The sequence below is a fragment of the Tamandua tetradactyla genome, chromosome 11 (assembly GCF_023851605.1).
Source record: "Tamandua tetradactyla isolate mTamTet1 chromosome 11, mTamTet1.pri, whole genome shotgun sequence".
Classification (NCBI taxonomy): domain Eukaryota; kingdom Metazoa; phylum Chordata; class Mammalia; order Pilosa; family Myrmecophagidae; genus Tamandua; species Tamandua tetradactyla.
Window position 1 is genome coordinate 24,507,135 of NC_135337.1, and position 144,179 is coordinate 24,651,313.

A 144,179-nucleotide genomic window follows, 5' to 3' on the forward strand; every position below is an offset into this window, starting at 1 on the left:
TTTTTAAAAAATTAAATTTATTAACAACTTTTTGTATTTCTTCTATCCCTCCTGGCCATACCCTGAGAGTCTATCTCATAGGGAAAATACAAAGTTTTTTGACCTATAGGTACAAATGTATTTATTGCAGCATATTAGTAGTGCAAACTCATAATAAAAACTGGAAGCAAAGTGAATAATTATCAGTTTAAAAAATGGCTGAATAAATCACTATAGTTCACAATATGGAATATTGTACAGTCATTTTAAAAAGTGTATTAGACTCTGGAGACTACTCTTAGGCAAGCTTCAGGTAGACATGGCTACTTATCATGGTTTGCCAAACCCCAACCAGAATCATTCCAGCCCACTCTAAAGAACAATCAGGGCTTTATCTGAAGATTTTAACCAAGGTTCCATGCACTATGATTACTTTCCAGAAACCTATAACCTCCAGATGGGTTCCTAGGCCAAATAAGACCTGAAACCCAGAGGGGCCAGCCTCTCCAGAGTATCACCTAGTTCCATCCCTTTATCCCATGTTATTGACAGCCCTTTCCAACATAAAAAAGTTAGAATGGGCATAGCCTAGATACCCATAAAGATCAAAGGTGATGGTGGACTTATATAGACACGGTAGGGTTTAACAAATGAGTATGGCTGCTGAATAATTGTATTTATACTTCTTTTAGTCTTCAGTGTCTTGGAGCAGCTGGAAGTAAAAGCCTAAAATTGTGGAACTGTAATCCATACCAAACTCTGAAATCTGTTCTACAATTAACTGTTGCAGTGTGTTTTGAAATTTATTTCTTTTTTGTATATATGTTATTTTTCACAATAAAAAATGCAAAAAAAACGTATATTAGAGTTGTTCTTGACTGAAATATTTCCACAAGATATTGTTGGGTGAGGAAAATGAGTGGCAAAAAACATGTACTAAATGATTTTAAAGGAAGAAAGAAACTGCACTTAAAAATAAAATGTTTGCTATGATCACCATTTAGGCATTTAATGAGTTTGAGCGCTATTTCTCTGCCAGGTGCTCCAAATTTATTATATTTATTACATTAGTTGACAAATGGGTTAAAGATTATCTCCATTTGAGGCAGAGATTTTTATCTCCGGATGTGGAAACTAAAGTTCAGAATGGTTAAATAGCTTGCAAAATGTCATTCATAGGCAAAACTCAGGTCTTTAAATAATGCTGTTGCAGCTGCCCTTCAAAAATAGGATGAACCCTCTCACCCCAAATTTGTTTTGCTAAAATTCAGATGTCACAATTTGCCACATACACCAAAAGGGCAATGAAAAGGTAATGAGGCTTTTTGGGGATAGGAGGGCAAGCCTCCCAGGCAGGTCTGAAAAGGACTTGACAAAGTAAGGAAATGAGACAGGTTGGGCTTTTTACTGTGGTTAGGAAGTAGAGCCCTCACTTCCTCACGTTTAGGGTGAGGGTTCTTGCATGCGGGAAGGGGTTTGCCTGGTTTATGGTTTGAACTCACTTCTGGAGCCAGAGGAGGGGCAGAATAGGAGGCGGGGAGGGGGGCAGTGAGGCTTAAGGGTTTTCAGCAACATTAAAAAAAATGGAGTCAGACTCCGTACCACGAATGCTTTAAAATTTATACTTGTCAATATTTTAGAAATGTTCAGCTTTAAATTTATGTTTGTATATGTGTATATCTTTTAGTTAGGACAATTTAAATGTCTACTTTTTCATGATACTTAAGTGCTGATATCCCAAACAATACACAAAGTTGTATAGACCATGCATGATCAAATACTCCAAATTACTAAGACTTAGGAAATATCTATTTCCAAAAATAAGCAAAAATTAAATAATCAGCATATTCATGTTTTTAATGGGCTATAAAATTAATCTGAAATCACTTCTTTATAATCAATATTACCAAAATGTAAGCTCCAAAAAATTCGGTTTCCTTTAGACCACAGCATCTAAAACTGCCTTACAAAAGAAGATACTTAATAAATGAATGGAAGAATAAATATGACAAATATTGCGTAACATATGAAAATAAGAGCTAGATCTAAATTTTAAAGAGCACATATAAAAATACCAGAATATGAAAAAATTTACTGGTAGGAAAATGACTCCGTAGGGATTTCAAATAATCTAAATAATAATTTAAATCTGTCATGGTAATATTTTTTTTACTATGGAAAACAATAATTTAACTTTTAAAGAAAAACAATTTTCAGTTATCACTAACATTACAAGTTACCTGTTTCATTTTTACATCAAATTTATATCAAAGGTAAGATTACTTGAGTAAATTTTGATGACAAAAGTGAGCACATGGTATAGTTATTAACACATGGTATTCATATTAGAAACTGCTTCAGTGGCTTGATATACTGGTAGAAAAAACACACTACAGTGTTACTTCATATTAAATTTTTTATTAAAATTGAGTCTTTACAGCATAGTTAAAATGTCATGTCCCACAGACATATATTTAAGAAAAAATTTCTATATGCAATTATTGGCACACAAATTTAACATAATCAAAACTAAGCCAAATATATATATCCAAATTCGTGTCAATGACCTGGAATACCTGAGTTATCAAGTTGTTGGTTTTCCAGATAGTTTGAAACATTTTTCATCCACTTTATAGAGGACACAGCCCATCCAGAAAGAATACTTTGGTTGACAGACACCCTCTCCCAAAGATCACCAGAAGTCCTCAGTTGGATGAAGACTTATCTTCAGAGGCTTCTTCTAAGTGGAGGTCAGTCTGTGATGAAAGGAAGGATTCCCACGTAGCAAGGCACTGAAAAATGAAACACACCATGGAGAAATAAATAAGGACTAATAAATACTGACATCTGTTCCTATAGCAGTCTGCCCTACTCTCTCCTCCTATCATTATGCAAAAATCCTTGCCACTTTCTATATATTTTAACTTTTAATGAGGGGTGTTATTGCTAAATGAGAGAAAAACATATTGTTAAAAGATCAGCACGAATTAGTTTGCTGAAATAATCTACTATTACCCCACTGTCAGGAGAGAAGACAGATGTCTAAGCGATGGAGAAAAAGATGGATATATTTTGATTGGAGGAGGCTGGCATTAAGCATTTAGATGGATGAGTGGTGATGCAAGCACAGCCTCATCCAGACTTGAACTCACTGAACTACTCCTCATTAAGTCAGATCTGCATGAATTTGGACAAATTGAATAACTTTTTTCGTTTTTGTTTTTGGTTACATCACAATTCTCTCAGCTTACTTTTTTTTCATGCAATTTTATTGAGATTTGTTTACACACTGTGCTGGTTTGAAAGGATGTATGTCCCCTAGAAAAGCCATGTTTTAATCTAAATCCCATTCCATAAAGGCAGAATAATCCCTATTCAATACTATATGTTTGAAACTGTAATCAGATCATCTCCCTGGAGATATGATTTAATCAAGAGTGGTTGTTAAACTGGATTAGGTGATAACATGTCTCCACCCATTTGGGTGGGTCTTGATAAATTTCTGGAGTCCTGTAAAAGAGGAAACATTTTGGAGAATAAAAGAGATTCTGAGAGAGCAGAATGTCATAGCCACAAGAAGCAGAGAGTCCACCAGCCAACGGCCTTTGGAGATGAAGAAGGAAAACGCCTCCTGGGGAGCTTCATGAAACAGGAAGTCAGGAGGGAAAGCTAGCAGATGACTCCGTGTTCGCCATGCGCCTGCTCACCTGAGAGAGAAACCCTGAACTTCATTGGCCTTCTTGCACCAAGGTATCTTTCCCTGGATGCCTTTGATTGGACATATCTATAGACTTGTTTTAATTGGGACATTTTTCTTGGCCTTAGAACTGTAAATTAGAACCTTATTAAATTGCCCTTTAAAAGCCATTCCGTTTCTGGTATATTGCATTCCGGCAGCTAGCAAACTAGAACACACACCAACCAATATATCCGAAGTATACAATCTATGGCTTATAGTACCATCACAGAGTTGTGCACTGATCACTACAATCCATTTTAGAATATTTTCATTACTCCAAAGAAAAAATAAAAAACAAAAAAACCCTCCAAAACAACCATTACTCCTTATTTCCCTCTATTAGTGAATCCTAGCATTGGTGTGGTACATTTGCTAGTGGTGATGAAAGAATATTACAATATTACTGTTAACTATAGTCCATAGTTTGCAATAGGTGCATTTTCCCCATCTACCACTCTATTAACTCCTTGTAATAGTGATGCATGCTTGTTCTAGCTCAGAAAGAACTTTTCTGTCTTTGTAATGTTAATCAGTCATTATTCACCACAAGGTTCTAGCTTTCCTCTTAGTGACATATACGAGTCTATACTTCCCCTTTCAACCACATACATAATTCTATGCCAGTAATCACACTCAGTAGAATATGTTACCATCACCTCTATTCATTTCCAAATACTTAAGTTCAATTTAGCTAAAAATTTCTTTAAAAATTTTGGACATATTAAGCATCTGATCCCCATTCGCTAGCCTCATTCTAGCTCTTGGTAACCTATATTACAGATTTTATGTTTGTGAATTTATATATCATTTTGTTTATTCATTCATTGGTTGATGAACATGGGTTCTTTCCATCTTTTGTAACTGTGAATAATGCTGCTATGAACATAAGTGTGAAAATGTCTATCCACGGCCCTTCTTAAATTTTTTCTGGGTATATACCTAAGCAGGAATGTCGGATCATATGGCAGCTCTATACTTAGCCTTCTGAGGAACTGCCAAACCATTTTCCGCAGTAGTTTCTTACTTGTTTAATAGCGACCATTGTAGTAGAAGTGAAATGATATCCCAGTGTGGTTTTAATTTGCATTTCCCTAACAGCCAGTGAACATGAGCATATTTTCACGTTTTATTAGCCACTTGTATTTCCTTATTGGAAAAGTGTCTATTCATGTTTCTGTCCACTTATTAATTGGGTTGTTTGTCTTTTTATTATTGAGTTGAAGGACTTCTTTATATATTCTGGATAGCAAACTCTTATTAGAAGTGTGGTTTCTAAATATTTTCTCCCATTAAGTTAGCTGCAAATTCATCCTTTTGCCAAAGTCCTTTGAAGTGCAGAAGTATTCAGTTTTGAGGGGTCCCATTTATCTATTATTTCTTTCATGGCTTGTGCTTTGGGTATAAGATCTAAGAAACTATAACCTATCACTACATCTTGAAGAGGTTTTCCAGCTTTCTCTTCTAGTAGTTTTATGGTATTGTCTCTTATATTTAGGTTTTTGATCAACTTTGAGTTAATTTTTGTATAGGGTGTGAGATAAGGGTGCCCTTTCATTCTTTTGGTTATAGATACCCTGTTTTCCCAGCACGATTTATTGAAGAAACGGTTCTGTCACAGTTAAATGGACTTAGGAGCCTTGTCAAATATCAATTGATCATAGATCTGAGGGTTTATTTGTGAACTCTAATTTCAATTCCATGGATCAATATATCTTTCTGCCAGTACTATGCTGTTTTGACCACTGTAGCTTTATAGTATGTTTTAAAGTTAAGAAGCATAGAACCTTCAATCTCATTCTTCATTTCAAGATGTTTCTGGCTATTCAAGATCCTTTATCCTTCAAAATAATTTGATAATTAGCTTTTCCATTTCTGCAAAGTAGGCTGTTGCAATTTTGATTGGTATTGCATTGACTACATAGATCAATTTCGGTAGAATTGAAACCTTAATGACAGTTAGGCTTCCATTCCATGCATAAAAGAACTTCCAATTACTTAGGTCTTCTTTGACTTTTTCTTAGTAATGCCCTGTGGTTTTTGAATATAGGCCCTTTACATCTTTGGATATGTTTATTCCTAGATATTTGATTCTTTAAGTTGCTATTGTAAATGGAATATTCGTCTTGATTTCCTCCTTGGATATCTCATTACTAATATATAGAAACACTGCCAATTTTTGCATGTTGATCTTGTATCCCACCAGTTTATTGAAGTCATTTATTAGCTATAGCAGCTTTGTTGCAGTTTTTTAGGGACTTTCTAAATATAGGATCATGTCATCTGCAAATAGTGAAAGTTCTATTTCTTCCTTTCAAATTTGGTTGCATTTTATTTCATTTTCTTGCCTAACTGCTCTCGATACAACGTCTCACACAATGTTGAATAACAGTGCTGACAGTGAGCAATCTTATCTTGCTCCTGATCTTAGAGAGAAAGCTTTCAGTCTATTACTACTGAGTACAACGTTAGCTATGGATTTTTCATATATGCCTTTTATCATGATATGAATTGCAAGTATTTTGTTGAGGATTTTTGCATCTATATTCTTTAGAGAGAACGGTCTCTAATTTCATTTTCTTGTAGCATCTTTATTAGGCTTTGGTATTAGGGTGATATTAGCTCTAGAGAATGAATTAGGTAGTGTTCTCTCCTTTACAAGCTTTTTGAAGAGTTCGAGCAGGTGTGATATTAATTATTCTTGGGATAATTGGTAAAATTCACCTGTGAAACCATCTGTCCTGGGCTTTTCTTTGTTGGGAGGTTCTTGATGACTGATTCAATCTCTTTACTTGTGATTGGTTTGTTGAGGTCTTCCATGTCTTCTCAAATCAGTGTAGGTTGACAGTGTCTTTCTAGAAAACTACTGATTCATCTAAGTTGTCTAATTCATTAGCATACAGTTTTTTATTGCATCCCCTTAAGATCTTTTTTATTTCTCCAGGTCTGTTATAATGACCCTGCTCTCATTTCTCATTTTATTTATTTGCATCTTTTCTCTTTGTCAGTCTAGCTAAGGATTTACCCATTTTATTGATCTCAAAAAACAACTTTTGGTTTTATTGATTCTATTGTTTTTTTATTTTGACTTTTTGTTAATTTCATTTATATCTGTTCCATTCTTTGCCATTTTTTTTTTCATTCTGCTTGCTTTGGGATAAATTCATTATTTTTTCTCTAGTTTCTCCAGCTTTTCAATTAGGTCTTTGATTTTAACTCTTTCTTCCTTTTTAATGTGTGCATATAGGGCTATAAACTTCCTTCTCACCACTGTCTTCACTGCATCCAAGAAGTTTTGATATGTGATATTCTCATTTTCATTTATCCCAAGATATCTGATGATTTTTCTTGGAATTTCTCCTTTGACCCATTGGTTGCTTAAAAGGCATGTTTCTTGACATTTGTGAATTTTCCAGTTTTCTGGCTGTTATTGGTGTCCAGGTTCATTCCATTATGATCAGAGGAAGTATATATAATTTCAATGGTTTTAAATTTATTAAGATCTGATTTGTTACCCACCATGTGGTCTATCCTGGAGAATGTTCTAAGAACAGCTTGGAAGAATGGAAGAATGTCTATCCTGGTGTTCCTGAGTGCACTATTCTATATATGTCTATTAGGTCTAGTTCATTTATCATATTATTTAGGTTCTCTGTTTCCTTAGTGATCCTCTGTTTAGACTATCTCTTGAAGAAAGTGGTATTGAAGTCTCTTGCTATTATTGTAGAGACATCTATTACTCCCTTTAGTTTTGCCAATATTTGCCTCATGTACTTTTGTACACCCTGATTAGGTGCAGAGAAATTTATTATTACTATTTCTTCTTGGTGAATTGCCCCTTTTGTTAATATATAATGTCCCTGTCTCTTATGACATTTTTTTCTTTAAAATTCATGCTGGTCTGAAAGGATTATTACCCTAGAAAAGCTTTGTTTTATCTGATCCATCTCGTGGAGGCAGCCATTTCTTTTAATCCGTATTCAGGACTGTACGTTGGAAATTTGATTAGATTACCTCTACGTAGATGTGACACCCAATTGTGAGTATTAACCTTTGATTAGAGGTAGATCGACTCTGCCCATTCCAGGTGGGTCTTGATTGGTTTACTGGAATCCTTTAAAAGCAGAAACATTTTGGAAAAAGAGAGAGAGCCACAGGAACCACAACAGCCCAGGGAGCCAGAGATTTTGGAGATGAAGAAGGAAAATGCCTCCAGGGGGAGCTCCATGAAACAAGAAGTCTGGAGAGAAAGCTAGCAGACTTCACCATGTTTGCCACCAGCCTTTCCAGTTAAGAGAGAAACCCCAAACATTATTGGCCTTCTTGAATCAAGGTATCTTTCCCTGGATGCCTTACATTGGACACTTCTATATATTTTCTTTAATTTGGACAATTTCATGGTCTTAGAATTGTAAATGTGAATTTAATAAATTCCCCTTTTTAAAAACCATTCCATTTCTGGTCTATCACATTCCAGCAGCTAGTAAACTAGAACAAAGTCAATGTTGTCTGATATTAGTATAGCAATCCCAGCCTTTTTTCTTTTTTTGTTACCATTTGTCTGGAATATCTTTTTCCTCCTTTCACTTTCTACCTATTTGCATCTTTGGATCCAAAACAAGGCTCTTTTAAGAAGGATATTGATGAATAATATTTCTTCATCCATCCTTCCAACCAGTGTCTTTTGTTTGGGAAGTTTAATCATTAATATGTTATTAATATACTGTAATATGTTATTACAGTATAAAAAATACTTACTTCATTCATCTTATCCTTTGGCTTTTATTTGGCAGATCTCTTTTTCTCTTTCATTTTTCCTTTTAGTTACCCTTACTGATAATCTTCATTTCTATACTCTCCTCTGAGCTGCTCTCTCCTGTCTTTTCTCTTCAACCAGCAGAAGTCCTGTTAGTATTTCTTGTAAGGGCTCTTGTTAATGAACTCGCTCAGCTTCTGTTTACCTGTGAATATTTTAAACTCTCCCTCATTTTTGAAGCACATTTTTGCCAAATAAAGAATTCTTGGCTGACAATTTTTCTCTTTCAGTATCTTAAATATATTGTACCACTGCCTTCTCGCCTCCATGGTTTCTAATGAAAAATAAGTACATAATTTTATTTCCCTTGTATGTGGTGAATTTCTTTTCCTTTGCTGCTTTCAGAATTTTCTCTTTCTCTTTGGCATTCAACAGTCTGATTAGTATGTGTCTTATAGTGTGTCTATTAGGATTATTGTTTTAAGTATGTTGGGCTTCTTGGATTTGCATATCCATGCCTCTTATAAGGGCTGTGATATTTTTGGCCAGTTTTACTCAAATATTCTTCCTGGTCCTTCTCCCTTCGCTTCTTGTTCTGGAACACCTGGTATGCATATGTTTCTGTGCATCATGTTGTCAGTCATTTTCCCGAGACCCTGCTCAAATTCTCCCATTCTTTTCTTCGTCTGTTTGAATTTGGAAGCTCTTTTAGCCTCACTGATCCTTTCTACTGCCTCGTCAAATCTGCTGTGTGTGTACTAGCGCATTTTAAATTTCATCTATGGTCTCTTTTATTTCTAAAAGATCTGTTATCTTTCTTTGCATGCTTTCAAATTCTTTATTCTCTCTCAGCATCTTCTTAATATCCACTATCTCTTTAGCCATCTCATTTAATTTGTTTAGGAGATTTGTTTGAACATCTTTGATTAATTGTTCCAAATTCTTGGTCTCCTCCAATTTTTTTTTTCATTTGTTCTTCTGACTGGTCCTTATCTTCCTCCATTTTAGTATACTTAGTGATTTTTTGCTGATATCTGGGCATCTGATTATCTTGTTGGGTTTATGTGAAGGTCAGTTTATTTTGAAGTACAAAATAAAATTATGTGCTTATACAAAACCTTCTAAAATTTTGGTTTTGATTGGTTTATATTAAGACTCTTCTTTTACAATTGCCTCATCTTATTTCCTAGCCAAAATGGTGCCTGGCACCCACACAGGGGCTGTTGACCAGATCCAGTGGGCCCTGGGAGAGGGTCTGGAAAGACTCCAAAAAGCCTTTTTGCTTCTTTTCTTTCCCCTACACTTTCCGGCCTGCCCGGTGGATGGCACTCTTCAGCTAACTACTCTCCTCACCGCTAAGAAAGCAGGCTGTTAGGTTTTTGCTAACCTCCTTTGAAGCAGTCAAAACAGTGGGGCCTGGTAGCATCTGACTGGGAGGGGCTGAACCTGCTGGAATCCTATATTCTCACTTTGCTGGCCAACACCTGGTTGGGCTTTGTTGCCCTCTGTACTTGCGAGGAGGACGGTCATTCTCCAGGCAAGGATCGTGTGCCTTCCTCCAGGGTGGGGGACGGGCACCAGGGGCTGTGGATGGCATCACTCACAGTCTCTGACTAGGTTTCCTCAGTGTCTCTGTCCCATACTGCCCTGGGTGTTGTACTGACTTCCCCTTGTCCCTGGATCCCAAAACGGCTGATTTGGACAATGTCTGCTTGGCTACTCACTGCTTTTGGGAGAGAAACAGGTTCTGCCATCCTCCATTTTGGAACCTCCTCCCGGGGTCCCTTCCATATTCAGCCTTCCTCAGTGGATTGTGTTCTGCTTTGAATCTCTGTGGATTTGGGTGCCCGTGTCTGGATTTGGGTCCCTGTGTGCTCGGGATTCTAACTCACTGCTGTGAGAGGCTGCATCCCAGGCAGTGGGAGGTGGGAGGGATCTGGGCCGCTGCCTTCCAATACTCCGAAGCTGCCTGGGACCAGCCAGTGGGAGGAAAGAGGACCAGCCAGTCTGGGATGGGAGTTTCCTACCTGGTATTTTTCTCCTTTTTGATTTAGCATATGTGGAGACCTTCTCCAATCTCTACTTTCCTCCAGAGTTCTAAACAAAGTGAGATTTGTCCTTTTATTTGCTGAATCCCGGCAGAGGATTCTTCAGATGTTTTAAGTCCTTGTTGATGAAACTATGTGTTGAACTTTTTTTTTTCTGATTAACTTTTAGAGTTTCCCCAGCTATAAATTTGGCAAATGATAGTATTTATCAACAGGATACTTGTGAAAATTACATTTATACTACCTGTATAAATCTCATGCAGAATGTTTGGCACAAAGTAGCTGCTCACAAATGAGCAATTATTATATTATGATGGTCTGTTGGAATGCAAAGACAACCCCTGCCTTGGGCATCAATGTGCCACCATAAATGAAAAAAAATCAGAAAGAATTGAATCTGGTGGGGACCAACAAACAAAAAACATGGCCTATTTTGTGATTTTTACCTGAAGCTGATCCTCCTAATAAACTAGTATGAGTTATTTATGTGATGATTATTTATAACATACTTTTAATAATCTGCAAAAATTTAGGATTCTTTTAAAATATATTTACTCCAATACATATTCAGCTAAACCAAAACTAACTAGGAAAGAAAACATGCTTTTACCAAATTCCTAAGTATCATCTGATTTATAATGGTTTACCTGACTGTAAAAGAGAAATTTATAGCACTAAATACTGATATTAAAAAAGAAGAAAGGTCTTAAATCATTGACCTCAGGTCAAAATACACACTAAAAAAGAGCAAATTAAACCCAAAGTAAGCAGGAAAAAAAAAAAAAGAAAGAAAGGAGTAAAAATCAATGAAACAAAACTAAAAAAAAAAATCAGTGAAACAAAAAGAGAAAAACAATGGAGGAAAAAATCAATAAAAACAAAATTTGGATTTGTTATTGATATATTATTGATCATTATACATATATTAAATATGTGCAAATTTTGTATGACAGCAATAGCTTAATAAAGTTGTTTCTAAAAATTAATTCTTTGGAAAGAATAGAGGCTCAAAGTTCACTCCTTCCATCGCAGTTATGTTATCAAAATGAGATCATTTAACCTCTTTAAACTGGGATTCCCAAAGGAAAATGCAACTAATAACAGTACTCATATATACAGAATTATCAAGGAGTTTAGTATGTGCCGATAATTTAGTAAGCATGCATGCAATAAATATTAGCCATTATTAAACTATTTCATTTGTTTTCAAAACCTAAAAAGAAAAGAAATTAAAACAGCTTTTAAAATATTCAAAATCTCTTTCATTAAATTTGAGTATAAAAAGGGAGAAATATAAAATTATCAAAATATAAAAAACTTTTAAAACACTATCCACAGTACTGGATTGAAAGGGCTGATAGCTGGGGAGCAGATCCATACTTACCATTTGGGAAAGAGTCCTCTGTTTCCCTTGGAAATTTTGTTTCTATTAGAGCTCTTGGGTCTCTTTTCTGCAAATCCTCATACATCTACAATCTATTAACCCTGCAGGGCAGCGCAAAGCAATTATGTCTTTCCAGAAATATCATTCTCTTTCATAACTCTGCTGAACCATCATTTAAAGAAATTTCTGAATGTCCTCAAAAAAAATTCAAAAAGAAATTCCTGGCAGTCAGCTCAATTTAGAATTCCAGTCAAATAAGTGGTCAGACTTTCACCAAAGATGCTTTGAGTTCTCAAGTGAACACGCTTCTATCATTGTCATATTCAACTTCAACTATCCTAGTTTAAAAAAAATAGAATTTTTTTCTCATGGGCAGGCACCAGGAATCGAATCTGGGTCTCTGGTATGGCAGGGGAGAACTCTGCCACTGAGCCACCATTGCCCCACCTTAAATAGGAATTTAGTAGCTATCTATGTTGATTAGTATTGTGAATGAGGATTTGTATTTATTAATTGAGTTCTAATACGGACAGTAAAACATAGTAAAAGAGACACATTCATTTTGTAAAATATTTCCTTACCATCATCTATGCTAGAGGCAGAAAAAAAATTATGTATTTTGAGATATAGAACATTACGTCCCATGAAATAGAGAACATTAAAATTGAATAACACTAGAAATAATAACAACTTTCATTTATTGAATGAATACCTGGAAAGACATTACACTGGTTGCTTTGTATATTATCATGTTTAAACTTCACAATGACCTTTATGAATCTCATTTTACAGATGAGAAAGCTGGGGCTCAGAATTTAGGTACATTTTTGATATTGCAAGTCTAATAAGTGGTATAGCCAGAATTCACTCATCAAGAAATGGAGAATAATCTCTCGAAAGGGCAGCAGAGTACCTTTAATATGTTTTCCTGGGTTATGAGGATAAGAAACTGGGGTGGTTTGAAGCTGTAAGTACCCCAGAACGTGAGCCCACTGAAAGTAGGACTTGCTGATGAGATGTGACCCAGGAGGGATCGTAATCCTGTTACAGGAGTCCTTTATAAACAGAATGAATTCAATAAAAGGGAGAGAAAGCCAGAGAATCAAGAAGCTGAAATCAAAGGAAACCTGGAAGAAGGGGGAAAGAGCAGCAAATGCCGCCATGCGCCTTGCCGTGTGGCAAGGAGCTGAGGACTGCTGGCAGCTGGTATTCGGAGAAAAAGCATCACCTTGATGATGGCTTGATTTGGACATTTTCTTGGCCTTAAAACCACAAGCAAATAAATTCCCATTATTTAAGCCAACCTGTTTTTTGGTTGTTTTTTGCTTCAAGCAGTCAAAAAAACTAAAACAGATGCCTTTTTTTCACACAGAAGAAGGAAGACAATTCTGGGAAGCGAGATGTGCAATAAAATACATTACTGCAGAACTATCAAGCTGATCACATTTTAGGAAAGAGAATATATGCAAGTTGAATGTCTGGAAATTAATTCCATACACATCTCTTGGACATACTTTATGTATTTCCAGAAGCTCATATAGCCTTTCAAGATGGATGAGTTAACACGTGCCTGGCCTATGGGAATTGCTCAACAAAAGGAGGATGACTATAGAGAAAGGATGTACGGAAATACTGATTCAATATGCTGGTCATCATAAAGACTTCATTTTTCAATCTGAATTCTAATAAACCGACATCCTGGTTTCTATTGCTCTCTAAACTTTGTTAATATTAAGCCTGATTCCCACACAGGTTGCTCACCAGTCAAGTTTCTGGGCCTGCAAAGTTGAGGACTTAACCTTGATCTTGACCTGATGCTAGCAGACCTCTTTGGAATTCTGAAGCTGGCTTTTTACTAAATAATATTTTAACTGTCTGCCCTTCTCCCTAAATGTCAGATAGTTACCTGAATTACTTGATAAAGTGCATGTATCTCAAGCTCGTGTAGATAAATCTAATTAAAAACAACAAAAGACTAACAACTTTCCTTAAATTTCTTTACTCTTTCTTGCTTCCTTGTAAATAAGAAGTAGTAAAAAATCAAGAAACGGATCATTTATATCACATACTAGAACAATTTAGTCCAGGGAGTACTGTGCCAAGGACTGTGAAAGTTGGAAGGATATAAAAAACCATCAAAACAACATGCAAAAAATCCCAAAACCTGGTGCAAACCTTGCTTATAATTATATATTATATGAAAAAGGTGTTTCCATTTGGCTTTACATTGCTTTATGTCAACGAGTTAATTTCTCCACTTTAAATCATCACAATTAGTGAAGCAAGTTAATATATGTAAAAATTAGCATAATGATAAAAAATACCCCAGCATCACGGTTAGCCTGATCTTTAATCATACCAATCAGCTCATTCCAGTTTTAGATGCTCACACTATCATGGGAGAATCAACAACAACAGGAATTCCACTTTTCATTTGAATAATGGTCATAATTGTCCACAGATATTATCTGAGGAAATCATTTCATTATAATTTAAGAAAACTGTGATTCTTAAGAGTCCAGTACTGAGTTATTTCCAATGCACCATATGAAACCATAATGAAGCCATAAAATGGCTTCTTCTCACTGTCATAAAAGACAGTCAATAAATATATTATAAGCTATAAGCTGGGATGTTGGTGGGCCAGGAAGTGAACTTATTGCAAGTCATCTTTAAGAATCCAGCGCACGTTTTCCCCGAGGTGGCTTCATTTTGTAGCCAAGGCCCCAAGCCGCAGCTTCTCTCTGAAGGCCAGAACTTTGAGAAAGACAGTCAACATGGGAGGTAGCCAGGGCAGGAGCACACAGGCCCAACAGGGAGACCGAAGCCCTTCTACATTCCTACTTAAATGCTTAAAACTTCAAATACACAAAGAACATTTAGAAAATGAAGTTTTAATTCCAAAACTAACTTTCAAGTTTGAAAGTAAATCTTTTACCATTTCAGCAAAGGTGGTATGATATTTGCCAACAGGAAAGAAAAACATCTTTTCATTTCTTTATACATTTTTTTTTTTCACATGGGCAGGCACCGGGAATCGAACCCGGGTCCTCGGGCATGGCAGGCAAGCACTCTTACCTGCTGAGCCACCATGGCCCGCCCTTTTCATTTCTTTAAACAGAGTAATTACACAAACATACAGAACCTAGTATTCTGAAGTATAAACAGGGACAAAAATGGTGTTTCTACAGATACAGTATAGCTTGCAACAGAAGTTTCCGAGTTGAAGAAGCAATTGTTCCCAAGCTCATGGGACAGGAGAAGGACGTTCTGTTCCAGTATGGCTTTAGGCAAATCTCTTCATTTCTCTGGGGCTGTTTACAACCGTTCTTAGACTACATGTGCTCTTTAAATTTTTCCCCAGAAATAAAATTGAAGAGCTCCAGGGGCTAACTGTGGCCAAAAAATTGTTGGCAAATGACATCATATACAATTTATAAATATGACTTATTCTGCGTGGCTTGACACAGTGTGGAAATCCAACAAGTACAAAAATTTAGGTCTCGCTCTCTGATATTTAGTATTTATAAGATAATTATCATTACAAATAATTTCCAAAGATAAGGTTCATAAATAAATAAGAAACATTCTTTACTTCACTGCTACTATTACTAGTAGTAGCCTATGTTTATTTAATGCATATTAGAGGATAGGCACTGAGTTACGTGCTTTATATATTTTATTCTTATTATCATTTATTTGCACGTTTGAAATTTACTTTCTATACTGGCAATTTCATGCCCAACTAAATTAAGTAGAGCATATTCCTTAGATATGCTAGTTGAGACCTCTAGCAAAAAAGGGCATGAAAGCTTATTAAAAAAACAATTTATTTAATGAGTACTGGAAATATTAAACTTTGCTTTGAGGACTTTTCTTTCATCTTCATTTATCCCATTATATGCAAACATGTACACACACATACACATATTTTAGTACTTAAACAATTCAAGAAGGTATTATTATTTTTAGCACTTCATAGAATTTAGTGTCATGCTTATGCTTGTTGAAAGCCAACACTTAACAGCTATCATGTAATAACGCCAACATAAACTTTGAGAATCTTTCCAGGTAATGTTACCAACCTATTCATGGAGATAAGTAATAAAAACTTAGTTTCATCTGGATTATCATAAATCAAAATGTATAAAATACTATCCATGTATCTATGTGGTAAATAAAGTAAAATAACTAGAAGTTTGCCTAGAAGAATAACATGGCATCTATTATTATAAAATGTGATAAAAGTCAAATCTTACCATTAATTTCTTTTCAAACCAAAAAGTCGCATATTAAACCAAAAATTGCTATGTTTCTACTTTTTCCTCCTAATCTAAAAGTACCTTTTGAGAATACCATGATAATTACATTTCTCTTAAGCCTAAAGGGAGAAATATGGTTGAGTATACTCTATTTTAATTGTATCTCAAATGATCTTGGGCCCAGACAGTATTACCTACATTTGAGGAAATACTGTAAAACTATTTAGCATTTTAAAAAATTGTACATGCCTGAAATGAGGGCAATAGGGTATGTGTGACATTTTACTAATTACCTTTCTTATCACCTAGACATCGAAGATTAAACACACCAAGGAAAACTTCCAGGGCCTGCATATTTAAAAATTCTGTAATGTAATCAATACCGAAAGAAAGTAGAAGTGATGTTACCACGGAAAGTAACTTCTCAGTTATTTATTAAATTTCATTTTTGGAAACATCTAGCTCTGTTTCTGAAAATCATCTGCCAATTTATAATTTTAGAAATGTGAATAACTAAAATACCAGGATTTGCATTTTATTTTCCTAAAAATTATTTTTCCATTATCGCTCAAGAATGTAATTTATGAATTTGTATTGGAAATACTGCAAATACTTAAAACAATTGCAGCATAGAGTTAATGCAAAAGGACTCATTAGCTCCAAACGCCATCTTGTGGTCCACATTTTTATTATTTTGTATTTATAAACTCCAATTCAAGATCTATTAAAGATATAAGGAGCATTGGAGATGATTTATTCCATTTCTCTCAGTTTTACACATGGGAAATTGGGACTGAGAAAGGTTTAATAACGTATTGTAAAACTTTATGGGAGCAATTAATACAAGAGCCAAAAATTGAATTCATATCCTTTCAACCCATACTTTTTTTTCTATATCATATTGTCATTATTTTTGACTTATCATAAGCCATTTACATGATGTTTATTCTCGTTAGTACAAGGCATTTCAAACGTCAAGCATATCTGGTTTTAATGATATGTTACAAGTACAGTAAACTATGGAGAGCACATTTACCTTTGGATTATAGGAGAATGACCAAAGCACAATTATAATTTTTGATGTACACTTTTAAAAAGCAATTCATATGTTTTCTAATATTCTCTTAATGACTTGTGAAGTGTATGTGTATGTGTGTGTGTGTGTGTTGGGCGGGTGCAAAGGAAGGGGTATCAATACGCTTATTTGACAGATTAGCGAACGGGTATAATATCTAACAACTAGTTAGTGGCAGAGTGGGGAAAACGAACAGGCTTCCGGATATCCAACTTAAATTTTTTCATTAGTAAATTAACCTCCTCTCTTCTACAGGCTATATCTTGCAGTGGTCTGTGTATGTGCGTTTAATAACCTCTTCCTTAACTTTTCAGGAACCGTAATGTTGGTCAATACTATATAGTTTGTCATTTACAAAGCAATGTAAGTAGAAAGTCCTTGGTACAGAAATTAAATATTTTTAAAAATTATTTTATTATAATACGTAATTTCTTTCTATTCAAATTCCTGATTCACTTAACTACAGAGAAATATATCCAATCTAAAGGACGGTGTGATGGTAAATTTCCTGGGTAAACCAGCCATCAACTTGGCTGGGTTATGGTGTCCAATTGTTTGGTCACGCAAACAGTAGCCTGATTTTTACCATGAGGGTATTTCATTGATGGATTTACATCTATAGTCAGTGAATTGTACCTATAGTTAACTGCATCTACAATCAACAAATGTGACTGCCCTGAGCAATGAGGGGTGTCTCCTCATATAATCAGTTGGAGATCTTAAAAGCCAGAAGTGAAGATTTCAGAAGTCAGAAAAAAAAGACTTCCTGCCTCTACTTCAGCCAAGCAGGAGTTTCTCTGTGGAATTCAACTCACCTTCATTGGAATTTCCAAACTGTAGCCTGCTCTACAAAATTTGAATTTATCCATTTCCATGGTTGCTGAGCCAATTCCTACAATAAATCTCAAAAACATACATATCTGTCTGTGTGTGTATATGTAGATATACATATATATAGATACATTAAAAAAAGTTCGTTATCAATCTAAATGCTGAAGATCATCTTAGGCAAAATAATTTTTGTTGGAATGTAAAGATTTCTTTAGAAAGAAATTAGTTAGAGGTAGATTTACCTCTTAGAATATGAGAGCAGGAGCTTGTTATCAACATAGATCTTATGGATCGAAATGTCTTCCTTAAAAAAGATATGCCCCAAAACGAATCCCTGTGAATATGAATTTATTTATAAACAGAAGGTTTGAAGATGTTATCTTAACTAAAATGACGGAAAAAGGGATTAGGGGAGACCCTAATTCATATGACTGGTGTTCTTGTAAGAGATGGAATTTGGACACAGAGAGGAAATGGCCATGTGACAGAGGCAGTGATTAAATTATACCACAAGCCAAGGCACATCATGGAGTGCTGGCCACCGCCAGACTTAAAAAGAAGCATGGCCCTGCTGAAATTTTGATTCAGACTGCTAGCCTCTAGCACTGCGAAACATTAATTTCAACTAGTCTGTGGTACTTTACTACAGCAGCCTGGCAAACTAAAACAATAGAGGTGAATTTGGGGAGTATATCACTGAAAAGCTGTATTAAATTATGAGTAAATTCAAAAGGTATTGAAATTTACTTTGTCGAGAGCTCATGGCTACCTAAACTCATTCAGGTGGTATTACAATAAAGGTTCTAATGAGCATTAGAAGATTACATTTCTATCATTTCAGTATGTTCTAGAGAACATTTCAGACATTTATTCTATAAATGGCTTCTGTGATCAAATAAATTTGAGACTCAAGAGGTTAAACAGGTGAACAGGTTTCTTTCCTAAAAGGTTTCTCAGAAATTTTAATATCCTAACATGAAATGTCAACCTTCTCCAATAGAATGAAATAGCATTACCCAGATAGATGTCACTTTCAATACTCAATAATATTAAAAACAAAATCAATGGGAAGTAAATGATTGCAAAATCAACTTTGTCCCCAAATATACAAGATTAGACACCCAAAGAATCACCCAAAGAATCCAGGGTCTTCCTCTGACATCTGTAGTAATCAATTTAAAAAATTATTTATAAAATGTCTTATATGTAATAAACTTCCGATCAGATTTCACTAAGTTCAGCTTATAATCCTAGCTTCTTTATTTATCCAAGACTACTGATGCAATCTGCCAAGAAGGCAGCTCTGTAGTCTCTGTGGTGGTGATTTCCAAAGATGCACCCCCTCCCCAATCAACCAGTAACAGATGACCACAGTAACCTCCCAGGAAAAGTCCAAGCAGGTTCCCACTGATCAGTGTGGATCCATTATTTATGGTGAACCTTTTCAGCAGCCAGTGAGAATATAAAGTATAGAAATAATATAAGGTCACTCCATCTGTTTCCCTTTCTCTGTTCATTATTATTATGTGTCTTTGTATTTGATTTGAAGTAGTAAGTGGTTGTGCATAAAAAAATTATTTCTATGGTATAGATGGCAAAAAAGGACACAGTTGATCAATGAATAATCAATAGTGCTGATCTCTTGATTCGAAATATCAGAGGGAAAGTTCCTACATATTCCGGATTGCCATTTAACAGTATTAAAGAGCTGAAAACTCAGTTGTTTCCCTATTTGATGAAGACAACTGCATTAGTTTGCCAGGGCTGCTATGATAAATACCACAAACCAGTTGGCTTAACCAGTAGGAATGTACTGTCTCACAGTTTTGGAGGCTAGAAATCCTACACCACCATCTGGACAGGTCATGCTTTCTCCTGAAGTTTGGAGCAGTCTTCTGCTGGCTTGCCAAGAATCCCTGGGGTTCCATGGCTGCATTTCTGCCTCTGTCATATGGCGTTCTACCTCTTTCCAGTTTCTCCTAACTTATGGCTTTTACTTCTATGTCCAGTTTCCCTTACTTATAAAAACTTCAGCCATGTGGATTAGGGCCAATACTGATTCAACTTCACCTCATCTATACAGGGCTTTTAAGACCCTATTCACAAACAAGTCCACACCTTATAACATCTTCAAAGGTCCTATTTACAATTGGGTTTACACCTACAGGATCAACGGTTAGGACTGGAGGACACGATTCAATTCCCCAAAATCACCATCTCTAAGGGAATGCAGTGATGCATTCAGGCTTCTGGTGAACGCCTCTCAGTAGATAGAGTAAGGGATGTAATGGATCAGAAAATTTAACTGATTTTAATTGGCTGGGCTGAGTAAATTTCTAAGCATGTTAAGCCTTCCATGCTGGCATGTTTGCTCTGCAGGAAATCTAGCCTATAAACGATAGGGATCTATTCAATTACAGATCATCTATTATGTCTTTGTCCTAACATGTTTAAAGAAAGATAAAACATTGACTCTCAGTTTTTAGGCGCAAAATTATAATAAATAACTCTCTCGGTAAATCCTCTACCACTTCCATCCTTTACAGGCTCTCACAAAGACTTAAGCAATATCAGGTAAGTGTAAATGGTGTACATCAGAAATTATAGAGGTTAATTTTTTTGGAAGTAGTTATCCTTGTTGCAGTATCCCCAAAAATCTTTCCTGGAGCTAAATTTGGTATTCACTTAGAAAAGAAACATGGGCTGCATTTCTCCTGGGTGAGAAGTCTGCCAATGTTCTCCTACATGAGTCAGTTTAAAATTAAAGGCTCCAACTAGAGGCTACATAAAAACTGCTTAGGAGCTGGTAAGGAAAGGGCTCTTGCACTGCTCATTGTAAAAAAAAAAAAAAAAAAAAAAAGAATGTACACAAACCTTTCCTTTTTGTGGCAATGGATACTTGTTACTTTATTATCTCTTAAAATGTACTGGATTTTAGTTACCTCTTATTTGCATTTGCCTAATCCTTTCAGTTTACACTATCATTCTATCATTCTCTTTGACAGATAAAACAGGAATGACACACAGAAGGGAGGTAGTTCTGTTTTCTTGGTTTCTATTACATGATTTTGATTGGGGATTCATTTTATTATGGCTTATTTATTCCTAACTTTCTTGCTTCCAAAAGAGGTTCCTCATATCCATTTGCATTTGACTCTTGTACTATTTAGAAGTACATTCATTTCCATCTCTCCCACCCCACCCCACCACACCCCCCAAAAAACCCTTACCTCTTGCTCTTGCCTCACTGACTTTTCTGTTTCTTCTGCATTCATTCTTGGCCATTTCCCTCTCTCTTCTTTTGTCTCATATAGTCCATGGACCACCAGTACATGCATATCTGAGTTTTCAGCTTTTTCACTCTTTTTGTAACATTTAGAATTGATCATTCCTCTCAAGTTATAGTCTCTTTTAGGATCTGTGTCCTTCAAATTATATTAAATTCTAAGTAACACAATTGAGAAGGCTCAAAGTTTCTTTTTATTGCTTTTACCTCTTAGTACCTTCTCCCTATTTCTCTTGCACTGCTCATTGTAAAAAAAATAAAAAAATAAAAAAAAAAAAAGAATGTATACAAACCTTTCCTTTTTGTGGCAATGGATACTTGTTACTTTATTTCTCCCTATGTTTCTTTCATGCTACAGTTTCATGTTAACAGTTCTTCTTTGTTAGTAATAATTAAATATAAGGAGGTTATACCTCCCATTTCTTTTAAATTCACATAGATGAGCACAATGCCAATTATTTACCTGATTTTCAGCCTTTAAAAATAATGAAATTTCTGACATATCTAAATGTCACTCACTCAAAATTCCCTTAAGTGGCAGTTGTATAACCATTATCAATACAGAGTGACCTCTTACAGTCAGACTGTTTGGGAGCTGTCTTAGCTTGGACCAGAGTGTGTTCCAGCAAATGTTCAAAAAATTCATCAAATATTCCAAAGTATGCAGCACATTACTGAATGTAAAACAAACAACCCTCTCATTAGGATATATTTTACCTTTTTCCCTAAGATAACAAATAAATTCCAAAAAAACTATAACTACATTTGAAGAACTTTCTGAACACAAAAAGCTATGATATCTTTTTAAAAAAAAAAAGTTATTAAATGGACTATGAATAGTTGGACCTGAATTTTAAGAAAGCATTATCTGTGCTGTTCATTTATTTGGTTAAGCAATGTACCTCTATAATGATTTTTTTCTTCCTCATTCATCTTCCAGAAAATGTCCTTCATCATAATTATTTTTGCTTCCTAGATTACCATGTAAATATACGTATTTTTTTTCAATCCAGTGCTGATAAAAATCTGTTCTATAAGTCTGCTCATTTTAATTCAAGTAAATAAAATTAATTTAAACACTCCATTTAAAAAATTAACAGGTTGGTAAAGCTGTATTAATCAAGTGAAAAGAAGACTATACATATTATTCTCTCCTAATGAAGTATAATGTCCTAACAGCAAGATTCAAGTTTGATTTTGGATCCCCCCATAGTGCTTACCACAGGTTTTGATGATAACAGAAACTTAAATGAATTATATTACATGAGGCAACTGAAAGTCTTGAGTGAGACTGATAGCTTTTGAAATGCAGTGATCTCTAACATGGATGTTTCTTAAAATTCTTATAAAGAAATTTTTTAACAGGCAAATTCATAATTATCTTTAGTGTTATGCTGTCTAAGAGAAAAAAGTAAAATAAATTAAATGCTCAACTAATAGTAATTATCCAAGCTAATAAAAGTATATTAACATAATGTATTATTGAAGATTATGTGAAAGTGGGTAAAATAAAGCATAGAACTCAAAATCATATATATTCACTGTAATCATCATGACACAAGATAAATATATAACCACATATAATTTCATGTTGACACATACAGTAAAGGGTGTGCAGAAATTAAATAATTACTATTTTGATCTTTAAACAGCAAGTTATTTTTCTATAATTGTATTTAAATGTACCACATTCTAAGAGATATTTCTATGGGTATTCTTTATTTCTTCTTTACACCTTAGTGTATTTGGTTTTTGTTGTTGTTTTGCTTTTAGTGAGTATGTATTAACTTTTTTTTTTCGCATGGGCAGGCACTGGGGATCGAACCTGGGTCTCTGGCATGGCAGGTGAAAATTCTGCTACCGAGCCATTGTCGCACCACCCCGTATTTATTTTATAACCCCAAAATAAGGCTATGAAATAAGAACTTGCAAACTTCTACTAATAATTCTAAAACAAACTATGCAAAGTATTCCTTTAAGTATTATATCCACTTAATTTATATTGTTTTATATTCAATAGCTACAGATTGCTTTATTTGGCGAAAAGACTACGAGTATTAACATTAAGCTTTTAAAAGAGAACACTTCATTCATAATACTTGCTGCATTAGTTTCCTAGGGCAGCCCTAACAAAGTCCCTCAAATTGTGTAACTTAAAAACAATAAAATAGACTGTCTCATAGTATATATGGCTAGAAGTCTCAAATCCAGTTGTTAGTAGTGCCATGGTCTCTGAAGACTCTAGAGAAGAATCCTTTCTCGTGTTTTCTAGTTTCTGGTGGTAGCTGTCAATGTTTGGCTCTTCTTGGCTTGTAACTACTGAAATCTCATTTCTGCTCCATCATCACATGGCATTCTTCCTTTATATTTGTCTGTCTCTGCGTCCAAATTTCCCTCTTTTTTTTAAGGACATCAGTCACATTGGTTTAGAGTCTACCCTAATTCAGTTTGGCTTCATCTTAACAAATTACATCTTCAAAGACCTGACTTCCAAATAAGGTCACATTCACAGGGCCGGGGGACATATCTTTTGAACATATCTTTTGGGGGGACACAATTCAACCCACAACACCTGCCAAGAATCTTTTTCTCTCCAGCCTCTTCACTATCACTCTCATCATAATCATCATCATCATCAACAATAAAAATAGAAATTCTTTTGTAGCTACTAAGGAATAATTAGAAATCATCTACATACTTAATCCAATGTGTCAAATTTAATTGTCTTAGCATCCCTTAACATTAGCAGGAAATAATCCTTTGATTAGTTGGTTACCAATATACTTTGAACTTATTCACCCATGTTCCACTGAATTTTTGGTTTTATCATTTTTAAAAGAATATTTGACAAATTTATTTTTAATTATTGTTCATATAGAGGAAAATGGGAATGACATCATTTTACCTAGTCAAAATTTATTTGGAGGCACAGACACTGCTTTGTACGTAGAGTTAACTGTCTCCAAGTAAATTTCATACGTTCAAGTACATTTCAATATAACTATAATTAAAGTCTGAAACAGACCCATACCTCACATTTATAATCTGATTTTCCTTTGCCACTTTGATATTTAAATTTTAAGTTATAAATAAGTGTGACTATTTCCCTTATTACAAGTAAATTCGAAGGCAAATGTTTACTCCCCATTTCATCTATCACACTAAGAACAGACCCCTTTGGGGATTTATCTATGCAAATGTTGATGAAAGAGTATTTCCATAAGAATGTGACTAAAATGAAAAAAGGGAAAGGAATGATGAGAAGCATTTCACTTCCCTGGATATTTGGGATATTCTGAAGTTAACAGATAACAGATTGTTGCTGTCTCAGGCCTTGCAGCCTGTGTGCTAATTAAGAAGCCTTGATTACTAAGGACTCCAACTTTCTGATTATGTTTTTTCTGGACTGATATGCCAAATCAGTTAAAAGTTATTCACACAGGGAAAAACCAACAAATAACTGGAACTGTAGGGGGCTTCTGAAGTTATAATAAAGAAAAGCAATGATTCCTCCAAATTTATACATCCAAGATGCTGTGCACATGATACATTTTTAGTAACATTTAGAAATATAATTCACTCGGGGGAAAGAGTTCAAAACATAACACTTTATGCAAATTGCTGTGAAGAACAAAATTTGCAGTGTGCAGGGTTCTGCTAATTTAACTGTTTCTAAGAAAACAGTATTTTGTGTAAACTGAATTCGAATCTATGAAAAGGACAAAATCCAAACATTTTAGTTAAGTGTTGCATGGAATTGCTATGAACATTTTCCCTAAAAAAATAAAAAGGCCAAATTTAGAAAAGTTTTGCAGAGCTTATAATTGAGAGCAAAATATATTAGGTATATTTTTCATGTGATTTTTATGCCCTACACTTACATTTTATAATCATATTCATTTATAAGTAGAATGCATAATCTAATTTTTAGGCATTTTCCTATAAATTATCTCAGTTGACTGTCATAACAAACCTGTAATAAGGTGTGAACAGATTCTAGTGTAAAGGAAAGGCAGAGTTACCTGTGCAGATTTAAACAAATAAGTTGTTAGCTTGATTCTAGAATCAATGTCTTCTCACTGACCACTTTTGTGACGGCCTAAGCAATTACTGTGATAGAGCCTTATGGTGATAAATGTGACTTATTCAATATAAATGGTTTAAATAATTTCAAAATCTGTGGTTTGTGGGAAATTCTGTTTAGATACTTACGTTTACCTAAGGTTGTTAGTGCAGAATTAAAAAATTTAAGGATAGAAATTGTATTTGCCACTCCCACTCTCTAAAAAATATCACTTGAATCCATCCACCTGTGACTCTGTCCACTATCATGAAGCCCCTAGGCCAGGCTATATCTCTGGTTTTATTGTTGTAACAGCCTCCTAACTAGTCTTGCCATCTCCAGGTTTGTTCCATTCTAACCCATGCATAGCCAGAGTGATCCTCCTAAAAGCCAATATTGTCACTTCCCTGATGAAAATTCTTCAATGGCTTCCACTTCTCTTAGAACAAAAGATAAAAGGATTGACTTATATAGCCTCCCTCAGCCTTGGCTTTCAATTCAACACTACCTCCCTTCCTCCATCTTCCCAAATGAACTTCCGTTATTTGAACAGATCATGGTCTCTCTTGCCTCTAGGCTTTGCATATGTGTTTTGCCTGCAGTGGAACTCTTCCTCAAATCTTTATCTAGCTATCTCCCATTCATTATTCAGGTCTCAGTTTAAACATATCCTCTGAGAACCTTCTTCCTTCTGTCCAGATTAGGCTAGATACCCCTGCAAAGTCTCCCTATGATGATCTTATTTATTGTAACTTAGTATGAATGCTTAAACAGTTTTAATTAGCTGCTTTTTCCCAGACTGGAACCATGTGAGAAGGTGACTGCATTTGTCTTGCATACAGAGGTCTCTATGACAATTGCCACAGTCTCTAGCAGTAATAATATGGACTCAATTAACACTTGTTAAAGGAAAGCATCAATTATCAATTAGCTTATCTTTCAAGATACACAATATTCTAGTTTAAATTATATTTAAACTGATAAGCGCTAATGATGGTTTGGAGCTATTTACTTCAGAAAGACATGTTCTTGAATTTAATCCATTTCTGTGAGTGTGAACTCATTGTAAGCAGGAATTTTGACAAGGTTACTTCCAATCAGGATGGGTCTTACTCTTATTACTGGAGTCCTTTATAAGGGGAATGAAATTCCGACATAGAGGAAAAGGTCTCAGGAACGAAGAGTCTGAACATCAACAGAACTCAGAAAAGAAGGCCAAACAGGGAGATGCCATCGTGTGCCCAGCACTGACAAACTAAGGACCAAGCATCATCAGCAGCCAATCAGCTCTCGTCTACGGGAAGAAAGCATCTCTTTGAAGATGTCTTGATTTGGCCTTTCTTTTAACCTCAAAAACATTAGCAAATAAATACCCATTTCACGGCATTTGCTTGAGGAGCCTAGGAATCTAAAGCAGTGCTGGAAGCTATAAAGCATAAAATCATTTTCTTGATTCATTAATTCAGCAAGAGAGATGGTTTAAGATTTAAGTGTAAAATATACCTGCTAGAAAAATACAGATAGAATATGTTAGGGGGAAAAATGATAAAATATTATAAAATTCATTTTTCAAAAGAACTATTTTGAGGAATAGTTAGCTGTAAAAAATAAAGAATAGCCGTTTGGAAAGCAAAATGATGACCTGGTTCTTTCCTAACCAAAACAAAACATGTTGTTACTCTTTTGCTAACAGAACATCATGCTTCATTGCTAGTGAATTTTTGAATAGTTACAGAAGGCAGGGAGAAGAGGGTACAGGACATGAACTGGTTTTCTTCTCATTCAAATCTCTGCAATCCTTACCTCTAAAATGAAAGGGAGAGGAATGAGATGTAAGATAGGCAAATCATTAAGAAATATTACCAAGTGCTTCTGAAGAATTAAACTACAAGAGAATTGCAAATCCTTCGAAAATAAGAAACTAGGAGGGGGAACCAAACAAAACAGAATCGTACCATAATGCTTTCTACCATAAAGCTCAGGTCAAATTAGGCACTTGGGGCATGCTGTGCAACAAGGAAAATCCATCTTCCTTCCAAAAACAACACATTTGTTTCAGTTGGTAGGTTTAGATTATACCTGAGTGAAGGCTCTGAGCAGCCAATGAAGCTTTTGAATGTGACAAACAGGTCTTTCATAGACTCTTTCAACATAGAAGAGATAGAAAGTAAGAGAGAAAACACTTTTAAAAATGAAACACTATCAAATAGCAGTAAATTACCTGTTCATAATAGTGGATATTCTCCTCGGCCATATCTGTAAACGCTGACTTGATATCATTTTGCATATTTTGTTTCCATCTTTCCCAATCTGCCTTCAGGGCATTATTAGCACACTCCACTTTATCTTCAAGTTTTCCAATCTCTTCTGTAAGCTGAATTAGGACACAAAGAGGGAGAAACTGATCTACAGATTCTTGCCATTAGGTAAATGCATTGAATCTAAGCTGACCAATTACAGCAAAACAGTTAAACTTCTTGTGAAACGTCACCAGTGTCAAGCACGTGTACTAGTTAAAATAAAAAGAACACTGGATTCAATCAGGGAAGAATGCTGAATTAAGTTCCAAGGTCTGCTACCAATTAGATTCTAAACTTGGCTAAATCTCTCACGCCCTGGGCTTCAGTTTCACTATTTATAAAACAAACAAAGGGGATTGAATTACAAATCATCTCAAATTCTACTGCATTAACATTCTTATTACCAGCATCATTGATAACATTTATGTTAAAAGATATGGTTTCACTCCTTTTGGCTTTCCATTCTTGCTCCTCATTTTTCAAGTCTTCCAGCAGTAACTCATTTAACTGACATGACGCCATTCACACAGATCCCGCAGTCCCACTGGAGGCCCAGGGGATTGCTGTGCCAAATTTTACTCAGATAGCTGGTAATGGAGGCAGATTTACATCTTAAGGCACCTGAGGCCTCATTCAGGCTCCCTCAGATAAATTTCGTGTGATACTGATACCTCCTCCTCATCTAACCCTCCAACATTTGAACATGTAATCCACTTAGTCATTTGTTTTATTCACATATTCAATAAATATTTATTAAGTGCCTACTCTGTACCAGGCATTCTTCTAGCATCTGAAGGTTCAGTAGTGAAGAAAACAAACAAAAATCCCTGCCTTTATCAGAACTTATACTCTATTTGGAAGAGAGACACCAAAACCGAGATTAATAAGTAAACTAAAAATTATGTAAATTGGTGTGATCGTTTGAAGGCGCATGTACCCCAGAAAAAAATCATGTTCTTTTAATCCATTCCTGTGGCTGTAGACCTACTGTGGGTGGGTCTAGGTTATTTCAATGGAGCCATGGGTCTTAATCCTCTTGCTGAATTCTTTTATAATTAGATAAAAGACAGAGAGAAGACACAGAAAAAAAAAAAACCCAGAGGAACTGAGAGAGGACACAGAAAACAGAAAGGATGCGACTGAAGCCAGAAACTGGAAGAAACAAAATCCAAGAGAGAAGGGAGAGACCAGCAGATGTCATCATATGCCTGGCCACGTGACAGTGGAGCTGAGGTTCGCTTGTAACTGGTCTTTGGGGAGAAAGTTCGCCTGCAGATGCCTTAATTGGAACATTTTCACAGCCTCAAAACTACACTTGTAAGGTAATAAATCCCCATTGTTAAAAGCCAACCCAACACTGCCTTTAGTCAGCGTTAGCAAACTGAAACAGTAGGTGGTAAGTGCTACAGAGAAGAATGAAGTAGAAAGCAGACAGGGGATGTTTAGACGCTACAACTTTTGATAAGGTGACCAGGGAAACCCTAAAGGAAAAAGTGTCATTTGAATAAATTTTGGAAAAAGACATGAAAGCAAGCCTTGGGATTTTCAATAGGAAAAGCATTTCTGACAGAGGAAACAGCAAAGGCAATGGCTCTTATCTAAATATGAGCAAGAAGACCAAGATGGCCATGGCAGAGTAAAAAAGGGGTAAGTCCTAGTAGCTGAGGTGAGAGAAACAGTGAGTGAACAGATGTTAGTGAGCCTTGAAGTCCAGGGTTAGTATCATGGATTTTACCAAATGTGATCTAAAACCAGGAGGATTTGAGCAGAAATGACATTCTCTCTCTCATGTTTAAGAGGAGCAATTCTACAGTACCGCTGTTTCTTCATTGAAAGTATTTGTGAAACCATATCATCTAAGATTAATTTCTATTACAGAGACATTGAAGTGTGAAAATATGTTTCAAAAATCAATAAAATATTGTATTTTGCTTCTAATGTGCTTCTAATTTGAATTATTACTCCCACCCCCTTTTTTTTGCTATGGAATTTTACTTTGCTGTTCTTATTTCATTACAGCCATATCTGTTTTTAGTTCCCTGGGGAATAGATATATGGTATTATATAAAGCTTCAATTACCTATGGGAGACATATTTCAGTGGTGAGGTTGACTTTCATGATTTTTTCCACTATCTTCTCAAATGTTTGATTTTGCAAAGTAGAAATACCTCAGAGTGAGGCTATTTATTACTATGTGGATATATGCACTCTTTCAGGTAATTATTTTCCTAAGCCTCAGAGAACATGTCTAATGGGACATTACAGAAGAACTATTAATGGTAGGTAGTCTGCAGAACCTGGAAGAGAAAGGAGAAGACACTACCAGGTGCACTGCCACATGACAGAACAGCCAACGAACCCCAAAGTTTGCTGGCCAGTCAGAAGACAGTGACCCTCAGAGGAAACAAGGCTTCTAGCCTCTGAAAGTGAGCCAATAAATTTCTGCTGCTTAACCAAACCACTGCACTAAAAACTAAAACACATCAATTTTAGGAAAAACTAACAGCTGAAAAACTAAAACACATCAATTTTAGGAAAGTTCTTTGGTACAAGGAACTATGCATTCTGATTGTGCTGCCTTGCCTGTATCAGCTCATATATACTCAACACAAGTTAACTGAAGCGGGGAAATAAAATGAGTTAGAAACCTGCCAGGCCAAAGGCGTTCCTTTAGTGTTCTGGTTCCCCAATACCACATAGCAGGTTTCAACAACTTTAAAGTTAGGAAATACAATTCATATTCTCTGCTGCAAAACAGCATAGAAAGACTGGGCTTAAAAGCACTTAAAGCTTTAGTGATTTCCCCCATTAATGTTCACAGCCATTTGGCCCTTGGAGGAAAACTGAAGAAGCAAGCTACCCCTTTTTTGCAAAAAAAAGAGTGGCAATACCAGATTAAGTAACCAGAAAAGATTTTAATAGCAGGCTAAGTAAGGATAATTTCTACAGTCAATGGTATTCGGCTAGAAATTGGCCACAAAATTAAATGAAAACCATTAACACTAAGAGCGCAAAGAAAATAATATCCCTCTCCAATAGTGGGTACATATTCTAAGAACCATAACAGAAGTAATGATGGTGACCATTTACTGAGTTCCTATCATGGAAGAGTCACACTGCTATATTAAGCAGTGTACGTTACAGCTGTTATTTCATTTAACCTGAATATTAATCCTCCAAAGTTGGTATCTTATTTTTACAAGGTGGAAAAGATGTAGGAGAAAGAGATGAAGGAGGCCACCTAGTTGTCTGTGGCACAGCAGAGAGTCAAACCATGGTTAAAGCACATGTTCTTTCTCTTCTGCCTGCACAGCATCGGGCTCTGAGCTTGCTCACTGGTGCGTTCAACATGAAAGGGGTGTTGGCTCCTATCCTCAAGGAGTTTGCAATCTATTAGGATATAGATATGCAAAAATACAACAAAAAGCAATGCTTAATACAAAGCAGAATGTGATATGTGTCACAACGGAAGAAAAAAAGTGGTACAGAAAGGCGCAAAATGGATGCCTAATTCTGATTGTGGGGTAGGAGGGGATTTGGATTGGACCTTTAATGATTGGACCTTTAACTCACTAGGCAGTGTAGAGGCCAGGCAATACCTGCCCGAAGGTATGGCATAAACAAAACAGAGGGTTATCACTACAAAGCGTGACAAAAGAATGGTCGCTAGGGGCTGCTTGGAGCCTGGAATGAGGAAGAAGAAATATGGGAGATGCAGGTGGAAAGTGTGAATGCAGATTAATCAAGGGAGAGTGTAAATGATAATGAGTATAGAATGGAATCTGCAGGAAACCGGGAGCCATTGAAGGTTTCTGACCAGGGCAGAACCGTCCCATTATTTGTATATGACAGGGTCTAAAAAGAGGGATCAAAGAGAAGATTTCAGTAGTCATAAATGAAGAAAGAATTTTTCAAATGAAGGGAACGTTGTGAGAACAACGATTACTGCAGAAGCACCATCTAGTTGGAATATTATCTGTATTGTAGAACATAATGGGGCCTGAGGCCACAAAACATCTTTTTTTAAATTTTTCTTTCGAGCATTAGATAACATGACCAACCCTCATTCAAAATACTAAATGAAAACATTGAAATAAACTTTTAAATGCATTCATGATCTGGAGAGAAAATAAAGTATGACAGTTCCACCTTGAAGACTTTTAAAAACCCTGATGACTCTAGTTTAGGTTTTCAAACTCTAATGTCTTACAGGACACCTGGAACACAAAGAGTTAAACACACACAGGTGAAGGAGAACTAGAAATGAACTTGCTCCCCTTCCACTCCAAGGTACATCAAGTAAAATTACCTATTTCTAACAGTATATATAAAAAAAGGTATCTCCCCTGCCATGGGAGAAAATGGAAATGGAATCACAAGCCTATCCTCATACACCTTTATAATCCAAATTCACACTGAAAATGCACACTGGGAAGTTTGAAAATATCAAACACAGCATGTTTTAAACTGTTGCTGGATTGGCGATACTGTAGCCTGTATTCCAGCCAGAGTTGTCAAGTTGCTCTGGAGAAAACACAAATCTGCTCTAGAGAAACAAAGTATTATTCCAAGTTAAATCTAAGAATTACTGCAGATAAACTTCTGAGGGCTATGAAATCACATCAAGGAAACAAGACACTATGAGTAAGAGCTAGAAATGTATGGCCTATAACAGTTGTTCAATAAATATTAAATGAAGATACTGAAATTTAAAACTCAGTGGGCATATTTAACAATACATAAAATAGAACTGAAGACAGGATTAGTTAACTAGAAAATATATATGAGAAATTATATAAATGTAGCTCAGAAAGAAACAAAAACAGAACCTACGAAAAAAGAAGTGAAGAAACATGAAGCACAGCAAGAGCATCTAATAAGCAACAAGTCAGAATCCTAAAATGCAAAAGAAATGGCATGCAGAATTTGATGACATGATGACCAGAATTTTAATAAAACACATCAGTTCTCAAATTCCAGAAGCTCACTAAATTTCAAACCAGATTACAAAAAAGAGAAGCATTAACATAAATACAACACAGCAAAGACACACAACATACAAGACATAGAAAAGAACTTAAATGCAAACAAAGGAAAATAAGTGGTGACCCACAACTTAAATTTGTTGTCTGCTATACAATGTAGCTAGATTCAGTAACAAAACTAGAATCTGTAAGGAGAAAAAAGCACACATATAACTTACAAAAACCCATTGTTGTGGGAAAGTCTAAAATTGCTTTATATTTTATCAATTTTATCAAAAAGTATGAAATACAGTAAGTAGATAAAGATAACTATCTCTGAAATGCTGTTATTTTACAAAGATGCAAGGTTTAAAATATGACCTAAGAATGCAAAACAAGAATTTATTAAAAATACTATTGAATGAGTCACACACAACAAAAAAAGGAATTAGCAAACAGCTAAACTAATGAAAGAATTTGAAAGTTCTAAAAAAACTGATATATCTCAATAAGCATAGATCAAGTGAAAGAAAGAAAAGACAAAAATAGACAACATTAAAAATGAAAAAAAGTATAAATGCTTTGAAGAACAATACTTTCTATTTCTCTCTCTTGCATTTTTTTCTTCTTAACCTTTATAATTATCATACACATCACATATTTTATTTTATTTTAATCTTTTTTATTGTATACCTCTCCAATTAGAATACAAGTTCCATGAAGACATGTGTCTTTGGTTGTTTCATTCAATGCTGAATCTGCAATGCTTTCAATATTGCTTACCACACATTTTCACTAAGTAAATATTTGTACTTAGGTATCAAGAACTTAATGGCAATACATTTGAATAATTAAGATAAAATCAACAAATTCTGAGGAAATTATAACTTGGCAAAACTAATTTAACAAGAAATAGAAGCCCTGAATTATCCTATGCCTGTTATAGAAATCAAATCATCGATTACAAAATTTAGCCCCCAAAATGTAGACCCAGATGATTCTACCAAATACTCAAGGTACAAATGATGACAATCTCACGCAAATTAGTCTAAGGTATAGAAAAAGATGAAATGCTTCCTTACTAACACACAGGGCTAGTATAAACTTGATTTAAAAACTGACGTTTCTAGACAAGCATTGGTAATCACAATTTTAACTCAGAAATATAGAGAAGCCCTAAAAAAAATTATTAAATCAAATTCAGCAATAGCCACATTGGTTTACCTCAAGGATCTAAGGCTGGTTAAAATTAGAAAATCTCTTAGTGTAAATTACAACATAAAGAGAAAGAAAGAAAAAAATCATGCAATTATGTGAGTAGATAAATTAATTTAGAAATTCAACATAAACTTATTCATCAAACTGTCATCAAATAAGAGTAGATAAGAACTGCCTTAAACTGATTAAAACTATATACCCATAAACTATAGCAAGCATCATTACTAATGGAAAAATTCTTGAAAGCATTTACTTTATAATCAGCAATAATACATGGATGTCCCAAAACCATTTAACATAATAATGCATTTTTAGCCAACTCAATAAGAAATGGAAAAAGAAATGAAAGTATAATTATTGAATAAATGAGACATTATGAACTCATGGTAGGATTTTCTACAGAGAAAACCCCAAAGAGACTACAAAACAGGAAAATTCAAAATAATCTGGAAGAAGTTTCGGGAAGATGGCCAAACAGGGTAGACTGAGGTCAGTCCTGCTCCAAGGAAAAGTTGGAGAAGGGACAGGAGGGTGACTGAGATGGCGATTCAAGAGTGCAACTGACCTGGGAGAGTCTTCTGTACCACACAGGGCGGCTCTAGTTCAAAAGTTGAGGAGCAGAGCAGAAAACTAAAGCCTAATGGGAAGTGCGGAGCCCACAGGAGTACACGGACGGGGAATTGGGGACTAGGAAGTACCAAGTCCTGTGCCTTGAATGCGCTACCCTCACCAGTGCAGCCCCATGACCTGAGACTCACCCCACACCCCACGCACCTGAACCCCATCACCTGCTCCCAGTCCCCGCACTCCAAGTGCCCCCGCACTCCAAGTGCCCCCGCCCCAATGCCTAGCGCACATACTCACCCCCCACCCCCACCCCAAGTGCAGCCCAACACACCTCTCCTGCACACCTCCCGAGCACTGCCTCCCCCTTCCCTGCTCCCTGGAGGCTGTCACCAGTGCATAAAGGCCATGGGGGCACTTGGAGTGCAGGGAGTGGGAGAGCACCTACACTCCTCCACTAGGCTACACTGGCTCCCCCCTACCCCCCCGTCCATATTGTCGCACAGCCTCACCCTATAGCCCCTGAGTTCCGTGCATTAGTTCATGGCACTCCTAGATAGGCACATGTGCATGGCCCCCAATCACGTCCTTCAGCTCTGGGAAAGTGCTGACCTACACAGCTGGGTCACATCCGCCCCCAGCCCATGAAGGTGTAACTCTGACCTGCTGTCATCGTTCTGTGCATGTGCACAAAGGGCCCCATGCCCTATACCAGTGCACACCAGGGCTACACCCCCCCAAACTTGTGCACCCACACAGCTACATCCTCCCTGGCTGCTGGGCACCTACATTCACAAGCACCAACATAACCTGTGCCTATATCTGCGCCGCAACATATCACCGTACTGTTGAGCTCCGCCCCAGACCCTGCATCTGCTACACATCCACCCTGCCAACACAGGGCCTTAGACTACTGAAAAAATTCAACTTCCAAAGCAAATCTATCAAGATATTTACATGCGATGAAAACAACAGATCACTAAGCATATCACAAAGCAGAGAGATATAGCCCAACCTAACGACCAAATTAAAACACCAGAGGAGACACAGACATTGGAACAACTAATCAAAGATGTTCATATAATGCCACTTAATAAAATAAGTGGGGGCAGGCCACGGTGGCTCAGCAGACAGAGTTCTTCCCTGCCATGCCAGAGACCCAGGTTTGATTCCCAGTGACTGCCTGTGCACACACATACTCACACGAAACTGAGGGAGTGATGAAAATGTTTACAGACAATCTGTCAACAAGAGACCGGCCCTAACAAAAAATACGAAAGGGAGTTCTGCCACTTAAAAAAAGAGACAGGAGAGGGAGGTCTGGAGGAGGGCACAGAATTGAAGAGTACCAGGAAGGGTAACTTAAAGGATAAAAAGAGAAAGGGAAAAGAATATATAGAACTGATAAATAAAATAAAAAAGAGAAGATGGTGGATTCAAGAAACAACTTTTCAGTAATAATTTTGAATGTTAACAGACTAAACCAACCAATTAAAAGATACAGATTGGCAGAATGGATTAAGAAATATAATCTAGCTATATGCTGGTTACAAGAGATTCATTTTTAGACACAAGGATATAAATAAATTGAAAGTAAAAGGATGGAAAAGGATTTTCCATGCAAGTCATAACCAAAAGAAAGCAGGAGTAGCTATACTAATATCGGACAAAATAGACTTTAAATGTAAAGACATCATTAGAGGGGCAGGTGATGGCAATGCAGTGGCAGAGTTCTCGCCTGCCACGCTGGAGACCAGGGTTCAATTCCCGGTGCAAAAAAAAAAAAAAAATACATCATTAGAGACAAAAGAGGACACTACAATTAAAGGGACAATTCACCAAGAAGAGGTAACAATCATAAATGCATATGCTCTCAATCAAGGAGCTCCGAAGTACATGAGACAGACACTGGCAAAACTGAAGGAAGCAAAAGATATATCAACAATAAAAGTAGGAGACTTCAATACACTATTCTCCTCTATAGACAGAACAACCAGAGAGAAGATCAACAAGGAAACAGAAGTTAAACAATTTGATAAATGAACTAGATCTAACAGACATATGTAGGTCATCGCACCCCAAAACACCAGGATATACATTCTTCTCTAGTGCTCACGGTACATTCTCCAGGACAGAACACATGCAGAGATAAAAAATAGGTCTTTATAAATTTTAATATACTGAAATTATTCAAAGCACTTTCTCTGATCATACTGGGATGAAGCTGGATCTCAAAAACTACCAAAGAATGAGAACATTCACAAATATATGGAAACTAAATAACACACTCTTAAACAACCAGTGGCCCAAAGAAGAAATTGCTAGAGAAATCAGTAGCTATGTGGAGACAAATAAAAATGAGAATACAACTTTCAGAACTTATGGGATGCAGCAAAGGCTGTGCTGAGAGAGAAATTTATTGCTCTAAATCGCCTATATTAAAAAAACAAGAAAGAGCAAAAATCAAGGATTTAACTACTCACCTGGAGAAATCTGAGCAAGAATAGCAAATTAACTCCAAAGCAAATAGAAGAAGAGAAATAACAAAGATTAAAGCAGAGTTAAATAAATGAGAGAACAAAAGAACAACAGAAAGAACCAATAAAAGCAAAAGTTGGTTCTTTGAGAAAATCAATAAATTGATGGGCCACTAGCAAGACTGACAAAGAAGAAAAGAGAGAGGTTGCAAACAAACAAAATCAGAAATGAGAAGGGGTGCGTTGCCACAGATCCTGGAGAAATAAAAGAAATAAAAGAAATCATACTATGAACAACTATATGCCAACAAACTAGACAATTTAGATGAAATGGACAACTTCCTGGAAACACAAAGAAGCTACACTGACTCAAGAAGAAACAGAAGACTCTTCCTATAGAGAAAAGCCCAGGGCCAGATGGCTTTCCAGGGGAATTTTATCAAATGTTTCAAAAAGAATTAATACCAACCTCTCTCGAAGTTTTCCAAAAAACTGAGGAAAAAGGAACTCTACCTAACTCATTTTATGACCTAATATTTTAATACTAAAACCGGGTAAAGATGCTATAAGAAAGGAAAACTACAGGCCAATCACCCTAATGAACATAGATGTCAAAATTCTCAACAAAATATTTGCAAATCAAATCCATAACACATTAAAAGAATTACACACCACAACCAAGTGGGGTTTATACCAGGTGGCACTGTACAGAAATTAACAGCCATATTGGTCTAGAAACGTTAAACTTAATTTTTTTTCCATTTGTACAGGGGTAAATGCACTGTATTAAATACGTAAGGTCTTATCTACAAAGGTTGGGTTACAGAAACTAATAAAGTATTCTTTAAATAATGAAAAAAAAATAATTTAGAAGAGTGCCGGACCTAAGATAAATATGAAAAAAATGAATTCCATTTCTATCCTTCAGCCAAAAAAAGTTAGAAAGTAAAAACTTTTAAATACACAATTTATATTAGAAACAAAAAATGTAAGGTACTCAGGAATAAATTTAGCAAAACATGTAGGAAAGATCTTTTTGGAAAAGAAAATCAAACCTTATTCAGAAACATCAAAGAAAACCTAAAGAAATGGTGGTGTATCTGAAAATTTATTCTATTTTAAATTTTCTAGCTAACTCTTTCTTTTGATTTCAGCTTAAATATCAATTCCTCAGCTATTCTTTTCCTAAATATCATTTATGTAGAAAGTAGGTTCTGTTTTGTTCTCTCAGCTCTATTTCCGCCCTTGTCTGTTTCCTTTTTAACATTCTTTAGAGTAAGCAATTATTTTATTTATTTGCCTACGCATTTCCTGTTGGACCTTCCATGAAGGGCCACATTTCTACCATTACAATTTCAGTGCTTGCACTATGTGGCAATTTGATAAATATATGTAGACTGAATGAATGATTTTAGAAAAATGTTAGTAATGAATGTAGACTTTTTTCCTTACAGCCTTCCCAAGGATTATTTCCTTACATTTTTATATACCACAATTTAAAATGTGTCTGTACCCAACCCTAAAAGCATTTCTCAAAATTTTAAGCATAACAATACAATTTGAGGTACATAGTTATTTTTACTTAAAAATATCATTGTTGGCTTCCTTTTTAAACAGCTTCTCTATTATTTCCTTTTATGGGAAAAAATCCAACTATTCAATCAATTTATTCACATGCTAAAAATTTTTTTCTTCGCACTCAAGAAAGATGAGAAATTATCATTTTGAAAAGTTCTTGAAAATAATATACCTAAATAAAAAGATTGGATTGCCACTCCATCAGAAGACAATAGAAAATTCAAAATTTCAATTCTAATCTGACAGCTACATCTTCTTAACAAGTATTAATTAAATTGCAGGGGAGAGATAAGAAGCTTTTTAACAATAAAATTATATTATTTTCTGATTTGTGAGAGAGGTAAGATAGATGTGTCTGAAGAAATTAGATGCTTGATTATACAATGCTGCTCAAATACATGATTACTGAGTAGTACCTTTCTACACACTTTACAATACATACTTTCCTTTAAAAGTAAAAACATCTCTCCCTGAACCTACTGCTGATTTTGTTACCCCAAAATACTTGTTTAGTAAAACACAATGTATTTTCTAAAACTGGCAAATGGACTCCTAAGATGTCCATACTTGCAGCTGACATAACACCTTTCAAGTCAGCACTTCTGATACTATTAGCTTTCCTAAAATAAAGAGTAGTCATGATTTCTTGTGACACTGTATGCAACAGAAAGCCAATTATTTAAACTGTAGCCTTTTTGGAAATGCAGTGACTTCCTCTGAATCTTTTGTTCAATAGAAGCACAGTAAATATATGTTGGCTTGAAAAGGATTCATTTCTTTCTAGGCGCTTTCACAAGATCCATTAAAAGAAGAATGATGTGGATTTTTTAAAAATAAAAAAAATAACATTAAGATCTTTTAATCCTTCCGATATAACAATTTCCTATATTTCTTGTGCTGCTTTGAAAGGATGTATGTCCCCTAGAAAAGCCATGTTTTAATCTAAATCCCATTTCATAAAGGTAAATAATCCCTATTTAGTACCGTATGTTTGAAACTATAATCAGATCATCTCCCTGGAGATGTGATTTAATCAAGAGTGGTTGTTAAACTGGATTAGGTGACAACATGTCTCCACCCATTTGGGTGGGTCTTGAGAAGTTTCTGGAGTCCTATAAAAGGAGAGACATTTTGGACAATGAAGGAGATTCAGAGAGAGCAGAGCAGAACGACATAGCCACGAGAAGCAGAGTCCACCAGCCTGCGACCTTTGGAGATGAAGAAGGAAAATGTCTCCCGGGAAGTTTCATGAAACAGGAAGCCAGGAGAAGAGAGAGAAACTCTGAACTGCATCTGCCTTCTTGAATCAAGGTATCTTTCCCTGGATGCCTTAGATTGGCCATTTCTATTTTGCTTTAAGTGGGACATTTTCTCAGCCTTAGAACTGTAAGCTAGCAACTTATTAAATTCCCCTTTTAAATGCCATTCTATTTCTGGTATATTGCATTCTGGCAGCTAGCAAACTAGAACATTTCTCAAAAACATAATCTAGAGAAGTAAAATGCTAAATTACCATTAGGTTTTCTGAGGTTAAAAGAAATATACTGCAAAGCCAAAATCTAAACGTATCAATTTCACAGAATTCAGCAGTGCGTAAATTTTTCTGTCATGAAAGTTATATTCTATTTACTCACTAAACAAACATTATTTCACATATTATCTCATATAATTCTCTCTGTATGGCTATAAGTTAAATATTAGTGGTTATAGAGGCTCAAGTGCCTTTTTCGTAAACTCTGTCCAGTACCAGTTTTCTAACTTGTGATCCAAATGCGACCATAATACAAAAAAACCAAAATGGTGCATGAACTTCAGGGCACACGTAAGACAGCTCACAGGGCTGCACGAAAGAACCTCCACTGACATTTAACTTTTATTCTTTTTAATATTGACTTATATGCATAGTTTATAATCCAGATAAAATATATGAATATAATAGTACAAGTAGCCCCTCTCTTTCTCCGCCGGCCCGCCGCGCGGCGCCCACGCCCCACAGCAGCCGACCCGCCCGCCCTCCTTCTCCCCCCTCCTTCCCCTTCTGCTCCGGCGGCTCTCCAATCACCACAGTGCCCTCTTCCCCCGCCTTCACCGGCTCCTCCGCCACCAGCCTCGACAGCCTTGCCGCCCTCACCTTTCCTCCTCCAGAACAGCTACTGGGGGAGTGGGGATAATACAGAGCAGCTCCCGGAGCCACGAGGGAGATCAAAGGGACAGCGTACCCCATCCTGGAACGGCTGACTATCTGGGAGAACCAGCTCCGGTGAGATCACCAAGGGGCACGGGCTTTCCTGGGTGGGACGGCAAGCGACCAGAGTCCCTCCCTTCCACCTTCCCAGGCCAGCTGGTAGAATTGGACAGGCGGTCCCCTTAGGCTGCGGCGGCTGGTGACCCCACCACGCGAGGCCCCCCAGACCAACTGAGATAGTTGGGTCGGAAATCCCCAGACTGCGGAGAACAGTGACCGGGGGATCCCTTCCAAACACGTGACTCCCCTGTCCGGCTGGGAACAGTGCACTCTCCCGGGCTGCAACAGCTGGCGCCCTCCTGCCACGCTTGGCGCCCCGGGCCGACCAGCTAATTCGGCTGGACGCTCTCCCGTGCTGCGGTGGCCGGCGACCCTCCCCGCATTAGGAACCCCAGGCCGGCTGGCATTCTTCCAAGACACTTCGGCTGCCGAACCTCCCCTACGGCGAGAATTTTCCAGAGTTAAAGGACACACAGCAACTTTCACTGGTGGAACCCGTAGACAAACGTGTGCCACGAGCGCCACCTACTGGGCAGGATAGGAAAAACAGAACCCAGAGATTGCACAGAAAAATCTTTCAACCTGTGGGGTCGAACACCCAGGGAAATCTGACTAAATGCCCAGACGCCAGCAGAAGATAATGGATCACGCTCAGAAAATTGAACATATGGCCCAGTCAAACGAAGAAACCAATAGTTCAAATGAGATACAGGAGTTGAAACAACTAATGCTGAATATATGAACAGAAATGGAAAACCTCTTCAAAAACGAAATCGATAAATTGAGGGAGGACATGAAGAAGACATGGGCTGAACATAAAGAAGAAATAGAAAAACTGAAAAAACAAATCACAGAACTTATGGAAGTGAAAGATAAAGTAGAAAAGATGGAAAAAACAATGGATACCTACAATGACAGATTTAAAGAGACAGAAGATAGAATTAGTGATTTGGAGGATGAAACATCTGAATTCCAAAAAGAAACAGAAACTATCCGGAAAAGAATGGAAAAATTTGAACAAGGTATCAGGGAACTCAAGGACAATGTGAACCGTACAAATATACGCGTAGTGGGTGTCCCAGAAGGAGAAGAGAAGGGAAAAGGAGGAGAAAAACTAATGGAAGAAATTATCACTGAAAATTTCCCAACTCTTATGAAAGACCTAAAATTACAGATCCAAGAAGTGCAGCGCACCCCAAAGAGATTAGACACAAATAGGCGTTCCCCAAGACACTTACTAGTTAGAATGTCAGAGGTCAAAGAGAAAGAGAGGATCTTGAAAGCAGCGAGAGAAAAACAATCTGTCACATACAAGGGAAACCCAATAAGACTATGTGTAGATTTCTCAGCAGAAACCATGGAAGCTAGAAGACAGTGGGATGATATATTTAAGTTACTAAAAGAGAAAAACTGCCAGCCAAGACTCCTATATCCAGCAAAATTGTCCTTCAAAAATGAGGGAGAAATTAAAACATTCTCAGACAAAAAGTCACTGAGAGAATTTGTGACCAAGAGACCAGCTCTGCAAGAAATACTAAAGGAAGCACTAGAGTCAGATACAAAAAGACAGAAGAGAGAGGCATGGAGAAAAGTGTAGAAAGAAGGAAAGTCAGATATGATATATATAATACAAAAGGCAAAATGGTAGAGGAAAATATTATCCAAACAGTAATAACTCTAAATGTTAATGGACTGAATTCCCCAATCAAAAGACATAGACTGGCAGAATGGATTAAAAAACGGATCCTTCTATATGCTGTCTACAGGAAACACATCTTAGACCCAAAGATAAATATAGGTTGAAAGTGAAAGGTTGGGAAAAGATATTTCATGCAAATAACAACCAGAAAAGAGCAGGAGTGGCTGTACTAATATCCAACAAATTAGACTTCAAATGTAAAACAGTTAAAAGAGACAAAGAAGGACACTATATACTATTAAAAGGAACAATTAAGCAAGAAGACATAACAATCATAAATATTTACGCACCGAACCAGAATGCCCCAAAATACGTGAGGAATACACTGCAAACACTGAAAAGGGAAATAGACACATATACCATAATAGTTGGAGACTTCAATTCACCACTCTCATCAATGGACAGAACATCTAGACAGAGGATCAATAAAGAAATAGAGAACCTGAATATTACTATAAATGAGCTTGACTTAACAGACATTTATAGGACATTACATCCCACAACAGCAGGATACACCTTTTTGTCAAGTGCTCATGGATCATTCTCAAAGATAGACCATATGCTGGGTCACAAAGCAAGTCTTAACAAATTTAAAAAGATTGAAATCATACACAACACTTTCTCGGATCATAAAGGAATGAAGTTGGAAATCAATAATAGGCGGAGTGCCAGAAAATTCATAAATACATGGAGGCTCAACAACACACTCTTAAACAACAAGTGGGTCAAAGAAGAAATTGCAAGAGAAATTAGTAAATACCTAGAGGCAAATGAAAATGAAGACAAAACATATCAAAACTTATGGGACGCAGCAAAGGCAGTGCTAAGAGGGAAATTTATTGCCCTAAATGCCTTTATCAGAAAAGAAGAAAAGGCAAAAATGCAGGAATTAACTGTCCACTTGGAAGAACTGGAGAAAGAACAGCAAACTAATCCCAAAGCAAGCAAAAGGAAAGAAATAACAAAGATTAGAGCAGAAATAAATGAACTTGAAAACATGAAAACAATAGAGAAAATCAATAAGACCAGAAGTTGGTTCTATGAGAAAATCAACAAGATTGATGGGCCCTTAGCAAGATTGACAAAAAGAAGAAAGAGAGGATGCAAATAAATAAGATTAGAAATGGAAGAGGAGACATAACTACTGACCTCACAGAAATAAAGGAGGTAATAACAGGATACTATGAACAACTTTACGCTAATAAATACAACAATTTAGATGAAATGGACAGGTTCCTGGAAAGACATGAACAACCAACTTTGACTCAAGAAGAAATAGACGACCTCAACAAACCAATCACAAGTAAATAGATTGAATTAATTATTCAAAAGCTCCCTAAAAAGAAAAGTCCAGGACCAGACGGCTTCACATGTGAATTCTATCAAACATTCCAGAAAGAATTAGTACCAACTCTCCTCAAACTCTTCAAAAAAATCGAAGCGGAGGGAAAACTACCTAATTCATTCTATGAAGCCAACATCACCCTCATACCAAAACCAGGCAAAGATATTACAAAAAAAGAAAACTACAGACCAATCTCTCTAATGAATACAGATGCAAAAATCCTCAATAAAATTCTAGCAAATCATATCCAACAACACATTAAAAGAATTATACATCATGACCAAGTAGGATTCATCCCAGGTATGCAAGGATGGTTCAACATAAGAAAATCAATTAATGTAATACACCATATCAACAAATCAAAGCAGAAAAATCACATGATCATCTCAATTGATGCAGAGAAGGCATTTGACAAGATTCAACATCCTTTCCTGCTGAAAACACTTCAAAAGATAGGAATACAAGGGAACTTCCTTAAAATGATAGAGGGAATATATGAAAAACCCACAGCTAATATCATCCTCAATGGGGAAAAATTGAAAACTTTCCCCCTAAGATCAGGAACAAGACAAGGATGTCCACTATCACCACTATTATTCAACATTGTGTTGGAAGTTCTAGCCAGAGCAATTAGGCAAGAAAAAGAAATACAAGGCATCAAAATTGGAAAGGAAGAAGTGAAACTATCACTGTTTGCAGACGATATGATACTATACGTAGAAAACCCAGAAAAATCCACAACAAAATTACTAGAGCTAATAAATGAGTACAGCAAAGTAGCAGGCTACAAGATCAACATTCAAAAATCTGTAGCTTTTCTATACACTAGTAATGAACAAGCTGAGGCGGAAATCAAGAAACGAATCCCATTTACAATCGCAACTAAAAGAATAAAATACCAAGGAATAAATTTAACCAAAGAGACAAAAAACCTATATAAAGAAAACTACAAAAAACTGCTAAAAGAAATCACAGAAGACCTAAATAGATGGAAGGGCATACCGTGTTCATGGATTGGAAGACTATAATTAAGATGTCAATCCTACCTAAACTCATCTACAGATTCAATGCAATACCAATCAAAATCCCAACAACTTATTTTTCAGAATTAGAAAAACCAATAAGCAAATTTATCTGGAAGGGCAGGTTGCCCCGAATTGCTAAAAACATCTTGAGGAAAAAAAACGAAGCTGGAGGTCTAGCAATGCCGGACTTTAAGGCATATTATGAAGCCACAGTGGTCAAAACAGCATGGTATTGGCATAAAGATAGATATATCGACCAATGGAATCGAACAGAGTGCTCAGATATAGACCCTCTCATCTATGGACATTTGATCTTTGATAAGGCAGTCAAGCCAACTCACCTGGGACAGAACAGTCTCTTCAATAAATGGTGCCTAGAGAACTGGATATCCATAAGTAAAAGAATGAAAGAAGACCCGTATCTCACACCTTATACAAATTTAACTCAAAATGGATCAAAGATCTAAACATTAGGTCTAAGACCATAAAACAGTTAGAGGAAAATGTAGGGAGATATCTTACGAATCTTACAACTGGAGGCGGTTTTATGGACCTTAAACCTAAAGCAAGAGCACTGAAGAAAGAAATAAATAAATGGGAGCTCCTCAAAATTAAACACTTTTGTGCATCAAAGAACTTCATCAAGAAAGTAGAAAGACAGCCTACACAATGGGAGACAATATTTGGAAACGACATATCAGATAAAGGTCTAGTATCCAGAATTTATAAAGAGATTGTTCAACTCAACAACAAAAAGACAACCAACCCAATTACAAAATGGGAAAAAGACTTGAACAGACACCTACCAGAAGAAGAAATACGTATGGCCAAGAGGCACATGAAGAGATGCTCAATGTCCCTGGCCATTAGAGAAATGCAAATCAAAACCACAATGAGATATCATCTCACACCCACCAGAATGGCCATTATCAACAAAACAGAAAATGACAAGTGCTGGAGAGGATGCGGAGAAAGAGGCACACTTATCCACTGTTGGTGGGGATGTCAAAGGGTGCAACCACTGTGGAAGGCAGTTTGGCGGTTCCTCAAAAAGCTGAATATAGAATTGCCATACGACCCAGCAATACCATTGCTGGGAATATACTCAAAGGACTTAAGGGCAAAGACAGAAACGGACATTTGCACACCAATGTTTATAGCAGCGTTTTTTACAATTGCAAAGAGATGGAAACAGCCAAAATCTCCATCAACAGAAGAGTGGCTAAACAAACTGTGGTATATACATACGATGGAATATTATGCAGCTTTAAGACAAGATAAACTTATGAACCATGTAATAACATGGATGGACCTAGAGAATATTATGCTGAGTGAATCCAGCCAAAAACTAAAGGACAAATACTGTATGGTCCCACTGATGTGAACGGACATTCGAGAATAAACTTGAAATATGTCATTGGTAACAGAGTTCAGCAGGAGTTAGAAACAGGGTAAGATAATGGGTAATTGAAGCTGAAGGGATACAGACTGTGCAACAGGACTAGATACAAAAACTCAAAAATGGACAGCACAATAATACCTAATTGTAAAGTAATCATGTTAAAACACTGAATGAAGCTGCATCTGAGCTATAGGGTTTTTTTTGTTTTTGTTTGCTTGTTGGTTTGTTTGTTGTTGTTGTTTTTTACTATTATTACTACTTTTATTTCTTTTCTTTATATTAACATTTTATATCTTTTTCTGTTGTGTTGCTAGTTCCTCTAAACCGATGCAAATGTACTAAGAAACAATGATCATGCATCTATGTGATGATGTTAAGAATTACTGAGTGCATATGTAGAATGGTATGATTTCTAAATGTTGTGTTAATTTCTTTTTTTTTCTTTCCGTTAATAAAAAAAAAAAAAATAAAAAATAAAAAAAAATAAAAAAATAGTACAAGTAAATATTATGTAAATTAAAAATATACATATTTTGGGGAATTGGCTCACAAATATTTAGGTGATGGATTACGTGATCAAAAAAGTGTAGTTACTACCACACTGTTTTTACTGCAGTGCTGTATGTTTTAAACAGGTGAATTTCCTTGATGTTTCTTTCAGACATTCACCTCTTTTCTATTTGAAACCTTACACAGCTAAATCCTCCAGCAAAAATGAGTTCTCTCCTGGGCAGGCCACAGTGGCTCAGCAGGCAAGAATGCTCGCTTGCCATACCAGAGGACCGGGGTTCGATTTCCAGTGCCTGCCCATGTAAAAAAAAGGTAAAAAAAATGACTTCTCTTCTTTGACTCAATCAAACAAACAACCATTCATAAGGCAGCTCTTAAAACTGGAACATACTCTAATGCAGCAGCAGCAGCACCAACAATAGCTAGTTCTTTTAATCCTTGCTAGGTGTCCGGCATGATTGTAAGCACTTCGTGTTAATTCATTTAATCCTATGAACCAGGCAATATTTTTAACCTCTTCTCTGCAAATTAAGAAACTGAGGCATGTAGAAGTTAGCCAACTTACCCAAGACCATACAGTTAAGAAAGAACTGTCAAAATTTTATCCCCTCTGATTCAGCAATTTTACTTCTAGGTATTCTACAGATATATATTGATGCATTTACAATATAATATATGGACAAGGCTATTATCTGAAGCTTTGTTTATAGTAGCCAAGATTAGAAATAACAAATGTTCATCAGCAGGGGCCAGATCAAATAAATTCTGGTATATCCGTACAGTGACATTTCATGCAGTTGTAAAAGGACAATAAATGGAATGATTTCCAAGACATGTCATTGTGCCAAAGAAGCAAAGAACTGAAACATTTATAGCATATTATTATTTTGACAAAAGAAGAAAAATCAGAACGTGTACTCATATTTGTTATACATACATAAAAAAACCTGAAAGGCTATAAACAGATAATAAAGTATTCCCTTTTAATGTGGGTAGTAGGGCCCAGGAAGACATGATACAGTAGTGGAAAGAAGACTTTTCACTGAATGTGTTTTCACAAAGTTATGAATTTTCAACCATGTGAATATATTACTTATCCAAATAATATCATTTTTTAAATCAAAGTGCTAATTAGTTATATATTAGAGAACAAGATTGTATATCTTATGGGACAAATGAAAAGGCAAGTTTCCGAATGTTATATAAACGGACATTGGTAGCTGTGGGTAATATTTTTAGGGTCACATCATGTAGGAATTCAAACAGTGAAGGTCTCAGCAGCAACAGAGCCTGGCCTCCTGGGAAAGGCTGAATCACTAGAGCTTGTTATATATTGAACATGCCCCTGCTGATCCCAAACTTTACCCCTCTCCCTGGTCACACTACTATTGAGAGCTGGTGACTTAAATTAAGGGAAGAAATTATGCTGCCTTCATTCATTTCACACCCTCTTTTTTACTGAGAGACAAGCAGGGTATGTCAATTTACTCTAAATTAGACACATTAAAACTTCTAGTTCACTATGACAGAATAATTCAAGTCACAAATAATGTTCTGAAACAGAGATAGCAAATAGAATTCATCATATGCAAACTCCAATGGATTGGTATTAGTTGTCCAAAGGATGCTGATATATGTGTTTTTGAGGATCTGTCTGGGTTCACATACATAGTTATTCAATGGAATAGTGGTGTCTACAATGGGTAAAAGAGCAGAAAGCTGTTGCCTTTATTTGAGTCCTAGAACACAGCTAATAGTACGGCTGCTGGAGTCCTGCTTCAACAATTCCTGCATGTGCAATATTGAGGCAGCAACTTTATTTCTCTGTTCCTCAGTTTTCACATCTGTAAACTGAGCATAACAGTACCTACACTTCATTATTGCGTGAGATTTAAATGAGCGAATACATGTAGATCACCTAGAACACTGCCTGGAACATAGTAAGTGCTTAATAAATGTTAGCTATTATTATTATTATCAGGTAGTTTTAGCACAATTTATTGATCTGGTTAAAATAAAATTCTATGTAATAATTCCTTGAAAGAAGAAAAAAAAAATCTACATTCTCTGACCATCCTAACTCTACCTGTTTCAAAGTGTTTTGAAGTTGCAATTTCCACTTTCTCGTGAAATCTAAATATTATTTTTGGAGGGAAAAAATGAAGAAAGCAGTAAATTCAAAATTCCCATTTGTTTTGATTTTGGTGGAGAGAAGTGTTATTTGCCTTTACATGGTCTCACTCCTCTGTACTTCAAATTCACCAGTCAGAAAATGAAACAAAAAAAAGATTATAAAGGATCAGAGATTATATTGTTTAGTGCAAGGCTTATAGTTCTGGCTCTGCTATTTAACTGGTTATAAAACAGTGGTAAACCACCTAATCTTTCTTCTCAAAATTTTTACTACTACAACCTTAATTTAAAGCATGAACACCTCCCTCTGAATTCAACACTCTAAGCTGATCTCCAGATTTCCCCAACAGGAAAGAGAGTGAGTGCTGGAAAAATGTGTATGAGCTCTTTCTTTTCCCTTTCCCCTCTAGAACAATTTAGTTCTAAATCTATTCGTTGGTGTCCATGCTGGTGGAGGAAGGGGGATCAGAGCAGGGGGTCAGAGTATTAGCAAGGAGAAGAGAGAGCCTGCAAAAGGCGGTCTAGTGAAAGGAGTAACGGTCCAAGCAGAGTGGGGATGCAGTAGGGTGCCCTGGTCCAGGGAATCGGAGCGCTGAAGTGACTTCCCTCCCACGTGTGTGCCCAGTGCAGGGGGTGAAGCCCAGGTGGGTGAGAAGGGTCTCCACTTAGGAGAGCAGATGGCATGGCCAAAACGGGGGCCTGATAGCTAGGTGAATATATAAAGGAGAGTGGGAATCAGTCATCTGTTATTCTACAAATATGGAAAGGAAGAAAACTAGAATGAACTCTTACAATGCTGGATTAGAAATGAAGGCACTGGTGTGGACTCATTTTAAGTATATATAGATAGAGGAATAATTATAGGGGTGTGTGTGTGAGATACACATAGATATATACTCTAGTTCTGTCACTTGGAATAGTGAAATGTCAATCGCTGTGAGCACATCTGCTCTAGTTTGCTAGCTGCCGGAATGCAATATACCAGAAACATAACGGCTCTTAAAAAGGGGAATTTAATAAGTTGCTAGTTTACAGTTCCAAGGCCGAGAAAATGTTCCAATTAAAACAAGTCTATAGATATGTTCAATCAAAGGCATCCATCCAGGGAAAGATAATTGGTTCAAGAAGGCCAGTGAAGTTCAGGGTCTCTCTCTCAAGTGAGAAGGCACATGGCAAACACAGGGCTTCTCTCACAGCTGGGAGGGCACATGGCAAACACGGCGTCATCTACTAAATTTCTCTCCTGGCTTCCTGTTTCATGAAGCTCCCGGGAGGTATTTTCCTTCTTCATCTCCAAAGGTCGCTGGCTCGTGGACTCTCTGCTTCATGGTGCTGCAGCATTCTCTGCTCTCTCCGAATCTCCTTCTTTCTCTAAAATGTTTTCTTTTTTATAGGACTTCAGAAACTAATCAAGACCCACCCAAATGGGTGGAGACATGTTGTCACCCAATCCAGCTTAATAACCACTCACATTTCCAGGGAGATGATCTGATTACAGTTTCAAACATACAGCATTCAATAGGGATTATTCTACCTTTATGAAATGGGATTTTGATTAAAACATGGCTTTTCTAGGGGGCATACGTCCTTTCAAACCAGCACAACACCTAATGTCAAGATCTTGAATTCCAGATATCTTTTCCCAGTAAAAAGAGCAAGAACTCCTTGAAGAAATGGTTAATTCCAGGGCTAGGGCAAGGTAAGTAAAAGAGCCTGTACAAGAAAGCAAAGAAGTTTAAAAAAGTGTTGAGGACTTTTCAAAAAGACATAGAAGCTGCTTGAAGTAGTTCAATTGGCCAAAATGGGAGAAATGTGGGTAACAAAATAAATAATAATAGCAATAGATTAAAACACACTGAGTAAAATAGAAAAGTACAAGTCTGCATATACACAAGCCTACAAACACATGTACACACTCACACATGAGAATAAATAAAAAGTTTGATTAGGAAAGGGAAAATCACTAGATTCAAAATAACTCCCAACAGGCAAAGTGGGACAGAAATCCTACAATGAGCTGGGACTAAGCATCAAGGGATTGAGAAAACCTTCTCAACTAAAGGGGGAAGAGAGAAATGAGACAAAATAAGGTGTCAATGGCTGAGCGATTCCAAACAGAGTCAAGAGGTTATCTTGGAGGTTATTCTTACACATTATATAGATATCACCTTTTTAGTTAAGGTATATTGGAGAAGCTGGAGGGAACTGCCTGAAAATGTAGAGCCGTGTTCCAGTAGCCATGTTTCTTGATGATGATTGTATAATGATATAGCTTCCACAATGTGACTGTGTGATTGTGAAAACCTTGTGTCTGATGCTACTTTTATCTACCTTGTCAAGAGATGAGAGGAACATATGGAATAAAAATAAATAATAGGGGGAACAAATGTTAAAATAGATTTAGTTTGAAATGCTAATGATCAATGAAAGGGATCAGTAAAGGGTATGGCCTGTAAAAATTTTTTTTTCTGTTTGTTATATTTTTCTGTTGTCTTTTTATTTCTTTTTCTGAATTGATGCTAATGTTCTGAGAAATGATCATGTTGATGAATATGCAACTATATTGTGAACTGCTGAGTGTATGTGTTGGGAATGTTTGTTTCTTGTAATTTTTTTTAATTAATAAAAAATTAAAAGAAAAAGAATGTATGTGCTTGATGCAAATGTTCCAAGAAATGATCATGATGATGAATATACAACTATATGATGATATTGTGAATTACTGATTATATATGTAGAATGGAATGATCAAAAATTACAAATGTTTGCTTTGGTTTGGTGTTTTTTGGTATTTAAAAAAAGAAAAAAATTAATAAAAAAAAGAATGTAAAAAAAAATGTAGAGCTGTGTTCTAGTAGCCATGTTTCTTGAAGATGACTGTATAATGATACAGCTTTCACAATGTGACTGTGTGATTGTGAAAATCTTGTGCCTGATGCACCTTTTATCTACGGTATGGACAAATGAGTAAAACATATGGATTAAAAATAAATAAATAGTAGGGGGAACAAATGTTAAAATAAATTTAGTAGATTGAAATGCTAGTGATGAATGAAAGGGAGTGGTAAGGGTATAGAAAAAAATAGGGGATACAAAGGCTAGAATATAATAGAAATACTAGCAGTCAACGAGAGGGAAAGGTAAGGGGTATGGTATGTATGTGTGTTTTCTTTTTTCTTTTTATTTCTTTTTCTGAATTGATGCAAATGTTCTAAGAAATGATCAAGGTGATGAACATATAACTATGATATGATATTGTGAGTTACTGATTATATACCAAGAATGGAATGATTATACGGTAAGAATGTTCATGTTTGTATGTTATGTTTAAAGAAAAAACTTCCCAACAAAATGCTTAATAATTACAGAGGGAAAGGGTGCTTTTACAGTGGAGAAGTCCAAGTGAACAAAGACAGAATCATCATTAATAGGAAAAATAAAAATCAGGTGCCCCTGACAGTATGCAGTGAAAAGATCATGGCATCATTGTAGTGCTATTCCTGCCAAAGATTCATAAATTCAGTGTAATCATAAGGAGATATCAGATGAGTCCAATGGAAGGTATTCTGCAAAATAACTGGCCTGTAATCTTCAAAAGTATAAAAGTCATATAAATCAAGGAAAGATCAAGAAACTGTTCCATACAAAAAGAGACAACTAAAAGTTGTTGAACATTAACGATACAACTGGCAAAACAAGCAACAACTTGATAAGCGACGAGCATTAGATAATAGCAATGTATCAATGTTAATTTACTGATATTGATGGTTGCATTGTTCTGTAAGAGAATGTCCATATTTGTAAAAATACACATTTTTCTAGGGATGAGTACAAGATTTGCAACTTACTTTCTAATGGTTCAAGAGAAAAAATGTTCTTTGAGATGTGCCTGCAACTTTTCTGCTTATCATTTCAGGATAATAAGAATAGCAAATTTAAAAGCACACATCATATCATTATTCTTTCTTGCTTAAAACTGCTCAGTAACTTCCCACTGCAACCAGAATAAACCCAAGGCAAACATGTGCCCTCCTTGCTCTCAGTTCTCATTCCTGCTGTGTAGTGATGTGATGTTAATGATCTTAAGTCCTGAAAATATTGTAAACATGTTGCCCACAAAGAGCATGTAAAAATACTGAGAAAACATGTTTTTGTTACAAGTGATAAACAGGTATTAATGTGAGGATACAATATGGATTGTCTTGCTACCAGCCAGGAGGGGCCCTCCCTCAATAAAAATACTGACAACTAGATCTCTAAGGCCTAAATACGCACGTGCATATGCTGCTTTGGAGAGTATCAGGAGGAGGCAGGCTGACCCGGGTGTTCTGACTCCCAGATCCGATGCCTGCACTGTGCTGCGAGGTTCACGGTCCCCCTCGCCACTGCACTCAGACCAGCACCTCCAGCCATCAGCTTTGGACCCTCCACTGACACCACAACAGACCCAGCTGTTGAGACCTCTCATTAAAGGTACCTTGTATTGGCCCCTGGGCCAGTGGACTTTAGAAACACTGACATCTTCCACCTTGACCTGCTTATTGTGTATCAGTTGCATTGGCAGCTTGCAATTAAACAAGCAAATAAATTGCATTGCACTTTCAAACAAACCACTGTCCTGTGAAAAATCTGAATGTAAGTGCTGAATTTACTCTTTTCTTTCTATTTACTTTCTGTTTGTTAGGACAATGCACACAACAATTTCCCAGCCCTTACCCACTTCTCTATATCCTAGCTGCACTGGAACATACTGGGCTCATCCCCACTGCAAAGCTTCTCATGGTTTCTTCAGCTTCCTAGAACATGGAGCTCAGATTTTTGAACAATTAGCTCTTATCATTGTTTAGCATTCCTCGCAACACCACCTCCTCAGAAAGACCTTCTCTGACCTCTTCAGCTAAAGTTAAATTCCCCTTTTGGTATTCTCTATCATATTATCTTTTCTTATTTTCTTCATAGCACTAACCATTATCTAAAATTATCACAGTCATTGATTTTTCATTTTCATTTATTTTCACTCTCTCCTACTAGACTGTAACTCCTTGGCCATAGGGATTTTGTCAGTCTTATTCATTACAGTTTCCCCACCACCTAGTGTTTGGGCATTGAAGGAGCTAATAACTATTTTACTGATTACATCACTAGGCCTCAATTTTCTCATCTTAAAAAATGGGAATAAACACCTACATCATTGGATTACTCATTGGACAATTATATGGAAATGATTAGCACAGTGTCAGGTGTATAATATGTCCTAAATAGACATTAATTATACTTTCAGAAGAAAAACACTAGTTTGGGCCGAAAACTTTATTGAAAATTGAATGCTGATTTGAATGGGGTGTTTTGCCCCTAAATTTACTTCCTTATTGAACTAAACTAAAGTGGAGAGGAAAAGCTTACTCACCAAAACCTAGTCACATAAAAATCAAAACGTACTTAGTTTAATGATATCCAACTGTGCTAAAAGAAAAACTACTGATTCTACTCTTTATGGAAATTCAATTTTTTACTTTTAAAAGTACTATTTAACCTAATCATACTTTAAAATAACATATCTTATGGTACCATTATGTATTATGTAACATATTATTCTTTTAGACCTCCCGAAAGTTTTACTGATACAAGTTCTTAAGTTGACTTCAAATTTATAAACATTAATTCATCTTTAATAATAATTCTTCCAAGTAGGTATTATTTCTGCATGTTCATGGATACAGAATAATTAATGTCTGATTACTGTCAGAAGCTAAAGTGACTCAAAGCCCTCTCCAGGCTTCTGATTTTCAGTGTGTCACTGCTCTATGCATAATCAAATATTTATTGATTGCCCAGGCAGGGCCAGGACTAAAAAAGATGTATAAGGCAGACCTATACTTTTTTTTCTTATGAATAAAACTACGAATTAAAAGGAAACAATCTATTTTCAGTTTCTATATGGGAGAGTTGTTTAAACTATCATATCTATTGTTGGCAAAACCTCAAAAATCCAACACAACACCATAAGTAGCGTTACTTGATATTTGGAGTAGAAATGACTAGAAGTTTAAACCACTCCTTTCACTTATCCCCTCTGTTACTTTTCCTGTTACAGTGACGATAACGAAAAAAAATGTTTCTAGAGAAAGACACAGAGGTTACAATCTTCCTTTAAAAAATCATTTACACAATGTTACATTGCCTCTCTTCTCCATAGTCTTTCATTGTCTCTCCCCTCTTGCTATCCCTGCCTTCCACAAACATACAAAAGACTTATTCATCAAGACCATAAACATGTATGTCCTTTTTTCATTTTAGTAGATCTTAACATGCAGTAACTTCACTAAGAAAATTTCATTGGTAAAATTTATGCAAGTGGTACAGTATCTCTATCTCATCCTCAAATATTTCCAGCCGAATTTTCCAGGTGATGGTTATGTGAATCAGCTGGTATTCACGCATGGCAATGTTTGTTGATTCCAAAAGAAATAACAGAAACACATTTTTGTTTGGCCACAGAAATGTTGTTTAAAAAATGTTAGTTTGAAATGCTTTGGAATATTCTACCTCTAGTTCTTATTTGTTTGTTTCTTACTTGTTCCATACTAGATTTAAGATGTCTTAAAAATTGTACCCTATAACTAGTTTAAAGACAGTAGATAATGATAGCAGAGCAAAAGAAAAAATAAGGAGTAGGGAAAAAAACAAGGAAAAGCCAGAGGTAGGATGATCCAGAAAAGACACATTTGCCAGACAGAACTGAATAAGGATTATAGCTCTCAGTAGGCCAGTAACTAACGCAAAAAGTGGGGTAAATAGTAAGATAGGATCAAACACCAAAACCCACGATGTTTATATGCTGAAAGAAGCCAATTGTTCAGGTGCAATGAAACGCTATTGCTGGTACTAAGTCCTAAATGAAACTTTTTTCATTAGTCCTTAATAAAGGAAAAACATTTTATAATGTAATCAATTCTGCTGATGTTGATCATACAGGGGTTTTATGGTTCTCCACAAAAAAATATCTCTCATTATAGATCAATAGTAAAATACCAAGGGCAGTTTAGTTAAAATAATTCTATGGGAGTCTAGCAAGTAACACTTTAATAGTCCTTAAAGATCAGATACATTTTAAATTAGCTATTCAACTGCTCAGGTGACCCAGTGGGGCAAATGGGGATGGTCACTATTCAGCTCACTATTGTTCCCTCATTTTTTAAGAAAAACAATGTGAAGGTCTAACCAGCAGGTCTGCAACTACCATTCTGCAAATTTTCATTTAGAAGACCTAAATATGTACTTCAAAGAAAGTTCTTCTAATTTTATTTACAAAAATATTTACAACCTAATACGAGCTACGTACTGGGGTAAGGGTTTTAATATGCTGATTTAACAGCAATCTATAGAAGATATCACCCTTATTTTTAATAACTGAGGAAACTAAACCAAGGAAAATATTAGTAACTTGTCCAAGACTACAAAGGCTAAGTGGTCTCTGCTATAAATTGCCAAAGTTGACATCACATGCAACTCTGCAATTGGGATTAAGACCTTCTAGTAACTATTTTTCAGAGACTGTTCTGCTTGAAAGTGCCAGAGGCTTAGAAAAAAATACAGGGGAAAAGGCCAACATGGTAAAATTGCGAACCTAGATCCCAGGCCCAAGAGACTCTTGTTCATAGGGTACAAATTTTTTTTGCTATTTAATTAAATATGCATTATTATCCTCTACATTTATATAAATGGGAGCACACATTTATTTGCTACCACTCAAGTCAACCAAGCCCTGAATGAGAGGCTGCCCAGAGTTGCTATAGAGGGCCACAAGAATTCTAGGGACTACTTGGTACTTTTCATCTGGCAGGAGAAAGCTGCTGAGGCCCTTTCATTCAGCCAACCTATATTCCCACCCAAAGGAGTATACGTGACTCCACATTGTTTCTGTGCTGCGTGTGTACGACTTACACACTAACCATACCCCACTCCCATTCCGACTGCCTATAAGAGCCTGTTTTTTTCAGGTATCTGCACCAGGGAGAACATTGTGATTTGTCTAAGTTAATTCTTACGGTCACTTCCCACTCCAAGTAACAGGTTTGATGACAAATTTTTCACACTTCTGGCAAATGAGATGCAAGGAAAAGTCTCCTGGAGACCTTCTAGGATAAACTGTTAAAGGAAATTATAAAAGAGAAAAGCCCCATTCTTCTTTCACTGGATATCATCACGTCTTTTACTGCTGTGTGAGTGGGTATGTGCATGTGTTTGTATGTGTATAAAAGAGACACAAAAAGAAACAAAAAGAAAAATGTTCATATTAGAAAATGAGGCATATAGAAAGGAATACATTGTAAAAAAGTCAGGGGAGAGAGGTGAACCAGCAAATTTCTGATATAAAGGAAGAGGCTAACATCCCTCTACAACAAAAAAGGCTGTCAAAATTATCCTGTTTTTTTAAAGCTTCCTAGAATTAGACGGTAATCTTGCTTTACACTATTGAGCATATTTGAAGATTAATAACCATCATTTAAAGATGAGAAAAAAATCACTGGCTCAAAAATAGCAAGTTATACAGAGCAGAGGCCAACTTGAAAAATCTGGTATCCGTTTGACTCTACTGAATGTGACTACATGAAAATTCAGACTGTAATAAACTTATGAAAAATGTTTTTTTTTCTTTGTGGGCTCACATAAATATACTCCTAAACAGTTATGTCATTATTTCTTGATCCAACTCTTAGATTCTATGCACATGTTGCTGAATATCAAATGTATTTATATTCATTTATATCTGAAAACTGCTTTGAGTAGAAACTATAAATCATCCATTCAAAATAAAAATAAAAATAAAATGGATATGCAGTATTATTTTGCAGCACAGATGAAGCTTACTGATCTCACAATTAAGCAGTGAAGTGAATAAGCACTTTCAAACAGAGACCTGACTCTGAAAACTTATAACAAAACTGCAAAATAGTTCCTCCACATATCTGGTTTCCTCAATCTCAGTTGTTATACCTTTATCTCCACAATCAGAAATTCTTTTATCCTGATAGAACAATATCCATTTTATTGATTACCTTCTTCATTATAGCACACAATAATATAATTCCCAATTTCCCTTTAAATATTTTATTAACCAGATTTACCTCATTACTAATTTGTAACAAACTTTTTATAAATGCCTCATGAAAGGAAAAGTGATTACAAAGTTAAAATGACCCTAAATAGATCTGTTTAGTTTATTCCATTGATCCAATTATGTATCACCAGCCAAAGCTATATAAATTTCCTTTCCATTCTCTCACCAGCCACTCTTCTCATTCCTCCATCCTTATTACCTCTTAATAAATCCAGAATCAGCCCCGGGATCTCTTTCTTCTCTTTTTTTCTCATCCTTTAGTGACCTCAACAAGTCTCACAGGTTTAAATATCATTTGCTAACAACTTCCAAATATACATCTCCAGCTGATGCCTCCCCTGAACTCTAGATTTTTATCTAACTGCCTAATCAGCATCACATCTGATAGGCACAATGACTTCACATGTTCAAATCTGATCTCCTCATCTTCTCCATTAAACCTTTTCTTCCCCAAATCTCCCCTGTCTCAATTAATGCTAACTCCTACCTTTCAGTTGCTCAGTCCAAAAACTGCAGAATCATCCTTGACTCTCCGTGTTCTCTCACAACCCACAGCCAATCCAATAGCAAACAGCTCTACCTTCCTTCAAAATACACTGAGAAAGTGACACTCCACACAATTTCCAAGCTATCCTGTCCACTGGGATTGTATATGCTAGTCTCCGGCTTTAGCCTTCCCCCATTTCATGCACATACCATATATACATTACCTTCTGTCTTTCACATTCACAGTAAATAATAACTTAAATCTGATCATGTTATTCTTTTGTCCTCTAGTAGCTTCCTAACTCATCAAGACCAAAAGTTAGAATGTCCCATGTGATGTGACTGCCTGGTTACCTCTCTGATCTCATTCCCAGAACTCTTCCTCTTGCTCACTCCAAATGGCTCCCTCCTTTTCTTGGAATATGGAGACATACTTCCATTTTGCACTTATTATTCCCTATGCCTGGAATTCTCTCTTCCCAAGAATTTATATTCAAGAACTCGCCTCTTTCAGGTTTTACTTACACATCATGTTCTTGAAGAGGCTTTCCCTGACCTCTAATTTAAAACTGTATCCCTCCCGTAACACTCTTTCTCTTCAACACTTATCACCATATGGTAATATATTCTAAATTTTAATTATTTATTTACTTATTCTTGTTTGTATCTATACACTAGATGATAGGTCCCACAAGAAGAGGAACTGTTGACTGTTTTCTTTACCAGCGTTTCCCCAGTGTCTACAATAGCATCTGTCATATGGTAAGTACTCAATAAAATTTGCTGAAAGATTTTTTCTTGAATACCTCAATATAATGTCATCTTTTCATGATATAAAGTTGCACTTGTCCAAATTTCTTCTTCCATTTATATTCTATACATCATTTTATAGAGCCACTATCTCACCAATTAGAAATGCAACCATTAGTAACTTGGAACATTGGCTGTCTCTCATCCTTTAAGTGCAATGGATCCTATCACTCTGCTTTCTTTGTTAAGTTGACAGCCCTCCGCAATGCCACTGCCAACTCATCAGTTCAGGCTCTCACTGGCTCTACACTGCTAAAAGTCCATACTCCTCAACCTGACAAACATGGTCCTCTTCTTATCTGAATGCAGCCCACCTTCATAGCCACATCCCTTTAGAGCAGCCCTGGACCCTGCTCCCCATAAGACAAGGTTTTCTCAGTTTAACATGCTTTTTGAGATTCTACTACTTTTCATATTATCCCCCATGCCTGAAATATCCTCCCCACTCTTTGATGCAACAATCCTCTAGCCATGTTTTAGAACATAAGTCAAATATTACTTTCCCATCAAAGTAACAACAGTTAACAACTGGGTGCTTACTACAATCCAAACAATTTACTTACATTATATCACTGAACCCTTAAAGAGGTCTATTAGAAATATAACAATTTTCCCAAATTATACATGATAAAGCTAAAAGACGTTAGGAAAACTTGCCCTGGGTCACAGAGCTAATAAGCAGATGACCTAGGATTTGATCCTAGGTCTATTTAATTCAAAAGCCTACATGACAAATCTGGTAATGAAGAACTGAACTGACCTTCAAATGAGTATTCTGAATGTCTTTACTGAGTTTAGGTCATTGTGAAATCATTAATTTTATTGTCATGAGATAAGAACTATAAGTCACAAACACTAAGAAGCAGCCACTCTACAACTACCCATATAATAAATAAAAGAACTTGTTTTTTTAAATTCTTTCAGTTTGCAGAGAAACACATAACTTTTGTGGGCATATTCATATTATGAGGAAAAGTAACTGCAGTGCCATTATTGTCAATTTATAGCATAAACAAAATTAGACACAAGGTAAGAAGAACAGTGCCTTGTATTTGTAAGCCACAAAGCCCACGTAAAGGTCATCAGATATCCTCAATGTAACAGCAGGAATGTTAATGTTACTGCTATATTTCTAACCAATTATTATAACTTCCCTAGTCCTAGGCCTTCTTGGTAGAGGTCTGTTGCACTACCCTTTCAGTACAGTCACTTTGCTGGGTTTGCATACAGCATCTCACAAAAAGGTGACTTTGATGGAACTTCTGAAAGCAACCCAATCAGGTCTCCATAGAAATGGCCCCAGGGTTGTCTCCAAAGTGGCCCTGCCTGGTTGCCATAGTAAACAACCAGGGTACATTGCTATATTCGGTTTCCTGCCAGGGTCGCTATGGTGATTTCAAAGGACTGCTCCTTACAAAGACCTCACAAAGGACTGTTTCCATAGTGATCCTATCATGCATTTTCCAAGCAACGTCCCATCAGTTGTTCTGTAACAAATCATGGCAGGTGCATTTTTAGAGTAATCCTGGAAGGTTTCTCCCAAAGAGACCATCACAACATATAGGGATCTGGAAGTGAGAAGCTCTATAAACAAAGTAACTGTTTAGAAAATACAAATGGTGCCAATCATAAATCATTAAATATGTCCCTATACATTTGGTCTGTTTTCCTGGGGGAACAAAAAAATAATTGTAATGCATCTGCTAAATGTGTCTGTTTCAAATCTTAACTGATAATTAATTTCAAATTTCTCCCACCTTACAATTTAGTAACAAGGTTATTAAATATTTATAGTCGACATGATACACAGAAAACAAAATCATAAATACAGATTGACCATTAGATATAAGGACATATCAAGTGATGTCTGAATAAGACCAAAAGACAAAATATTTGCAAGTCAAATGAAAAACAAATGTTTAGTTGGGATGGAAAAGTCTAACCATATTTGGTCGCAAGCTATTTTTTCCCACTGTTTTTGTCATTGGAACAATATCAGCTAATCTTTCTTTCATTTTAAAATATGAATATAGGCCATTCTGAACAGATGCTTGGTTTGTAAGCCATCTTACTATTCTCCGAACTTTAAAATTCTGTACGATTTCTAAAACTTAGCCAAGAGAAAATTTTTTCCTAACCACCGATTTCAATATATTTAAAAATTATTTAACAAATGAAAAATTCTAAAAAGTTCAGAAGATATGCAACTATAATTTCTCTATAATTGCCCACCCTTTTTTTATTCCATTCAGTTGATCTTATTTAAAAATAAAGAGCAAATATCAGTTCCCTATTGGAAGGAAAATGTCTGTCTTGAGTTCACTCTTCTTTCTCATCATTTTGAGGTACATATAGGTGATTTTTGCTCAAGCAATCATTATACTGATTCTACATTTCCTATTATTCTCTTTCACAGATTCCTTTCTCCTACTCTGTCCACAGCAGCCCACCACTCCCCACCTACATTCTATTCAGGAGGATGGAATTTCTGTTTGAAAAAAAAAAATACAGACAAGAACATGAAAAATAAAAACCATACCAATCATGTAATCTATAATCACATTTTAGTGAAGCCTCAGTGCTTTGCACAAAGTCTAATTTTGCAGAGACCACAAAGGCTTCACTATTTTTCATGAATCAGAGTTATAACTGCAATTTTAATTCATTAGTTTATTCATTCACTAAATATTTCCCAGTTGACTACAACGTACCAGGCACAGTTCTAGAAACTGGGGACACTTCAGTAAACAAACAAAACATTTTTGCCCTCAAAGTTCAGTGGCTGAGAAATTTCAAACAGAGTTGAGAAGTTATTCCAGAGGTTACAGATATTCCTTTTTACTTTATGGTGCTTTGGAGTGGCTGGAAGGAAGTACCTGCAACTGTTGAGCTGTTTCAGTAGCCTTGATTCTTGAAGACAGCTGTATACTGATACAGCTTTTACAATGTGACTGAGTGATTGTGAAAACCTTGTATCTGATGCTCCTTTTATCCAGGGTATGGAGAGATGAGTAAAACATATGGATAAAAATAAATGAATAATAAGGGGGTTTAAGGGGTAAGATAAATTGGGTAGGCTGAAATACTGGCAGTCAATGAGAGGGAGGGGTAAGGGGTATAGTATGTTTGATTTTTTTTTCTTTTTATTTCTTTTTCTGGAGTGATGCAAATGTTCTAAAAAATAATCATCGTGATAAATAAGTAATTATATGATGGTACTGATTTTACGCCATGTATGGAATGTATGTGTGTGAAGATTTGTCAATTAAAATATTAAAAAAAAAACACAGAGTGGGTTTCAAGGACTCTCCCACTCATCTGATGTAAGCATACTAAAAACTGTACTCCAAATAAATATAAACCCTTAAATCAAGAAAAATTAGGGCAGCCATAGTGGCTCAGCAGGCAGTGTTCTCGCCTGCCATGCCAGAGACGCGGGTTCAATTTCCGGTAACTGCCCATGCGAAAAGTGTCCAACAGAAGTTAAGTATGGTAATAACATTTCTACTTCAATACCTGCTCTCTGAGAGCACGTTCTGAGTAGAGAAAGAGACACCTTAATCTCTAATCTTGCTTCTTTCTCTCATTACTAAAAAATTACACAAGTTACTCCATGCTTCCTCAATGTCAAATGAGGATTCTGACCTGATAGGATTATCATGAGTGCTGTGGAAAGAAATTTAAAAAATACATACTCGGGTTCATTTCCCAGTGTCTGCCCATGCAAAAAAATAAAAAATATATATACTCAGAATAACAACTAAAAAAATCAAATATCTAGAAATAAATTTAACCACATGTAAGACTCATACACTGAAAACTAGAAAATATTGCTAAGATAAATTAAAGAATACCTAAATAAATGGATGGCCATTCCATGTTCATGAATTGGAAGACTAAATATCATTAAGATGTCAATACTACCCAAAGGAATTTATAGATTTAATTCAATCTCGATTGAAATTTCAACAACCTTCTTTGCAGAAATCGAAAAGCCAATCATCAATTTATATGGAAGGGAAAGAGGCCTAAGCCATTCTGAAAAAGAGGAATAAAGTTGGAGGACTCAGACTTCCTAATCTTAAAATTTATTACAAAATTGCCATAGTCAAAGAACAGCATAGTATCGGCACAAGGCCAGACAGCAATGGCATAAGGACACATGTATAGAAGAAAGGAATCAAAATGAGAGCTCAGAAATCAACCCTCACATTTATGGCCAACTGATTTTTGACAAGGGCACCCAATTAGGAAAGAACAGTCTCTTCAACAAATGGTACTGGGAGAACTGACATCCATTTGCAAAATAAAGAAAGAGGACCAGTACCTCACACTACATAAAAAAAAAACTAAAAATGGATCAAAGACCTATATACACCTACATATAAGAGCCAGAACTATCAAACTCCTAGAAGAAAATGGAAGGAAGCGTCTTCAAGACCTTATGTTAGGCGATGTTTTCTTAGACTTTACATCCAAGGCAAAAACAACAAAAGAAAAATATAGATAAATGGAACCTCATCAAAGTTAAAAACTATTTGCCTCAAAGGACTTTACCATGAAAATAAAATGACAACTTACACAATGAGAGAGAATATTTGGAAATAACATATCTAATGAGGGTTTAATATCCAGATAATATAAAGAAATCTTTCAACTTAACAATGAAAAGACAAACAACCCAATCACAAAATGAGTATAGGAATCTTCTATTTTAAACATGATTGTCTATAAATCCACAAGCTCTTTAATAAATACACACTAAGATATTTGGGAGTAACATAATATAATGTCTGGGATTGCTCTAGATTATGTCACCAAAAGGAAAGATAAATCAACGGGGAGAGACTGTGGTGGTTTGGAACTGTAGGTACCCCCCAAAATGCATGGTCTTAAAGCTAATCCATTCTTTTGTGGGTGTAAACCTTTTTTACGTATGACCTTTTGATGAGGTTATTTCAGTTAACGTACGGCCCAGGGGGTTCTTATTTCTCTGACTGGAGTTCTTTATAAACGGGGTAAATAAATAGAGGGAGAAATCCACGGAAGCAAGAAGCTAAAAGCACTAAAAGTTGGGAGAAAAGGGAGAGGCCACCAGACGCCGCCGTGTGCCTTGTGGAGAGGACCCAGGACTGCTGTCGCTAGCCTTTGGGAAGAAAAGGGAGAGACCACCAGATACCGCCATGTGCCTTGTGGAGAGGACCCAGGACTGCTGTCGCTAGCCTTTGGGAAGAAAAGGGAGAGGCCACCAGACACCGCCATGTGCCTTGTGGAGAGGACCCAGGACTGCCGTCGCTAGCCTTTGGGAAGAAAAGGGAGAGACCACCAGACACCGCCATGTGCCTTGTGGAGAGGACCCAGGACTGCTGTCGCTAGCCTTTGGGAAGAAAAGGGAGAGGCCACCAGACACCGCCATGTGCCTTGTGGAGAGGACCCAGGATTGCTGTCGCTAGGCTTTGGGAAGAAAACCTCGCCTTGATGGTTCCTTGATTTGGACATTCTCTCGGCCTAAAACATAAGCTAATAAACTCCCATTGTTTATAATCAACCCATCTCACCGTATGAAAAAAGGTTGGCAAAAAGCTGAGCAGTGTTGAAGTCAGGTGGTAGGTATATGGGAGTTCATTCATAGTTTTAGATCTCCTTTGCTGTGATTTTGAAAACTCCCATGATAAAGTTTTTTTTAAGAAAGAAAGGAAAACTTGAAAACAAAGATACTTCCTTTGTAAAGGTTTTAGAATAACAAGAAAAAGGTATATAGGAAAACTACATTGTTTTGTAGAAATATCTTATAAAACTAGCAAAAGGTGGATCTATTTATTGAGTACCTATTAGTCTTCTGGAACAGGGTTGGGTACTTTCCACGCCTTTTTCTAACACACTTTGTCCTTGAAAAGTTGGCACTTTCCTCAGAGGATGAGATGATATAAGTCAGAAAGGCACGAAGCCTTCATTATGCTTTACAGCCTCACTCAGTACATTTTGGAGGAAGTTTTAGTGTCATTTGTTAGATGTGCAGAAACAGACATATAATGGACCTCTACAAAGCTAATACAAATTTTCGACAGTGAATTCTAGATTATATTAAGAAACTTAAACACTTACCTGATCAGTATCTGCCTTTTTATTGTTCAAAGCTTCAATTTTGGAATCCAGCTCTGCTTGTATTTGGTCTCTTCTTTTCATAACACCCTTCATATGAAACATGAAGATAAAATGAGTTGTACTTAGTCTGATTAAACTTTTCTAATACAAAAATATACATTTTAGAATATAAACAGCTTCTGCTTCTCAAGTCACCACCAGTCATTTTGAGGTATAAAACCTTAAATTTTTTTAATTTTTAAAAGTTAAATAGAAAGTATTGACGGATTTTTTACATAAATTTTTATTAGTCATCCCATTCCGCACTTAACTAGTTTAAGCATTATAGGTACAATTTTTAGTAGAACAGTCTAGTCATACACAATCCTTCAAAATGAGCAAAGAACAAAACAAATCATCAAACAAAAAAATCAGCAGGAACACTGGAAACGTAGTCCACAGTGTAAATAGCATGAGCTGAGAAGTTACCATGAGGTGCTCACCTGGAAAGATGTACAATCAGTGGCAGCTCTGTATCCAACTACAAAGAGTTGTTTCCCAAAGGGACATTAATCAAAGCAGGCAATGATGGTGGGAAATCAGAAAACTGAAGTGTGTAGTCATTTTTTTAACCATGTTAGCTCAAAATGTATAAATATTCAATAATTTAGCCATGCTTTTGATGAGAAATAATGCTCTTTTCTTTGATAAGAGTTCCATCTTGTTTTCTTGAATAAACATGATTTCATGCTTCAGTGTCTTTAAACTTAATACACACTTGTGAAGGAACTTGAATGCAGAATCTACATCTTTTATAATTTTGCCAATCTTTTACAATGTCTTTCCCTTGGTGATGCACTGCCCTTTCAAGATATTCTATTTTGACTCCATAGACATAAGGACTCCTTTTATTGGTACTCATATTTAATTGATTTTCACACTATTAATTAAAGCAATAAAATTCTAATAATGAACATAAATTGCAAACAGGTTAAGCAAGCCATTCAACCAGTGAAAGCGGAAATACAAGACATACAAGAGACAACACAAGATTGTTGTGTTAAACACCTTTCAGGTGTTTAACAGAAGGGAGAAGCCCAGACACTAGGCACATGAAGATCAGGTAAGAGAGTGTCATAGTATTTGAGTGAGAACTGAGAGACATTAGGGATAAAAAGGATGCTGAGGACCACCCAGTCTAGTTTAATGTCTGGTGGAATCACTCTCATTTTTGTTTGTTTGTTTTGTAATCACTTTTTTTTTAATTAGAGAAATTTTGGGTTTACATGGAAATACCTCTTTTTTTTTTTTTTTTTGCATGGGTAGGTACCGGGAATCAAACCCGGGTCTCCTGCATGGCAGGTGAAAACCGACCAACATGGAAATACTTTTAAAACACTCAAAATAGATGAACATTTATCCTATTTTCAAAGAAATGAATGAAAAAATTCAACTCAATATTACAAATTCCTTTGCATACTGATTTCAGTATTCAATAGCCATTAACATTAGGAAACCCCTTCCTTTCTCTAACCCAAATGACTCATACTGTAACTTAGTCTCATTTATCTAAAGTCTGTTTTAGAACTCTATTTCATATAGGAGAAATATTTTAAGACGTTCCTTTAGAAAATAACTAGGGAGATTACACCAATGCAATCATTTTGTCAAGACATATATCTTTCATTCCTTTAGCTCAGACTGAAGAAAACATTGTAATATAAAACCGAACCAGGCCATCAAAATATAAATGCTACTGATTGTACCCTAGACATCTACATACAATAAAATGAGAACCTACAAAATAATTCTATCTGGTTGCTATTACAATTTTTTCATACTTTTAAAGATGCAGGATTTTAAGCTTTTTTTTTTTCAATGTTTTTATTGAGGTATCTTCATGCACCACACAGTCTGTCCAAAGCATACAATCAATGGCTCACCACATCACCACACAGCTCACCCTTTGGGGATGCAGAATTTTAAACGTTGTGATCAAAATCTCATGTTAGCAAAATAAAGGACAAAACACTATCTAATTAAGGGGGGAACCTATATTATTTTTAATCATACAAATCCGTTTTTCGAAGAACCCTCACAAGGAGATCAACAACAAAGTAAAATCACAGGATGTAGTGACGAAAATTGATACAGATAAGGAGGAGATTCTACAGCAGTGAAACATTACAGGCCTTTGGAAAGCAAGAAAGGTTTGTTTATGAGAGCCCTAATAAAGTCAAATCACAGCAGGAACCTGAAATATTTCACAAAATATTTAATGACTCTGTCAAAGGACGTCCTAAACATGTGTGAGATAGATCTAATATCCCAGCACCAAGCCAGAGGCAAAGTTAAAAAGAAAAACAAAAAAAAACCTCCCTAGAGATCAAGAGTATATGAAAACAGAAACCACACTTGCCTCTAATTATATATGGGAGGAATGGGCTATATCTGAATGTAAGCTCACTCCTTCCCTGACCTCCATTCTAAAACACCAGTGACCCAAGAGTGTTGACAGTGCAATGACTGTAAGCAGAGGAGAATATCTGATGATAAACATTATCTTTGCAGAAAACATTGCTGAATACTAAAGATCTGGAAACTTTAGCTTGATCTGAAGGAGTTGAAATGAAGAAGAAAACTAAAAGACTTTTCAAATAGTGAAGGGAAAATATTTAACTTGAAGGATTTTTGTTTTAGAATTTAACCTCAACAGGACCCAGAGGATAAAATAAAACATCAAGCTCTAAATAATGGAACTCAATAAATTGATGTATTTATTGGAAAAGAGAAAGCAACTCCTTTTTGAAAAAAACAATCCCCAGGCACTAGCATATTTTAAAAAGTAAAATTAAAAAGTTGAAAAAAAACTAACAATTTTCTCAAGAAAATCCTGACTGAGGATCCTTCAAATCTATCCATCAACTTATAAATTATTTTTTGTTGCTGTGGAGTATTCCAGACTTTTATTAATGCATTCTCCCATTCATCGACTCATTCAGTGGACAAATATTTAGCATCCAACTACATGCGAAGCATCTTGCTAGGCTAGGAAGATAGTGGTGAACAAGACAGAAGTAAACACTGCTTTTACAGAGTTTCTTATAAAACTGCTTTTGTAGTATAGAAGTATAAGTAGGTGTTCTTACCATTAACATTTCGCTATAAAGCACATACTCATGTACAACAGGCAGCAGGGCTTCTGAGAGTCCAGACATCTGCTTTTCAGTGGCCTTACAGCATTTATCAATGCAGCCGGCAACACCTTTTAAGGTATCCACCAGATCCTCTTCCGATGCTGACCACAGAATATGAATTGGCCCATATTCTTTCATTTCATCAAAATATTCTAAAAGAAAAAAATAATGGCTTCTTAATTTACAGTTTTCAAAACCTCTACATGACAGAGAGCAAGAAAGGGCTTTCTCTTGCATATGAACTTAAGAAAAGGCTATCACCTGTCATGAAATTGGTCCTAATGGTTTGTGTTTGAATGACTGCCATCCAGGTGTAATCAATGATAACACTGCTTTTCAAAACTGTCCTGGTTTGGAAAACAATTATATGATCACCAAATCTACCATGGACTCTTGAATGAGTACTACATGGTTTATGAATTACAAGTCTGACTCCTGCTATATCTCCAGGCTCAAAATTAGTACGATAAGAATTATGCAATCCCTATAGATGAGAATTTAATTAGTATTATTACAGACTCTCTGATCAACTTAAACATATCGATTTTCTTAACTGCACTAAAATTGTGAACTGCATCATATTTGGCTTTTTTATGTCATCAAAGTATTTAAGTGCTACCCAGGAACCAGCAAACTACAGCCTGTGGGCCAAAGGTGGTCACTACCTGCTTTTGTAAATAATTTTATCAGAATACAGACATGCCATTCCTTTACTATAATCTAAGGATAGAAGTCCTAAATTACAGCTGGGTAAGTGAGAAAAAGAGTCTTGGACCTCTGGCATTTCCTGGCCTGACAAGCTGACACCCATTGATAGGCTGTAACCCACAAGGTTATGTATCTTATCTGCCACAAAGAATGCACGAGCCTTTCAAATAATGAAACCAGAGAAACACTCCTCTGTGAATCACAGGAGTCATATCACAAGCCACACCATTTCTTTTCATTCAAGTCCAACTTGAGAATTATCTTTAGATTGAATTTTTGTCCTGATCTGTAGAACCACATGTATAACCACCTACCACATAACTATACCTGAAGGTCTTGTAGGCAAAACTGGCCTTCTTTCTCCCTCTTTTCTTACATATTTTACCTAAATGCAATTATTATCCATGCAACTACGCAAAAACTCTAGAGGTCATTCTAGACTCATTCCTGTGCAGAGCCAGCCAATCACCAACTTCAGTATTTTGAGGTATTAATCTATCTGTCTGTCTATCTTTATTTCTACTGCCATCAGCATCTCTTACCAGCACTACTACAAGGGACTCAGCTATTCTCCTTCTTTTCATTCTTGTCAAAGTATATAAACACTGATGCTTCTGAGCAGATTTAGAAAGTCCTTTATAGTCAGCCACCTACCTACATCTCCAGATTCAATTACTGAGATTCTCTCCCATATATATTTTGATTCAAGCTAAAATACTTGCTCATTCACGAATATCCCATGATTTTTCACAGCTCAAACATTTGTACATGTCCCTTTGCTTGCCCTATACCATTTCTATCACCCAACAAATTAATTTTTATTCTTTAAATCCCAGCTCAAATAAATCTCCTCTGATTATGTTCCAAAGGAATCTTAGATGTGTTGTCCATAAGCCTCTCATAATTTCATATTTCTATTAAAGCATTATCCAACCCTATTATAATTACTTGCGTAACTGACATACTCCTTAGATCAAAGACTCCTTAAAACAGAGGCTGATCTTATTACTTTTGTATCCCAAAGCCCGAAACAGTGCTAAAATTTTCATATCAATGAAAGAATGAATGAGTGAACAATTAATAAAAGACTAGTCAATGCTTGATAAGGCTTGAATTCAAAATTTTGGTGTTCATTTTTAGATCTGAATATTCTTATATTTATACTTTGACATTACCAAGTTCTTATGGTAGGTTTTTATGGCTAGAGAATTAATAGACAGTGGGTATATTTTATTCACTATTCATTGAAGTATAATGAAATTATCTTTAATCATCTTAAACTCATTAGGGTTGATGAAATCTTTCATATTGCTCTAAATTAACAACTTAAACTTCAATAGTTTATATGATCAAATAAACTGAAAAAGTTAAGAAAAAATAAAATTTAAAAACAATGGAAATATTAGATATCACCTAAGGGAGATATTATATTTAATGACCCTCCTGAATCTAGGCTTATCATTTATTTTAAGTAATGGCCATATTAAACTAGTATTTCTAGAAAAGAAAATATTCTGCTTTATTTCATCTCTCAGCTTGTGTCTATGTCAGTGTGTATTATCACACCTGGGCAATATTTATTTTTCCATGGAGAGCTTTCCTAATTTTCTAGACTGTGCTTACACAGCACCCAGATCATATCTCTATGTAAAGACTGGATGAATTGTGCTGTAATTATCTGCTAAGATACCTGTTTACCTGACTAGACTGTGAATTCAAGAACTGGTACCATCTTTTTCCTCCTTTAACTTAAGGCACAGAGAATTAACACTTTATGTGGTCAACAAATTTTACTGAATGAACTGGGAATCACAATATAAAATAAAATCAAAGAATATAAATGAATTGGCCTATATAACTAAGAGAGATTATTTCCCAAAGCTAACAAAGAAAACATCTCAGCATTCTGAATGGAATCTTGGCAAGTGAGTTTCACATATTAAAAACTAACAAGAACCTCAAGCTTGGATCAGTGACATCCACTCCCCGAAAATGAGAGCTTAAATTTATAAAGTCTGTAACAAAATTCAGTTTTCTTTCTAAGTAGTTCATAAAAATTAGAGTCTATCAAAGATTTTAAAACTATTCCCTTGCACCAGTAAATACAAAGCATACTGATAATCTATAAATTTCTCAAGTGTCAAGAATCTCTTGATCCTTATAAGCATCTTTGAATTACTATCCCACCTAACTATGCATCAAGAATCTACTGAAATTGATTGGAATCACAGAACCAATATATAAACTATATTCCATTCATCAAGAGGTAAAGGAACTTTAGGAAAAGGGCTGACTAGAGTCAGCTATAACATTTATTTTTACATCTCTTTTAATAACCAATTGGTTCTTGATAAAGCAAGTTTTTCTACCAAATTTTATGCGCATTCATTTATTTTTCAATCATTGAATCCATTCTAACTGAGCACTTTCTATGGGTTAGATGTTATCTATATACTAGAAATAAACCTTTTCCCTGCTTGTCCTCATGGACCCTGCAATTGAGTGGGGAACAGAAAATAAACAAATAAGCATCAAGGTAGGGATTTCTGCTTGTCTTTAAGTAATTTCTCATCTATAATGCCAATCAAAATATATTTGGAAATATTTGGTCTATTAGCTATCTATTTTTAACGTAAATGCAAGGTATATGCAAAATAAGGCATTTAAGGTAAATGCAAAATACATCTCCTTCCAATTAGAAAAAAATCATTATAGAATAATGTTTAACTTATAAACTGGAAAAAATAATTGGGAACAGGAAATCATTATAGAAAATAGGACAAGAAAACACAAATCCACTTGCTATACACAGAGAAGTCCAGCACAGGGTACTTGTCCCAAAATCCCTCAAAATGTACTAATCCCTCAAAAATATGGAAACCCTATTTCTTAAAATATTATTTCTTTGGTTTTTAGATATGGTCCATGTTGGACATATGATACCAACTTCACTGTTACCCACTCTATCCGAAACCTCAATAAGCTCAGCGCTTGTTTTAGCATTATAATCTATTAATGGAAACTAGAACATCTAGCGATTGATTAAAGCAATTGAAGTCTGGTCATAACTATCTTCATAGTGGTTTAGGAATTAGAAATTTTCACTGCATGGTGTGGCATATGCCACATTTTGAAGGTGAAATCCTAACTTAATGCTGCCACACTACACTAGGAAATGTGATGATCCATCAGAAACTGAATAACTTTGAAATCAACATTTCAGAGAGTCTACATACCCTTTTCTTCCTTGTAAATTCTCTGTGATATTTTATCTATCAAATTTATTTTCTGGCTAAATGTTTCAATAAAATTATTCATATCCATGAACTCCTCAGGGCGGTTTTTAACTCCTCTCATTGAGGACGCAACAGCTCTGACTGTTTGCCCCATCCGACTTAGCAATCCAGGCCCTTGCTTCTTGTGAGAAGAGAGTTCCTAGAAACAAAAAATGAAGTATTTGTGGTGAAAGGAGCAACAGTATTGCAACATTCAATAATTAAAAGAACCTAATTAGAACAATAAAATAAAAATAATAAAAGTGTTTCATAGATGTCTTTTTCTAATAACATGGTATAGAGCTGTTTTAATGTTAGTTTGAAAGAGATGAGTTTTATTAGGATACAGTTTCTCTTCAAAGTTTCAGTATCCTTGATAATATTCCGTCTCAAAGTACTAGGGTAAACCATGTCCATATTCCTGGTGCCTGCCCAATTAAAAAACGAAAACAAAAACAAAAGTACACAGTCTTTCCTCAGAGCATAAATCTTTAAAAGAACGGGGTTTAATAGAGCAAATAGTGCTCAAGGAGATACTAGAGAAGATAAAGGGATGATATAACATGCACTTATATTTATATCAGAATTTAATAGAAAAACAATTGACAGTTTTCTCAGAGCCAAGTTACTCCCTGAAAAAGAAAAAAAAAAGGAAAATTTCACTAATTCTTTAGTTATAATAATAACTAACATATATTGAGAGCCTAATACGAACAGGCATTATTATATATATATTATGTATCACAAAAATTCTATGAGACAGGCACTATTATCATTATCCTCAGTTTAAAGTAAAAAGAAGCATAGAAAAGTTAAGTAACTTGTTCAAGGTCCAAGAGGAATTAAGTGGTGGAACAAGGATTCAAACCCTGGCAGTCTGATTCCAGAGGCTTCGCTGTTAAGCATTAACCTGTTGCCTCCTTAAAGCGACTAAGATAGTCTGTAAATGGATCCCACATCACTACAGCTCTTCAACAACTGAAGTTGGGTCAACTGTGACACCACTTCCACTGGTTGGTTGTCTGCAGAGAAAGATTTATAATATGTAACTAGCCTGTACAGTGAACTTATGTGGTATAGCTAAAAACATGCAAATTAAATGAAATGCTATAAAAGGATACACTGCACAAAAGTAACAATGACAGCATTTGGAAAGAGAAAAGAGAACAAGGAGTTTGGATGACAGCTGTAGCACTTATTGACCATAGGCTTGGGTTCAAAGAGAAATTGAAAAATAACACATATGAAAAAAACTATTAATAACAATGTTAACTACTAATATGTTCTATATACAGAGAACATATTATGCTATTCCTAACCCAAATATTAAATAACATATAGTTCATCTTTCTCCAGATATTATTGCCTGAAGACAATACTGAAAAATACTATATATATATATACACTAAACAAGTTTATTTCCAAGTCAGTATGATTTTGCAGGAAAATAATAACAGATGCCATCCTTAATTAGACAACGAAGCCATCCAGGAGTGCTGTGGACCCAACTGATAGAATAAACATCATCAGACACAGCCCAGATCACAACTGGCAAGATGTTACTGCAAATGACGAGTATATAGAGGGTTTCTAACAGCTTCTAAGGTTCTGGAGTCAGGCCACAAATCTGTTTCACATAAGCTACAAAGGGCTTGCAGACAGCAGCATTATCTGTCAAGATTGAGATGAACCACTCTTTCGCTTCTACCACTCTGGCAAAAACTGAGAGATATAAAGCTCAATAGTGGTCAGTAATTGTTTAATACTAACTCTCTGTCTTACCCATTATATCTCTTACTGAGCTGTATCATCCTAGAAGAAAAGAAAAAAAAAAAAAAGGAGGAACACATAGAATCAAGTTTTCTATATTAGGAGTTAGACCCTCCACATTAGGTAGCTGAAGGAAAAGTAAAGAGATTTATTATCATCCATCTATCTATGTATCTATCTATCTATCTATCTATCCATCTATTTATCCATTCATTTAATAAAGATTGTTATAACTTAAAAAACCCTGACACATTCTTACTTAATAGTAGTAATAAAGTAAATTTATTTGAGTACGTTAAGCATTGGCTATATACACAGCGAGTACACTGATATTAAAAAAAATTTTTTTTCAACCAAGAGAACCATGATTATTTGCATGCAGAGAAGATACAAGAGTTCTGTAATGTTTACATATAGACTTGATATAGGGTTATATCTGAAGGATCTCTTCTCCATTGTTAAAAAAAGAAAAAAAATCTACCTTAGTTGGAGCACACTGCTGCCTGCAGAAGAAGAGTTCAATTAACTATACACATAGACATTAAAGAATTATATGAGGATAAATCAAAATTCATTACCCAAGCTTGTGCAGTAAGAAAAACTTTGAAGTCTTCATTAAATGTTAAAGTTGGATGATCAGCAATTCGGTTCAAAAACTTATGTAATGCTTTCCTGCGTGTCTCAATGAAGTCATCATTAAAGCGTTCAACCATTCCTTTCACTATAAACTTTTCTGGCAATGGCTGAAGCAAAAAAAAAAAAAAAACAGGTTTGAAAGCAATTCCACACTTTGTTTCCTTTTTGGAAGACCATTTGAACATGTGTTCATTTCTTAAGAAAATGACTTTTTTTTAAATTTGAAGTGCTAGAACCAAAAATCTTAGAAATAATAACATTACAATAGACTTTTTAAAGTCTGCATTTAGATTGAAATGGTTAAAAACAAATGTTTCTAATATAAAAGAATTACACTGAATTCAGAGGTCTGAAATTAGTTCTTAGCCATTCTAAATATTTACAAGACAAAACGGAAGCTATTCTATGGAAAACTTAAAAGCTTACTGGAATAATCAGAGTGGGATGTGCTTCTTCAAGTCTTCCCTTCAACCAAAGGAAATCTTGGTAACGTCTTCTAACTTCAAATTCACTGGAGTCAAATTCCCCACGAGATGTCTGGTGAAGGTAGGGGAAAATAACAGCACATGCAACATAAGACAGAAGACAGTTGCCAAATATTATTTTTAAACATTCTGAAATAAATAGGTCTCTAAGAAAAATTAATAAACCCTCATTATTCAGTGTTTGTCAGCCTGTATATATATTTTTTGCAGTCATCTACTCATGTAGCAGATGAAACAAAGCAAACTTTTCAGTATTTCCAGAAAGGACGCAAAAAACATACTCAAATTTAAAATCCAAACTGCAAAGTCTGTCTTACAACAACCATCTGCCTTCCACAAGAATTTAACTTCTATTATCTTTGGCATGACTTTCTCACTAAGAAGGAAGTGTGCTCTGAATTTAGATTTTAAATATATTTCTTTTCTCAAGCTGATTAGAATTCAGAATTTGAGGAAAGTTCTATTTTTACAATTTGGAAAATAATCTGAATGTGAGTGTGAAAAATATTTTCCTGGAATTTGTTCAAATGAATTGCTTTGCTAAAATTTTATTTTAGTATATGAATATTCTAACATTTTACACAGTGATTTTACCATGGTTTTTACAATGTTATTAATGGATATTTTATGTGAAAAGAAAATCTTCCTATCATTTCTCAAGGAATTTTATTTAGAGTTGGATGCCTAAACTCCTAAAAAATTAAGCAAAGACATTAAAATATATGTTCTCAACAAACTGAAAATCTATGCCAACACGTATGGCAAAAAGAAAACACAGGGACAATTTCAACCTCACTTCTATTGCCTGAATCCCAAGCCAAATACAAAAGCATAGATTACCAAATGTACACGAACCTCTCACAAGAAAACACAGTAAACTCCTACCAAAATCCTACTTAACTGGACATTTGCAAATTAAAAATACAATAATACTATGGTTTAATTTTCCTGGAGGAATAAAGATGGAATAAGACGTTGCATATATATTTCACACTCAAATATCAATCATCTACACAGATGAGCACAACTGTAAAATTAAACATTTCAAGTCATAAGATGTAATCGTAATTATCATGAAATAAAGTTCATGGAAACCATACTTTCTGAAGCTGATTCTTTTAAAATGAATGTTTAGAATAACACACAACATATTGGCAAAACATTCCCTTTATAGTGGCAAAAAATTGGGTGGAGGACGATGACATGCAGAAGTAACTAAAAGCTCACAAAACACTACAAACATTAACTATTATGCAAAATGGTACAAGTTGAGAAAATGGCAAACATAGAAAAACTAAAACTAGAAACATAGTTTAACAATATATATAACTATTTAGTGTGTGTGAAAATATAAGCAAATACACACATGCATATATACATACATATTCGCACAAAACATGGTTTAGAATCTCTCATTAAAAATTACTTATCAAGCCAGTCTTTGTGTCACGTGCAAATGTGTATGTTTACTACCAATTTCCAAGAAAATAAACTGATGTAACTAACAATAAAAGCACCTACAAAGCTGGCAGTTAAAATAAGATTGAGTTGAATATGTTCTCAATAATTTCCAACACTTTTAATAAACATTGTAAAAATCTGGTATAAATCCCAAAAAGAAGGGAAGTATAAAAACCAAGTAAAATATTGTATCGACTCTGTCTCCATTACTTTGTCATTGAATTCAAAAGAATTCAAAAGAATTCACCAATACATTGCAATAACAAATGAAGAAAGGAGGGGATAACTATAAGTCTCAAGGAGAATGTGCCCTTTTTTCTTACTGTAAGGCTATTCTTTCCCGGAAAAGTACATGTAAGAGATATATATATGTGGAAATATGACAAGGAGACAGGTATTATGAGCTAGATTCAGATAATGACTATCTTCTATCAAAAGAGGCCAAATTTGATCATTAGGAGGTAAGTTTTCAAATCAAAGTAATACTGGATTTGACGACAGGAAATCTCCAATTTAGAAAAAATATGTGCTCCAAAGTTCATTTAGAATACAAATAATGCTCCTAATCCAGAATACAGTTTTCCATGAAAGTAATACTGTACCTGATTGTTTATTTTTCACGTACCCATAAAAGCTTGGATACATAATGCTTAGGACTAAGGAACCCCCAAAACACATTCATTCAACAAATACCAATCTTTTATCAAGTGTAAACAGTTATTCTAAGCTCTGAGGATTTAGAAAACTGTATTTGAGTGAAAATGAATCCCAGTAGTCAATTAAGCCAATCAAGTTCCACTTTAATCCTCACTTGCACAGAAGCAGGTATTACTGTCATGTCTTCACGATGAAGATGTGGGAAGAAAGTCACTTGTTAAACCTCTTAGTTCTTGCTTCTGTGTATATTAAGAGAAGACCCATCTCTAGTCTCTAAAAGAGAAGGGATTTCTTCAGAGGAGTCTCCTCAGACATTCTAACTTGGAAATAAAGAGTAATTTCCCATAAGAGGAACAGATCCCAGGCCCCTGGCTTCCCTGATAACAATTATTTATAGTTGGGCCATCCTTAAGTATTCCTAATTAGGAGACTGTCAGTCTGTGTACATATATACATATATATTAAGTGTGTGTGTGCATGTATTTACCCTTATAGTCTTAATGTTCATGATTACAAATATTTATAAAACTAAAACTTTCACAGGGAAGCCATCTTTGAATATCCTAATTAGATGAAGTAGCATGGCTATAAATGCTCATAATATCCTATATTTTTCCTTCACAGCATTTATAACTGTAATTAAATAACGAAGCATGTAATTAATTGTTTAATATCCATGACACCCCATAAACTGAAGCTCCATGAAGGCCAAGGGTATGTTCATCTTGATTAATAATGCAATCTTAATATACGAGTATGGTACATGGGACATAACTGGGGCTCAATAAACTTTCCGGAACAAAAAACTAAATAAATCAATGATGATAAATAAGCAACAAAGGTACATTTCGATAGCATAATGTGTATCTACTAAATGTTTTTACATTTATCTCTGTAATGCATATTTTAGTATATATATAGATAGAGTCTATATACTAGGATATAGTAAATGCAGTGGGAAGTAGAATACAGGGATTAACTTGCATTTAAACTAAAATACAGTTTGCTATAATCATACACATACATGAAAAACATAATAGCAAAATCGTCCAGTATGAAAGTATACTATCTGGGTCTAAATCTCAGCTTGGCAATTTACTATGCTGTACGACTTTCAGCAAGTCACTGAGTTCAGTGTCCTCAACCATCAAATGGGGGAGGGAGAGGCAACATAATATCTGCCTCATAGGACTGCTGAGCTTAAATAAGTTAATATGTATAAAGGGTTAGAATAGTCCCTGGCAGAAAATGATTGATAGTTTCATGTATTGTATTACTATTATTACTATTACCACTACTATAAAAAGAGCAGTCCATTTAAAGTATGATGCAAGTGTGGATAACTAAGAATTGTATGTCCATGAGCAGAATGAAATCTATAGGATGGCTTATAATGAATATCTTTCTGAAAGAAGCAAATGATGGGAAAATAATTCTGTTTCACAAATTCTGTCACAGGAAGGGGCATTATAATTATGAGAGCAATCAGGACAAAGCTGGCTCTGTTTTTATATGCCTGTACAAATACTCTAAATTTTCACAAAGATCCTAAGAGAGTAGTTTTGTTACAAATGAGGAAACTAAGCCATCAAGAAGTTAATTAAAGTACAAGGATACATTGCAAAGAAGGGGAAGAATAAAGATTCAATCCATCTGTTTTTGTTTACTTAAGCTGTAGGAATGCAATATACAAGAAATGGATTGGCTTTTATAAAGGGGACTTATTAGGTTACAAATCCACAGTTCTAAACTAGGAACACGTCCAAATTAAGACATCAACAAGGATACCTTCACTCAAGAAGGCCAATCATGTCCAGGGTTTCTTTGTCACATTGGAAGGCACATGGCAATGTCCGCTGTCCTTCTCTCCTGGGTTCTGGCTTCAAATGGCTCTCACAGCTTATGGTATCTTTTTGGTCATTTCCTTCTGTATCCCCAAATATCTGTCACTTGGTTTCATCTCTCTGTGCTCTACATCAGATCTCCAAGCATCTGTCTTCTCTCTCCAAAATGTCTCCTTCTTAAAGGATCCCAGTTATGGAATAAGACTCACTTCAAATGGATGAGGTCACATCTCCATCTAATCGAAAGGACCCACCAACAATTGGGTGGGTTGCATCTCCATGGAAAAAATCTTATCAAAACATCCTGCCCCCACCCCCGCAAGATTGAATTAGAAAACCTGGCTTTTCTGGGGTACATAACAGTTTCAAACCAGCATACCTATGCTGTGTTATTTCACCACCTTTTGAAATGGCTATGATACTTAAATTATTTACTTATTATATCCTAAGCATTGTGCTTGGTATTATGACTCCAACAAGATACTGTTACCTCACCTCAGAAGCTAACAGATTCATTGGGAATAAATACAAATAAATACATTGTTATCTATTCACACTTAGGTAAATGGTGATTACTGAACACTTAACATATTCAGTAAGCATTTTCCTAAGTGCTTTATATAGATTACCTGTCCTAAACAACTCTTTCAGAAAATGTATGGAACTAGGTCTTATTTTCATCTCAGTTTTATAAATGAAAATAACTGAGGCTTAGAGGGATTAAATATATGCCTTTGGCTTCTTTTCTATAACGAATCCAATGTTTTATATCCTATAAAAGTTTATTCAGACACTATAAGAAAACAGGATAATGGTCAACTTCAGCTGTGACCATGGTACAACAGAAATCATCAGAGGAAGATAACATATTGAGTTGTGACTTTGAAAAAAATACAGCTCTGTCTGAGAGGGTGAAGAATATACCACGGAGAAAGGAAAAGCATGTGCAGTTATGAGAGCGAGAAATACACTAGAATATTCAGAGAAGAGAAGTAGTATTAAACGTGGGGAGGGAACTGAATGTGGGAAGTAAGAGGGTAAGTTGGCATTAGCCTAAGTTGCTCTTTAGATATCATACAAGGGAGTGCATACTCTGGTAGGAAATGAGTAGCCAAGGAAGAAGTTTAAGTATGAGTAAAAAGATTAGTTCAATACATTATTTTTATTAGAGAAGTTGTCACTTGACAGAAAAAAAAAAACATGAATAAAATACAGGATATTTATATTCTACCCCACACCAACACCTTGCATTGGTATGGAATATTTGTTACAATTTAAGATAGCGTAATTTTATAATTGTACCATTCATTAAAGTCCATGAGTTAACTTAGGAGTCACTGTTTGTGTAGCGTAATTCCATGGGATTTTTAAAAAACATTATTCCCACAAATACAATCTAACATTTCACCTTTTAATCATTTTCAGGATATATTACTCGGTACTGTTGATTGCATTCACAATATTGTGCTACCATCACCATCATCCATTATCAAAACATTTCCACCACTCCAAATAGGAATCCTGCATATTTTAAGCCTTATCTTTCAATTCCTTATCCCACCCTGCCTCCTGTGTAACTTATACAATAGATTCCGACTCTATGAACTTGCTTATTGCAATTGATTCAAATTAGTGAGATTATACAATATTTGTCCTTTTTCATCTGGATTATTTTACTCTGCAAGACGTTTTCAAGGTTCATGTATGTTTTCACATGAATCAGGACTTTATTCCTTTTTTTATGGGTGACCAATATTCCATTGTATGTAATCAGGATATTTTGTTAATCCATCCATCAGCTGACGGACAGTTGGGTTGCTTCCATCTTTTGGCAACTGCGAATAATGCCACTATGAACATCGGTGTGCAAATATCTGTTTGAGTCCCTGCCTGCTTTTAATTATTTTTGGTTTGTAGCCAGTAGTGGGATTGTCAGGTCTATGGTATTCTATACTTAGCTTTCTGAGGAAATGCCAAACTGTCTTCCATAGCAGCTGTATCACCTTATATTGCCCCAGCAATGAAGAAGTATTACTATATCTTTGCATCCTCTCCAACACTTACTTTACATTTTTAAATAGCAGCCGTTCTAATGTGTGTGGGAAAAAAAGTTCACCATGGTTCTGATTTGCATTTCCCTGATGGCTAATGATGTTGAGCATCTTTTCATGTGTTTTTTTGGCCATGTGAATAACTTCTTTGAAGAGATGTCTTTTTTCAAGTCTCTTACCAATTTTTAAATTCAGTGTTTGTCTTTTTATTGTGAAGTTGAGAGATTCCTTTTTATATTCTTGATATTAATTGTCTACCAGATATATAATTTTCAAATATTTTTCCCATTGTGCAAGTTATCATCTTACTTTCATGATAAAGTCCTTTGAGATGCAAAAATTTTAATTTTGATGAGGTCCCACTCATTCATTTTTCTTTTGTTGCTTGTACTTTTGGTGTAAAGTCTAAGTTATCATTGCCTAACACAAAGTACTGAAGATGCTTCCCTACATTTTCTTCTAGGAGTTTCATAATTCTAGCTCTTATACTTTTAAATCCTTGATCTATTTTAAGTTAATTTTTGCTTATGATATGAGGTAGGGGTCCTCCTATTTCTCTTTTGCAAATGGATATCTAGAACCTCCAGTGCATTTGTTAAAAAGAATGGTTTAAGCCCAATTGAACAGTGTTTGCCACCTTGTCAAAAATCATTTGGCCTTCTCTCTCTAAGCCCAACTCTGCAAGTGAAATCACTGCCCTCCTCCCTACACAGGACATGACACCCATGAGTGAAAGTTTCCCTAGTGGCATGGGAGATTACTTCCAGGGATAAGTCTGGCCTTCGCACTGTGGGATTAACAATGCCATTCTGATCAAAATGGGGGAAAGAGGTGCAATAAATAAGGTATCAGTGGCAGAGAAAGTTCAAATAGAGTCACAAGCCTACTCAGGAGCTCACTCTTATGCAAGCTCCAGTTAGACATTTCTACTTACCATAGCTTGCCAAACCCCAACCAAAACCATTCCTGTTAATTTTAAAGAACACTTAGGGCATTATACAAGATGCTACAAAGGTTCCATGCACTAGGGTAACTTTCCAGAAACCTACAACCTTCAGATGAGTCCCCGGATCAGATAAGTCCTGAAATGCAGAGGGGCCAGGCTCTCCGGAACATGAATTAGTTCCATCCCCCTATCCCATATTACTGACAGCCATTTCCAACATAAAAAAATTAGGATGGGCATAGCCTAAATACCCCTAAGGAGTGGCAAGAAGTTCAAAGGTAATGGTGGAGTTATATAGGGAAGGCAGGGTTTAAAAATGAGTATGGTTATTGAATCATTATACTGATATTTCTTTCAGTCTCCAGTATCTTAGAGAAGCTAGAAGTAGAAACCTAAAATTGTAGAATCGTAATCCATACCAAACTCTGAAATCTGTTCTACAACTAACTGTTGCAACGCATTTTGAAATGCATTGCTTTTTTGTATACATGTTATTTTTCACAAAAATGAAAAAAAAAGTCTTCTAGCTTCTAGCATTTTGGAGCAGCTGAGGAAAAATCTGAAACAGTGGAATCGTAATCCATAATAAAATCTGAAATCTGCTCTGTAACTAGTTGTCGAAGCATTCTTTGAAAATCATTGTTTTGGCTCTCTTTTCTTTGTATATATGCTATATTCAACAATAAAAAACATTTCAAATAAAAAAAATCAATTGGCCATAAACGTAAGGGTTGATTTCTGAGCTCTCAATTCGATTTCAGTGGTGTATATGTCTGTCCTTGTACCAGAACCATGCTGTTTTGATTATTGCAGCTTTGTAATAAATGTTAAGATGGGGAAGTGTGAGTCCTCCAACTTCATTCTTCATTTTCAAGATGGCTTTGCACTTGATATTCTATCAATACCTGAATAAGTACATTTTTCTGCATGTTTATCCTATTGGTGTTCTTTGAGCTTCTTGGATGTACATAGTCACGTTTTTTGCTAAGTTTGAGTCATTCTCTCTCATTATCTCTTTGAATATTTCTTCTGCCCCTTTTTTTCTTTCCTGGGATTCTCATAATGCATATATTAATGGATTTCATGGTGTACTATAGTGTCTTAGGCTATTTTCACTTTTAATATTTATTTTATCTGTCTACTGCTTTGCCTGACTCATTTCAAGTGTTTTGTCTTCAAGTTTACTGTTTCTTTCTTCTGCAGTCCAATCTGCTCTACTAACCCTCCTGGGTATTTTCATTTCAGTTATTGTGGTCTTCAATTCCAGTAGTTGCATTTGGTTCCTTTTTTCTTTTATTGTATAGTATAACATATATACAAAGCAAAGAAATAAAAAAGCAATAGTTTTCAAAGCACTGTTCAACAAGTAGTCACAGGACAGAACCCAGAGTTTGTCATGGGCTACCATATGATCCTCTCAGAGTTTTCCTTCAAGCTACTCCAGAATATAGGAGGCTAGAAGGCTTAAATATTTTTTTATCATCACAATTGACAAAAAAATAACATATATACAAAAAAGCAATAAATTTCAAAGCACAGCACCACAATTAGTTGTAGAACATATTTCAGAGTGTGACATGGGTTATAATTTTACAATTTCAGGTTTTTACTTCTAGCTGCTTTAAGGTATTAGAGACTAAGAGATATCAATTTAATGATTCAGCATTCATATTCATTTGTTAAATCCTATCTTCACTGTATAACTCCACCACCGCCTTTGATCTTTCCATTCTTCTCATTAGGGATGTTCTGAGCTATGGCAATTCTAACTTTTTCATGTTGGAAGGGCCTGTCACTAATATGGGGAAGGGAGATGGTACTATCTGATGTTCTGGTGAAGCTGCGCCCTCTAGGTTTCAGGACTTATCTGAACAAGAGACCCATGTGGAGGTTCAAGAAAGTACTCTAGTGCGTGGAACCCTTGTGGAATTTTATATATTGCCCTAGGTATTCTTTAGGATTGGCTAGAATGGTCCTGGTTGGGGGTAGGCAGGTTATGATAGGTAGCGAGGTCTAACCAAGGCTTGCGTAACAGCAACCTCCAGAGTAGCCTCTCTACTCTATTCAAACTCTCTCTGCCACTGATACTTTATTAGTTACACTTCTTTCCCCCGTTTTGGTCAGGATGTAATTGTTGATCCCACAGGGCCAGGGCCAGATTCCTCCCTGGGAGTCCTCCTCTCCCATGTGGCCACAGAGACTTTCACCCATGGATGGCATGTCCCATGTAGGGGGGAAGGCAATGATCTCACTTGCAGAGTTGGGCTTAGAGAGAATGATGCATTTGGTTCCTTTTAAAATTTTCTATGTCTTTACTCAGACTCTCATATTGTTCCTTCATTGTTTTTCCTTAAATCTTTTAGTTGTTTCTCTGTACTTTCCTTCATCTCCTTGAACACTTAAAAAAAAAATTTCTTTAAAGGTTTTGTTTGGTATGTCCACATTCCTGTCTTCTTTGTTGGTGTTTACCATATTTTTATCCTTTTCCTTTGTATGGGTCATCATTTCCTGTTATGTTTGTCTTGCAAGCTTTTGTTGCACACTGTATACTTTAATATTTTTACATTTAACTGTGATGTACTCCCTGGGATGTCTGTTTCATGGTTTTATAACCAGATGGTGATAAGAGAGATTGTTCTTGAGTTTCAGTCCTCCTGTCAGGAAGGCCTGCCCAAGGCAAATGCACTATGCAGGATTTTCCATTTTTCTGGGCTTCTGTCCTGTCCTAGGATTTTGCTTGTTAGCTGCTTTGGAATTCCTTTGTTGACAGGTGTCTTGTTGTAGACCCTGTTTCTCAGGAAACAGACCTCCCTCTCCTGGGTATTTGTCACTGGCAGGCCTTTGTCCCAGACAAGGCTTCTACAGCTTTTCACATTCCTTTCGTTGCCTCATGCTGCTTTTGCTTGGAGGGTAAATTCTGGTTGGAGGGTCACCCTGAAGAGGACTTTCCCAAGTCAGTTTTTCCAGCCAAAACAGGGCCAGGGACTACAAAGGCAGCACAGACTAGCTCCAGAGAGACCTGGGGAGGGGTCAGGAAGGGCGTCAAAATCTCGGATGGCTCCCCAAAGCTGAGTTTTCCTGGCCTGACGGTTAAATTCAACCCTTCCACTAATTGCTCCCAGCAGCCCTAAGGAACCATTGCATCTTTAAATCTCCGCCACTTCCAGCCCTGTCCGGGGAGGGCTGAAACAATGGCTGCCACACCTTTGTCCACAGCTGAAACAATTCACTCAGAGCGGGAACCAGTAATCAGAATTCACTAATCAAAAACCATAATCAGCTGTACCCACCGCCTTCTTGGGGAAAAGATTTTTACATGTCTTTTGTCACCACGAGCTTAGCCAGGGACTGGACCCCATTATGGTCTGCCATGAGAGTGGGAGGTGGGCACCGGAAGTTTTTCCATGGAGAGAGCAATTTACAATCTTTACCATAATTTATCTTCCTCTTCCCTCTGCTCTTCCCTGGATGATGTACAACGTTCTTCTGCCCTTTGGGGTTTCAAAACATTAATTTCAGACAAACCTTGCCTGTTTAATAATTATTTTGTGGGAGGACTGAATCCTGGAGCTCACTACTCCATCATGTTCCCTGGAATTCCAGGGTAATCCTTTTTTGGGGGAGGGTGGTGCATGGTCCAGGAATCGAACCCAGGTCTCCATCATGAAAGGCAAGCATCTACCACTGAACCACCCACACACCCCAGATGAATACATTTTTAAGAAACATTACTAGCAGGAGTGCAGATATTGCATTAGGAAGAGAGATTATAGAAAGATAGTCTAGAACCTTTTCAGCCACAAATTAGGTGCACGTCTACATTTGTGAATCACAAATGGCTAGGAGAGGCTTCAAGAACAATTCTTAAATGATGCTATTGATTAAGGCTTCTTAAGTAAACACAGGTTATACTATTCAATTGTTTTAATTTGTAGGAGGTAAACTGCCTTTCTGCAGACTTTGCCTAGGATTAAAGAGGCTTGGACCCGAAATCTCTCTCTTAAGTCACTCAACAAATTACAGCATATCATATTTAACTGGCTCATTTGATCTTATTTGAAAAACAAAATTATTTTTTGTAATTTTTCATAAGAAATATGAATACAAAATATTGTCATGTTTTTCATTAGTTGTTTTTCCTTATTAACAACCAGAAGCTTTTCTTCTCCAGAAGTATTTATTTATAACTTTTAAAACTAGAAATCTAAATGTTCTTGTTCTAAAAAGCACAATTACTATAAAATAGGTCACTGTTTCCTAAATTAATTTCACTGACTTCCTAGAAAAACAAGTGAATGACAGAAAAGATGCAAAGTCTTGCCCAAAATGGCTGAAAAATAAGTCAGTTCAGCTAAGGTTCTATAATGTTGAGAATTATAATAAGCAGCACTTCCAAAAGTTCAATATAGCAGCTGTATTCAAGTAAATGACCATTAAATGTTTACCTTAGTAATAATCCTGTAAGTAATGAACGTTTCAATTGTAGTAACATGGCTTTCAGGTTCATCAACTGTAATGAAGAGATCCTTCAAATCTGGCTCATCTTCAAACTTGATTTGGTTTATCATTGATAAAGGAGATGTTGGCATAACAGGGCTGAAAGAATTCATGTCCATCAATGAGGCATCCTAATGAAAAAAAAACATATAAAAATCAAATCAATAAAAAAAAAAGTAACAACCATCACTTTCTTACACCACCAATATTAGTAAAATATGTCAAGAATAAGACATAATTGGAATTCCAATTAGATATGATATACTGAACACATATTTTTATCTCTGCTTCTTCTTAATACCTACTCCCAAATGAGAGTAATTAAAGAAACAAACAAAAGGCATAAACCCTCAAGGTTTTAAAGAAGAGACTACAGCAAATGAGGATTGTCTACTTTGTAGAAATCAGAACTCTAATTTCAGGTGATAACTGAAATAGTAGTGCAGAGAAAGCTGAAATCTAAACCTACAAGAGAACTGTAAACTAGGAGGAGTCAAGCACCATGACAGAGATCCCATAAGGGCTCAGGAACCGGAAGTAGCAGGAACCTTTGGACATAGCGGTGCTTGTAAAGCTAAACCAGAAGGACTGGTTGATAAGCAAATAAAACTTTAAAAACCCTAGAGTCCCTCACCTGCTTCCTGCAATCAGGCGACTTCCTATTCCCCACCTGGCGGAAAACTGGGAAAAGACTTTCTGGAGGTCTTGGGACCAGGTAGGATGGGGAGAGGGGCTCTAAGAAAACATCATGTGAAAGTCCCCCATCCAGATGGAAAGACATCTGACCCTCTTTTGTCACTTAGACCCAAGAACATTGGCAGCAAAGCATAATCCCTACTCACTGCTTGGACATTTCCTCCTTTAAGTGATCAGGCCACGAGAAAACCGAGATGAGGAGGCCCCTGATGAATTAATAACCAGGTCTCTCCATAATCACTCCACAAAGAAGCCCTCCCCATGCATGCAGAATGTCTCCTCAGCCTTTCAGTATCAGGTGTAGGAAACACCAAGCATGAGGAAAACCTCTAATGTGAAAGAAAGAGTCGCAAACAAAAAAAGTAAGAAAATTAAAGAAGTAGATGGAATAAACAGAGCAGAAACCAAAAAGTAAATAAAACAAAACTCCATGAAATCATCAGAGAGACGAGAGAAGACATTAAATCCATCAATGACAACATGGTATTATGGAAAGAAGCATTCAGAGAGCATCAGCCACAACAACAAAAACGGGACTCCTAGGAATAAAAATATTTTAGCTAGATAAAAAAATTCAAGAAAAAGTTTAAAAGATACAAAGCAAGAACTCTCCCATGAAGCTGAACCAAAAGAATAAAGACTGGTAAGTGAGAAAGAATCCAGGCAGACAGTGCCTAAATAAAAGGAATTTCAGAAAATGGAGAGAAGGGAAATTATTAAAGCAGTAATAAGGGGAAATGTCCTCGAACTGAATCGTTTTCAGATTGAAAGGACCCACCATCCTCCCACACAATAAGCAAAACAACGGTGGGGTTGGTAGAGCTCCTACCCATCATTCGCATAGTGCCATTTCAAATAGTAAAGATTTAAATAAAAATTCCAAAAGTTTCCAGAGAGAATATAAACAATAATATAATATAAATACAACAAGAATCTTAGGAATCAGGAACGATATCAGATTTCTCAATAGCAGTACAAGATATCAAATGACAATAAAGTAATACCTTCAAAATTTTGAGAGGAAAATATTTTCCACTTAGAAATCTGGAGCTAGGCAAATTGTTATCCAAGTACACAGGCAAAATAAAGCCATTTCAGGCACGCATAATTTTAAAAACTAACCAACAGTGTAACTGTTCTTTAGAAACTTCTTTACTTCTACAAAATAGGGGTATATACCAAAAAAAAAAAGAAAGAAAGAAATATGATCTTACAACACGAGATCCAGCAGAGGAAAGAAGCAAAGGAAATTCACTGGATGATGGTAAAAGAAAGTCCAGGTTAGAGGCTTTGCAGAAGAACTAGAGAACAACCTTTACAGACTGTACCAGGAGATGGAGTCTTCAGGGAGGGAGGGAGATGAAGAGGGAAAAAAGAATGAAAAGAGGGAGAAAGGAAGAAAAGGGGACAGGAAACAGAAAGAACAAAGAGTGAGGGAAGGTAGGAGGGAAAGAAGAGAAGGAAGGAAGGAAAGAAGGGAGAGAGACAGAAGAAGCAGGAAGGAAACTGATGGATTACCTGATGTGATTAAACATAATGAGAGAAAGCCCACTTCTATTAGATTACGGAGATGAACTGTAATTGAAACAAAGAAAATCAAGAGGGCAGGAGAAAGCAAGAGGAAGAGAAAGGGACAGAAGGGAAACAGGGGGTGAATGAATGAATGAATGAAGGGAGGGAGGAAGAAAGGAAGGAATTAAGAACTCAGGAAAACGAAAGCTATACAAGAATGAACATGTAATCATAGTTCTCTATATGGCATGGTGATGAATAAATGTAAGTTGCTCTTAATACAGGATTTAACTAAAACTAGTGATATAGTAAGATGATGGGAGAAGGAAAAATACATGTATATGTTTGGGGAAGGGGACAGGGCCTATAAAATAGCTTCAAAAATATCAATGCCATAACGGAAAAAGAAAGATAGGAACTATTCCAGATTGAAGGAGATCAAAGAGATACAACAGCTAGAAGCAATACAAGATCCAAACCTGGACTGGACACTGTACCACAGTGGGGAACTATTTATGTCTCTAAAGATGATTGGGACAACTTGAGAAACCTGAATGGGTTTGGGGACTAGACCATGGTATTGTGTTAATGACAATTTCCTGATTTGGATATCTGCACTGTCATTATGCACAAGACTGTTCTAGTTTTCAGAAAATAGAAACAGACCTATTTAGGGGTAATGGGACATCATGTCTCCAAGTTACTCTCAACTTAGAGACAGTGGGGAATCTAGTTCTTTGTAGTAACTTGCAACTTTTCTTCAAGTTTGAAATTATTTCAAAATGAAAATATGTTTACCGTTTCAACAAGTCAAATCAGTCTACAAAGCTTAAAACCAAAACAAAATCAGCATGCCCTAATTCAGTACTGCCATTGCCAGTTCATACTTCTCAGTAACATATTTAGAATTCTCTTAGCTGTTTGCTTCTTTGCATTTTACTTATTTTAAAATAATACATATTGCCATTATTTTTATTTTTCAATTTAAGTATTATCAGTAAGTTTCATATTAGGAAAGATGAAGAATATTTATTCATTCATTCATTTAATTACACTAGTACACACTTATGCATTCCTTTTTTATTCGGTGGTTAATAATCCATAAATATCACATTTTTATGTGATGCTCAACAGTCCCAAATTTGGCTGACAGGAGCCCCTTCAAGCTGGTGCTTGTTTCTTTCTGATGTTTTTATCATTCCTTGAGCATTTCTTTATTTTCAGACCTAATAGGAAGTTTCAGGCCCATATGGTATTTTTCCCACCCCAGTTCTCGGAAGCAGACATTTCTCCAAGAAGCTTTGGTTCCTCTGTAGAGGAGACTGGCATTTAGAAATCAAGATATAAATATCAGGAGATACATGTATTATACAAATACACATATATATGTATAATACCTACAAACAAATACATACACAGATCTAGACAGATGGGGGATAGCTTAGATAGACAGACAGACAGACAGATAGATAGACAGATAGAAAAGAAGGGAAAAGGGAAGAAGGGAAGGAGGAAAGAAAGGGAGGGGGAGGGAGGGAGGAAGGAGGGAAGGAAGATATATATTAAATATCTTGAGTTCAGACTGATACCTCAATTCTAATACACAATCACTTCACTCTGCCTTTCCCCTTTGCATATTTGTAACTATCTCCTCTAACAGGGGAAATCCTAGCTCCCACTCTCCTGAACAGATTTGTTGATTTGCTTGCTCCCCCTGTATGTCACCAATCCCCTGACCGCAGAGCTAGGGCCCCAGCCGTGACCACCTCCGCCGAGGCAGCCTCACCTATGTCACCTCCTCGGACCCAATCCCACCAGCCATTTCCTTGGCCACAATGGTTGACTCCTCAGCTACCTTTAATAGTTTGCTGTTTTTAAATAAAGGAAAAGGAGGAATGGGAAGGGCTATGTGTTGTGTGTGTGTGTGCGTTTTATAAAAATAAAAAGGAAACAAAGGGATACTATACAGTAAAGTACAAGTACAAATAACGCTTCACTCAAATGCAAAGATTAAACTTAATAATATCAATAGAACACTTGAGTTACTTCGGCAGTGGTGGTCGAGACTTTTTCTCCTAATCTGTATTTTCTTTATATTTCCAAAAATAAAGATGTAGATGTAGAATCAAAAGCTGTGCCTGTTGTTAAAAAATAACTAAAGTTAACTGACACACTTGGAGTTTCGATCCGTAACAAAGCCCATCAGAGTTTAGCAACAGAGTTGGTCAGTCCTGTGTGGAAAAATGATTATAAAGGAAATTTAAAAAGTGAGTTCTAGTCCTGTCTCTGATTAGACAGGTAATTAGACAGGTAATCTTGAACAATTAATTTAGCCTGCTAGGTGAAATTAAGAGTTGAGATGTATAGTCTTCAAAGCCTCTCTCAGCTCAAAGGCTAAAATAATACAATTTACAAATATATTACTCTAGTAAAGGATGAAATCATAATATACACTTATTTTATCCTCAAAACAAATCAGCATAAATGCTTCTAAAGCGCCAATAACATCTAGAACACTACTCTAAAGGCTCTTGCCTCAAAAAGTTTAGTTCACTGAACTAGAACAAAGCATTTAAGTGGCCTTTCAATGCAGTAACAGAAGAAATATTATAGGACACAATGTTGGAAGAGACAAGAACAATGGTCGGTTATATTAAGAAGGTTCAGGCTACTGTGACCACAAAAATGATTTATGAAAAGAAAAGCTCCATTTAGGTATGATTCAGGCCATGGAATAGAGGACAGATTTCAGTTGGGTTAACCAGACATATGAAAATACGGAAGCAATAACCATCTCAAAATAAAAGTTTACTGAAATAAATCATAGCTTATCCCTCTGACAGAATACAATAAAGTGATTAAAAAGTAATGTTTTAGAAAAATATATAGCAACTTGGGAAAAGTTTTACTGCATGTTATTAAGAGAAAAATAGCAGAGTTAAATTTTGTGTATGACCCAAATTTTGATGTGTTTATATATGAGAGAAAGAATGACAGAATTTAGAAGTTCTGCAAGAAAATGTTAATAGAAGTTATTCTGGGCATTGAGATTACTGCTAAGTATATTTCTATGTGAGTTTCTGTAGATGCCAAATATTCTAAAATAAACATATTATTTTATAATCAGAGAAAATGTTAAAAATGGTAGTGTCAATAATGTATGAAACACTGTGTTAAGTGAAGAGAATTCTAGAGGGCCATATTGATAAAAGACCTTGGATTATATTTGATCTTTTTTAACTCACCATATTTGCATAGTTAAATAAGAAATTTACAAATATGTATGAAATCCCATGAAAATGGGATTGTCAAAATAAATTTTGGAATGCTGACACAATAGAATACTAAGCAGATGTGAAAAATCAGAATTCAGAGCTTCCACAAATAAGCATGCAATCCGCGGATACAAAAATCTCTCTCATTTCATATTAATAGCTGTCTATCTCTGAAAACACATTAAAAATCTAACAAATTTTAACTTGATTGGCAAATGTACTTTAAATTTTACTGCTATTGCATATAACCATGTGCTTTGGGGCTCTTTATATTCACTCTTCCAACTTACCACAGCCCACTTCTTTTACCTACTACATAATTTAGCATTCTATTTCTTCTGCTTAAAATGCATCCTTTTTTAGAGTGGGAATCTGCATGAATTTACAAAGGCTTACAATTCCAACAAGTATAATGTGGTATCATAAAAATATGCTTCAATATCTAGCAAAGGAAGAAAATTACAGGCTGAAATTTAGCAACATCCAAGATTTCAGGCAAAGGATTTAAATTACTATGAATCATTCAAAAACATTCTTAAAACCTTAATAAAACTGACTATCCAAAGTGTTTTATATTCACTTCAAAAAAAAAAAAAAAGAAAGAAAGAAAATGGACTGATAATACATAAAAGCTCTACATTTGGACATCAATGACTGAAGAAAATAAGTGTTTGAGAAGATCCAAAAAAGCAATTAGCCAAAAAGAAGGCCATTTAACCTTTCGTGACTGATGTGCTTTCGGAAATGGATTATTAAAACTTGTTCTTTCCAATCAAAGGTCTAGCCTCCACAATAATGTGTGCCCTCCTTCTCTCTCTCTCTCAATCTCTCTCTCTCTCTCTCTCTCTGTCTCTGCTTCCCTCCCTTCCTTCCTCTCTTTCTTTTTCTTTCTCCCTCCCTTTTCTCTCCTTTCTCTTCTTCCTTCACCATTCATTCTCGGCATTTAGTATATGCCCTTTATCTTATGGTCTTTTAAACACCAAAAATACATCTTTTCCTGTGTTGTTCTTCAACAGATTAAAGCAGAGTAAGAGACACTGTCTATGTGGCAAATCCCTACTTCTTAAATAACATTTAATACCTTTTCTATAGCTAGGAAAGTATTGTGAAACACACACAACCAAAAACAAACAAGCAAAGCCTTAGGATGGTTTCTGGTTGAGATTTGAATATGTGTAATGGAAAAATAAGCCCAATTTGTTGCTGGAAATTACTACCTTTTCTCCTTATGCAAACCGCCACTTCCACTCTAAGAGGAATCATTTAAATAACTGGACTGAAATAAGCAGACCTTAGAATTGTACTAGTATGATATTGGAATTTATCGATGAAGTCACTTGCAAATTAAGAGTAAGTATTCCCTGTAGTTACTCTTGGTTTATTACAAGCAAGAGTTCTCTGATAACATTATATCAGAGTACAGATATACCTATACGCAATAAAAATTTGTAGAAGGAAGGAATCATTATTAAAATATTTCACCGTCACTTCTACTCATTCATTTTGTTACTGGTTAACAAAAGACTCCAATAATTTCTGGAAACGTGTGTCCCTCTTTGCTTTAACTCTCTTAGATGGTTGCAAAGCTCCGCTATTGAAGTAAATAAAATACATGGATTTAAACAATTGTTTGCCAGTATTTGAGCTCTCATGAGATAAACACCAAAAGAAACAAGTTAACAGATGAGATACGACCTCCCGTTGAGGAGGCCTTCCTTAAGGTCCCCTCACTAAAATGCTACTCGGGATCATCTCATAAATATAACATGAATTACTCTGATAATAGTAGATTGCATTCACCATCTGTGCATAAACAGCTATTTTCTTCTTTACAAGTAGAGGAGCAAAAAACCAATGTGAGAAATGTGATAAATCAAAACAGTGGCATGAAAAGGCCATGTAAATAAAACTGCTGATGTACAAGAAACATGCACACCAAGAGACATCTGGTAAAAAAGTAACTTAAAGTGGAGGGAGTTTGAGAATCCATGTTGTCAAGAGGGACACTCATCTTGATAAGCCTAAATTTATACATAGCAGCTGTGTTTTAGTTTACAAATCCTTCCAATCTGCCTGCTTATAATAATAATAAAAAATGAGAAAGACCTTCTGTGGAATACAGTTGAAAATGTGACTGGGGGGAGAACGCCATTTTCAGTCATGTTCTATGGAAGGGTGTAAAACATTTAATCCTGTTTGACATATTTCTCTTGGTCAAAAGAAAAAGTATATTTGCATATGGTATATTAAAAGAAAAAAGTCTCTGTAGTCAGGCAGAGCTAAATGTAAACCAAGTTTAGACATACACTGGCTGTGTGAAGTTGGTCAATTCATTTTATTTTTCTGAGGTTAGGTTTCTCACTTGTAATCTCTTAGCAAGGTCTTATTTCACCTTTGGTCACAGAAAGAGTACGGAGAGGATAAAAAGAGGTCTTATTTCACCTTTGGCCACAGAACAGTATGGAGAGGATAAAAAGAATAATAAAGCACATACTGATTGCTTGAAATGATGCAAGAAATGTGCTCTATATTAATTATCTTAAGTAAATATACGGTTGTATTTTCCCTCTTTTTAACCAGACAGCAATGCTATTGAGTAGGTGTTCTTTTATCCTTTGTTTTCATATGAGAAACCAAGTTAAATCACTCTTCACATTGTAACACCTATTCGATGGAGGAACCTGTATTTGACCTGCTAACTGCCAGTAAGTGAAACTTAACATTAGTATATGCAACTGATCTCAATGATGTCACTGAACTCACTTTCTCAGTTTCCCAGGAAATTAATTAGAAATCTAAAACAAGAATAAAATCAACTTCTATGGTAATATATGGCTATGTATTATACAAAACTTGAAAAAATACAAGTACATTCAAGGTCACCCTTTTGGAAATTAGAGAATACCAGAAAGAGAAGACTGGAAAAATAAAACTGTAGTACATATACAAAGGTATATGTACTACAGGGCAGTAAAATCAACTCCAACTTCATGCAATAACATGGATAAATCTCATAAACCAAATGGTATGAGAAAAAAAAATCAAGGAAGAATTCATACAGGATGGTATCATTTTAGAAAGTCCTAAAATATACAAGGGCCAAATACACATAAATCTTTAAATGATATTGTTTAGATGTATATACAAACTTTTATGAAAAGCAAATGAATGATGATACAAAATTCAGATTATCAGCTGCTTTTAAGCAGGAGAGAGAGAGAGCGTCCTGGAGAGGTACACAAGGGATGCCAAAACTTCTGGTTGTGTTTTACTTCTTAAGGTGAGTGGTGGGAATATAGATAAATATTCTATTTAAAAGGATTCTTTGTGAAAGGAGTTTGCAAACTTTTCCTGCAAAGGCCAGATGGTAAATATTTTTGGCTTTATGGGCCATAAAGTCTCTGTCACAACTACTCAATTCTGCCATTGTAGTATGAAAGCAGCCAGAGGCCATCCATAAATGAACGGGTAGGGCTATGTTCTAATACAACCTTATTTAAAGAATAAGGTGACAGATGACATTTGTCCCTTGGGCTGTAGTGTCCCCCTGCTTTATACTATAGATACTATTCAGCTAGCCATATAATATAGCTATATAGATAACATAATACGGATATACATATTTATATACTTTGGTATGCATGAAAATGTTCTATAATTTAAAAAATCATTTTTAAAGTTTCAAAAGATATGTTCAAGTAGGATAAGAATATACTTTCAATGAATGAAAACTGCTCACTAACTTTCTTTTCATAGTTTTCTCATAAGACCTGTAGAAGTAAAAATAAATAAGTTCCTTTAGAGCACTGTAGGCAAGTAGAAGGTAAATTCCAGATTTTTAGCATTTGTGTTTCTTTTAGGGGCCTTTTCTTCCTACACTCAGCCATACCCACTCAGGAATCACGGCAGTACACAACCTCAGTAAAGACTACATATGCAAGCAAGGGCAAGAAAAGACGCACTAAGATGCTATGAGGCAACCTCATTAGTTTAGTATGCTCTCCAACACCCTGCTATGGTTCATAAGTGTCCCTCAGCAATAAGTCATATTATAATATGTAAAATATTTAAAGCCATGACTGTGAAAATCTACCAATGACAAAGGCCTATTTTGAAATTACCTTAAAACAAGCTTGGCGTACTGAATACGTATCACACATAATATCAGCCAACTACTCAATTGTGGATTCAGTGATGACTAAGTGGAAGCACAACAAGCCGGGAAAAGTAATTACTGAAATCATAACTTTTGAAGAGGTTAAATATATGCCCTATGGACAGGTAACACTGCAGACCCAAGTCAGAAAGGCAATCTGTAAAGATTTGTACTGAGCTCAGCTAGCCAGCTGTGTGCACTTAAGCCGCATGACTACAATGGATCCTAGGCTACAGTACAGTAAAACTAATCCCCCCATCTTCATAGATATTTTCCAGGAAAGGGTTGAGTTACCTGGATATTTATTCACACAGACAACGTTTAAAGAGGATTTCTGAAGAGACTTAAGATGTGCATATAAATATATTAGGAAACATAGTAGATGATAATTCCAGATATGAATAAATGGTGATGAACAATGAAGTGCTCCAGAGAAACTGGAGAGGGGTGCTGGAAGGAGGGACTAAGGCAGTGAGGAGAAAGGAATGCTTTTGATAAAGCAGTAAGAGATGGCATTGTTAAGGAGGTAATGTGCGAAGGAGTCAGCTACATAAAATATTAACGGAAGAGGATTCCAGGGAGAGGGATCAATAATACCCAAGGCAGGAAAACACTTAGGGTATTAGAGGACCAGAAGCAAATGGCTGGAAGGTAGGCTTTAATGAAGAAATAAACAACAAAACTCACTTTGTCATTTACTGTGACAGAATTTCAAGTATTTACATTTTTATCTTGTAGGTCTAAAAAAAAAGAAAGAACTCCATGACTAAAAATCCAAAAGTAAGAGACCTGTTGCCCAGCCAGAGGTTTATAAGGATCTGTGTGGTCTGACTACAACTATTCATGAGCATTAGCCAACTGGAGGTTATTAATCATAACTAAGGCATTTCACTTTATCTCATCTATGCTTGAATGATCTCTCACATAGTGGAAAATTTCCTGTTTGTATTTAATTTGTAATAGAAAAAAAATCAATTTCTTTATTCAGAAAGGTTCAATGTACCACTTGCCTATAACTTCCACACAAAACCATCATGGTAGATGGTATGATTGTTCAATAATCCCTTGTCTTCCTGTGAAAGGATTAGACATCCTTGTCCACTGGGAGGTGAGCTCTAGCGTTTCTCAAGGAAAAGTTTCCCATCCCCAAGGGTTTGACAAGTGTGATTTACTTTAGACAATGGCATAGGTCTCAGCAGAAGGGTCAGGAGCCATTGCCTATTTCCACCACTGCTCACGTCCTTTTCCCTCTACCACAGGAATGATATATCCTAGCCAGGGGTTGTTCCTTCAGTCTTGTTTCCAAAATCAAGAAAACATGTGGAGCAGACTCACAGCTTGGAGGACAGGTACATGAGCAAGAAATAAATCTTCGTTTTAGGTAAGCCAACTGAGATCTTGAGGTTGTTTGTACTATAGTACAACCTAGCAATTTAATATTCATTTACATTTTAAAATATATATGTATATATGTATGTATACACATATACTTAACTTTCTCAGAGTTATGAGAGAGAAACAAATTAGTGACTCTTTTTACCAGTTTTGAAGATTCATATATCAAGAACTTGCCGTTTGTTTTCAGTCATGAATGATAAGACTTTCATCTTAATTCTACCAGAACTTCTATGCTTAATATTTCATTTTAAATGCTTAAGTTCTGTTTTCTATTTTAAAAGAAAAACATTTTTATATCAAAAGGTTTTAATATGATTAAAAAAATAATAAAATTACAACAAAAATGAACCTCAAAAACATTATGCTCAAGGAAAGAAACCAGATACAAAAGATTACATATTGTGTGATTCCATTTATATAAAATGTAATGAAAAGGCAAATCTATACAGACATTAGTAGATTAGTGGCTGTCTATGGCTAGGAGTGGGAATGAGGATTAAGTGTAAATGGCATGGGTTATCTTATTAGGGTTATGAAAATGTTCTAAATCTTCATTACACTGATGGTAAATTTACTTTAGTAATCAGTGAATCATTCACCCAAAATGAATTTTATGGTGTGTAAACTATACCTCAATAAAGTTTTTTAAAAAGAGCATTTCCTATAAAGGCAAATTTGGAAGTAGAAAAAATAATAACAATAATGAAACTGAGTTTGAACTCTAAAAACCATTGGTTTATTCTTCCATTCTGTTTTGTCCTGTATATTTACAGATTTTTTTTGTCTCACTATTTACCTAATAACTTTGTGGTCTGACTATATAATTTTGAATTAATATTGAAGCTAACACTGTTACCCAAGTATGATTAATATAGGCAGTATCCAAATTAATCAAATCAAACAGACAAAATCTTTTAAGTACATAAGTTTCATCTGTTTACTAAAAAAGTTTTAAAGTACATCCTTTAAGTAACTGTGAATGCTTATTTTAACTTTCAGTCCTACATCCTCTTTGGAAACTGAAGGATATAAACAAATACATACATAAATAAAATTAAATTTAAATAGTGTAAGAACATTACTATTGAAGCTGTGCTTCTTTTTCGTCATACTAGTCACTTGTAAAATTGTTGTAGGCTGTCAGTTTTAGAGCTGTGCTACACATCCTATCTGGAACTGCAAGGGTACAAAAAAGAAACGCCATCTCTAAAACTCAATAGAAGAAAGTATGCTTTTCAGAGTATATAAATTCTTATCTGGAGACTTTGGCATCATATTTCCCAAATATTTACAAAATATTTGTTATAATTTTCCCCACTGTACTTGACCAATAAATACATAAAGTACTGTGGTCTCTGAATAACGGAACTACAGTTCTCTTTCCTATAGGTTCCCATTGGATTATTTTTCCTTTTGTCTATGCAACACACAATCCCCTTTCCACACATAATCCTGGCTGTGGTTCCTGCTAGTGTTGTCCCCTTTCTGCACCTGCCTTTCCAGCCTTGCAATTCCCTTCTAGCCAGGGTCGGTTTTCAAACTTTGCAACCAAGGTCTCTGATTGAGACAGGTGGTAATAGCCTAAATTTATTTTTCCAATTCAAAAAAGATTCCTAAATGACTCCCTTAGGTTTTTGGTGTTTTGTGTTTATTCCTTTTAATACACTCTAAACAGGTTTTGCCCAGGATTGAGGCTAGACACAGCTCTGTGTCGGCCAGCAATAACATTTACTCACCAACTGACTAAAACCAATTTTGTTTGAATTCTATTTGGTTTAGTATCCTCATAGGAAAGACCAATATAATACACACTGCATATACTAAAAATACCATTGGCAAATTACTGTGCTAATTGGATCTACTTATATGAAAAAAGCCCCAGTCCATGTCATTCATTAATGTATTTATTCCATAAATATTTAGAACGCCTACCCTCTCTACCTTCAAGGAGCTTAATCTATTGGAGATAAACAAGCAATAAAGATTTTAGAAAAGAGAAAAAAATAACTACGTATAAGGCAAATGTATTACATATTATAAGATTCAAAACACTATTATGAGAAGCACTAATTGGGGAGAAGTTAATTCTGGTTGGGGAATGAAAAAGCTCTTAGGAAAGAGGTAGATAGACTCTGGGTGTATAAAGAAAGGTTTTGTTCTGTTGACCTAGCAATAATTACACAGAAATAGAAAAACACAGAGTAATCTCAAGTAGATTGAAGTAGACCAACCTAGATTGGCGTTTCTACTTCAAAGCTTTTCAAATTGCAAAGTGCATACAGATCAATGGGGAACCCTGTTAAAAATACAAATCCTATGCATTCAGTTTGGAGTGGGGTCTAGGAAGCTGCATATCTAACAAGCTTACAGGCAATGTAACTGATTGACAGAACATATTTTGAGTAATAAGGCTCCAGAGAGGGGAGAGCAGTAGGAGAGAAAGCTGTAGAGCCAGGATGCACCTGATCACCAAGAACCTTGAATGGGAAAATGTGGCAAGATCTCACACTCCATTTCAACACAGCATTCCAAAGAACAACAAGGCAATGGATCCACAGATGAGATAATATCCCTTTGTCATTTCCTGACATACATTATAAATCCCCTTCTAAAGTACAGAGTGTGGAACGGAACTGTGGAAACGTTATGATCAATTCAGCTTACAGTAAATACTTCCTATGACCTTGAAAATGTGGCATTTGTTTAGATTCAATATCATGTTACTTGTGTTTATAGAGCTTTAAGTCAACCAAACACCACTAGGAATGTTTGTACATAAAACGCTCCTGTATCAGGTCTCCCCAAACTTACTGAACCATGTATTATGCTGGTTATTCATTTCCATACCCCCAACTCCCACCTACCTATTCTCTGTGCCCTATGAGGCTGACTCTTGTAGATGACATCACTTGAACAGGTTGCCCTGTAAGAGGCACATGCAGGAGGAGAGAAAAAGAGGGACTGTATTTCCTGCTGCCTCCCAGGTTTGGCACCTTATTTCCGGCAGTACCTACATCCCTTTATAAACACAACTCCTGTAGAGGTGGTCCCCTCTTCACAGTTTCAGCTCTCACTGGGTTTCAGCAAGACTATTTGCATCCCTTGCCCCATTAGAGCTAGGAGTGGTGATGGCTTTTTGCTATTCCAACTCTGAGTGCCTCAATATCTCTTGTTTGTTTCTTAACCCTGCCCACAGTTCTGTAAATAGTCCTCTTCATTTAAATCATCATAGAGAATTCTGATCCTTATCAGGGCCATGACTGATTTTGGCATACAACAGGAATAAAATAGAATAGTAGAGAATTTACAAATGTAATGGTCCTTAAAACACTAGTGATTTTTGAGAAATCATGGAATGTAGGTTTGGTGCCCAAAAAAGCTAGAGGTAGGTAAATTTTCTTTTTTAAAATAATGTACGAAACAAAGTTCTGAAATGAATCTGAAAAATTAATAAGCAGACCTCCAATGTCTTCTAAGTATTTGAAAAAATTGTTGAGTAGTTCAATTATGTCCCTCCATCACTATGTTGACTTTCTAGATTGACAGCTATCCAATATGAATAGGACCTGAATGTCTAAACAACCGTAATATATTATTCATTCAACAATAACCTTTCCTACAAAAATACAAGTGATTCGTTCAAAAGCCCTGCTCAAATAAACATGCTGTTTGTTACACTTCTGATCTAACATAAAAACAATTTTAGTCCTCCATCATTCTTATAAAACATGTTAGCTTCTACTGATCACTCATTTCAAAGAGTTCATAAACAAAACAGTAAATAATTCCCTCCATGGTTTTGCTGAGACTGAAATTAAGGTTATTGTGCTGTAACTTCCAGAACTTTGTTTCATACATTATTTTAAAAAAGAAAATTTACCTACCTCTAGCTTTTTTGGGCACCAAACCTACATTCCATGATTTCTCAAAAATCACTAGTGTTTTAAGGACCATTACATTTGTAAATTCCCTACTTATCCCAGATGATACATAACTCATTGCATGGTCCTCAGTACTTTTAAAGAGGACACTATAAGAGCTATCACTAAATGATAAACATCTCAGTACTTTCTTATGATCTCTTCCATATGCTATGTTGCAGTTACTATGTTTCTTCCACACAGTACACTATATAATAAAAATATAGGCAATTTATTTTATTTTTAATATATCATTCTGACCCAAATGAATTTTTTTCCATTTAATGTAGAGAAGTTGCCCTTTTTCTCTTGTCAAATTACCTGCAAAACTCAGTTCATGTGGGCTTGTTGTCCTAACACTATTCTTACCATTTGTATCTTTTTTCTTTTCTTTGTATCATTGATTATGCTCTCCTATCTTCCAACATCTTTACCTGTTCTTTAAATCAACCCAAGAGAACATCCTCTGCATTCCCAGTGTTGTCTTCAGATTTGGCATCACTTCCTCCTCAGTGGATTATTTGAAATTAAGAACACTTTCGTTTGTCTTACTTTCCATCCCTCTTGATTTATATTACCATTTAGAGTTTGGCCACCTCTTCCCCACTTAGCCTGAAAGACTGGGATAGTAAGAACTGAATGTCATATTTCTTTTTTTCCAAAGAACACTTAGAGTACCTTATGCAAATTATTGAACATGTATTTGCATGTACTTATATTGTGGGAAGAAAAGGAATAATAATAAGTCAAAATTCCTATTCTTGAAAGGTCATCATTAGAAGGGACACAAAATATATATACAGGAATAATATAAGGGAATAGGGAGACTACAAATGTATATGTAAACTAAATATGAAAGAGGCTGATCTCAAAGCACTAAAGGGGAAAACAACAGTGTAAATTTTAGACATCATCCTAGGTTAGGCTGGACACAGACAGAATTCTATACGGAGCAAGTTAGAAAGGGAGCAGTGCAGAGAAGGGCAAATGGAGAAACATTTTTAAATTTGGCTGTCAAACTGTGGTTAATGGTAGAAAAATTCATCTTACTGAAATGCAAGCAGGTAGCTAAGTTAAAAACTTTCCAAATATTCTTTTCAGACTTTAACCAACATTTTATCTTCACCTTAATTTACGTAGCCAGCTTCCACGCCAGCTTCTACAGAAGCGGTTCTTAACTTTTTTCTAAGTATCCTACACATGCATCTATATAACACTAACTAAAAAGAAGGATGGGCTTGAAGCTTACACAATTTGAAGGGCCCCTTTTAAAAAGAATACAGGGGCGGGCCGCGGTGGCTCAGCGGGCAAAGTGCTTGCCTGCTATGCCGGAGGACCTCGGTTCGATTCCCGGCCCCAGCCCATGTAACAAAAACGGAGAAACAGAATACAATAAAAACAAGAAAATGTTTAAAAATGTTTCCCTTTCTTCCTTCCTTCCTTCCTTCTATCCTTCCTTCCTTCTCTCTGTCTTTCCTTTAAAAAAAAAAAAAAAGAATACAACACTAGGCAGAAAAGCTTTTCTTTTAAATTTTATTTAGAATGAGAAAAGAGATCTCAACTGACGACTGGAGTCATGGAGACTAGATTCTTTTTTTCTGAGATAGCTTTCTTTAGGCAATTTCCCAGAAATGCTTACTTAGAAATATTTCTGACTGCGACCTATCATTCCTTTCCTACCTGGAACATCTATTACTGCCAGCAACTCCCAACACTTTCATAGAGGCAAACAAATGAACAGCTCTAGAGCTTAAATTTGATCCATTTCACATCATATCCAGCCTTGAAAACAGGATGGGTAAAACAGTGATTCTTACAAGGGGACTGGGACACTTAAAATCTAGGGAAAGTGAAATCACATGACAACTCTAAAACAGTCCCAGATGAGTCTGAAAATAATTGTCGGTCCTCTCCCCAGTGCTGGAAGTTTGACAATGCATATCCACAGCCCAATATCCACAGGCTAGCAGAATCATAGAAGGCAATGTAAAGAAATGACAGTAAATACTCAACTAACATTTACTCTTGATCTGAATATAAAGTATGTGTAGAATATAATAAGACAGCGTTACTTTTTTTTTTAGAACTGAATATAAAATAAATGGAAAAGTCAAATAACTTTACCAAAAACACAAAACTATGATATTCTTTCCGAATATCTAGAATACAACTGGTCCTATCATTTCACTTAAGCCTAAAATAAGGGACTTTTACTTATTCTCCTGTGGGGTCAGAGTATGCTTATTCACTTTCTATGCTCAGTTCACTCTCCCAGAATAAAACCGTAGTTGGTTTACCTAACACCTCAAGGTGAATTTAACCATTGCACAGGCTTTTTGGTAATTAATAGAATGTTTTGATCTCAACTCAAGTTTTTTCAGCAACAGAAACCTGAGAAACTGGAGTGTCATTCAACCACCCGATAAGAAAGGTATTTTTCTTTTCCAAAACCCTTCCGGAAATTGCAACCATCAGACTACAACCACCAAAAGTCTATGATTAACCCCGCAGGAGTCAATTCCCCTCCAACTATAATAACAAGCTAAGAGGGGCCTTTGGCCCTTGATTCCCGGTGTAAGGGGACGCACGAAAGCAGATGACTGTGGGTTGGGTGGCAGAAACCACCATCTGAAAAAAATCCTTAGCTCCGCAGTGAAGGGGATGGATACAGGAACCGTTTTCTCCTTTTGAGGGGATTTCTTCATACTTATACCCACTGGCCTTGATTCTCACCTTGGATGCTACTCAAGTCTCAAATCCACAACCAGCAACACTAAATCGAAAGGAATTTCCCTAAACTCACTTTATCGGTCCCCGCGCCCGAAAAGAAGCTGGCGGGGACGGGGACAGTTTCGAGCCACCCGCCTCGCGGGTCCTAAGGAGATGTCAGCCTCGGGGCAGAAAGAGCAGGGGGAAGAAATCACAACTTTGTAAACCGCAGGAAGCCACGGGCCGGCCGAGGGGAAGGTCTAAGTGCGGAGGTGGGAGCAGCTGAGGTTCAGGGCCGCTGCGGGACGAAGCAGTCCCGGGTAGGACGAGAGCTCCCAGGCGGGGCACGGGCGGCCGGAGGAGACCCCACCCACCTCCAGCTCAGAACCTCCGCGCCGGGAGGGCGAGCGGGCGGCAACTCCCGGAGTTGACTTGGGAACTTTCCCCGGACGCGTCGTCGCCGTGGCCACCGCCGCCCTCACCTTACTGAACACCTCCAGGTCGTCCTCGTCCTCGTCCAGCTCCAGCACCTCGGCCGGCAGCAGGGCCGACGAGCCGCTGCTGCCCGAGAGGGGGGCACCGCCCCCGGGGCTCTCCCCGCCGGCGCCCCCCACCGGGAGGCCCGAGGAGCGCGGCGGAGATGCCCGGCGCTCGCCCTCCATCCCGAGAGTGCGCTCCCCGCCGGCCGCCGCCGCCAGCCCGGCTCCCCCGAGCCTGCCCATTGGCTCCCGCGCCTCCTGCGCCTCCCGGGCCGGCCCCGCTCCAGCCCCTCGCCCGCTGCGCAGACGCGGAACTGTCGGGGCCGCCGCCGACCCGGGCAGGGCCGCCGGGAGGCCCGGGTGCATCCCCACCTGGCTGCGGGCCTGCGAAGACCGAGGCGTGGACGGAGTCTGGGATCCGGCGGGGGTGGGGAAGGGGACGGCTGTCCCTCGGAGGAGAGGGGGACTTGAAGGTAGGAGGTGGGCGTCCTCGCACTGACCTGGCACCGGGACCGCGGGGCGAGGGTTTCCGCTTGGGGCGGAAATCTAGGAAAAAGCGGCCGAGCGAACAGTCACTTTGGGGGAATCCACAGCGGGCTTGGAAGGCAGCCCACTCATCCTGCCAAGAGAAAAGACCAGTGCTGTATTTCCTGCATTTCCTGTATTTAATGGTTGCCTCTCCTCGTGGTTGGGATTTTTGAGTCCTTCTTTACTAAATCTAATGCAAAAATGAAAGACATAAAAGCCTCCCTTGTTTCGTAATCAGTTTTTGACCCAGTGACCAGATTGTGTGGTCATTTCACTGTCGATCCAGGGAAGTTGAGATTTGAAAACTATTTTCAGCCACTTTACTCCTGGAAGTCTTCCTGAAGTTGAGTTAGAATGTCACTAAGAGCCAAGCACAATGCTTGACATTTGTACTAAGTAGTGCGAAGCTGTTATTTTTTAGCGGTTTGCATTTATATATAAATTCCAAAAATGATGGAAATCGAAAGTAAGTTGATGCAGTTTAAACTCACTGTTATTTACCCCCCTCAATCCCCACTTCTTTCCCCCCCCCCCCCCGTTGTCCGCCACACACCCCCCCCCCCCACCATGAAGTTTGGACATGGCCAGGAAGAAAGGAGGTTAGGTCAGACCTGATTTCTAAAAGTTCTCTTGCCAAGATATTTAGCCTATGTTTAAAGATTTTAACTTTAAAAAAGAAATTGAAAGAAATATGTAGAATTCTCGAATGGGGAGAGTTTCTTTATTTCTGAGTAGAGGACAAGGCCACTACATGTTCCTTTTAACCATTCAGATGTACCTCCCATGAGTTTCAGTACATCTACCCACATCTCCATTCAGACTGGTCTTGCTGCCCTATAAAAACCCAAAGTTAGTCCTTTATTTTATGGCTCCTGTACCCAAAAGCCCATCTCCTGCCCATCCCTCATGAATGGACTATATATAGTCCCATCTCTCTCAGAAAGATTTTCCATATGACACATCTGTGCCACCCAATTTGAGTGTTGCATCTCAAAGATTTTATTTGTTTCACATAGATGTTGTATTTTCCTTAGTAACCTAATGTTATTAGGTCAGGGATCAGATTATGTATTAATAAACCACAGTATCAGCTGTGATCACATAAAAGTTATGCTAAGATCTGTAGGGAATACAAGGTATTAAAAGACCTTATTTGTTCCTCTAAGCTTATTGAGGGAAGTTTAAAATTTTTAAATTACAAGATGAAGTTCTTAATTGCAGAGAAGCATAGAGAACAGGCTCAGAAAGTGGACGGGTGAACCTAGGCTATTCGGTTTGTATCACAGCCTAAACCATGCCACAGGACCGACTGAGTAGACACTGCTGCTGCCATTGCTGAATGTTCAGTGACAGTCCACCTCCACATTCTGCCATCAGTACTGATGCCACTGGATTCCCGAGGCTGTCACCAACAGTGCCACAGCTGCTTCTAAGAACTGCCATAGCTATTACTGCCATAAAAATTCCCCACAGTCCTGCTTCCCGCTGTTAATAGTTCTAGTTTTAAAACCCTGGATAGGTTAGTCTGCTTGGCCCACTTGGCCACGTTCCACTACAGTTCCTAAGGCAAAGACTTTTCTAAACATAGAAAGGGAAGTTTCAATTTTGGTCTGCTAAAAAAAAAAAAAGAGGAAAGAAGGAGACAAGAAGGGATGACAGGAGGACAGAAGGGAGCGAGGGAGGACAGGCAAACAGAGGGAAGGGAGTTGTAGTTTGCAGACGTCAAGGACAAATACCACAGAGTGGGTTACCTTAAACAACAGGGATTTATTGGTTCACAGTTTCACAGGCCAGAAGTCCATATCAAAACATTGGCTACAAGGCTTGCTACCTTCCAGGATCAGTAGCATCCTGTCTGACTGGCAGTCATGGCTTTGTGGTCACCTGGTGACATCCTCTCCTTTCTCTTCTGGATCCCACTGACTTCAGGCTTCCAACTCCAACCTGTGACTTTCTCTATGTCTGAATTTCTTATAAAGGACTCCAGTAATCCAGATTAAAACCCACCCTCATTTGGGCCATACCTTAGCTAAAATAACAGCTTCAAGAGATCATAGTTACAATGGGTTCACCCCCATAGGAATGTGGATTGAGTAAGCACTTGTCTAAATTGTGTACATAATTCAATCTACCACAGAAGAAAAATCCCCTACTATAATACACTCCCTTAGCTGCCCAACATCAACAGAACATACTTACTGTTTTCCCCTACTCTTGCTAAATACAGCCTCAAGTGCCTGGGAGAACAGTTCCCAGAACTTGAAAAGAAGAAAACCGGACACCTGCTCATTACTGAGAACAGCTCCAGGGCTAACACTACTACTCTTCCTGTAGTCCCGCTGCAATCCTGTCTTGATATTTTGCAACACTTGGACTACTGTTTTTAATTTAATCACCACTGACTTGTTATGCCCGCTTGCTCAGTTGCGTGAGAAACTATAAATTGCCAAAAGGCAGTCTCAGTTTCCTATTAAGTGGAATTATCTTTGGATTCTTTACTGAAAGAATTCTTCCCTGGGTACTAAAACTTCTACATCAGTATAATCCAAACTCTGTGTACAGGTATGAGAGTGAGAAGCACCCCACCCAGTCTGTCTCTGCTTCCTAGACTCGTACTAATTAGAGAAGAAATAGTATCCTTTATTGGTTTTCATTCTAAGCATATGCATCATGTCAAATATCTCTCCCTCCCCCAAGCTTTACAGGTGGAATCTCCTGAGACTATAAGAAAGTCTATAATATGCCTTTCCACCGTCCATAAAGCCAGCTCTTTCTGGTAAAGGGATTCATGATAAGAAAAGTCACCCAATGTTCACTGGCCAATGACCATACTTCCTTTGCTGGAAAATCGTTTATTGGTTATTTTTTAAATAACAATTTAAAAAAATGTTATGTGTGCAATATGATGGGGAATAGAGCAGTCAGTAAATCCATGGATGATAGCAGGGAAGAAATCTTCCAAGCAGAAAAAGCAAACTCAGGGTATGTCTTCCACTGAGGACAAATCCTAGATTCCTCCAAATTTTGTGATAGGGTGTGGGCCATGTATAGTTGCTACTCTAGCAAGTAGAACCCTTGGCAATGGAAGTAGCCAGTTCTTTATAGTGTTGCTGAGATAGTGCATAACATCTATCCCTGCCACCATGCCACTTGGTATGTAAGACCTGAGGTCATGGAACAAGCACTACAGTATCTGGAAAAGCAGTCATATTAGCATTTACAGAATCGGAGTTATTTTCCATTTCATTAAGTCTTCTTCAAAAAGGGGTCATTTATTCTAGGACCATTTCAAGAGTATAGTAACTCACATTTTCCAAACCTCTTTGACACCAAGATACCATCTTGCTCTTTCCAAAGTCCTATACTGTCAAATTGTTAGTCCTTATCCCTATAATGACATGGAATCCTCACCCTAGACTCTCCCCTCTTTGAAGCATAGTGGGTCTTATGCAGCACTGGAAGGATCTCCCTTTTCCACTGTCCTTTAAACCCACAGCAGTACACTTCTAAATGAATTTAGCATTTGATAAAATCTTTATTTTTTTTGACCTATCCTTTGCGGGGTTAAGTTTCATATGAACAAACCCCAAGACTGGGGGCTCAGCCTATAGCTTTGGTTGTCCACACTGCTTGTGAGAATATCAAGAATTCGACTTGGGGAAGTTGAATTTCTCCCCGTTCTCACCACTCCCCGAAGGGGGCTTTGCAGATACTTTCCCACTCACTGATCAAATCACTCTGATGAAATCTTTAAATCAGATTTGAATTATTTACTCCTTGGTTAACTGTTCAGATGAACTTCCCTAGGAGGGCATTGTAGTGGGCATGCTGGGAAGGACAGCCAAAGGCGCAGGAAACTTGTGCTTTTAGGACCACTTTCATATATACCATTTCCACCATAACTAATTTCATGATTTTATGAATATTATGACAGCCAGTTCATGAAGAGCTGCTCAGGGCAGTGATCACCAGATGTCCCATGCTCAGATATTTAGTGTTTGCCAGAACCCAAAGGCAAGACTGAGGGGGTTTCTTAAGTGGAGGAAAAATAGGCATGTTTTGCCTGCAAAAGGCCTGTACTCCATTTGATTCACTTACAGAACTTGTCACATGTTCCAGAGAGCATCCTTACTTTCCACAAATCCATCTATAACATTCATAGTATAGCTAATTTTTGCCTACTATGAGTAAAACACTCCAAGTACTTTATGTATGTTAATTCACTTAATTCTCACAACCACCCTATGATATTATCACCTTTTTTTACATACAAGGAAACTGACAAACAGAAAAGTTTAGTAACTTAATTAAGGTCATAATTTACTCAACTAGGAAATGGCAGTGTTGGAATTTGAACCCAGGTAATTTGGATCCAGAGTCCATGTGCTCAGATATACAGTTAGACTGCCTTTTAGGTCTGAGCTGCTTGTATCGCGGCATGGTTGAGTCATAGAGCTTTTATTTACTCAGGGCACCACTCATATCTGGCATACTTTCAAGTTACCTAGTAAATGAAGTAGCGCACTACAACACATTTTATATATGTTGTCTTAAAATAAATAGGAAAAAAAAAGAGGAAATATAAGGACACTGGGGATTCTCAGTTCTTGGAACATAACAGAATAGAGAACTCTAAAATCCTCTCACTATAAATCCTGACAAACTATAACAGGAATCTTTTAAACGCTTGGCTGAACTTGCACAAAAGAAATTGACATCCCAGGGGCCAGAAACAAAATAACTGTGAATGAGAGAATGAGACTGGTAAACATTTGAGCTGATAGCCTGGCTGCTCTTGGGCTTGGGTGGCTGGGGTTGACCTCATAATCTAAAGGTTTGGGCTTGAATTATCATGAAAGAAAGATGAAAGTGTTAATTTGTAAAATGTTCACTCAATAAAGTAGCTCTTCTAGATCAGCATGGGCCCCATCTGGAAAAGATATTGTAATCTCATCCCCTCAAAAAAAAATCATAACCATGGTTCAGGAAGTCACAATTCCTGTTTGTAATCATTTCTGTTAAATTCCTGGATTATTGATATATCTGGGATCCCTGGCAGAAGCAAACAAAATTCCTCTCTCTCAGCTCACTTTTAACAGAGTTTTTACAGATAAAGCATTTTGCAGATGAGATCACAATACAAAATTAAAAGCATTCAAGGAAATAATCTACCACGAGCCAGAATCACTACACTATTAGAAGGATTAGGGCCTCAGATAATTTTAAATAACCAAACGCCAAAAAGTATAAATTATTGAATAAAAAGCAAATAAAAATAGCTATAAAATACTATAAAAAGAAACAGCCTAGAAATGAAAAATGTGGTTATTATGTGGCCTTCAGCTCCAAATTCACTCTTTGTATCTGCTCAGTAATGATCTAGCTGGGCCTTGTAAATATTTCTTCATTGTCCGCTGGCATGATGTTAAGCTTTGTCAATGGGGGGCCTGGAAGGACACTGGAGGAGAAAGTGTTTTTCCTCTTCCTGTTTTTTGGTGTGCTCTCTTTCTAGGCTCCTGCAGAGAGCTCTTTTTCTCCAATGTTCAGCCCCCTGCAGAGTTTCTCCAGTGTGAGATTCCTGCAAGGCACAGATTTTTACAATATCTAACCCACTATCAACCTTGGGCAGCCGTGGTAGTATAGTTGAGAGACCCAGATATTGTGGGTCACAGCCCAAGTTCTGACACCCCATACCCTTTCCTCAGTTCTAGGCATGTACTCACAGACAGGGCCACCTGGGACAAGCCATCCACCAACCCTTCCCCTGTACGACCAGCCCAGAGCTGCTCTAGCCTGAGCTGAACGTGGACCCTTAGGGGTCTAGTGGCTCTTCAAGCTCCTGGTTGCAGCAATATGCAATAGCTAGCAGCTTCTGCCAGCATCTATCAAATTCTGAGGCTCAGCACCCCCCCAGAGAGTAGATTTCCATCAAATCCCACCAGTGGAGTATTTCATTGACTTTGCCATATAGGGAGCAAAGGTCATACTCTTTCCAATGAGGTCGTGGAGCTCAGTCTTAGCAGGGAAAGGAGCTTTTCTTTGGGAATGTATCACAGCTCTAGGGGTAGTGCCCACTTCTTTTATTTGCCTTATTGGTTGAGGCCTGGGAAGCAAGATCACATGACCCAAGACTTGACACTTCTGTTTGGAAAGAATGGCTTGTCGTTTGTTGTCTTCAAAAGAAAACTCTAGGCATGGCATCCACTTAGATTTCATGAAATATTTAGTAGTAAGTCTAAGAACAAGGTCTTGCTGATATTAAAATTAGTAAATATATAGGTTTTAAAAACTTAGTCACTGCTAATGTTCATTAAATTTGCAAATATTAAAAATAAAGTCAATATTTCTTACTTCTTAATTAATGCAGTTTTCAACAAATATGCATATAGCAAGTAACACTTGACAGACAAACTGAAGTCTTAATGTGGGGGTTACAGAAAATCAAATAAAGGCACAAAGTCCTTATCTTTATGCAACTTCCATTCAATGGGTGGATTTGGACAATCAAAAAGAATAAATATAGATTATATCAGGATGTGGTAAGGTGAGAAGGAAAATGAAGCTATCTGGACTAGGGATGGGGAAAGTTGCTCATTGATGTAGGCTGGTTGGGGAAGATCTCTCTCATAAGGCAAAGAAGGAAGTGATAAACTTGGAGAAAAGCATTCCAAGCAGGAGGGAAATTACAAAGACCCTGAGACAGCACAATACCTGGCATATTCATGGAAGTCAGCAAGGGTAGAGAGCTGACTGGGATCAGATTACCTGGGCTTTTGAGTGATGAAAGGATTTGGCTTCTAGTTTGAGGAGGATGGAAAACCATTAGGAAACCTATCTGAGGAGAAAAATCTCTTTTACCTTTTAGATATATCACTCTGGCTTTTGTATGGAGACAGACTTTAGAAGGGCAAAGGTGGATGCAGAGACATCAGCAAAGAAGCTATTAAAATAATCCATGCAGCAGATGATGATGACTTGGTCCAGGCAAGAAAAGGTGGAAAGGTTGGATAAATTCTGAAGGTAGACCCAATGGGATTTCCCATCCAGTTAGATCTTAGGTCTTGTGCCCTGTGTCTTACTCCCCAGACCATAACTAATTGTCCAAAGGAACATGCACAAGACAACAAAGGATATGAGGAAGAATAAGGTTGACATAAAGACCAATTGCTTTTAATTTAGTTATCGAGACTGAAGTGGAGGAGTAAAGGATGACTCCAATATTTTTGGCATAAACCATTAGAAACATGTCCTTGCCATTTACTATAATGAGAAAACTTGAAAAATGAGTAGGTTTGAGGGAGGGTAGAAATCAGGAGTTCAGTCTTGAGGATATGTTAAATTTGAGAGAAAGACCTATTAACTATTCAAGGGGAGGGGGGGTGAATAGACAGTTGTCTATTGTGTTGTTTCAGGCAAGGTCTAGTGTTCCAGCCCAGCATAACTCTCAGGTCAAAGAACACACTTAACAAAAGATCACCCATGACTTTAATTAGGGGCTCACAGACAGGAGGAAAATCTGCCCCAATGGCAGCTGGTTGGGAAAGGAAAGTCTGCACTTCATCCTAAATCAAGAGAGAAAAAAGAGAGAGAAAGAGGCATGCCCAGGAAAAGGTTTATAAAGTTTAATAGTCTGGCGAGATTTGGTTATAAGGGAATTTAAGCAGGCTCTCATGAGGTGAGATTGTTAGGGGAAGGGGATTTACATTCTTTGACCTTTAACAGCTGTCCTGGGCAAGTAGGTGGCTATGTGACTTGCTCTCAAAATGGAGGAGGGGGCAGGGGCCAGACTCTGGGTAAAAATGCAAAGTGATCAAGACATAGGTGATATATAAAACTACCAGATTTCATGAGCTCATCTAATGTGTAAAGGACAGTGAAGGAATCCGAAGATTGAGCTTTTGGTACTTTCAGTGTTTAGGGACTGAAGAGATGAGGTGGAATCAGCAAATGAAGCTGAGAAAAAGCAACCGGTATATTTGAAATTAAACATTACTAAAACGTTTATTATTTTCAAACATGGGCATACATTGTGAGGACAACTAGTCACGCTACTAAAATTATTCAATACTTAATATTGGAATCATTTGAAAAGCAAGTATTTTTTAGTTTCATAAAAATAAGAAATTTACTCTATGCCTACATATTTGTTTCTATAAAAAAAGAAACATGATGATTGTTTTGGAAAAGCTGATAAAAATGTGCTAAGTAGTTTTAAAACAAATTCTAATAAGTCTTTCAAATAAACTAATATTAAAATAAAAATTTAGCAAGAGTTTCCAAATTCCACTCTCTTGAAGAAATATGAGTTTCTCAAACTCTTCTGTTTAAGACATCTGCTGAGGAGACATAATATAAGCAGTTTGAGGTCCTCAGGTTTTTAAATTCTGATTTTTTTTCTAGAAATATTATTAGAATGATAGTGGAAACAACAAAGAAACCATAATTGTAATTCCAAATTGCAATTTGGTTTGGATTGCCACTTACAAAGATGGCTGTGTGCTTTCATTTAAAGATAAAACATTAGAAATATTTTATCCCAGCAAATGAAAGTAGAATTGGGATCCATTTTGATGTCAAAACTAGAAGGTTTTTATGAGTGCTGGGCAATAGTGAGCAGCATTTTCATCTTCTTTTATGTTTCAAAGCTAATATAATATATACCCAGAGATGAATACACTGCCAAGCACTCTACTCATTCTCTTTTATTGTGTAATCCCCTTCTTTTCAGGTTCAGAGCTAATATATACACCCAAAGATATATACACCAGATTGGAATATTATAAGAAGCTTTATTGAACTGAATTGACCTGTGTTTGGCTTTGAAGAAAATGCATTTGATTCACTACCAATTGCGTAAATGCATTCTGTGCTAGTTTAGACATAAAAACAAATAAATTATAGAACCTCAAATAAATCACTATTTATTGGGAAAGACATATGAATCTTTAATATGACATAAACATATGATATTAGAAATATAATCATAACATTTATAAGCTCTATGGATCATGAATTTTTCTACGATCTATATCTCTTTTGCATAGTGCCTTGCACTCAATACATTTTTCATTGATGTGTTAATAAATAGCCCTGCCTCATGGCAGTGGAAGAAATTTTAGCTAGTTCTTGAAGCACAAAAGTAGTTTCAAAAAGTGGAGAAGTGAAGAACTTAGCATCCAAGCAGAGATAAAAACATGAACAAAGACACAGATGTTTAAAAGTGCAGAACTTCTTTGGAGAGCTGTGAGGAATAGATTATAGTAATAGATTATAGTTCAAGCACATGGAAAGAATAGCAGAAGGAGCTCTGATCAGATTGTCAAGGGCCTGGAATGTCCCCATTCTAAGGAGTTTTGTAAGTATACCACAGGCAGTATGGAGCTATCAATGGATTTTTTTAATAACATGGAAATTTTTATTATGTTAACAGTCTAAACAAAAATGTTCTAAAATTGTTCATAATTTCTGGTTCAAGGTGGTTGGTTGATGTAGCACACTTATTTGCATGCCAAAGTGTGCTTGGAAGGAGGATATATTGAAGGTATGTCTGATGAACTATGCTGTTTGGCTTCCCACAATTCCTTTATCTTTTACTCCCTTTTTCACTCACATCTCTGAAGAGCGAGCCTGGAAGCCCAGCATAATTAACCATAGACAAAAGATTGAGATCTCTTCTCCATAAAAATAAGGAGCTGTTGAGGAAAAATCTATATGCTAGGGTGAATGTCAAATGTCTCAGTATATATAGTACCACCTCCACATTCTAACATACGTTTCCACCTTCCCTGATCAAAAGAACAGCTCAGCTCCCCACCTACTCATCATAAAGTGAATGCTATGCTTGGAAAGGTCTGATTGGGACCTTTCCAAACATAGCTGGAAACTTGGCTCTCAGAGAGTTTCCAGTCAATGCTTAACAGATAAGGGGGGTTCACTGTGCTTAGACTGTTTGTGCAAACAATGTGGTTTATTTTGAATATCTGTTTTCCTTTTGGGAATCTGGAATTTTGGTCTCTAGGCAGAGAGTGCTTATGTGACCAGAGCCCAAGTCTCTATTGAGCTTCCCTGGTAGACAGCACTTCACACTTGTTCCAACTCATTACGGGAAAAATTAAGTGTGTCTGTGTGACTCCAGAAGAATTTTGAGCCTGGTTTCTTCCAGACTTTTCTCCATGCACCTTTTCTCTTTGCCAATTTTGATCTGAATCCTTTTACTGTAATGAAACATCATGACAAGTACAATCAATTATATGCTGAATCTTGTGAATCTTTCTAGTGAATCGCCAAGCCTGGGCGTAGTCTTGAAGACCTTCACCATAGGATCTAGCAGAAAAGAACAAGTCTACAAATGTAATCTGTATCCATTACTTAGAAAAACCAACAGAGCCATACATTAAAAAAAAAAAAATTCACCCAAAGTGAGTAAAGAAAAATAATAGCATAAAAGGCAAGTAGAAGACAGCAACAGAACAAATCAGTCAAGAAAAAATTATTCTAACTAAAAATAGAGAAAGATTAGAGGAGATATTTCACCCAAAAAGACTTTCAAATGGATAAATCAGAGGGAAAAAATTAAATTTATAATTCAATAATTTAAAAAATATCTTTAAAGTATTATCTCTTTACAGAGTCTAGAACAAAAGAATGGAAAATTTGAGAGAAATAGTCAAACATAGATGATGAATCCAGGTAGTTCAAAATCGTAGCAGTTCCCTAATGAAAGAAAGAGAACTTGGTGGCAGTGGTGGGGGTCAGGGGTGGTGATTATAAAGAAATAATAGAAATTCTGGGAGAAAAAAAGAGATGCTGTTCTTTAACTTGAAATGTTCTTTAGTTCTGGGTAGAAGAAATGAAGAAAGTTATACAGCTAGACATATCATTATGAAATTTCAATATGTGGCAGATGAAAAATAGTCTTAAAAACGTGTACAAAGAGTGAATGTCATCTATAAAGAAGTGGAATTTAGACTGGCATCTGATACCTGGCAAAACTAAATTCTAGAAGACAAAAGAGGAATTTCTCCAAACTTCTTAAAAATGATTTTCAACCTTGAGTTCTATATTCAAATTATCCATCAAATATATGGCAAATTAAGTCTTTTCTGAAATGTAATAGTGCAGTTCACTTAAGCACTTGGGGATTACCTGAGCAATAGGAGGAATGAAAACAAGAAAAGGAAGATATATACCAAAAGAAATGATGAAAACAGCCCAAAAATCCAGTGGAAAAGATTCTTGGATGGCTGTTTTGCAAAAGTACTTCATCATGATTAGATTAGAAAATCATTGGATTCCAAGGGAAAAATGTGATCAAGAAGAATAAGGAAGTGGATTGCAAGAAACATACAGCTAATTTTTAAAATTGGATACAGGAGACATAACGAATAAAGGTTATGCTTCTTCTCACAGTAAGAAAAAGAAGTATGGGCATATTGCAACAAGAAAAAATGTAGAACTGTAAAAGGTACTAGTTCGGATAGAAGACAAACTAAGAAATGGTGAAGCATTTGAAAAATTAATGATGTAATGAAAACCCATCTGACCTGGAGCATTCTTTGTTAGAACAATGATTGCCATTTTAGCACACTACATTGCTGTGAGGTGAGTAATGTTTATGCAGTCATAGCACCATAAATATTATTTGTTGTTCTTCAACTTTTAGAATCAACCTAGGGATGAAGCATGGGAAATTTCAAAATGACAACAGGGTAAACAATGAAGGAGATTACCTAGTAATTCTGCTCACTGAGTTATTGCAGGCATTGTGAATGAATGGGAACACAGTAGGTCCTCTGTATTCATTCACCTAATGAATAAGACTAGACGTAACTACAAAAGAGATACCCTAAAACATAGCTGCTTGGAAATTAAAATGTACTTCATAACATTTTGATAAAAGAAATTAAAAAATGAAAATAGCAAAGTACCTAGAAAGCAATGAAAGAAGAATACATTGAACCAAAGCCAATGGACCCAGTGAAATCTGTAACCAGAAGCAACTGTTTGGCTTTCTTGATTTCCATCGGTAAGAAAATGAGGTGAACAATAAAATATGCATACTAAGAAATTAGAAAAACAGCAACAATAAAAAGGACAATTGAATTTAGAAAGGATTATATAATAAAATATGAAAAGGTCAACAGAGAAAAATGGGAAAAAGGCAAAGTGAATGCTTCTGTAAATAAATAATAAGTAATAATTTTTGAAAAAGTGCAGGAAGTTGACAGTTTCTGACAAAATACAAATGACAAAAACTGATGGGATTACTGAAGAACACCTAGGAGAAATGGAAAGACTGAAGTGGACAAATTACATAAGACTTGGAAGTTGAATAAATAGCTACCCATGAAAAAGCCCACATGAAAAATCTATCTTTTACCTCTGAATAAAAAGGGTATAAATCTGTAAGGATAGGCAGATGTGAAAAGACCAGGGAGGAAGGCAGGTAATATTGAAACTGAAATGGATGAGTATCTGACAATATACCAGAGAAAGCTTGACTTGAAAAAGCAAGTTTCCTGGAGTTGGAGGAAATGGGTGGAGCCACCAAAAGTGAACTAATTTCCACTTCAGAAACCCAGAAGAGTTCAGAACTGGAGGCCCCAAGTCCTTTGACCATGAATGTGGGGGCTGAAGAAAGGTTAGTTGCTCAGATTCCTTTCCTCATACCAGATGGCTACCCTCCCTTAACCCAGAAGACCGACAGTCATACCTGCTGCTGTGATGGATGCAGGTGAAAACTACCCTACTAAAAAAAAATACACTGGATACTTAAATTATTGTGACACTTTTGCAAAGTAATGCCTTTACAGCTATTAAAATTTTAAAATCGACTTCTATTCCTTAAAAATAAAAGAAACAAGGGGGTGCATGAATAGTTCAGTGGTTGAATTTTCACCTGCCATGCGGGAGACCTGGGTTGGATTCCCAGTCGATGCACTTCCCCCGAAACAAACAAACAGAAAACAAAACAAAAATTCAACAAATGGTCCTGCAATAATGGGATACGCACATGGAAAAGAAAAAAGACATGTGACCCTGCCATACAGCATACAAAAAATAGATAAATAAAAAATAAATTAAAGAAACAGCATAAGACAAATTTTATTGTCATGCTTATATAGCAGCTAAAACTGCAAAGGAGGTGAATGCCTAACTATAGACAAATAGACAAATCAACAGGAAATACTCATGCCAAGGACTATTAACAGCTAGTAAAAGTATTGAATTGTAGCATATTCACTGACTTGGAGGGATTTTCCAAAATACTGTTATGTCTATAGGCAAAAATATAATTTATTTTATAAGACAATTATTTTTAAACATACATTTGTATATGCATGTGTATTTTTATTTAATCTTATAGGTATTTGAATATGATCATGTGATCATGGAAGAATTTAGGGAAGCCTGTGAATTGAATGTTAACCTAAACTCTGAAGATTTGGGTGATTTAGGGTTGGATAAGAGGTAAGGGAGTGAGGGGAGGGAGAAATGAAAAGAATGCTATCAGACTAAAAGAACCCCAGCATGTGTGCTATTGTTGCATTTATTCATACATATGTATTTAGCATGTGTAAAGAATTTCAAAATAAAGGAAGAAGAAAAGAATTTAGGTAGGATTATCTGATTTGGAAAAATAGGGACATTTTTTTCCCTGCAAGACAGGAAGAAAGTAAGGATAGTTAAAGTTATAAGGTAAGTTGCAAAATGAGGTAATGTGTGATCATGGGAAGAGAACGAAATTTGAGAGACTTGGTATTCAGAACTTTATTTTCTCAGTCAGATCATCCCTGTAAATGAGCAGATTTGAGGTGGATGATCCAAATGGCCTCTTAGTTTGGTTCCAGTGATTCACCTGGCCAATGGTGTGAACAAGGGCTGAAAGTCATCTTGTACACACTGACAAGGCCCTGTGCTCTGCAGTGTATCACTTTCTCATTTAAGCAAAAATTCCAACCTCTCACTAAGTCATGCCTACTGAAGGGAACACTTTCTTCTAATTCACTCAAAGGTATTAAAAAACAAAACAAAACGAAACACCTGACTGTCATCAAATTTCAGTTGACTATCAAACTCACAGGACAGAATAGATTTAATTCAGCACCATAATATTTAGCTTTATGAAAGAACACAGGACAAGGAGTATATCACGTACAGAAGCATCATCTGAGACTCCCCACAATGAACCTGTCTCACTTCCAGTCTCCCACCACCACTGGGATATGCTTGATTGCAGGGATGAGTCTCCCATGTGTATCAGATCACCTAAGCACCCTTTGAGCGCCTCAGTTTTCAGTCTTTCAGCCCCAAAAGGGGTTCCTCAAACTAGTATCTGTTCTTTGGTACAGCTGAAGCCCATGAAAAAGATTGCACTGAACAATCCCAACCACCAGGTACTAGTGGTTCAGGGCATCACGAGAACATTATAAAGAGTGGAGAAACCCTATCAGCATTTCTCATTTCTTATCCATTAATTATAGTTGTTGAGCAAGAATTTCAATCCTGGGTCAACTCCCAGTTTAGATCTAAGGGTTTGTTTCCAGAAAAGAGTTAGATCATCCCTCCCATCAGTAGCGTCCACCCAAAGAATAAAGGAGAACTGACCTTAAGGGTAAGGGATGTAAACAGAAAGTAGTAGAAACTAGGAAACCTCATCAGTGTTTGGGGTGGCAATTGGAAGTGGGAAAAGAGGGAGGAACCTATTGGTATTGTTTGATGCTGAGTTTGGTGGCAAAGGGCCAAACTGATCTGGGGATTAATGATGGGTCAGGGGGTGACAAAGGAACATAGCTATGAAAGTGTTGAATAGAGGTTGTGTGTTGGATAGAGGGCTGAGGTGTCATTCCATAAATTCTGCCCAGATAGAAGGCTAATGAAAAAAGAAGCGAGACAATACATAGGAAATGGAACCAGCTGGCTGGCAGGTTGAAACAGGGTTTCTTCTACAGGCATCATTGTCCCAAGAGAGATGGCAAACTGAGGCATCTAAGAGACCTGGGTAAAGGATCCAGTGAGATGGCCCAGTGTTAGTTGTTACTAAAGGAACTGTAGGGGGTGCTCCTGATTTAGTACCTTAAATTTTAAACTCTAGATTAGTAACTTTGTAAGGACCCAGGACCCAGGCCCTCCTTCTCCTCCATTTTAAGAGCAAGTCACACAGCTGCCGACATGACCAAGACAGATGTTAAAAGTCAAAGCATTTTAAACTCTCCTACCTTAATCAAGTCTCGTGGGACTCTGAACCTTAGAAGCCCCACACACACCCTGTGATTTTTCCCTCTCACTCTTGGTTCTGGGCAGAGTGCAGAGTTTCTATTCCCAAGCAACCACCATGGGGAAGACTTATTCCCCAGTCAGTAAGGCCCTGGTTAAATCTCATGGCTAAACTTCTGTCTTGTGTGTTCTTGGTCTCTGGGTTTTGCTAGGGGAATAAATAGCAAATTTCCAACCCTTACTGGATTTAGGACAAACCCTATTAATAAGCTCAGCAGCCACATTGTCACTGGCTCCAGCAGACAAATAAGTAGCTGAAAAGCATTTGATATTGTTTGATCTAAAAGTTAACAAACTGGGCAAATAAAATGAACAGTTTTATTTTTACACTAGCATTTTATTATCCTTATAAGGCTAGTGTTAAAAGTTTTCTGATGACATTTGAATATGACAATTTCCACTGTGATTATTAAAAAAAACTTTATAAAAGCATTTTCATGACTTGCATTATTATTTGATGTAATTAGTAGGCTTTTGTATTTCAAAATAAAATTTTCTATGAACATTTTCTTCACTAGTTTTTAAAAATCGATTTATACTACAAAAGTAGGGACTCATGATTCATGCTTAATGTTATTTATCAGCTCAATTGCAATTGAATAGCTTTTAAAAAGAAATTGATGCTAGTACTTTAGGAACTGAACTGTTGTAGGTAGATGGTGTGAGAGGAAGTGAAGTGTTTTTTGCCTTTCATTAGTATCTATGAACTGGAAAAAAAAACAATATGAGGGTGGTACAGACTCTAGCATAGAATATACTATATTCTCAAAGTCTTTAAAAATAATAGCTATCTTTTCAACAGAACATGGTATCACAGTTTAAATTCACAGAAATAATCATTCAGAATGATTACGAAAGTTTATGTATCCACTTCAGTAATTAATATATAGGTAATTTCAATTTCCAATTGTTAGAAAGTTTTGGTACCCACTTTAGTAAAATTAAGGTAAACCCAGTTTAGTGGTAGAATGTAATAGGTTCTACCAACTTTAAAACATTTTATTTTAACATATTCATTTTGTTTCAAATTTACAGTGGTATGTAAATATATACCATTTTAATTTTTAATACAAAAATTTTATTTATTTCAGTTATTTAGGAGGAAAATATTTCTTTCTATAATACTATTAACAAATCATCCATACGGGAGATACTAGAGTATATTGATTAAGTATATAGGTTCTGTATTTAGAATTCCTGATATAAAATTCTGGCTTTTCCCCCATGCCAACTATGTGATATTGAGCAAATTACTTAATATCTCCACGTCCTAGTTATCTCTTCTCTAAAGGAGAGATAATAATTGTTGTGAGAAGTAAATGAAATGATTCATTAAAAAAAATGAAGAAAAATATCTTACAAATAAGTAACTATCAAGTAAAGATTAAATTATTACTATAAAAAAGAATGTCATCTCTTGTTTATATATAAGCTCCCATGAGCATGCTATTATTTGGCAGACCTATAGACCCTCTATGCCAGTTTGAAACTGCTTTATACCCCGGAAAAGCCAGGTTCTTTAATCTTCATTTAATGTTGCTGGGTGAGATCTTTTTGATTAAATTGTTTCCATGGAAATGTAATCCACCCAATTGTGGGGAAGACCTTTTGTCTAGGTGATTTACATGGAGACGTGTCTCCACCCATTCAAGGTGGCTCACTTACTGGAGCCCTTTAAGAGGGAAACATTTTGGAAAAAGCTTCAGAGCCAACAGAGCCCACACAAGACCCAGATGTTTGGAGATGCAGAAAGTAGATAGTCCTGTAAGTTGTTTGAAATCAGAAGCCAAAGACCCCAGAAGACACCAGCCATCTGCCTTCCCAGTTGACAGAGGTGTTCTGGATCCATTGTCTATTTCTTGAATCAAAGTATCTTTCTCTGTATGCCTTGACTTGGACATCTTTATGGCATTAAAACTGTAAACTTACAACTTAATAAATCCACTTTTTAAGTTCTATTTCATTTCTGATATATTTCAATAACAATACAAATACAATACAAGGTCAGAAACAGTACAAAATCTCATCAAAGTCAGCTACAGTGTGGTCTACACTAAGGCAAAATTTTCCTCTGGCTCTGGACCTGTATAACTCAGATGAAATTATCTGCTGCCAACATACAAAGGAGAGACAGTCATAGAATACATGTTTCCATTTCCATATGGAGAAATTGGAAAGAATATAGGGGTTATGGACCCAAACAGTTAAGAAAACACGCAGGGCAAACTTCATTAGATTTCAAAGTCTGAGAGTCATTTATCCTCAGGGCTTTAGAAAGTGGCAGTCCCATCTTTTTCAAGGGCCTAGTCAGTAGCCAGGCTGTCTCTAAATGCTTGGTGAGAATTGCAACCTTGAAGGGCAATGGGGAGACTACCTTTTTCACAGCTTCACCCCCTCCAGGCATTGGGGCAATACCCAGGCTCTCTGCCATCTCTAGGGTACCCACTGAACCCTCTCAGAACAATGTGGTGGTAATAAGACTCTCTTCAACTCCCATAGAATGTGCTCCACCCTTTCCAAAGTCTGGGACACTGAAACTCCAGCCTTCTGACTTCAGGGCAAACTTATCCTTTCCAAGTGCATGGGATAGTCCACTCTCCTAGCCTGAGGTTTCTTGGCTTCAGACCTTTGCTTCCATGGTTCTGCCTTTGAAGCCACTTGTCTTCAATCTGTCCCTTTTAATCCAGATTGGGAGTGGTTCTATTTATGCAGATCCCACAACATTCTTGTTGACTTTCTATGTAGTATACTGGGATCATACCCATCAGACAGCAGGACTTTCCACAAATCCTTCCATCTCTAATCCCAGCTTTTTCTGAAATGGCTTATTTGTTCATGTTTTGTTAAATCTTCATGTGGGGCACTATTCCCTGGGTCTCCCTTTCCCAGAATTTTCCAGACTATCAATTTCTGGTTTCCTTGTACCCAAGAGTTCAGTTCTCAGCTTATCTCTTTCTTGTTGCATTTCAATATAAGCTGCAAGAAGAATCTAGGCCACATTTTCTACATTTAATTTGGAAATTTCTTCTCCTAAATAGCCAAGTTCATGGCTTTTAAATCTGCCTTCTATCCAAAACCAGTAGTCAATATTACCAGATTGTCTGCCATTTTAAAACTAGGGTCACCAGCTGTATTAGTCAGAGTTCTCTAGAGAAACAGAACCATCAGGAGATATCTGTAAATATGAGAGACTTATATAAGTATCTCATCAACCAGCCATGAAATGTCATTTTAGTAAAGGTGAGGCCAGTGGTTGCCTGACCAGACAATTGGGCATCAACATTTGGTCAATTGACACTAGAACCCAACCATCATAATCCACCCCTGGTCAACTTGGCAGCTATACACATCACCTTGAAACACACTTAATTTCCAAACAGAACACAATAGCTGACATATGTTTCACCTAACAATACTCCTGTGAACAATCAGAAATGCACTAAATCTCTCCAGAATAGGATGCTAGTCCTTAGGGAACATTCACTCTTAAACTTTGTAACCAATGACTTAAATACTATAACTTGAACAATATAAGCTAAGGCATATGATAGGTAAACAAGATATTTGCTTATGTACAAATTCAAACATACTCATAACAAAACTGGTATCTCTGATGATGGATCTGGACAATCTGCACAGAGAGGCTTACTGGCTGAAGATACCATTGAAAAAGTCTCTTTTGCCTTAAAAGTCCTCAATTGATAGGATTATCTCATGGGTGAGAGTTGCTCCTTAGTCGATTGCAGATATAATCAGCCACAGATGCAATCAACTGAGTGATGAGTTAATACACCAGTCTTCCTTTTTGTCCGGCAACCATGAAATATCCTTGTAACAATGGTCAGGCCAGTGCTTGCCTGACCAGACAACTGGACAAGTTGACACCAGAACCTAATCATCACATCTTCCTTCTACTTTGCAATAACACGTGAATCAATTCTGTCTAAGAACTTATCAGAAGTATCTTTAGGGTCCATATTTCTATGACTAGCCTCTTCAGAGCTTTCTAGGCTTTCTCTATCAGGCTCCTCACAACTCTTCCAGAATCTTCCCCTTATCTATTTAAAGAGCCATTCCAACTGTGTTTGGTATTGCAAACTGTAGCACCCTACTTCTCTAGTACAAAAATCATTTTTAGTTTGTAAAAGCTGCTGGAATGCAATATACCAGAAATTGAATGCCTTTTAAAAAGGGAATTTATTGTGTTGCTAGTTTACTTTCTAAGGCTGTGGCAACATCTAGCTTTCTCTTCTCATTCCTTAAGGCTTCCCTTGGGGTGTTTTCCTTCTGCATCTGCAAAGGTCTCTGGCTGTATGAGCTCTATTGGCTCTGGGGGCTCCATCAGCACTCAGCTTTTTCCAAAATAGTTCCCTCTTAAAGGGCTCCAGTAAGCAACCCTACCTTGAATGGGTGGAGACACATCTCCATGGAAACCATCTAATCAAAAGTTACCACCCACAATCGGGTGGTTCATATCACCATGAAAACAATAAAAAAAAATCCCACCCAGTAATATTGAATGAGGATTAAAGGACATGGATTTTCTGGGGTCCATAATAGCTTCAAACCAGCACAGAGGTAAAGTCACTATAAGTCATTGGTCACTAGATTAAAATGGAACTGGTTTAGCTGATTCTGTTTTTTAGGTTCAGGATATTATTTTCTAATTTTCTGACATATCCTTCAAACTTTAGTTCCAATACCATTATTGTAAGTTCTTTCTTCCAATGCCATTACTGTAAGTTCTTTCCATATCATCCTCAGGCTGAATGTAGTAGTCAGGGACCAGATGATGAACAAAATCCACTCTAAACCACCAAAAGTATTTCACAAGGAGAATATAATTGAAAGAATTGTTTACATAGGTACTAGACAGCTGACAAATTGAAACACAGGTAACAAAGAGACCATTGTAGGAAGACACTATCCACTCAAAGTTTAGGGAAACCAAGGGAAGAAGTTGGGGTCATCAGAAACCAGAAGTTCATAAGTGGAGCCCTGCCAACCTGGAGTTGAGTCCTCTGAAGAACCTCTTCCTGGCTACTGCTTGTCACTGTCAAAGACCAGGTTGAGACTGATTCTGAGTCTTGAAAGAAGTTGGGAGCTGAAACCAACTGCTGCTGCAGACAGTGTATCATTTTTGGAACAACACTGTAAGTTTTAGCAAGCAGAACACAAAAGAGTAATTCCCTTCTCTCTTCTTCTTTCCTAATCTCCTTTTTTCCCTTTCTTTGTGGTTTGCCAGGAATCGAATCCGTCTCCCACATGGCAAGTGAACATTCTACCACTGAAACTCTCATATACCCGTAATTTCCTTTTCCTTCTTCTTCTTTTTTTTTTGACAAAAATAAAGTTCCAGATTACACAGAATAAAGGAGTGAATTTGGAGCCAGGAGATAATAACTAAAAAATTTTTCGCACAGATTTTCCTTCTTTGCATTCTAGTTCTGCAACGCTTTCTTCCCACCTTGTTGAAACTTTTAATTTACATCTTTGTTTAGATATATTACTCACTTACTGGATTCAGTTAGGTATACTTTACATGAGTTCAATCAGCATAGTGTAAAAGAGCCACTCTACAGAGTGGTTATGATTCTAACCAGTCAGATGATGGTGATAGAAAGATTAATATGATGCATTTCTGTCTGATAGTCTTGGTTTATAATCTAACATTTTCAGTACAATAAAGCAAATGCAATGATCACCTGAACTCTAAGTGACCCAGAAGAGAAATAGTCAATCATCCAGCAGGAAGCGGTGATAAAGACACAGACATAAGAAAAGGATGCAAGAGTGGAGGCCGAGTTTAATTTCCAAGAACGAGGAGAAGCAGAGGTGAATATACTGAACAATGTAGTTTTACTAGGGCAGAAATTATAACCTAAGGAGTAAGAAAAGGTGAGGATGGAGCTACAGGTCAAGATCTGTTCATGCAAGAACTTTTGCCTTATTTCTACATGTAACCTCCCAAATTTAATGTAATTTTTGACATTTAGTATGCATGCAATAAATACTTGATAAACAAATGGAATTAACAAGGCATCATTCAGAACACCATATATTTTAGATAAATCTTGTCCAAAGAGAAGAATCATGGTGATAAACTGAGAAAGAACACAGGATTTTGATTAACATTATAAATTTAGGGAAGCAGATAGCAGAAGAAATACTTGTGGAATCTCAGACATAAACTTTATGGGTGCTCTTGTCACAATGAAGTTGCTTAAGACATATCTATAACCAGTTTCCAGATACTTACCTCACATTTCAGTCAGTGACTTGACTTTAAATCAAGATGTTCAGGGGTGGAAGGAAAAAGCAAGAGAGAAATAAGGAGAATGTGAGGGAATGTTTTCTTGACACTGGCTCTGTGTTTGTCTTAGGCTCCTGGTGGAGCACAGCTGACATGACCTTTAACTGAGAGCCCACCAGGGAGCTTATGCCTAAGGAGATGAGAGAACTGAGAAGAAATTGACCTGCTGCTGAGGGAGTCCTGACACCTGCCTGTATTTGTCCATTTTACATGTAGTGCCCACTTTATGAAAATGAAAACAATTTTAAGAATGGCTCCTTCAAAGATGAAGTACATTTTAATTGTCTGACCAAATATTTATAACATTTAAATAGAAAGAGGGGACAAAGACTGAAAAAGATGGGAATGTAGTATAATGCCTTGCTTTTAATAGGAGCTCAGTTAAGATTATTATCTTAAATGAATAAATATGGATAGCACTTTGAATTCGATTTCTATTTTGCAACAGTTTTTTTGAGTACCAAAGAATTTCCTTGTTAATTAAAATTATATTCCCTGATGAACTTGGTAACCTTGCTAGTTGATCAAAGGGAAATGCATTTCTTCAAAGACAAAACAGAATTCTGAAATATACAATTAGGACGCATTCAGGCTTAGAGTAAATTCAGTGCATGAAAAATGAGAAAACGTAATTGGCTTGTTTTGAAGGCTCAAAAACATAAAATAAAATTTTGCTTGGTTCTTACTATGAAGTGCATGGATATTTTTAAAGTAGCTGTAATTCCAAGTGGATTGAACCTTTAAAGATAATAATTTTAATAGAAGTTAAATGCAAAGTTGTTTTTAACATGATTTGCTCTAATACTTACTGTTTTCCCCCTTAACAGCAAAGACAAAAAGATTGGGGAAAGGGAAGAGAAGTGTTATAATTGTTAGGAAGAAAATGTTATAACATCCAAAGTAAAGAAGATTGGAGCTGATTGCTCTTTTGAAAAAATATTAATTTAAAACAATACACTTGCTGATTTTATATTAATATATTAGCTTATTTTCTATCAGATGAATTGCAAGTGATTTCCCAGAATGCAGCTGATTTTTCATGTTTGTGTTTGCTGTTCTCTCGTGTGTGATTTTTTTTAACATTTATGATGAAAATCTTTTTCATACCCCGATGAATGAGAATGCTTCTACTGTTCCACTGTGATGGTTAAGAGACTTCTCCATTTACTATGTGTATGGTCTTGAATTGGTCTCTTCTACATTCTTGAATAACTTTCTTCTCTTGACCTTCATTACGCCACATTCTCTTGATTTTACTTCCATTCTTCATTCTTCTACCTTTTTAGTTATCTGAAAAAGTGTACTTCTTATATCTAACCTCTGAATACACTTCCAATAATAGACGCATGTAAAATAAATTGAGTTTGTTACTCTTTTCTGATTAAAATACCAATAAAAAGTTATTCAAAATTCCATCCTCTCATAAATATATAATGCTTACTTCCACTTTTGGTTATAGGAACTATCTTGTATCAAATTAATATTCCTAAGAAGAGCAACCAAGAAAACTTTATGAATTAAGACAATGAAAACTGTTTATAAACATTGGGTAAATTCCAAAGAATTCAAGACCCGAGAGGCCAGAATCCCTGAGAGAAGAAAAATGCATAGGGATTTAGCCTAACATTTGGTGTCACTATTCCACCTGAAAATATTTGTTGATTGAAAATTGTAGTCAAAAGCGTGAGAAGCCAAGTAGAAAGCGGTTGCTAAAAAAAACTGTGAAACCCAGGATAACTATCAATATTCTCATGGTGACGAATTCTGTTTAAGATGAGGGCCCTAGAAGTTATCCTAGACTTTCAGTTAGATACCTTGAAGGGTTACATTCTAGGAGTAAGGACAAGCAGAAAAACCAGAACAGTTTCCAGAAAAATTGAAACCCAGATTTGCAACCACTTAATCCCAGATGACATTAACGTGATCCACAGCAATTCTAATTTACAGCCAGAAACAAGAATCAATTTCCTCTGGAGGTTAATACGTCATTCAGAGCCTTAAATTAGCTCCAAATGTGGATGCACACATCGTCTCCAGCTGGACAACAGCAACAACAATTACAACAAAACCCAATGCAGTAGGATACAGGGTTAAAGAATGAAAAGTGAGAAAATAGAGGCAGCATAAACAGACTCACAGGTGACCCATATACTGGAGTTATGAGACTCGGACTTTAAAATAGCCCTGATTAATATATATTTTAAAACAGACAAAAAAAAAAAAAAAAGAGGATTTCAGAAGAGACCTGGAATATGTATAAAAGACCAAAATGGAAATTGTAGAATTGACAAGAAAACTGATTGAAATCAAGACATCAATAGATTGGTTTAATAACAAATGAAATACAGCTGAAGAGAATATTAATGAACTGGAAGAAATGGCGGTAAACATATCCTGATTGAAACATGGAGAGGACAAAATGAAATAGCAAATTCAGGAAAGAATGGACTGTGTATGAAAATGGTGAAAGTAACCTAAAATATTTGTATTTGGAGTCTCATGGGAGAGGAGACTGTGAGAAAGAGGCACTATTGGATGACATGGTTGAGAATTTTACAAATTGGAATCATTATGTGATAGATTCAAGAACTGTACAAAGTTCTAGCCAAAGAGGATATAAGGAAATCACAGCAAGGGAAAGAGGCTATTATAAGTCATCAAAAAGAAAGAGACATCACTTTAAAAGAAAATATGATCTTCAACTGATTTTTAAAGGCAAACATTATTTGTCTTAATCCAATGAAAACAGATTTAAAGTGTTGAAACTTATTGCCAGTTAATGAAATTACTCTTCAAAAAATTGAATGATGAATAGTAACTGAATATCATTATAGTAATATCTATGGGATTAAAAATCTGCATAGAATCCAAATACATGACAATAGCAAAAAAAAAGGTGGGAATGTATTAAATGGATTTATGGTGATGTAAGGATCCTTGCCTTGTTTGAGAAATGGTAAATGTAACTTTAGCCTCTAATAGGTCAAGCTCACGTGTTCCAATATCTATGGTAACCAATATAATAATAATGATAAAATAATATTTACCTAACTATCTAATGGGGTGGTGGATTATAAACATGCTTGATTGTTCTAGTTTGCTAGCTGCAGGAATGCAATATACCAGAAATGGAATGGCTTTTTAAAAGGGGAATTTAATAAGTTGCTAGTTTATAGTTCTAATGCTGAGAAAATGTCCAATTAAAACAAATCTATAGAAATGTCCAATCAAAGGTATCCAGGGAAACACACTTCGGTTCAAGAAGACTGATGATATTCAGGGTTTCTTTCTCATCTGGAAAGGCACATGGCGAACACAGTGAGTCAGTTTCTCTCTTAGCTATAAGGGCACGTGGTGAGCAAGGCATCATCTGCTACTTTCTCTCCTGGCTTCCTGTGTCATGAAGGTCCCAGGGAGGCATTTTCCTTCTTCAATCCCAAAGGCCGCTGGCTCATGGACTCTGTTTCTCGTGGCTATGTCGTTCTTCTCTGCTCTCCTGGCCCAAGGCTACTTAATTTCAGACACCAGTCTCCATGGCTTTCCCTCTGAAGTTATTTTTCCTCCAATGCATCCCTTCTCTGAACCCCCCAGTCCAGACTGGCAGCGGCCCTGTTTATACAGGTCCCACAGCACTCTCGTTGGCTTTCTATGCAGTAGCCTTGGATCATGCCCATCAGACATAAGGAGTTTCCACAAATTCTTCCTAGATAACTCCATGTCCGATCCTGGCTTTCTCTGAAATGACTGACTGGTTCCACATCTGGCCAAATCCTCACATGGAGCACTATTCTATGGTATCTCCCTTCCTGGAGGCCCAGAATTCTCCAGAACATCAACTTCTGGTTTCTTTGTACCCAAGAGTTCAATTCTCAGCTTATCTCTTTCCTGTTGCATTTCACCATAAGCTGTGAGGAGAAACCAGGCTGCACTTTCAACTTAATTTGGAGATCTCTTCTGCTAAATATTCAAGTTCATGGCTTTTAAAATCTGCCTTCCAGCCTAAGCCACTAGTCAATTTTGCCAGATTATTTGCCATTTTAAAATAAGGATCGCCTTCCTTCCAGTTTGCAATAACACGTGCCTCTTTTCTGTCTAACGACTCATCAGAGGTATCTTTAGAGTTCACACTTCTACCAACAGTCTCTTCAAAGCATTTTAGGTCTTCTCTATCAAGCTCCTCACAACCCCTCCAGATTCTTCCCCTTATCCATTTAAAAAACTGTTCCATCATGTTTGGTATTTGCAAACCACAGCAGCACCCCACTCTCCAGTACCAAAATATGTTTTAGTTTGCTAGCTGCTGGGATGCAATATGCCAGAAATGAAATGACTTTTAAAAAGGGGAATTTAATGAGTTGCTAGTTTATAGTTCTATGGTGACGAGGGTGGGATAGTTGCTAGCAAGCTAAAACATTGATGAACCCAAGGAAGCCAAGACAAGAGAGATAAAGGAATATGAAATAGATAGGACAAATAAAAGTCAAATAGTAAGATTTACACTCAAATATATCAATGCTCACCTTAAATATAAAATTTAAAATAAATATATTAACTAACGATAAAGATTTTCAGGTTACATGAGAATCTGAAACCCAAGTCTGTATTTCTTACAAAAGGCACACACTAAAGTAGGATACAGAGTAGTTTTAAAAGGATGAAAAAAATTACCATGCAATTATTAACCAAAGAAAGTAGATGAAATTATTGTCATATCAGAAAAATTAGGTTTTACAGTAAGAACCAATACCAGAAATAATGGGAAAAATTTCATAAGGATAAAGGAGACAATATGCACTAGGAAGATACAATAATTCTAAATTTGTAGACCCAAATATAATGATCTCAAGCTATAGAAAGCAGTAGTCAATAAAGCTAAATAAGACAAAACTACAAGCATAGTATTTTAAGAACAATTCACTTTGAAAAATTATAAGGAAATCGAAAGTAGAAAAAATAGTATAAATCTTTGATATTCATCATTCAGTTTCAACAATTAGCAACTCACAGCCAATCAATTTTGTCTGTATCCCCTGCTCATCCTGGATTTTATTTTTTTATTGAAGCAAATCCTGGATCACATGTTATTTTATCTAAGTATATTTAATTATATCTCCCTTTAAAAAGACCAAAATTATGCCTAAATAATTTAACAATAATTCCTTAATATCATCAAATATTTTTCCTCAAATTAATATTTTTACAGCATATTTGTTTCAAATGGAATCCAAATCAGCTTCATACACTGTAATTGGTTGAAATATCTCTCATCTCTTCTAATCTATAATTTCAATCACCATTTCTTCCTTTTTGTTTTTACTCTTTTAATATTTTTAGAGACTCAATAAAATTCATTTGATTCATTTTCTCAATATGCTCATTTGTAACTTGTAATATGTACATCAATCAGAAGGTCTACAATGCCTTCTTTATTATTAGAACTCCCTCCCACCCACCTTTTTTTTTTTTTGACATTTCTAGATTCATCAGGGATTGCAAAATATAATGCCTTTTTCATTTTTATTTTGGATAGAGTAATTTTGGAATTTGGAAAGAGTCATTTTTTTTTCCTCATAGACTTTTGGTTATCTCAAGATTAGAGAGGATAAATGATTGATTCTCTTTATTTATTTACCGTGTTTCAAAGTAATAAATAGTTTACTGTCATTGCTGAAAAATTAGAAATTTGGGTTTTTAAAACTTTTGGCTTGTTGGGTTTTATTTATTATCATGATGATTGTGTGATTTGTTTGATTTTTTTTTGTTATGATCATACTCCTACTTAATTTTCAAATCTTCCCATCTCTGGCCAGTAGAAACTTATACAAATTGTTGTTTCAGTACAGTACATTCTAGGAATTCAAGATTGGTTTAACATTAAAAAAATCAACCAAAATAATTTTCCACACTAACAAACTAAAGGGGAAAATTACATAATTGCCTTAAGGATGAATAAAAGTATTTGCTCAAATTCGACACTAATTCATGATGAAAATGCTTAGCAGACTAGCAATCAAAGCATTTTACTACATTTCTAAAAACAATTATGGAAAACATCTTAGTTAGAGGTGAAATAGCAAAAGACTTCTCTTTGGATCAGAATCAAGCAAGGATACTATCACCATTTTTACTTAACATTTTACTAAAGATTCTAGGAAGTGAGGGAAGACAAGTGTATTGGTCAGGATTCTCTAGATAAACAGAACTACAAGAGATACCTACAAATATTATGAGAATTTATAGCGTTGTTTCACACAATTGTGGAGATGCACATGTCCAAATTCTATAGGGCAGGCTGCAAACTGAGAAATTTTTTCAAAGAATTCCCCAGAAGAAGCTGGCCACTTGAAGTAGAGATGAAAATTGTCTTTTCTGACTGCTGGAGTCAATGCTTCTTCTTTTAAAGCCTTCAACTGATTAGATGAAACGTTTTCTAATGCTGAAGGCAGTGTCCTCAGCTGATTGTAGGTGTAATGAGCCATAGTTTCAATCAACTTACTGATGACTTTAGGTCCAGGAAATGTACTCACAGTAACGGGACCAAACAACTGGACACCATTACCTGGCCAAGTTGAACATGAGCCTGCCCATCACAACAAGTAAAAGAAATGTACTAAAGCTTTCATTATTTGCAGATGGCATTATTGCCATGTTATTGTATTATTGTATATTATATTGTATTATATATTTTATATTATATATTATATAGAATATCCAATAGTCTAATTCAATTTTATAAGCCCACTGGATAGAAGATCAATATACAAAAATTAATTTAATTTCTAAATATCAGTAAAAAACAACTAGAAATTATATTTGAATTATGATATTTATTACAATAATACCTAAAATATAAAATCTTTGGAAATACAATAAATATGTAAAAATATTCCTCATAGAAAACTACAATAATTATTGAGGAAATTTAAGAAGAGTTTAAAAATAGAGAAATATATTTATAGCGTTGAATATCAAAAATTTTATATCAATATATTTTATTGGTGTAGTGATTTAATTGTGTCTCAATCCAAATAACAGCAGCATTTGTGAGTGTGTATATATGTAAATTAAAATGCTGCCTTATATGGAAGTATAAATGATTTACATGGAAGTTAAAAATTATCTTGAAGTGGTATGAAGTTAGGGGATTTAAACTACCAGTTATTGAGACTGTGCCAGTTTGCAAGGATTTATATACCCTAGAAAAGTCGCGTTTTAAGCCTAATCAATTTTGTGGGAGCAACCATTTCTTTTAATCCCTATTCAATAATGTAGGTTGGAAGCTTGATTAGATTATCTCCATGGAGATGTGACTCACCCTCTTTTGGGTGTTAAACTTGATTAGATGGAGACCTGACTCTACCGATTCCAGTTGGGTATTGATAGTTTACTGGAATCCTTTAAAAGAGGAAACAGCTAGAAATCTGAGAGAGCCAACAGAACGAGAGAGAACAACGAAAGACCCATGGAGCACAGATTCCACCAGCCACAGACCTTTGAAGATAAAGAAGAAAAACACCTCCAGGAGAGAGGTTCATGAAACAAGAAGCCTGGAGAGACAGCCAGCAGGCTTCACCATGTTGCCGTGTGCTTTTCCAGTTGAGAGAGAAACTTGAACTTCATTGGCCTTTCCTGAGTGAAGGTAACCTCTTGTTGGTGCCTTTTTTTGACATTTCTATAGACTTGCTTTAATTTGGACAACTTCACAGCCTTAGAACTGTAGACTTGCAATTTATTAAATTCCCCTTTTTAAGAGCCATTCCTTTCTGGTATATTGCATTATGGCACCTAGCAAGCCAGAACAAAGACTTATAAATGACAGTACTACTGGGGCAAAGGCAGATGAACACACTGATAGTATAGAATAAAGATTTCTGATGAAGGTGTTACTGTAATGGGAAAATGACAGACTTTAAATGAATGGTATTGGATCAATTGCTACATACATGGAAAAAAATAAAAACCACAATACTCCATATTTTAGGCACATCGCAGCTCTAAAATATATTCATGATCTAGATAAGATTTTCTTCAATAGAGCACAAAACCACTAACCTTAACCAAAAAAAATAATAAATTGTGCTACATTAAAATGAAGATTTTGACTCATTTAAAAAGCCATTAAGAGGCTAGCCATAGATTGAGAGAGACATGTACAGTACATACAACAAAAGACTTGTTTCTACAATATATGAAGTTTTTTGAATCAATTGAAATGGTAGACAAATCAATAAAAAGACCTGCAAGTGACTGAAACAGGTACTTAAGAGAATGTCCAGATGGTCGATAGAGATAGATAAACATGGCTAACCTCATTAACAATCAGAGAAATGGCTAAAACTTAAGAGACTGACAATAACAAATGTTGACAAAGATGTGGAACAACTGAAATCCTCTTATGTTGCTAAAGGAAGTGAAAAACTACTTGGCAGACTCTGCAAAAGCTTGTATGTGGACTCCATAACTCTTCAATTCTATTTCCAAGCATAAATCTGACAAAATTGTCAGACATATGCCCCTCAAAATATTATACATCTTAACATTATGTACTATATTATATATATGGTACATATATATATATATAATATAGTACATAATGTTACATATAGTACAAATATATATATATATATATATATATATATATTTTGCATGGGCAGGCACCGGAAATCAAACCTGGGTCTCTGGCATGGCAGGTGAGAACTCTGCCTATTGAGCCATCATGGCCCACCCTATGTACAATAATTTAAAAAAATTTTCCAAGTATATTCAATAATTTTTGCATCATCAGTATTGACAACAAAAAGTTGGGAAATACCCCAGTTATCCATCAGTGTTGGTTAGCACAAGTGAAAATTGGTATATTTAGGGTGGTGCAATGGTGGCTCAGTGGCAGAGTTCTCACCTGCCATGTCAGAGACCTGGGTTTGATTCCTGGTGCCTGCCCATGCGAGAAAAAAAAATTGATATATTCATACAATGGTATATTTTATAGCAACTATAACGACTAACTACTCCTTTAATCACAGGGATGAATTTTATAATATTAAGTGAAAGGTGCCAAACACAAAAGTGTATGTATTGTGAGATTCCATTATAAGTTCAAAACCTGACAGAACTACCCTAGAGTGTTAGACAAGACAGTAGCTGTCAAGAGAAGTCTGGAATGGTGATAAAGTAATATTTCTCGATTTGGAGCTGCATTTATACTGGTGTATTCACTTTGTAAAAGTTTAGGCTTGTGACTTTCTCTGTATGCAGATTATACTTCAACAGTTTCTTAAAAAGAAAATATGTTATGTAGAAAGTAGGCTTTACTTGTTATTGCTCCTGAGATTTCTACAGTCTGGTTTGTACTCCTACAGTGTAAAAACAAAATCAATCACCATAGGTCAAAAGCCTTCCAAACATAATTTCCACATCTCATGTTACTCTTATTCATTTATGTATTTAAATTAGTTGGCTTTATATTTTAGAACAGTTTTAGATTTATAGAAAATGTGAGCAGATAGAACAGAGAGTTCCACATACCCTTGTACACTATTACTAACATTTCACATTAGTATGGTACATTCATTATAATTAATTGAACAATATAGATACATTGTTATTAACTAAAGATCATAACTTTTAGATTTCCTTAGTTCTTACCTGAAATCATTTTTCTTCTTCTGGATCCCATCCAGGATGCTATATTACATTTCATTATCATGTTTCTTAGGCTACTCTTGGCTCTAACATTTTTAGATAGTCCTTGTTTGTGAAGACCTGGAATATTTTGAGGAGTATTGATCAGTTATATTGCAGACTGTATATTATAACTCCTTACTATTGGAATTTGATGTTTTTCACAGTATGATACTGAGGTTATCAGTTTGGGGAGGAAGAGCACAGAGGTAATGTACCATTTTCATTGCATAATATCAAGGGTACATACTGGCAACATGATTTATGACTGGTGACGTTGACTTTGATCACCTGGCTAAAGTAGTGTTTGTCAGATTTCTCCACTGTAAAGTTACTCTTTTTCTCCCCATTCCCATACTGTACTTTTTGGAATAAAGTTGCTGTACACAGCCCACATTTAAGGAATAGAATTTTGCTCTCTCTCTTTCAGGATGGAATATGTACATAATTTATTTGGAATTCTTCTGAAAGAGAGATTTGTACTTTCCTTCCCATTTATTTCTTAATTTATTCAACTATTAATTTATATTATATGGACTCATGTATATTTATTTTATATTTTTGGTTATAACCCAATACTACTTAATCTATTTTGCTGTTGAAATTGTCCCAGCATTGGCATTGGGAGCTCAAGTTTGCTCCTTTGATAGATCCCCTATCATTTTTTTAGTACTTCCTTAGTTTTCTGGCATGACACACAGCTATAAGCCCATCTTGTATTGTTTATTGGCCCAGCCCTAGATCTGCCCTTTCTCCAAAGACCCCTCATTCTGTGTATTGGAGAATGGTATTAGAAACCAAGATCTGGGTCTATGTGTGCTCATTGCTACTAGAGTGTCATTTAACTTCTTTCTGACTCTTTCAGATGGCAGATCAAGTAAATATAAGTGTATATGCTAACCAAATCTATACACAGATCTATAAACATCTACATTAATATTAAATTGCATTCATGTTGATACCCCCAACTTTAATCCATTATAACCTGGATCTTCCTATTTTCCTCCCCTTGTTTGTCTATAAATTCTCACCCATACAAAAAGAAATCTGGTTCTCATAATTTGTCATCCATTTATTTTAATTATTCAAGTCCAGTATACATGTATAGCAGCATCAGAATTGTTAACCTGAGACTCCATGGGAAGCAACTGAAGTACAATTCTATGGGCATTTCCTCTTCCCCTTAGTCCTACTGGATACCACTGATATGGGCAGTCTGCTCATGAGCCCTTCAAAGGCATTATTCATTCCTATTATAGTGATTTGAGTTCTACCATTTCCTTTTCTATATGTTTAGGGAGGATCTTAAAATCCTTTTCTTTGATTGTTTGAATGCCCTTGAACCAACAAGGCAACAATTGTTTTATCTTTTGAGAATTTTGTATGCGCATAAGTGCTGCTAGCTTGGACTAAAAGGGACAGAGACAAAATGAAATTAAGGAAAAACGACCTCATGGACAGAACCACAGAATCTGAGAGCTGGACCAAGAGATCTTTTTTGTCCTAAAGAGAGGCCCTTCTGCTAGTGACTTTGATAAGGGTGGGGTTTCTGCCCTGGTGCTGAGAGGAGGTGGGCCTCCTGCCCGGTGTCCAGGGAGAGCTGCCCTACTTTGCCAATGCTTGGAGAGCATAGGGACCTACACCTCAGCTTCTGGTAGAGCAAGACCACGGCCCTAGTGCTTGGAAAAGGTAGTGCTACCACTAGAGCTGGCCCAGAGGACAAACTTCAACCCACAGATGACTCTCACTCCTTGGAATCTAACAGATTTGTCCTGCTTGGTTTGGGACCTGATTGGGACCTATGGCTCTTATTTTTCATCTAATTTCTCCCTTCTGCAACGGGAATGTTTATCCTATGTCTGTCCCACTACTGTATTTTGGAAGCAGATAAGGACGGGCCACACCAATAATTGATTTTGAAGATACTTTATACTTAGAGTTATTACTGAAGTGGCTGATGGATTTTGGGATATTGGGATGAGGTGAATGTATTTTTCATGTGGGAAGAAAATGCCTTTTTGGGGTCCAGAGGACAGACTTTGGTAAATTGGATTTTTAAAAATTCCTAAATAAAATTTAATGATTTTAATCCCGTTTTTGTTAGTACAAAGTTAAATATTCTTATAATATACTTCTGAACAATCCTACACATATCTTATTTTTAGTAGGAACTCAAAGAAAATCTTTGATAGGGTAAAGATTTACTGTATTTTAGTCTAACCTCTTGTTAGCATAACACAAAACCACAGTCATGTTTATAAGGTAAAATTGCATAACAGCATGGTATACTAAAATATTATTAATAATGCCATTTCTAAGAATTAAAATATTATTAATAAGACCATTTTTAAGAATCAAAATGTCAGTTGACTGACTTTGCTTTTGTGATTCATATTAAGATTTTCTCATGACAATTCCACTAAAGAAAGTCCACCATTATGCACTGAAATGGGAATTTAGTCCAAAGAGCAAATATTTGTTTTCATGAGACATGCAGAGGTAAATTTTCAATCCATGAACTATTTCTAACATTCAGCAAAGGTTATTGTTGTTGGTATGATCATGTGAACTTTTTTTCGCTTGAGTAAAAGCATTTTTTATCATTAGGTTGGCTATGGCATGCAAGAGAGTTTCAATAACCCTGCCAAGGTCTTGGTAAACACTTCACTAGTATGACCAGTCCAAAGAATAATGGCTGTCTTGATTATGCTTTGCACAAAACTTAACACACTTCTAGATGGTGTCTCAACAGAGCCTCTTCTCTAACTAAATGTACATGGGTCAGCATTGCTGGGCTTGACTTCCTCCTTCCAACAACAAATTCATCACAACCTTTGTCAAATAGCTTCATGTTCCTTTTTTTCCCAGAGGGGGGAATGTTGTAAAAGGAAGCCATGTTATCTTGTTTCTCCATTTCTTTTAGCAGACTCCCATCTTTTTGAAATTTGAGAAATGCTCCTTTCACCAATTTGTCTAGATCTATTTGTATTGAAATGCCAGCTCAGGGTTTCTTTCCAGTACAATGAATACAACTATTAGTAGCTCCACAATGATCTGTCCTTACTTTGGCTGGTCAATATTTCCCAATATGTCTTCAACAAAGAGAGAGAAATTAATCTCATATGTGGTCATATCTAATGGGGTTTGGTTGCTGTGACAAATGTTTCCCAGCTACAATGATACCATTGGGTATCTGCCACATGTGGTCATAGAACCCAGGGGAAGTTCTATTCAAAGACGCATCAATCTGAAGCTTGTTTATCCAACATCTTCCATTCTGTTAAGAATATCCAAAAGAAATTGTTTTTCTTCACTAGGTAACAGTCAATATAAGTCTATGGCTGGCTTGTCTCAACTGCTGATTTATAGCTTATACTCCATGGCACGGATGATCCACCAAAATTTGTATTTTCAGCATGCTACTGAATAACTCAAGATTATTAGAGTGGATCCAGCCAATATGGATGACCTGTTCTTGCTGGATCACTGCTTCCCTATCATCATGGATGCTACTCTTACAATAGATGATGTTCTTAATCACTCTTGGAGATGAAGGATTAGAGTTAACTTCTTCTTCCTGCCTAAAAGGGCCTGGAGTCAACTATTTTCCTGCATTAACACATTAGTAATGGAGGGGCCAGGCTGTCCACTACTTTATTTAAAAGACTTGCTGCATGGCACACAACTGATCAAAGTTTTTTGCTGCCAACTCGTCTATAGACTCTCAACATGATCAGAAACAGTACCTTCCTATGTAATGAAATTTGGGCCTTCTCTTTTGAGCAACATATGCAGCAGGATGGCTTGGCTAGCCAGACAACTTCAGTTGCTCAATTTTTGAAGACTTTCTTCAGTGGGTTTGTCCAGTCAGTAATAGCAACATCCAACTGCTCTTCCAGTTCAGGAGCACTGGGGTGGTGGTTTGTCTTTTGACTTTTTATGTTTGGCAAGTTCCAGTTCCTTAAAACTCTTAAGTTCAGAAAGTTCTTCTATATCACTGATTCATAGGTAGTTAAGTTGTCCTACTACAGCTGCAAATAGTAGTGTCTTTAGATCATCAGAATTTGACTACTTCAGCCATTCCTTTTTTAAAGATTGCCAGCATATCTGATATGAGGTTGAACTGGGTACCTCTTACATTGCCTTCCTGGATGAGAACAAGGAAAAATGGATGTTCATGCATTTTTCAGTATTGCTTAATGAAATGTAGGGCATTCTTTATGTCATCTATGATCAATAAAACATCTTGAGACTTGTAGAAATCACTTAGGTTGAATATGATTGGATAACAAACCATGTTCTTTTCTAAAATGTGTTGAATCTTTGGTTTACCAAGACAGCCAGAGGGTCTATCCAGTCTTGCAGACCTGAATGGATACCCAAATGGAAATAACCTTTCAAGAGTTCCTGCTGGGGCCATATCTAAATAGGTTCTCTTGTTGAGGAGTTTGAGTTTGAATACCCTATCTGTTGAGAAAAACTTGAAGGCCTTGGTTTTCTGATACAAGTGCTACATGAATAACCAAATCATTTTCCAGTGGGCCCTGACTGGAAAACCTCATGCTAATGCTACATTGGTTTTGTAGCAGAACATAGCACTGGACTAGATCAGTTTCTCTAGGACTGATTAATTCATTGGCCAGGAGTTTTATATTGATATAAAGTGCTTGTCCCCAAAGAAATAATAATTTTCCATCATGGCCATAATTACTAAGGAAATCACTTTTGACTACCAGAATGCGCCAGTTTGAAAATATTATGTACCCTAGAAAAGCCATGTTTTAATCCTGATCCAATCTTATGGGAGCAGCTGTTGCTTTTAATTCTGATTCAATATTGTATGTAGAAGTTTTTGAATAGATTATCTCCGTGGAGATGTGGCATGCTCTTGTAGGTGTGGCCTTTTGATTAGATGGAGATGTGGCATTTTGACTAAGTGGGTCTTGATTAGTTTACTGGAGTCATTTAAAAGAGGAAACATTTTGGAGAGGGTCAGAAACAACAGAGCTGGCAGAAACGTCAGAGCAGAGCTGACACAGATGCTGACACTTGAGAACAGAGACATTGTTTGAAGAAGTTTGGAGCCCAGCAGATGTCACCATAAGATGTTAAGCAAGCCAGAACCTGAAGAAAGCCAAGGGAAGTCAAGAGATGAAAGCCAGCCCTGGAGAAGAACCTCCCAGCAACAGAGGCTGAAAGCAACAGAGCCCAGGAATAAGAGACCAGCAGATGCCAGCCACATATTGGCATAGGTGCTCGAGACCCATTGACCTTTCCTGAGGGCAAGTAACCTCTTCTTGGTGCCTTAATTTGGATGCTTTAACTTCTTTAGAACTGTAAACTTGTAATTTATTAAATTTCCTTTTGAAAAGCTGTTCCATTCTGGTATATTACATTCTGGCAGCTTACTAACCAAAGCACAAGGTTTCTTTTTTTATTTTCCACAAAGTCAGCTGGCACATAATAATACTTTGGTATGGCAGGATATCCTTCTGTCATCTCATGAAGTACTGGAGTCAGAAGATCCTGATATTCCTTTTCTTGTTTGGAAAAACTCCATCAATCATCATATAAAGAAAAAATATGGGAGATTCACATTCAAATGCCATCAAACAACTTAATTTCAGCTGGTCTGTAGCAGTATCTGTTGGGATCTTCCAATATGTTCTATACCCATCTCTTAAGAAATACTTAAATCCATATTTTCCTTTGAATTTTCTAAGCACTTTATCAAATGTCTGGCTAAACAGAGCTTCATCATCTAGGGCAAATGCAGGATACCTTTATACAGTACAACAGGGCAGCATCTGTGTTGTGAGATCTTAATTCTCTAGGTAACAGTGAGCACAATGTTTGCCTTTGCAATTGTGAGCATCAGGATCCACAACTATAACTGACCATGAATAGCCCTGGTTGTCAAAGAGGTTGAATCCATTAATTGTTTCAAGAACTGCTTATGCTAAGCCAATTGAGCTTGAATGTAGTTCTGTACTACCATCATTATATTTTCTCCCTTGTTCCCAGACACAAAAGTCAGGCACATGGTAAATCCTTTCTAGACAAAATTCAGTGTTTTGTATGGAGACCCCATTGGTGTTTAGATAATCTGGAATCTTAAGGAAATCATCTCTACAAGAAAAGAAAATAGAGTGATACTGTGTTTATCTGAAGATGACCATATCCCTCATAGGAGAAGTTTTCATCTCCTGTGTGAGCATTGAATATAAAGTGAAGACATATTGGGTATGGATCCTACTTAAACTGCTGGACCTTATCAGCCTGACACATAGAGTAATAGAGAATTCCTCTCATACTTTAAAAAAAATTATTTTTTATTATTATTACTATTTTTTTTTTCACATGGGCAGGCTCTGTGTAGCTTTCAAACATCTTATAGCCGAGTACTCCAGCTCATGGGTTATCATCATCAACACACCTATATGCAAGAACCAGAACTCAAAGCCCAGCAGCACAATTCAGGCTGTCCTGGATCTCGGATTTTGGATTATCACCACATTTTAGTGGAAAAGAGACCTGTGGTTGGACTTTGATATAGCAACAATGTTGACCTGACAATTCTGTAAAAATGACACAATTTATCCCGTAGAGTTTCATTGTCAGGTCTTGGAAGATCAATGCTTTTAAGAGGTTCATAAACGAAGTCAGACCTTAAGAAAGCAGGTGGAGAGTAGACAACTGCATCAGATGATCTGGCCATTTCAAATTGTTGACTCTAATCATAAGCATTCCAGGCTTATGGTAATCATTCCAGGAGAAGGAATACCACCCATGGTCAGCCAAACCTGAGTGTTTTGTTCAGGTCTTCACTCCAGGACCTTCCAGCTCACTTTGGCCAAGGGTCCAGCCACCCCAGCCATAGCATCAGGGGGCCTCCTCTGACCCCATCTGCCTCTATTTGGATTTTATACCTCAACAAAGAAATGTTCTTGATCGTAAACTGCTGCCTGTGGGTGGGAACTCATTAATAAGTAGGACCTTTAAAAATGTATCATCAGTTAAGATGCAGACTCATTTGGAAATAGGATCTTCTAAGATCTGATTTAAGTGTGACCAAACTGAATGAGGGTAAACTTTGCTTTGTTTGTCTGGAGACCTTGTTTAGAGAAGAAATTCAGAAGCAGCCAGAGGAGTTTTCAAATGGAAACCGGAAGAGCAGACAGAGGAGAAGAGCAAGTACATCTTCATATGATGGGAGGCAGTTTCAAGACAAGAAACCCAAGGATTGTCGCCAGCCAGCTCCAGAGCACTACAGACCTCGGAGAGGTCTTGCCAATGCCTTGATTTTGGATTTCTAGTCTGTGCAATT

The 144,179-nt window shown here is 36.3% G+C and overlaps 1 protein-coding gene and 1 pseudogene across 3 annotated transcripts; both read right to left on the reverse strand.

Annotated features, from left to right (window-relative positions):
* Positions 1 to 2,381: 2,381 nt before the first annotated feature.
* SNX7 (sorting nexin 7) lies at positions 2,382 to 105,573 on the reverse strand. 3 transcript variants are annotated; one of them, XM_077120171.1, is made up of 9 exons: positions 105,555 to 105,573; positions 86,858 to 87,040; positions 75,395 to 75,505; positions 74,911 to 75,075; positions 72,524 to 72,722; positions 68,532 to 68,731; positions 65,404 to 65,490; positions 27,642 to 27,794; positions 2,382 to 2,771 (listed from the first exon to the last, which is right to left on the reverse strand). In XM_077120171.1, exons 2-9 carry the CDS (start codon positions 87,026 to 87,028, stop codon positions 2,685 to 2,687), a joined length of 1,173 nt encoding a protein of 390 aa, XP_076976286.1. In that variant the 5' UTR covers positions 87,029 to 87,040; positions 105,555 to 105,573; the 3' UTR covers positions 2,382 to 2,684. The 3 variants fall into 3 exon arrangements, with proteins under 3 accessions (XP_076976286.1, XP_076976284.1, XP_076976285.1); XM_077120169.1 differs by lacking the exon at positions 105,555 to 105,573 and adding an exon at positions 105,058 to 105,236; XM_077120170.1 differs by lacking the exon at positions 105,555 to 105,573 and adding an exon at positions 104,950 to 105,051.
* Positions 105,574 to 139,614: 34,041 nt separating this feature from the next.
* Positions 139,615 to 143,570, reverse strand: LOC143649428 (phosphorylase b kinase regulatory subunit beta-like; annotated as a pseudogene).
* Positions 143,571 to 144,179: the final 609 nt, after the last annotated feature.

Coding starts and splice junctions, on each gene's coding strand:
- SNX7 (XM_077120171.1), bottom strand. CDS start 87,028: ATGGACATGAATTCTTTCAGCCCTGTTATGCCAACATCTCCTTTATCA. Junction 75,076..75,394: donor ATCCCACTCTGATTATTCCA/GTAAGCTTTTAA, acceptor TTTTTGCTTCAG/CCATTGCCAGAAAAGTTTAT. Junction 27,795..65,403: donor AAAAGGCAGATACTGATCAG/GTAAGTGTTTAA, acceptor GTCCTAATTCAG/CTTACAGAAGAGATTGGAAA.